Raw genomic sequence first — 123,564 nt, 5'->3', positions numbered from 1 at the left:
TTAACCTGAGGCTTTTAAAGCCCATGTTTGAAATCCCCATGTATTCCAATGGGCTAATCTACGTTTCCTTGAGGCACGTTAATGAGCTTTATCTTAAACATTGCTTTCAACGTTTAAAAAATTAAAACACCTGGTTAAAGCTAGAAAACGCCCCAAAATACGAGTAAACGCTTCCATTGATTTCAATGGAACGTTTTGACGGGTTTCTAAGCACTTAAAACACAACTGCGTTAAAAAAGCAGGAAACTATAAAGAAAAACTTTGAAAGCAAGCTTTAAAATGCAAATAAAAATGCATAAAAATGCATATAAACACAATAGGAACGTTTACATGCACATTTAGACCTTAACATGGAGGAGCCCCTGAAATACCTTTCAGATCTAACATGGAGGGAACTCCTGCTATAATTACTATATATTATCCACAGCTCACATTGCTGGCCTATGTTCAAGGAACCTCTAGCAACCTCTGGAGGAACCCTGATTGAGAAACACTGTTCTGTGGTATACCCATGCCTGCCTAAACCCATAAGAAATTCTTAAACAGTTTCTCATGAACATGAATAAAGGTAATTAGTGGATAGTACAATAGAAGCTTTACTTTTCTTATAAAAAAAAAAAGTGCCTAAGAATGGGCAGGCATTTTTGGTGCAATTGCTTTTACCACTAAATCTGTATTTTTGGAAGTGAAGAATATTTTTGATTAAAATTAGCCCATCTTAAAGCGTACCTTAACTCAGAAATTTCACTTTATATAACAGGGTAGACAACCCTTTTATGTAAAGTAAAAATTCTGTTTGTTTTTGAAGTGCAACACGTTTTTTAATAAAACCCTGGGTGATCAAGAATCAATGGGAGCGTAAAGCCTCCTGGGATACTTATTGTACATCACACATCCCGGAGTACTCCTTCTGCACATGCCTGAGCATCTCAGGCATGCGCAAAAGAAGTCTTTTCATGAAAAAAAAAAAATGAAAATCTCACGCATGCGCAGTGAGATCTGAAAGTTTTTTTCCAATCTATGACATCCGATCTTGTGTCTGGGTCAGGTGACGTAGGAAGAAGAACCCAGAAGAAGAGGCGAAGATGGCGTGCCCGGCTCAGGGACAGATGCCAGGACAATGCGGGACTTGATGGAAGAGACCTCCGGACTGATCAACTATGCTGCGGGATTGAAGGTAAGTGGATTTTTTTTGTTTTTGGTGTTTTTCAGTTTACTTCCTAATTAAGGCAGTGTGAAAATGTCACATTATAGTAATGGTCAGCGGGGAAAATGGTCTCTTTGCATTGGTACTTGGTGACAACAGACAACGCACATTAGAGTTGTGATCAGTAGAAGAAGAGCTTCATTACACTGGTGATCAGTAGAAAGCCAAATTAAAGAATTAGTCAGTGGGATAAGAACCTCCTGACATTGATGCTCATAGGAAAGGATTCTTCTGTTGAATGGTGGTCAATGGAAGAAGGGCCAAGTTACAGACCACAAAAAGAAATAATTGGTATTGATTGTGACTTGCCTGAGGGAAAAACAGAGAGGTTCATGCACTGATGACTCTGCCAGAATTAAGACAATGTAGACACCATCAGGCAAAAGGAAAATGACCATTGCAACCTCTAGAAATTCAAGGAACAGTAGATGAAGTTTAGTAATTTATTGCCTGATCAGGACTGTGTCATCATAAAGATACCTCTACAGTTGTAGAGATAACCAAGGACAAAATACAATGCTCCTATGAAGTACTGTGCATCCAGGTCACAGACTATTCAAAAACAGCAGAATGCATCAGATGTATGAAAGCCATAAGGTGGTAACTTCAGAAATCTAAAATGATGAAAGACTGCAACACATGACATATTAAAGATATACATGATAGGGATTTAGGTGAGAAAAAAAAAACTTGCCACTAACACAAAAACAAAATTAGTAGAAGAGATTTACAGTATAATTAAAAACATGTTACTATATTTTTACTAATAGATAATATTACAAAAGAACAGCACACCTCTTTTTTAACCTGGGTCATTCTTAACTCAGAACACTTTATCTACTTCTTACTCTTTTGGAATATGCTACCAGTTTATTCAATAATCTAATAAAATAAAAGTCCTAAAAGGGGTAAAGCATTGCAGCTCTTTAGATAGGTGTGTTGTCCTATTTGTGGGGAACAAAATATTAGCATATGATTTAGCATAGGAGTTGTAAAAGCTGTAAAAGTCACTGTCAATGTCAAAGCACAAACAAAAAAAAAGGAATTTCAGACTAAAGGAATTTTCACTAAATGCTGGGTCTTGGTCATTAACACAGCGTCATGTATGAAGCATCTGGCCTGGGATTTCAATACATATGGCTGCTGCAAGAACAGACACACAAAAATAATATACGAAACGTGTTGGTTGGCAAGGTAAACCATAACAGTGAGCCCTTTACCTAATGTAGGTATTGGGTTGTAAACCCTTGGTCATCAAGGGTAGTATCTGTACCCACTGTTAATGACAGAGATAGGAACTTACAATTTAAATGAAAACAACCGATTTACCTATTGGAATTGGATGTGGTTTTCAAAATCAGCCCAAATCCTAACAGCAACAGGGCACAGAATAAAAAAATACCCTGCCAATCCCCTAATCCCAACCTGCATGATTTAGGAATTTGCTCTTTGGAGAAGTTACACAAGGCTGATTACAAAGTTTATTGTTACAGAATACCCAATCGGGGAGTGGTAAGGATAAGAGAAAACAAAAAATCCCACTTGTAAGATACTGTAAAGTCTTTTATTGTTTTAATGATAATCATAGGTCTAAAATAACAAGGTATTTCCTGCTTGAGAAATGTTGGCCGAGACATGCAAATCTCTTCTTTATGGCATCAAATGTTCTAAAGATACAGTCATTGATTATGGCATAACTGAAACAAGTCCTGACATTTTAGGGACTTTTTCTATTACCCTCCCTGCTCAATCCAAGAGAGAGACCATGGAGACTATTGATATGTTTACAGCATAGATCTTCAGAATAGGACATATAAGCTAGTGGAGGCCCAGGATGAAAAGGTAAACATGTTCTCCCTTTTGCTCATAACAATTAGTCATTTCCATTGGTAACTGTGCTATTAACCTATAAAGCCACATACACAGGCTAGAAGGTTGTAGCCTGAAATGAACAATCATTGGGCCTGATTTATTAACACTCTCCAAGGCTGGAGAGGTAATACATTTATCAGTGAAGCTGGGTGATACAGCAAACCTGTAATGGATCTAATTCTGCATTCAAAACATTTGCTAGCAAATAAAAAATTACTTTAAATAAATCTAATCCAGGTTTGCTGGATCACCCAGCTTTACTGATGAAATGTATTCTCTCCAGCCTTAGAGAGCTTTAGTAAATCAGGCTCATAGTCTCATTAATTTATCCTGACATATCAATGGACAGCCAATCAGAAACAACCGCTGTAGAGAACAGCAGCTTTCTGCTCATTCATCCTCCCCCCTCCCATCTCCATTGAACAGACCAGTGCTGTGAGTACAGAGCTTGTTCATTTATTTGTCCCTGCAAATATGTGCAAAAGTTTGTTTCTAGCAACAGTAAACTGACACCTGTAAGGGGCTTTAGGTAAAGAAAGTTTAGGGAAGCATGGTGGCTATCATTGCCATGCTTACTATCTAAAAATGCAGGTTGTCATGCTCAACTAACAGTTTTAATACCTTCAAATACCAAGAAAAAAACATTCAAATCCTTTGATGCTCTGACTTTACTTTTGGGACAGGTTCTTGCAAGCTATTGCAATTTTCACATAGAGGTCAGAAATTATTGTTTCCTTTAAACTCCCTAAATGTAGTGCTAAAATATCACCACTAGATGTCACCAGATTTCGGTTACATAAAAGCTGGTCTTTAAACTTCAGTAACTAAACATTATTCATTCATGTACACATGAATACATGAGTAATATATTTACGTTTTAATGAAGTAGTGTTTTTATAAATATGTTTATATTTAACTTATATTTTTATATGATCATTTATTATAGTTTTATATTTTCATCTTTATTTGTGGTAATAACGTTAATGAGACACATGATGTAGTCCAGGGGTGTCAAACTCAAATACACTGAGGGCTGAAATTAAAAACTCGGACCAAGTCAGGGGCCAAACTTGAAATTTATATAAAAAGTAGGAAGTAACTCCTTCGAATTAAATATAAAACATTTTTATATGGAAACAAATAGGTATTGCTTAACATGCAATCTGGAAGAAGAAAATACTTGGCAATGCAATGTAAGCACTAATTGTCCCCTAGCTACAGTTCTTGAATAGATTTGAATAAAGATGGCAGGAATGTTAATAATCAATTGACACCAAATAATTAAGTGAATGTTACACATGTATAAATTATGTGCTCATATCTGATATCTTCAAAGATTTTGTTAGAAAACAAAAAGTAAGATATTTACAAAAGAAACAGAGAAGAGTGACATCTTCTTTTGATGGTTTCACACATTTCACACAGATGATTACCTTGTACTATATTTTTTGTTCCCTGCAGATCTGAGTAATTTTATTTCTCCTGCTGTGAGCTAGGAATAGCGACCGGTCCCAGAAGAGAAACACAAGACATTACTCGCATCTATGGAACAGCCCAATGCGGAGCCGCATAAGCAGACAGCTGTTCCATAGATGCGAGACACGAGTGATGCTGGGACTGCAGTTCCCGGCATTACTTGTGTCTATAGAACTCTGTGGAGGCGAGTGATGCCGTGAGTTTTGGTAGCAGCATCACTCGCTGCAGTAGGCATTGGTGGGCAGGCCAGATGCCATTCATTTTCCCAAATCCTCGGGATACTAGCTTGACTTAGACCAGGGTCACCCAGGCCCAGAATTATCTAGGGGAGCCTTGCTCTATGGAATGGCTCTTCGGCTGTCTTAGAATGCTGCTAAATCTACCTGGCAAGTGAAATGACAGTAAGTGACAGGAAGCAAAAACTCAATGGTCCGGCTATGAAGGAACAATTTAGAGACAAGTAAGGAATCACTTAGAGATCCTTTTGCTCGAACATTGTTGGTATCATATATGTCAATATGATTTTGCCCAGAGTCATATTTTAAGGTTGTCTTTAAACATTCCATTATTATTTCTAGACATAGGAGTGCTTTGTCCTACTATAGAGCTCGTTCCTCAAGCAGCAACAACTGATGATTTTTCTATTTTTATATGTACAGGCTCCAAGGCAATAACCCTCATATGTCCACTAGCATGGCACTACTAAGAGCAAACATGAACAGTTCAGACTTTTTCAGACTACACTGCCTGCATGGATATTTCAAGTCATGGAATCAAAAGGCATAAAAGTCAGTTTCAGGATCATAGCACACAATAATAAAAACACATAAAAATGTAAGCCTTAATATTTTTTGTTCAACAATATTTTAGGTAAACATTGCTTGGTTTATGTCTTTAGCGGCCATTGTGGAAGCTGTATGTTATTAGAAACTGCAAAAAGCCTGTTGTTCTCAATTAAACAAACCCCATCTAGTAGACTTGCAGTAAGGTTCAAAAAAAGATCCTGTATACAAAAGTGGCAACTGTATGAACATACTTACAGAACATATACAGAAACAAGTTTTAAAAAACCTACAGACCAGATTATACATAGCTAAAGTGAAGTCACAATTCCCAACCTGCATACTTGTTCCAAGTCAATGAACCAGAAAGTAACACCAGGTCACCAAGAACACTGCACAAGTACAAATATTAGACAGTATATTAGAGTATAAATGCCTGAAATTTTATTTTTTAAAGTGAACTTTCCACTAAAATGTAGGGTCAGTTTCAGTGGCTTGGCCCCTCCACAAATCACAAACTGTAGGTTGGTGAAAAAAGAACCAGGAAAAGGAAAAGTTAGGAATATACATATCTTACCCCTGACTTTTGCATTGATGTGCGTGATGTCTCAGATGTTCCATGTTGAGTCCTTTGGAACGAAGAGCAAGTAAAATACAAGAACACGTACAAGAAGACACTCAAGTCCATTAGAAGAGCGCCTTCTTGTGAGATTTTACCTGCCTAGAATTGTATTGGATTCCACCTGGAAGGGTGGTAATATTGTGCTCAGCTAGACACTGTTAGAAGAATACAGGGGGATGTCCCCATTTTTTTCTCCTACCTATAGAAGGTGATTTAGGGGAAGGGAGGGGGTAGACTTTTCAATAGAAAAAACATTACTCCTTAACAGCATGAACTAGAGGGCCTTGGGTTCCATGTGCCCCAAGTTCCAAAGGTTGCAGCTGTATGCTTCCTATGACCACCAGGAAAACCATTGTTGGTAATGGCCTTCTAAAAGGAATGGAGTAAGTTTGTGCAACATTTTAAGCAGTCATTCATTCTCTTTCTAAATGTATGCAAACCTTTTTAAGACCTGTACACATAGGTACCAATCTGTGTCCTCTTCTACGAAATAACAGCGATCTTCCCTATGTGATACATGTTGGATCCCTAACAAATGTGGAGTATGCCAGATAATTACCCAATATGATTAAAAATGTTCATCTTAGTTGACAGTTGTCTAGCATCTGCATAGAGCTTTAGTAGTGCTGCACAATAGCTTTACCCTACACCCAACTGTGGCCAAAATTTTTTGTTGTACGTAAAAAATTGGAGATTCTAGATGGTACTTTCTAGGGTCTCGTGTCTCCTATATTCCCTTCATTCTAAGGCTACAACGTAAGTGATATTCTTCGAGTACACAGAATGGTGCTTGCATACTGGCAGTTCAAACTTCAAATACAGCATCTTTCCAAAAAGTTTACCACGCAAAGGTCAAAAACAAAAAATAAACCCCTGGCCCTTCTGGTATCTTCTGATATATATACAATAATAAAAATCCAGAGAGCAAACAATGGCAGGCAATTTTTTAAATTATAAATTGTAGTCACATCTTGAAGTACTTTTAGTTAGCAAAAAGTTACCAATTATAAAGTAAGCTTCTAAAGTAGTTGAAGGTTAGACAATGAAAACACAGCGTTGTATTGATGTGATATCAATTACACTGCATCACAAAAAAATAAATATTGTCAACTACTTGATCTAATCCATGTGTGCTATACTAAATCAAGTTTGCTGAATCCAAATCTGGAGTCTGACTCTGCCTAGGACGCCAGGATCTTAAGGCAATTCCATGACATTACAAAAGCGTAGTTTTATTTTACAACAACATTTACAATTACAAATAATTCACCTGAGTCCTAGTTCAACACACATGTACACTTCAGAAATGTTTGAGGCACTTGCCTTTGGGTTTGTGGCTCTCCTCTGTCTCCCGTTGCAGAAACCAGCAGTAGTCGCCCATCATGTTGGGGTTGCACCGGCCTTGATATCTTGTTTCCATAACAAAAATATCCTGGTGGAACCTCTCTCCTTGTTTATCACTCACATCACCCCAATCTTGTGGGAAGAAGTCCAGATGGGAATGTAAGAAATTCATTTTAGGTGACATTCGGCAGCCAAGTTGATGGTATGCTGTTAGCTGTATGCTGTCTCTGAATGTGGCATCACACAGCAAATTGCGGATTTGAGGACCAACAAAAATGCCTGCTTTCAGTTTAGCATCTGGTATACCTTTTCCAAACTTGTCCTTCCGATACTGAAAACCCCTTCCGATACTGAAAAATGCCATCACGATCTACAAAGCGGCAAAAGGTAAACTTTCTGTGGATCAATGAGTGATTTATGCTTCACGCTGTACTGGCCAATAGTGTGTTCAGGTCTGGATGACCATTTTGTAATGGTTGCTGTCATCACGACTGTTCCACAGACACAGAAAGCAAATATATTTTGTATATCCCAATTGCAGGCCAAGAAGGAGTGCCACCACCAGGTCATTACAAACGTTCCACTTGTGTTCTGAATAGTTAATCAATTTCAAAATGATCTTCAAGGATTCGTATGTCTCTTTCATTCCCTCAGCATGAGCAAGCGGAACAGAAGGTTTTTTCGCAATACAGCTTTCAAACTTGCTTTGCTCGAGTCTATGAACAATCTCCACTTGTCTGGTATATATTCGCAACCTAACTCCATCATCAGACCACTCACGTCGGTACAGAATCAAATGTCATTTTCCAGCTTGTAATAACTAGCAAACTTTGTATGACAATCACAAAAGTGTGAAGTTGTTGTTCCTTTTTGTAGCAAATTCCACTCCTTTAATCTGGAGGCTAATAGTTCAGACTTCTCTTTTGACAAAGACAGGTCCCTTACTAGATCATCTAAATCGGATTGGCTTTCATCTATAATGTAAATTGGGGTTCATAACATTCATTAACATCGACATCATCCTCCTGTTCCTCATCCGACATGTCACTGTCAGTAACAACAGATGTAGGAAGGACTGGCACCGGATTCTATGCACCATGTGGCACTGGTTTCAGAGCAGATTCACAATCAGGATAGACGATTTTTGACTTAGTCCCCTTCGAAAACCCAGCAATTTTACTTAAACCCAGCAATATACAGAAGTAGCAGTCCGAGTGATGGTCTTTTGGCTCATGCCAGACCATAGGCACAGCAAAAGGCATTTTATTCCTTTTTACATTCAGCCATTGTGTTCGGCCAACGTAACACACCTGACAGCAGAGATGAGGTGCCCAGCTTTTATCCTGATCCCCAATTTCACATCCAAAGTAATACTTGCAAGCAAATCTCACCCTCTTGGTTGGGTTCTTGAGTTGATCACACGGGGTATATTTGCGACAAATGTAGCAAAAATTGTCGGGTTTATTAATACAGCTGCACCTACCCATCTTTAGCTCTAAACAGACTCACTATGGCCTAGCTGTACTATCCAATAAGATGGTTTTGTACTAGAGACAAGCCCTTGGTCTATCTCGCCTTATTTACCTATTTCTGACGTCAGCTCACTGACTTGCCCAGACATGCCCACCTGCTGCTGGAACATGCATGCCACCAGGGAGCGTGATTCAGCTGAGGAGGCGCAGGCATAGTGGTAGCTGCAACTGTTATAATGTTCCCATGTAAAAATACATTACCCAATTACCGACCATTTGAACAGCTTTAGCACGCATATAACTTAAAATCTGTATGTGATAGGCAAAGTCTGAATTCAGATTTGGAATCAGCACGCTCGATATCATGTAAATCACATGTGTTATTCCCAGTAGCAATATCATTGTTGTGCAGTGGTATTGTTATATTGTTATAGAAGTGCTGCGATCTAGGCAGATCACAAGTATGGCATTCATTGGGAGTGCTGGGGACAGTGTAGGTGGAAAGAAAAGCAAGAGAGGGTAACAGAGTTTACTGAAGGATGACCAGGGTGAATTCCAGAACTTGAGGGTGAAACAAGAAGTGAAATGATACGTTCAGCGTGTTTTGACCACATAAACTATGCAAGTGAGTGTGGGAATATTCTAATTTACAGTACGTTCACATTGGAAGGGATAGTGTTCCTAAAATATCACATTACTAGCAACAAGACCATGTTGGCTATGACTCAGACAAGGTTCCTCAGTAAAACCCTTTACAGACGTCAGATAGACATCAGATTTCTGCCGCTGGAAATAATCTTTGGTGATCATTTCCAGTGACAGGAGAATAAATAGGTGTTATACATACTGCACTGTTCTGTTCTATGGGGAGGAGGAGGATGAGTAGGCAGCACCATGCTGTGTCCTAGGAAAACACAGAGGCCATTCCCACACGGTAACTTTTCCCCCCAATGATGCTGGGATAGCTGTACACACATGCAACATTTTTACCTGAGATCATCACAACCATTCATCTTGAGAGACAATCATCTAGCTTGTGTATCTAGCATAAAAGAGAGCTGCTAGCACAGTCTAAAGGATTACCAATATATTGTTGCTAAATTGCAATAGAGGAAGCATTTGGAGCATGCCTCAAGTATTTTGTTTATTGTAGTTTTTTTTCTGTGCATCAAAGATAAAGTATAGTTGGGAAAATAAAATTTAAAAGCCTCAGTGACTTTTTGAGTTGATTGCAAAGTCTCTGAAAATAGAATTGTCACTAAAACTATTATTTAGGGGGATGATAAACATGTTTTAAATAAAATATGTAAAAATGCAACCACTGCTGGCTTTTAAATGCAATTCTTGACTATACATTAACTTTTATTTATGAAAAAATAATACTTTTTACCTGTGGAATGTTCCCATAGGTCCTCTGACCCAATACACCAGCAATTTTGGTGATGATACCACATCCAAGGACTTTAAAATTACCCAAAACATTGCCAGGGGTTTCAAAACTGTTTTCTTGAATATAGTTTAATGCTGCCATGTTCACAGGCTTTGCAAATACCTTTTAAAGATGATAGTGTAAATGTATGAAATCCGTAAAAACTACCCTCATTTTTGCAAACCAGTTACACAAAAAGCACCTGATAATTCCCAATAATGAGCCCAAGAGAAAGGTTTAAAGATTTCCCTACTCTTCTGCCGTACTAGATTTGTACTGGGTATGTACCAAACATTGTAAAGAGCACTTTGTAATGCAGCACACAGCTTATTAACCCACACTGTGAAACTCATTTTTTGTTGGGTTAGATGTTACACTTTTTTTATTAATTTTTAGGTGGTGAAACCAGAAATGACCCGTTTTTTGCTATCACTTCCAGTTTTTACGATACAGGGTACCCTCCATTTTTTTCAAAAAACACAAATTTTATATGCAATGAAAAAATAATAAAATATTAACTTAAATGTACTATTTACTTAAGTTTCTTTTATTCATACAAAGGATTTATTGTTACTCCATTACTTTTTTGTTACAGTAAAACATTTAAAATATTCGGGTAAGCAGTTAAGGTAAAAATTTATGCTTATAGCTTTTCCTGGAATGTTCAGTGTTAGGACAATCCCAGTCAGCCATCATATGAACATCCCATCTATCTTCCATGATCTTCAAATCTTGGTGGAATCGTTCACCTTGCTCATCACTGACTGCACCAAGGTTTTCCGGGAAGTTAGAAAGATGGCTATGCAGAAAATGCACCTTGATGCTCATATTGGAACCAAGCATTTTGTAGCTCTCCAAGAGTTTCTGGACAATTTCTGTGAAATTATTTGCTTGTGTGTTTCCAAGAAAGTCCTTGACAATGGCTTTGTAAGATAACCAAGTATTATTTTTGACTTCTGACATTGTCCTGATGAAATGTTCATCATTAATGAGCTGCCGAATCTGTGGACCATCAAACACACCGGCCTTTTATTTTTTCAAATGACAGGCTAGGAAATGCCAATAAGGTACTTGAAATAGTCTCCTTCAGTTGGCAAAGCTTTAACGAACTGCTTCATCAGACCCAGTTTCATGTGCAGGAAGGCAGGAATATAATATTCGATTAACAAATGGCTCATGTAGAATGTTTGGATCACTGGGTTTTAGGGCAGATCTTGGAGGCCAATTCCTTTCCACCCAATGCCTTTCATGAGCTCTGCTGTCCCACATACACAGATAACAGGGATAATTGGTGTATCTGCGATGCTGACCAAGAAGGGAGCATATCATTTTAAGGTCAACACAGATCAGCCAATTTTGTTGGTGATATTGCAACAACTCAATGACTCTCTATATGTCTGCATATTCTTCACAAAAAGAAACTGAATGGCCAATTGGGACTGACACAAATATATTGCCATTGTGAAGGAGGACACACTTTAAGCTCCGCTTTGAGCTATCGATGAATAGTTGCTATTTAGTTGAGTTATAGATTGGAATTTCCAATTCCTCCATTAAACCAGGTATGTTATGGCAATACACAAAGCCACTGTCAGTTCTAAAGTACTGCAGAAATGCAATTTCTCTGGTTTGAAAGTATGATACCTTTGTTCCCTTTTCAAGTAAGTTTTTCTCACGCAGTCTTGATGCTAGGAGTTCTGAGGCCTTCTTCGATAGTCCAACATCACGTGTCAAATCACTCAATTCATGCTGATCAAATCCCTTATAAACAGAGTCCTCTTCAATTTCAAACTCTTCATAATTGTTGTCACCTAGTTCATCACCATAATCATGTTCTTCAAACGAGAGGGTAGTGTAACGAAAACCGGCACTGGGATTTCATCTGAATGAGCCACTGGGCGCATAGCTGATGGTAGACTAGGATATTCAATGTACACTTATTATTCTTGTTATATGCTGAAGAAACAGTAAATCACACCACACACCAGCAGCAAGTCAGCCCAGCTTAATGCTACAACAGGCACTGGTGACAGAGCAGAGAGGCTATAAAGTCCCAGCAGCCAATGGCAGTCAGGAGCTGATCAGCCTCTACAATCTCCTTCAGCTGTGCACAGCCTAACAATGGATGCTAGGGATGCCATAAAATACATCAGGCTGCACGACTAAAGGGAAGCATGGGCTGCTGCAATCTTAGTTTTCTTGGCTGCTGCAAATGACATCACTGGACAGAATATATGTATATTATGTATTATATAATTCATTATTTTTATTACACAGTATTTTTATAGTGCCATCATATTATGCAGTGCTGTACATAGTCCATAGTCATGTATACTGTGATGGCGCACAGCACGGAGTAGCCGGACAGATGAGCACCTCCAAGTCCATTTGCTAATATGTTGTTTCTAAGGACCCAGTCTTCTAAATTATTACCTTGATCATGTTTCCCCACATGTACAATAATAGTGAGAGTATTATTTATTAAAGACTGTTGACATTTAGGAGTTTTTTTTATTTTTGCCTGTTAGCTGGTGTGATTTAGTGAGCTTTATAGAAACTTTCACACCTGAAAAGCAGAACTAGTCTGACATATACAATTTTTTTCTGTTCCTTTTCAGTTTACAGTTATTGTGGAAGGTGATCTACAGATATTCCTGGAATCTTGTTACCACCTTCGGTTACCTTGTTTAGTTATTCATACAAAGTGGTTAAAAATGTATAGAGATTCTAAAAATGAAAGTTAAAATGTAAACATTGCTTTATATTTTTTTCAATATATTTCTATATTTAAACCCAAATGATGATGAAGGCTTTGAAGATAAGAATGGAAAGAGTTTGTGGTTTGCCTACATACATCGGTCAATTGGTAAAAGTCTAGTACTCTGTTCTTGAGAAAGAAATGATGTGGGGTTGTGACAGGGTGTCCCATTACCTAGCTAGGAAGGTCCTGGGGTGTATATAGCACCTAGGCTAAGGCCTTTAGTCTCTCAAAGGCTCAAGGGAATTGTGTGTGTCTCTCAGACAGTTGGCTTTTATGAAAAGCTGTTTTATAGGGTCCTGGAGCTGGCCAACGAAGAGCTGGGAGGGTTCCTTGGTCACCCAGTCCATTTCTGGGTCCTAACCCTTACTCTATTTAGAGTTGCAGCAGCATACTGCAGGGAGCTCAGTGACTTCCAACTCTTGAGGGGAAAAGACCTCAAGAGGAAAGGTGGCAAGTACACAATCAGACTTGTGTTTATGAAAAGCTTTTATATTATATTGCTAGCCAGAGAGGGATCTGCCAAAGAGGTAGTCAGTTGCCCAGTTTTTTGTTGTTGTTCTCTATGTGTTTACTGGCATCCCTGTGCTTAAATAAAGTACCCACGCAGGAGCATGAACTTTGATTGATGATCATGTGCTTCAATCTCCCACAGCAAGCTCACAGGCTTCAAATAGAGCTTTAATGTAGCCAAGTTTTTAAGTTTTATGCAAACTAAGAAACTCTAAGAAGAGTTAAACACCGCTCCGATGAGAAGGAATTGTCCACTGTAGTTTCTTCAGAAACAGATACCTCAAGAAGCCCAAGTATCCAATAATCCCTGCTGTGCTCAGTGGTTCCTCCCGCTGCCTTTGGGGCTTGGAACCAAGGGAGCCCTTAGAGACTCAAAAAACAGTAATAATTCCTCCTCAGACCTTTGCCTAATTTTCAGATAATTATTTATTTTTCATAAGCAGCCTATAGCAGCATGGCTATTTTGCAGGCTGTGTATTGATATTCTTCCTGGTCATCTATAGTTCCAATTGGAGCACCGGAAGAGGAAAGAGTGGGCAAGGAAGCATGTAGATTCCAATGTGGAGGATTAGCATAGTGGGCTCCTGGCACTACAGTCTGATATTCTGAGTACAGTAGTCCACAGTAATGATTATTCATTCCTTTCTGTCTTCCTTGTGCCTACTTGAGCTCACATAGAGTGGCACAATCAGTACCCACCATTGCATTTTGCTTCCTTACAGGCAAGAGGCCTAGGTACACCGTTGCTTAAATACTGGGCAACCCCCACCCAGTGACACCAATGAATTATCTCTCTAATGGAGAAGGGGGGGGGGGGGGTTTGCTTTACAAGAAAAAGGTGTTTCCAATAAATGGATCTCCCCTGGTTCCTATTATTGACCCCTATATAACTATTGTGAAATGTAGTGATATACGAGTAGCCAGGGTATGGCTCACCATCCTCAGTATTTACTCTTTGATTTACAGGTACATTTGTCATTTAACGTTTACATTTTGTAACAGAGCCACTTTAAGGGGGAAAAAGAAAAGGATTGATTTTGAGGGTTATGTTAAGGATTAGGTTTAAGTGATAGGTGTGGAATTATACAATGTTAACATATCGAAAAACTAGACTATCATGGGAGAACCTGGGTGATAAAGCAAACCTGGGATGGATTTTTTTAAATCATTTGCTATTGGTTGGCAATTGTTTTCAATCTTAGATCAAAGCCATTCCAAGTTTGCTGGATCACCCAGGTTCTCCTATGAAAGTCTATCTTCTTCTCCAGTCTTGCAGAGCTTTAATAAATCAGGTCCATTAAAATCTAATGTAAATGTATTGGAAACTAGGGCATTCCTGTTCAATGTTAGATCAAGCTATTGTTCTAACTTTTAAATTGTACTACAGTCAGAAAACCACTTGCCTAAATAGTTCCCTTCATAATGATGAGCATAGAGTATTTTTTTTTACAAAACAAAAGCTTTTTAGTGAAGCTAGCTCAAAACAAGTTGTAGTTGGCATCAGTTAATTTGAAATAGAAGTATACACACCTTATTGACAATAAAATGATTGCTATCTACATCCCCTAATCCACAGATTACATGAATAGGGAGGAGTATAGGTGAAGTGAGGACAGCATGACTATAAATGGATTATGTAAACAACATGCAAGAAAGTTTTTGGAACGGTGCTAGTTGGCATGGGATATAAGTGGACTGTGTTTCAAAATAAAAAGTAAAGGCTTGCACACCTGTGGCTACTGAACAACCAGTTATGTTGTGTTTCACAGTTCAAGAGCAGACCAGAGTACAGATATAAATAGACCAAAATGTTGATGGGACAAACACAGCTCCATAGCTCTCAACTTTTCCTTATCTGAAGGGATTGTACCTCTTAGAATCAACTTCCCCTCTCCTTTCTTCCCCCTTAGTTGTCCTGCTTTTGGATTTAATTGTTGAACTGGAATGAATTAGTTAACTAAAAAAAATGTTACAGTACAGTTAGAAACAAAACACACCACCCAGCTTTAAAGTTTATATTTTTAAGAAACAGTCATGTTGAGTTTACTCAATCAGTTTTCAAGTTTTCATTTTTTTGGGGAAAAATAAATGGGGGCATGGCAGGGGTCTTTCCCCTGCCTATATACCTTTTGCTAAAAATGGCCCTCTTTTCATCTTAGATATTTGGGATATACGCAATTTTCATATATAGAAGACTCCCATGTAGGCTGAAGGAGGATGATATGACAAGCTTTAGCTTGTAGAACCGACGTTGTTAATAATTCATGCCATTCTATTTACTGTCATGGACAGTCCGCAACAGACCTGTAAGCCAACGGTTACATGCAGGTGGAAGAGAAAACTTCAAATTATTGTATTTGCAAGGTGAGGCAGCAAGTTAATCTTTAATGAAATAAGAACGGGTGCTTCCTTAAAGCAGAACTACACCTTTGTTGGTGGGGGTGACCTTTTGGCACACAATTCTTTAAAGTGTCCTGAGGCGGTTACAAGTCCAGGATCCTGTTACCACTGCATCCACTGAAGCTGCCATCTTTGCTCTTGAGTCTTCATGTTATACTTTGGCCATTTGACAGCCACTTCTTCTTGCTTGGAGAGTTATATTATTCCCAGCATTTAGGTCTGATACCTACGCCACCAAAAACTGAGCCAGGTCAACACTGCAAGGTCTATGCTCCACACTGTTCCAATAAAAAGAAACAAAAAGCCACTAGGTACAGGGGGAAATTTTTTTTGTGGCTAAATAGACTATGCATGCCCTCCTGCTGAGTTTTGTTACTTTGTTTAATTTTTGCTTTAAATTTTCTATGCATGTTTGCTGTGCTTTCTTTGCAGAAAGCCCAGCATTTAGGTCTGATACCTTTGCCACCAAGAACTGAGCCAGGTCAACATTGCAAGGTCCATGCTCCAGGCTGTTCCAACAAAAAGAAAAAAAGCCATCAGGTGCAGGGGGAAATGTTTTTTTTTTGTGGCTAAATAGACTATGCATGTCCTCCTGCTGAGTTTTGTATTTTTGTTTTATTTTTGCTTTAAGTTTTCCATGCATGTTTGCTGTGCTTTCTTTGCAGAAAGCCCAGCATTGCATGTTTACTCTTCTCACACTGATCCATTTGGGTAAAGTCAATTAAGTCAGTGTACAGTGAGAAAAGAAAAAAATACAGTCACACAGCACAATATTCTGAACATGATGCTTGTGTTAAAGCTTTGCGAATTGGGACTACAGTACTATTATTATTTAAAATAAAAAATGTTATCATTAACATATTATAATGAATAAAATCCTATTTTTTGAGCATGCAAGAAAAAAAGGAAGAAAAAAAGCTGTATCTCTGGGTTTCTTATGATTTAAGAATTTGGAGAATATGATCTGTATGATTGTCATATTTTAAGCAGAGTTCTAGCCAAAAAACAAGATACAGATAACTAGCCCAACTGAGGATAAAATATCAAAATCAACTTTTGCCGCAATATTTATGTGCCATTTAGGGATCTCCACTGCAGTATTTTTTCCTGCCACTAGTTGTCCTGGATCTCTGATGGTCAGCATATTTTAAACTACTTCCTCTGAGTCCAGGTCACCCTGGTCCAGCCCCAGCTTGTTTTTTGACATTGAATGAAGTAGGGCAATAATGAGCTAGTGAAATTGACTTGATTCAAGGTCAGTGAAGGTGCTTACAAGGTATGCTTGCATTTAACTAACACATTTATTTGTGTATTTATAATTACAGAGCTGCATTCATTTATATAATATATATCTGACTATAGTTAAGCTTTAAAGTAATGTAATCTAATGTGATCTACCCAGTAATGTACCTAGGAAGCTACTGAAAGCTAAGTATGTGCTAAAGACCCAGTACACATGGGCAGATCTGCTGCCAATTTTCTGATATAACGTTGTAATATTGACAAAGTGTCACATGTACAGGAAACAAAGGGTAACTCTCATATGTATACAGGATTAAACAAAAGGGGGAATACATTTGGGGGAGTCAGAAATAGAAAAGGATCTGGGGGTTCTGGTAGATCATAGACTTAATAACAGCATCGAATGCCAAGGTGCAATATCTAAAGCTAGGAAAGTACTTCTTGTATTAAAAAAAGGAATAGACTGCAGACATGGAGACATAATTCTGCCCCTGTACAAAGCATTGGTCAGACCACATCTGGAATATGCAGTCCAGTTTTGGGTACTAGTTCACAAAAAGGACATTGTGGAATTGGAGAGAGTGCAGAGAAGGGCAACTAAACTAATAAAAGGAATAGAGGAGCTCAGCTATGAGGAGAGATTAGCTGAACTAAATCTATTCTCCCTTGAGAAGAGACGTTTAACCCCCCTAGCGGTAATCCGAGTGTGACTCGGGGAGGAAAAAAACATGCAAAAAGTGGTAACCCCGAGTCACACTCGGGTTAACTTTAGAAGCCCCCTTTACCTGTGCCCCCGCTCCAACGGTGATCACGCTGTGATGCCGGGGTGCCTCTCCATCCGGCGTGGCCAGGTGGGAAATTTAAATGCGGCCCAGGTCCCTGCCACCCCGCTGCTCGCATCTGCAGTTAGATGCGATGCACCATGCAATATTAAGGATTTAAAGTAAAGATAACAGAATCTGTTGATCCAGGGAACATCCCATTGCCTCATGGGATCAAGAAGGAATTTTTTTCCACTGTTAAAGCAAATTGTACAGGGTTTTTTTTGCCTTCCTCTGGACCAACTTATATGGTTTTAAGGGATATGTTTATTTCTCTAGTGGTTGAACTCGATGGAGTTATGTCTTTTTTCAAATCCCCTGATGTGCTTCTGACATCACAATTGCATTAACTTTAAAGCAACCCAAACACCTTTATGAAAAAAAAAGGCTGAAAAAAGAAGAATAATGTTTACCTGTCTGCCAGCCGGTGAGTAAATTATTCCATTGCTCTACATGATACTGGCCCTCAGCTGTGTAACACTTCAAGGTGTGTTAGAAAGCCCTGGAGAATGGCGAGGGTTTAGCAAACAAACATGCATTTGTCAGATAGCAGCAGCATCTGTATCTTGCTATTAAAAGGGAGATATAGAGATATTGTTACTGAAAAATTTAGCCAGATTCACCTCCAATACAAGGGATGAATAGGCATTGTAATGAAACATTTGGGACTGTCCCTGAAAATTAGGCTAGGCTGGTTGGGACTCGGGAGGAATGGAGAAACTATGTGAAGCAAGAGATTTGAGTCACTCTCTTTAGCTGCAATAACCTACATATTAGGAAATGACTATTTTTTTGTTATTATTACTGTTGGCTTGCCTCAAGGCTGCCCTATGTCAGTACACTGCAGAGGTGGAGAGGACTTCCTGTTTCTTAAAAAACTCAGTTCACACTGCAATTCCCAACATTTCCTGGGGAAATTTACATATCTAAGAAACATGATTCAATCGTTTTATAATTGTTCACAGGTCATTGCATTGTAGATAGATGTTTTCCTTTTGCACCACGCCTTCACAATGTACACGTCAGTGCTACCGATCTGTGCTTGACGCAAGTTGACGCAACTCTGCTTTCAGATACTGAGACTTGTAGTTCCCTAAGCAAATGCAGAAGCACCATGGAATTTAAGCTGAATGACAGGCAATTACTTAAAAAACCAAATATGCAAGGATGAAAAAAAAAATTAATGCTAAACTCTAGACTCACAGCTAAAATATGCAGATTAAATATAAATATATACATGTTATTGTAAATATAAACATATAAATGTTGTGTTTTGGATTTATATTCATCCATTGAAAAGATTTACAAAACTTTATCCCTACAGTACAGCCCCGTTTGCAAGGGCAGGAGAACAGATTTTTCACTGCTGGTTAAGAAACACTCACTGGAGATTAATGACATCCAATGGCTTCCACCCCCTTACCACACCAGTGATAGGTTCATTTCCACATATTGGTGTCCATCTACCCGAGAATATAAATTATATTTACACTCCAAACCCTGTATATCCTCCATGTCGGATACAGGAATATCAGGGAGTGTACTGAACACTGGTATGGGAACATCAGCACCATGCAGCACAGGTCGTCTTGCTGATTCCAAATCAGAGTACTCCCACTTGTTTTTCTTGTAACAATTGAAACCTTTTACATTCACAGCACAAAATAAACAATCATTATGATTTTTGGGTTCTTGCTATACCATAGGTACAACAAATTTCAAACTTTTCAGTTTTCCATTATACCACTGACGTAGACACTCTACACAAGTTTTGCATACCATATGGGGAGCCCAATACTTACTTGCTCCCCCAGTTTAATACCACAAAATGCAAGATATTCTTGTTTCACAAATTCTATAATGTTTCTCTTGTGTTTTTGCTGAGAATATTCACCACAAATGTAGCAAAATACATAAGGGTCATTTAAACAACTTCTTGAAGAACTTATATTTCTGTAAAAATGTATGAAGAAAAAGAAGGCAAATGAAAGTTTCATGAAAATGATGCTACATTTAATATATAAGATGCAAAACATCGGTGTAAATAAAGATTGATAATATTATGCTGTGGTAACATTTGTTTTTGGTAAAATCATCTATTCCGATTCCTGTATCACAAGAACTAGAACCAATTCAATGAAACTGATGTCATTTCTGAATTCAGACCTGAAATACACTTAATATATTGAAAAATCCTTGCCAAGTGAAAACATTTTATTTTGTTGAGCTCTGTAATCATCCTCCCTCCCATGCAGAGATATAATAATCTCCCCTCTTTCTTATAATGGTTTCTTCTCCCTCCACCATATACTCATGCTCACCACTTCACCATCATCCTGCCTACGCACCTAAAAAAAAGCTCATTTGCTTTCCCCTTTTTCTTCATAGTGATGCTTATCTGCTCTCCTTTATATTGACATATTTATACCAGGTCACCAGAGCCACCTTTGCACATTTATGTAATGCTTCTCAAAGTTTCTTAGATTTAGTGTCATTAATATGTATGCATTTTACTATACATGGTTAGACATTTGGGTAACTCAATAAACATTGCATTACATTCTACATATGGTAAGGTTTATTATAATTGTAATTTGTTAATATACTGCATTTATTTGTATTACATTGTACATGATTACACTCGCTGTGTAATGTGTATCCGTGTTTGTAGGAAAATTTGGGGAAAATAAATGTTTTTACTGATAAAAATCCCCCCCCCCTCCCCCGAGCATAAACAACCTTCCGGCTATGAACTATCTCAGTGTCACATTACATTTGTTGCCAATAATTGTTTCATATGTGCATACAATGCATTCATCTCAGATAATGTTTAAATGATTGATGTAGTATGATGTACAGAGGGGAAGAAGGGGACTTTTACAGTTCCCACCAGCATAACTGCCAGAAAATGAAGTATATTTGTTCATTCCTGTTTATAATAATCATATGTTTACAATATTTCATTATTAAAAGAAAAGCACAGGTATTATATGTTTATTTATCTTTATTTTTTATTCAAAATCTAACAAGATACTTTTTTAAAGAAGCAATTGTGTTAATAAAAGTTACATTTGGAGGAACTAATTTTTTTTTTCAAAATTAAGAACTAATTTTGTAGCTGTTGTTTTCTTTAGCTGTGCATCAAATCATAGAAACCTAAAGTGGAATTCTACGTGAAAAAAAATAAGCAGGTTGTTTTTTGCAGAAGTCACAGGTGATGTCCCTGCCTGTTCACAACATTTCCTAAATGTACAATAGGGTGCATGCACAGGATTTACATTGTCCTGAATCTGGAAGAACAGGTGAAAATGGCGATGCCCACAATGGTGATTAGAGGTGAGTGAAAGGTTCTTTTTAACTGTTTGGGTCTTCTATTGTTTATTTGCCAAAGATGAAGTTGGACTCTAAAGGCAGACTGTAATGCTAGGGTCAGTTTTTAAACATAAAATAATTAAAACTCAAGTATCTACACGTTACCCCATTTTTTTCAGCTTGTGCAGACACAAAATAAAGAAGGGTTCTGATTGCTTTTCAGAAGGGTCTTCTATTGCAATGCACTAAAGAAATTACTGACCCTGCAAGCAGGTACCTTCTTTTACAAGGCTCTATCCAGGAGGTGGAGATTACCCTTCTTACTTACAATGCTCCTAAACCAGGACAGGTACTGCTTCTCGGAGAGGTCCTTGAGCTTTTACAGACTCCCACAAGGGACTGGTTATCCTCTGCGGCGACTCTAACTTGGTTTTGCACCATTTGCTTGGATTGCTCCTCTCCCCCCAACGTGCAGGGTTTTGGGGACTCCAGCATCCAGGGATTTTAGAGACCTATTAAATAGGTTTGTTATGGCTGATGCCTGAAGAGAGCTCCACCCTATACAAAAGAATACACTCATTACTCTGCACCCCATAATTGCATACTCGTATGGATCACATGCTAGTCTCCCATTCGTTTCTACAGGAGGTCTCAGCGGTTTTGATTCTTGCGACCCCATGGTACTCACCTGTAAGGGTCTTATTGTTAAGTCTATTAGATCTTCATGGTCTTTGAATGAGTCACTTTTGTCCCATAGGGAAGATGTGGAGGACCTCAGGGAACAGATCACTATGTTCCTAGAATTTAATGAACAGTCTGTGAATAATATCTCCACTGTGTGGGGTACACATAAAGCAGGATTCCACGGTTATTTAACTTGTGTTGCATCTGTTAGGAAGAAAGAGAGAGAACAGTTGGTCAAGCAATTGTAGGGCCAGTATGAGAAGGCGGCTTCCCTATTTGCTCAGTCACCCATGCAGGATCACAAGCAGGCATTTGATATGTTTGCCCATAAACTGAACCTTCCTTATACTGATCCAGCTGAGAAGCAACTTAGGTGAGCTAGGCAAAATTTTTACACAAAGGCAAACAAACCTGATACTCCCCTGGCCAGAAAGCTTAGGTGTTTGGAACCCCAGAGGAAACCTATATTCCTGAAATGTCGAAACAACGATCCCTCTGGTAACCCTCTTAAGGTGCTTGAGGATTTTGAGGACCATCTTGCCAAACTGTATGAAGCCCCAACGGGATTCTCTGAGAAGCATGCCCGAAAATTTTTTGAGGGCCTCATCCTCCTTTCTCCATCATCGGACTTTGTTGAAATGTTAGACATCCCAGACTGCGCTCTGCTTACTATTTCAAATATGTTGTGGATTGCTTGTACCTTACGTCCCCATGGATTGTCCAAGCCATTGACTATTTCACTTTATGTGAGGGACTTGGTAAAATCGAAAGGTAGGTTAATGTCTCCCCATTTGCCTCTTGCTATTATTTTGGGGAACCCTATGTTTCTCTCAGCTATGGAGTGTCAGTGATGGTGGAAACAACAGAATTTAACTGGGGAAAAGGCCGTGTTATACCCTTCCAGCATTTAGGAAGAATCATGAGACCTCCTTTTTTTTCATAAATGCCAATTAGACACTTTAGTTCCTCACTGCTTCAAGTCAATGGGAGCCTTTAGGGTCTGACGGACTTTGAAAGGGCATGTAGGGATGACCCCCATGCTAAAGGTCTTATATCTTCACTATACTCTACCTTGCTGTCAAGCTTTCATGAAAGGTGACTCTCCTACACTGGTGCTTGGGCCAGGCAGGACCTCTCCAAGGAACAATGGGAAGAGGTCTGGCTGTACTCACCTAGATGCTCTCAGAATACCTTAACAATGGAAACAACTTACAAGGTTCTGTATAGATGGTACCTGCCCCATTAAGGCTATCCCAAATATTCCCCTTGTCCTCCCCCTTGAGCTTCAGGGGATTTGGGGAGGTGGGTTCTATGCGCCATATTTGGTGGGACTGTCCTGTTGCCCAAAGATATTGGGCAGCAGTTTTTTGATACGCCAATGGGGAGTTGGGCTTCTCCCTCCCATAAACGCATACTTTGGCTCTTCTGCAGTTGGGCCTGGGGAATCACCCAAGGTTGGTGTGTGTATTGTTACTGCATATATTAAATGTAGCAAAACTTATTATAGCTAGAGCCTGGAAGTCCCCCATGTTTCACTTTGGAGAAGTCAAGGCACATCTGAAAGATGTTTTTGTGTGTAAGAAGTTGGTGGCTTTGGTCCTGGAACGTTTCAAGAAATTCCAATTGATTTGGTAACCATGGATTGATTATACCTTTCAAGGGCCGTTTGATGACTTTCCATTGCGAATCTGAGATGAAACGTGCCTTTACCCGCCCCCCCCTTTTTTTACGCCTCTTCTGTTGACGGGATGACTTTAGGGCTGTGAGACGGCCCAAGGTTAAAATGCAGTGCTTTTATGGGGGCACTTATATTCCCTGCGGACATAAATTGTATTTAGTTCAAACATTGTTATGATATATTACTGTTTATTCATGATCATTGTAATGTCAGCTGGTCTAATTTCTATTGGTTTATTGTACATGACAACACTGTTTACAAAGTATGTTTTGTACCACACTATTATTGTTCTGTACGGATTGTTTGTAACTATCTTTTCAACAAAATCAATAAATATTTGGTAACAAAAAAAAAAATTGATAAAGCTGATTTTTTATAAAATATTCAGTACCCACAGCAGGCATGCTCCAGGATGGATTGGTGCAATACAGCTATGCTATGAAGATTTTTTTTATATAATGGAAGTAAGTCTTTAACCAGGGTCTAATTTTTTAACTTTTCCTAAAGTTTAGTTAATATAGACTTTTGTACTATACAATAAATTGTTTTTAGTTTAACTATAATCCCACCTAAAATTTAGTGTGAGTCTGCACACTGTAAACAGGGATGAAACATTAATCAATTTCAAACATTAGAAACCATCACAAATATCATGTCTCTAATTCCTCTGTGTCCTCTGTTCTTTCTCTTTTGTTATTATTCATGTCATCCACTGATCTGCTTCTTCCCTGTTTTACAGTAATAAACCCTCAACAGAAAGTCCCTAATTTGTGAATTTTCTCTGTCCATTGGTTGGGTGATTTAAATGAAGGAATCTGATGTAAGCAAAAATGTTTTTAGAGCTTCTAATGAAACAATCGCATACTTCTCCAAATAACCTATTACAAATACACTGAAGCTAATTAAAAAGATCCTAAAAGTATATGATTTTTTTTACCACTGTCACATAAATCTCCTAAACTGGTGACACCATCTTTCATCTTTTTTTAATATAAAAAAACTCTCTTGCCTGCAAAATGTTAAGGTACATGTAAAGCTCTTCCCCAATGCTAATTTGTTCCAATACTTCTGAGTATGCCCCCCCCCCCATTCTACATTTCTGCTGCCAAAAATATCTTATAAACCCATCTACGTTCCATACTCACCAGCTGCCCAGTATGGTGGGACAACAATGGCTACAGCTACTGTAATTAGTATCCATGCCTGGTTAAACTAATTACTTTTACACTAATTACTTTTAAAACTGCAAGAAAAGATGGATTAGATGAAGACGGCGTCATAAGACACAAATTATTATTATTATTATTATTAAACAGGATTTATATAGCGCCAACATATTACGCAGCGCTGTACATTAAATACAAAAAAATATATATTTTTAAACTTGGCAAAGGGTCCATATGTCCATTCATATGAAACATTAACTTCTTAAATACTTTTAGTTCACTGCATAATATTTGGAGGAAGTGTGTTCCTCAGATCATGAAAAACACTCCATAATGTCATCTGGGAGCTTCCCCACTTGAAATTTCCCAACTAAATTCAAACACAATGGCATCCTGGGCTTTGACACTTCTCCAGTTTGTAATCCTAATAGTACACCACCCCCTCTTTCTCAGTTTTTCTTCCTTATTATAACTTCCTAATTTATATAATATCTGGAATACTTGAGAAGTTTATGATACCCTCAATAAACATGTGGGACATTTATAAGGGTCAGATGTGCCTTGATTGCTCTAAACATGTTGATGTTATTATAAACTCCTTTATATATTGACCTCAAAGCTCTTCTGCAGCCTAAGCGGGACAATTTTCATTGCATCATTTTATCTGATTTGCACAAAAAATTTAAAACAAAAAAGACTGTCACTAAACCAAAAATATTCCCATTAGACTATATTTTTGTTTTACCTATTTATGCATGCCATATACAGGTAGTCCCTGAGTTAAGGACATGGAACATACAGATGAATCCTAGATACGAATAGGGCTTCCCTGCTCGTTTGTGTGCAGGACGGAGGCTTTGTGGGGTGCAGATGTGTTTTGTTTTGTTTTTTCAAAACACAACTTGCTCCAGAAGTAATGAATGTATAGGCTTCATAAAGTTTTTTTTTTGCTTTGTAATTAACTCACAGTGAGGATTTTATACAGTAACTGACACCACACTGCCTAATAATATGTTGTGACAAACCTCTGTCCTAATTGCATTCATTAAAATAATGTACCTGTTCCGACTTACATAAAAATTCAACTTAAGAACAAACCTACAGTCCCTAATTTGTATGTAACCCAAGGGCTTGTACATGTAAAAACCTTCCTCGGGTAGATATTCATTAGACCCAAGACGGTTGCTGTTTGTCACCATGTATTGTCAGCTGCCCCATCAGACTCAGAGATCTCACTTAAGTGACACTCTATAGCAGTGTTTTTCAACTAGGGTTCTGTGGAACCCCTAAAGTTTCTTCAGAGATAAATAGAGAGGTTTCTTAAGCAATGAGCAGTTTGAGGCATTCCTCCCACTGACCACCACACAAAAGTATTGTGAGCTGTGGATATTGTATTTATAGAAGTATCTCCCTAACCTGAAATTTCAAGGGGTTCAACCATGTTGAAAAGGTTGAGAAACACTGCTTTATGGTATTTCTCCTTCACTTTTCTCCCAGCAGCTCCATATGTGGCAAGGTGAAAAAAGGTGGAGCATATAGGCCATTGCAGTCAGTAATTAGGCACTACCAAAAAGGAATATGACTCTTTCACAGGTTACATTTTCTAATTCCAATAGGACTTTGGAAGAAAATAAACAAATATTTGTGGAAAGTGTAAAAACACAAACTAATTGTGGATAGAATAATATACATATAAATAATAAATGACATAAATCATTTGGAGGTAATTAATTTCGTGAATTTCTTTTTCTGCCCATATATTTCTCTAATGACTCTAATGGTTTAAAATCACAACTGCCTGTTATTGCAACAACCCATTTCTCCCTAGTCAGTTTATTTGTTGCAAACAATTAGGACACCATTGGATAATTTTGTGTAATATTCTGACTTACTCAGCATAGCAGCAAGTGATATGCAGAACAAAATGACTTCTAGCAACCTTTAGCATCAGATCACTGGCACTAAAGCAGTGTTTAAATAATTCTGCTATTGTCTTCTATATAAAGGTCCTCTATGTAATTAATAATTTTTTTGTTTGGAATTAGACAATTTACTTTGCCCTCCAGCCAACATAACAATGCAGAACTTAGGAACCCTAGAGAGTTAAGTAAAGAATTTGCATGTTTCCAATATTGTCCTCCAAGTCACATACAATGGTCCTTCCCAGCTCTGCACACATTTTCACACTAATTTCTAATAACACCAGACATTTGGTGGTCTTCCCAATGCCATTTTGGTCCATTTGGCTGCTGTATTGACTCTCTTTGGACCATATCAAACCATTAGAATTACATCCCTGTTGAGTAGTGTTGGTGGAATAGCTCACTATTCTATTCGGCAGCTATTCGCTTGAATAGAGCAAAATTATTCGGGTGGTCAAATGTCAAAGTGAAACACCATTAAAGTCAATGGGAGGAAAAATTTGGGTTTTTTTCAGCACTGTGTAGAGCTTCTACAGCCTCCAAACAGATGTAAAAAGATCCATTATAAAAGGATACATAAAAAGATACATTGTAAAAAGATACATAACACTATTACATACCCCTGTACTTCATATGAAGATTAAAGAGCACCTGTCACATCAATATTAGGCTAAAGCTAGGTACACACTTCCAATAATTATTGTTAGAAAATGAACGATTACGACCGATCAACGATTATGCACGTTTATACTTGAACAATCATATTGTGCACACATCTGTACATGCTGTAACAATATGATCGTTCAAATATAATCCACCAACAGTGTCCACACACTAGATACAATCGTTTGAACGATGCAGGGAGGGACATGTAAAGGAGAAAGTGTACCGCAGAAACATGCACGATCACTGAAAATCAGGGAGCAGAGCAATCAGCAGAACTTTACTATGCTGACAGCTCTGCTCCCCTGATTGGCTGAGGAAAGGGAAATCCTGATGATGCCTTTGCTGTCATCAGGCTTTCCCTTTCCTCAGGGAGCAGAGCAATCAGCAAGGGCTTTACTATGCTGACAGCTCTGCTCCCCTGATCGCTCCCGCAGCCCTAGAGAAGCTGTGACATGTGTTCTGTATATGTAATACATATCACAGCTCCTCTAGGGCTGCGTGAGTAATCAGGGGAGCAGAGTTGTCAGCATAGTAAAGCTCCGCTGATTGCTCTGCTCCCTGATTGGCTGAGGAAAGGGAGATCCTGATGATGCTTGAGCTGTCATCAGGGTTTCCTATTTCTCAGCCAATCACAGAGCAGTAGAGGTAATGATACGTATCTTCATTCAACCTCTATTGACCTGGTATTGCTTGCGGTTACAGCTAATTGAAGGCACGTGTTTTCAATTAGCTGTGACCGCAAAGACCCCACGGTCCGGGAATCCCTCCAATGACATTATGATTCATAATGTCATTGTTGGATAACCTGTAAAAAATAAAAAAAGAACAAGTTAAAATAAAAACACATATAAATAAATTCATTTAAGATTAATTTTTATTTTTTTTTTAAACTTTTTTTTCCCGAATTTTTTCTGTCGAATCCCGTGTTTTTCGGGTCGGGTCTATCTGAATTCGAACAGCCATATTCAGGTCGAATATAGGGACAACCCGAATTTGAACATCAACACTACTGTTGACTTCAGTGGTACTTGGTTTGAACATCAAAATATGCTTGGCCAAACAGCTCTAGGACCAGAGACATGTTCAAGAAACACACACTGTAGGTCTTAAGGAGCCCCTTCTATTTCTCTGCTAAATGTTCCAGCAACTTTGACATTGCTAGAACATTTAAAACTTAGGAAGATCTATTTGTTCTTCTGTCTCTAACCTCTTCACATATAATTTCATGTAGCTGTGGGGAAGGAGCAAAAGGGAATACTGTATGACTGACAACTTTCAGTCTGTTGGCTGCTAACATCCAATATATCAATACCTGCCAGCAGTCTCGGGGTCTTTGGATGTCAACATGAATTGGCTTTTCCAGGAAAAAAAAAGCATAAAATACAACCAGTTCCCATATAATCTTAGAAAAATCTGAAATCAATGGTCTGGTGACATAAACAATGCCATTTTCTCTCTATGATATTCCCAATATTACAAAAGCAATTACATTTGATTTTGATAAATCCTTGTCATCAGCTACAAGTATTTGAAGTACCATTCACGATGATTGATCTTAATTGTGATCATTTCTTACCATTTTATCACAAAGAAATTTCACCTATAACCCATAGAATTGTATCAATTTTAATTGAATTTATGCAAGTCATTCACAAATGTTGCCCCACATTGCTCCATTCTTCATGCTGATTTTTATTTCCAGTGAAGTTCTTATTTATTGCATTCCTCTCCTGATTTCAAATTACACAGGAAGTTCTGGGCACTTAATATGGTAAATGTTTAAAGATTTACTATTAGCAAACTACCAATGAAGACATTGCATCATCATCTTCCTATCAGTCATCCTGTTTTGGTCTCTTGTCAGGCAGAATCACATGTAGCTCTGTTTGCTTTGCATATCAAGAAAACTGTAGTGTTTTTCAAATTATTAGATAAATGTTTATATGTAATGAATCTAATGTAATTAAATGTTTATAACACTATTAGGATGCATTAAAGATGAACTTCAGCCTTTATTTACAACAAATAATGGACACTATTATACAATGTTTACATATGACATACATAAATGACTCACATACCATTCAATAAAGTTCATTGATAGCCTGCATTCTTCTGAACATTTTGTATGGCCTTATGACTTTGAAGCTTCCGTGTTGATTACTAGTACCCACAGACTCTCTCCCTATCCTTTACCTGGGTTTACAACCCCAACCCCCAGTAAAGAACAGCCAATGTGGCATACTTGGAAGTGGGGCATGTGAGGTTTGACCAGCCAGCCCTGTGGCACATGTTGCCGCAATAAGAAAGTGAAGGGTAAGGGTTAAGGGTTGGGATAGAACAATGTTTTCAAAGCAGTGGAAGGTCTGTTTTAGAAATAAATATATTCTTTTATGGATAGGTGGTAAATATCTTATATGCATATACACTCACCAGCCACTTTTTAGGTACACTTGTTCAACACAAATATCTAACCAGTCAATCACATGGCAGAAACACAATGCATGTGTAAGGCATGTAGAAATTATCAAGTCAACCTTCTGAAGTTCAAACCAACCATCAGAATGGGAAAGATAAGTGATGAAAAGACTTTGAACATGGCATGGTTGTTGTTGCCAGGTAGGCTGTTTTGTTTTTACTTTCATACACAATTATCTGTAGGGTTTACATGGTGTCCATGAAAGTGAAAATATCCACTAAATGGCTGTTGTCTGGGTGAAAGTGTCTTGTTATTATCAGATGTCAAAAAAAGATACCAGATAACCAATCAGAGACCTGTTTAAGCTGATAGAAATGTAACTGTAACTAAATAACCACATGTTACAACCAAGGTATGTAGAAAGGCATTACATCGAGTCTTAAAACGCATAAGATACACTACAAAGAACTGCACTGGGTACATTCCTGTCAGCTGGCACTTGAGGCTATAGTTCGCACAGACTCATAATTGAACAGTTGCACGTCCTGTTGTGATATTTGGATGGTAGGGTTATAATTTGCATCAACAAAATGAAATCATGGATCATGGATCCATCCTGCCTTGTAGCAACAGCTAGGGCTGGTGGTATAATGGTGTAGACCAGTGGTCCCCAACCTTTTGAAGCTCATGGACCACTAAATGCATGGACTCAGGACTGTGCATGCGCGGGGAGCCGTATGTAACTCAAAGAGGAAGAAAACTGCCCCAGAGTGACGTCATGATGCCACTCTGTCATACGGGGGACATGGTCCACGTCTCTGGCCGGTGCGCTCTCCAGCAGGGTCCTTCCCTTGAACCCGCTGCGGGGTGCACCAGCCAGAGACCCAGCCCACCTGTCAGACGGGTTGGGGACCCCTGGTGTAGAGGATAATTGGACCTCATAGTACCAAATAAGCATGGTTTAAATGTCACATCCTACCTTAGTTTGTCCATGCCTTTATGAGTACAGTGTACCCATCTTCTAATCGCTACTTCCAAAACAAAAGAAGCTAGAAAGGAAGCTCTGTGCAATCTCAAGTGGGTGCATACACTGCTTAGGATGAATATGAGACTTTCATAACTTCACGACTCCACCCAACAATCAGAGAACAGCAGCCATTTGGCATTTTGACACTCTTTAAGAGGACAGCAGTTATGCTTTCTGTGGGCTGGGCTTCTATGATCAGAATGATTAGAATGTGTCTGATCACACTTAGGTGTTTAGTGGTAGAGTGCAAGACATCCCTAAAGGAAAGCAGTGACATATTGGAAGCGTGCTCAAAGTGTACAGCAGCCATCAACTACCACATGGAACTGCAAACTGCTCCACTATAACTACTTTGCTGGTCAGCAGGCTAAACACCACTTTTCAAGTAATCCTGCTCCTCCCCAGTCTCTACAGCCAATATTTCTTTATATTTATGAAATTCATTATAAACATTTCAACATACTTCTTACAAAAGGATATTCCCCATTTTTAAATCATTTTGTGTTATAATAATTTTATGTCATTTTCCTTGTGAGGTTGTTCCAAGCAAATATTGTCAGGGACAGCAAAACTGGCACTAAATCGCCATCGCCATTTGTGACTGAGCATGCAGTCCAGTATAAAAAGAAGTAGTTTTGCATGTTGCATATGACAATCTAGATAGGGATGAGCGAGAATGCCTCTGACATTCTCCGGAAAATTTCCTCGAACTTCTGATGGGTCCACGAAACTTCAGCGAACTGATTTCACGGACCCATTCGAAGATCGGGGAAATCATTACAGGATGATTCCCACAGCTGCATTCATTTAACTTCTAGTGCCATCATTATTCATGATGAGCATAGCCGCGGTACTCCTGAGTTCCTGAGATAGAGAATCTCTATCCGAGAACACATACTACAGGGCTGCAAGAGCAATCAGGGAAGCAGATCTCGACGGCCAAATTTACACAATTTTAAAATCTCTCTCAACCCTAACTGTAAGTCAACTTGATACAAATAGAATGCAAAGAGATAAAAAAAAACTTACAAAATCCTTGTCTAGTTTGGTGAGCTATCATAAAAAAACAGCTAGTGAAGGTCTTTGCCTGGACACTTTGTGTGACAATGCTCAGTCCCAGTCTATCATAATTACCTGCCAGTAAATCATGTTGTCACATAATCACCCAAAGGAAACTTCAGGATTACAAAGAACTGTGCTGATCCGTATTTTACTGTCTACTTGTTCTACTTGTCATTGACATCAACTCACAACTGTAACCCCACCCTATTATAGTGGGGTGCTGGCATATGCAAGACCAGACAGTACATTATGTTTCTAAAAATCTGGTCCTGTGAATTCTGGCATAAATTTGTCAGGAGTGCAAATTTTGAACCCACGTTATGTACTGTAAATGTCATTCAAAGTTAGGAGAAATAAAATGAAAATTTTGTTGTGTAACATGAGCACTGGTTTGTTTTGGACTGGCTCCACAGAACAGTCTAGGTGCAAATTTTTTATGCATAAAAAACCCTTTAGAAAGAAAAAGACTGCGGTATAGCAACTCGACCCCGGAAGCTGATTGGTTAGCACAACACTTATTTTGCAGTCTGTTTCACAGTGTGCAGCATGTGCTAGCTTGATTCAACTTTTATGAACCTTGTCACAACTAACTGCGCAACAAACAAGAATGAACAAACTGGCATCGCTCCTGCATGTGGGCGATACTGACAATGTCCTTTTAGAAGGAAAACATATTTCTCAGAACTTCTTAAGGGTGTAAAACAGAGTGAATGATTATCAGTACTGACTTGCTATGAGGTTAAATTACCTGTATTTAAAGTTTTATTATATATTATAATGATACATAAATGTAAAAAACATTATTTGTAAAAAAAAATAATATGCTGTTAAAAGCTTTTTCTTTCCTCCTTTTCACCAAAAGATTTTTTGACTTTGACCCATCACCACCCAGAACTTTAGTTTGAGGATTTTAATAAGCTGTTGCAGATAACACATCATTCTGGCCTGGCCAACTAAGACAGCCAAAGATTTGGAACGCTGGAGAGAACCAGGAGAGCTGGAAGTAAAGGCCACGAGGGGCAATGCTGACATTTCATTGCTAGAATGAAGCACTTTACAAAGTAAGTTTAGTGCAAATACACTGAAAAACCCTATGGCAAATGCTCCTGGGGCCACAGATTTAAATGGGATTACCCAACTGAAAATATGACCTTCCCTTTTTTTACCCTATTTTTTTTTACAGTGTACATATGTTGCATACTACTGTTATTCTGCATTGAAGTGGCAAAATTATAGATAGAATACCATTTATTGCTGCATTTTATGGCATATTCATATAATGTAAAAATGTGTATGGTTGTGAAATTTGGACAATCTTATAAAGTTGTGTTGAGGGTCAATGTAAATCTGTTTTTCTGTGCGTTTGATTCAAGAGTGTTAATGTGCATTATATTTGTTTATTATATTGTGTTCTAAGATAGCCCAGTAAAAAAGATGTGCTACAAAGGTAACAGTACTGACCACAGATAAAACCTGCACTCCTTTTTCTCAGTTTCTGTTTTATGGAGCTGCACACTGCAGACGTGTTGCTGGTACCACTAAAAATGAATGACACCAGTGTGGGTTGCAGTGCTTTGTGATGAGGGATAGCACAACACACTGACATGAATAGGTCACTAATGTTTTTTTAAAATAACCCTTTTTATGTATAGTTTGTAGTTATTTAACACGCTGAAGATGTGGTGTTTTCTTATTACATAAGCCTCTGTTTCCTGCTGATCTCCTATCTAACTGATAAGTCCCAGGGAACAAAAGTTTCTTTGCAGCATCCAATGATATCTAATGCCTCCAAATCAACTGAAAGATTTATTTCATCTTTGTCAAGACTATAAGATTTGTTATGGAGCTCAGGTAGCCTTTTCCATTTATAGCAAGAAAAAGAGATAAATATTTATTTAAACAAAGAAGTTTGGTAATGCTGACATATACAGTATTGATTCATGTGAAATTAGATCTTCAATGATAGGCTTACATTACGCAACAATTCACACCCTACCAGCGTGTGTTACTTGCACTGGTGTGTTGTGGTGCCATTTCCCCCCCCCCCATAGAATAGGGCAATAAAGCTACAACAAACATGCATTGAATGCACCATTTTGCATACATGATACTGTTACTGCATAGCCAACACATTTTTGTCATATGACAAATGCCAGAATATTTATTTAAATGGGCTGCCCTGATAAAATACATATTATTTTCAAAATAATTTACTGCACCAGGACAAGAGGGCTTGAGCAAGCACAAAAGAAAACCTGTATTAGGAGACTGCTGACGCTGACAGAAAATGCTAGCTGCCTGGCTGTCATGCTAATCCTGAAGCTTTGACTTTGACTTAAAGCTGACTTAAACTAAACTTTTTCACTTTACATAAAAGTGTAGACAACCCTTATAAGTAAAGCAAAAATGTAAATTATTTTTAGTTTTTCAAGTGGAGCACCTTTTTTTTTTTTTAGGTACAGAACCTTCTTCTTTCAGTTTTGATTGCCGCGGAGATCAAGACTAAATTGGAGCGCAGAGCCTCCCAGGATACCTATGTCACACATTCCGGGGGGCTAATGTTGGGCATGCACAGAAGGGGCATTTTTTTCTACTAAGGGAAAGAGATGCCGGTCTCACGCATGCGCAGTGAGATTGGCTTTCCTTTTTTTTCCCTCTTACAGCGGCTATGTCACCAGATCTCGCACCTGCGCAGTGTAAAAACGGGAGACGTGTGGCGGTGCCCAACACTTCCCCAGTGCTGGTATGAAGGGGAATTTTAGGACGACACAAGACCAGATCGTGGGAAGAACCAGCGCCATCGAGGGACCTGCAGGATTAAAGGTAAATGTCATTTTTTATTTTCAATTTAGTTCTGCTTTAAGAATACAAACCAAGCAGTGCTGACTGTCCTTGCTGCAGTCAGTGGCTCAAAGTAATAATACTTATAAACAGAGGCTAGCAATAAAAAAACTGCATAATTTCTCTCTGTACACTTTTTTTAAGCAAATCATAAGCTCTGTAGAAAAATATCACAGTTATAGGGGAAGTCTGGCAGACTGAGTCATCTGCTGGCTTTTACAGACCCCAGCAATGAGAACTCCGCAGCATTATTTCTGGCTCTTTCAGCTTCTGCCAAATAATTAACTGTAGCTGTAGAAGGAACGAAACTTTAAGAGTTAACAAGGCATGCAGCACAGGACAATAAGCAATTATCCAGCATAATAAGGCGAGGTAATTTGAGGTAATGCTGATAGCTTATTTTTATAAGGAGTGGCCAGTCCTGGCTCTCCTGATTTTCATTTTCACTGTGGGAGGGGCCTTTCAGGGAACAGGGTGAGAAAGCACCTGGGTGTGTTATTTCACAGTGGGGAAGTCCCTTATGTCAAAGCTGCTTCCTATTCAGCCTGTCAGTCTGTGCAATTGCTGGGTAGAGCAAGGGGGAGACACCAAGGGAGTGAGAAGCAGAGGAAACGAAGGGGGGTCAGGGCCTATATAGAATTTAAGGCGTCAGGGAAAGAGGGAGATCCTGGCATGAGTCAGTAGAGTCCTGCAAGCCAGAGAATAAAAAGTGAACAAACTTAAGCAGTTTTTGAAAACTTAGGTTAATTGGTTAGCTGCTGGATTTCAATGGTGCAAGTGGTTTGCAGAATGCTGGAAAACAACATACAGGAGATCTTCTAAGAAGAAGCCTACACAGGCGAAAGGTGGATGATGATGACTTCTGGTGGTCTACAGAATATAAAGAATTGGAGTTAGAATGCAAAATATTTAAATGGGACTGATGCTACAGGCAAGAACATGACTAAATCCATTTGCACCAGGTAACCATTAAAAGGGGAGGGAAAAAGATAAGAGAGGGAGGAGAAGCAGAGATTGAGGAGGGGAACGACTGATAGTGGCACATAATTGTCAATGAAATCTGTACAGGTCCACTGCTGGAAATTGTCTCCACATGGATTGAGATCATCCAATGACTGACTGATGGACATTGCACAGTACTACCACCACCACCAAGCAGGAGGAATGGAGGCTGCATCACCTTTGGACCTCAGCATCCGAAAAAGTGTGTTGGATGACATGTCCCGAAACCCCGCTGGATTATGGACAAAGGGAACTGTGCAGGTGGCTAAGACCCTGAAGGAGGTTAAGATGGAGAACATGAAGTCACCAGCAGGGGGACACAGTGAATTGCTGGAAGAAACAGGACTGTACAAAGACCAAGCCTGTTTGCCCCTGAGGAAACGCAGATTCCCCCAGTCACCTAAGGAGGAGAAGCCCCTGGTAAAACGTATTGATGATAGCGAATGGACAAGACAGTACTATAATTCCTATATGGCAATGCCAATAGCACCGCCGTCAGCTTATTACCAAGGTAACTTTCTTGAAATCACTATATATTTATATAAATTGGTGGTTTCTGCAACTTGAATGATGCTTTTGTTTTTTTAGAATCAGTGCATCCATTTTTAATGTAATTCAGTTATAGGTGCAAACTTTGGCCCAATCACCTGCTGGCTTTAAAGCCAAACAGCGACACTGGGAATTTAAATTGATTTTTGGTCCAGTATATAGCAAAAGAGTAAAATATTTGTTTTTGGTGAGCTATCCCTTTAACAAAGCTTTACAGCAAAGTATAATTTTAATTCCCCATTGGAGAGATTTTCCCTGACATCCTGTAAGGCCACCAGAAAAAAAAAATTCCTATCAGGACAGTGACAATAAAAAATGACTATATATATCTGAGTCTGTGACCTGGAACAAGGAAATAGCAAATAAAAACAGAGTTAGGTCAGAGTTCCTGACAACCTGCATAATAATAAAGACGGATTAGGAATGACAGCTTCCTTGTTCCTAGTCCATGTGTCCATTACATTTTGTATTGCTGTGTCCCCATTGCAAAGACTCCTGCTCACTTCCTGTGTGGTCACTTATAAGGAGTGAGTAGGGTACATCCCCAGTGGAGACTAAACACTTTAAAGAGATTGTAATCCTTTCCTGCGGTTTGTTGAGGCAAAAATTCTATTTTGACTGACATTCCAATTATGTTCAAATCTAATTTGAATGATAAAAATAACTTGTATTAGGACATTGATCGTACACTGCAAAACCACATAGCATTTTACTTGCCCTTCAGCGATGTCAGCGCAGCACTCTGACATTATGCAAACTTCTTAGTAGAAGCTTGGAATGCTTACAGCAAAGTGCAATGCTGAGTTTGGAAAGCTGCATTATATCAAATCTTCCTTTAATGCCAAATATATTTGTTATTTGTTATACATCTGGGCTCTGATGATGGCAGACGTAAAAAAAAGAAATTTATTGCTCAGAACATCCAAGGTACAGCTCTGACTTGGCACTACTGTACTGAACCAATAATCTACTGTAACTCCATTTTATTAAAGCTCTTTTATTATAGGTATTCTGTACTACAGCTCTGCTGGTTTCCAACCCATTTAAATACCAAACACTGTTGTCAAATATTACAGTGTAAGCAATATTGATGTAAAATTGACACTACATTTGCAATATTTGCCTGATTGTTACATAAATAACACTCACTCGACACAATAAAATAAAAGGAGGACTATTGTTAGGACAGCCATGCTTGGTGATGGTACTGATGCAACTATAAATGATACTGAGGAGCAGATAGAGGGAATGAGAATGAGGGGAGACAAGACAAAAAGAGGACAAATAAATGGTAAAGTAGAACAATATAATAAAGAAGCAGGGATGGAGGGAGAGAAAATGAACAATTGGAAGAGAAACAGTGGGAAAAGATAGAAAGGAGGAAGGTGGAGGGAGAAGAGAATGAGAGAGGGTAGAAGGAGAGAAAGGTGACGTAGATAAACAAATTGAGTGGAATTGGGAAAAACTTTCTTTTTTTCTGTTATAAGTAAAGAGAAGAAGAATTCAAACACTTGTCAGATTTTTACTGTTATCCACAGAGATTTTCCCCTCATTTACCTCAGATATTGACAGACAGGAAAGAAGGAAAAAAAACAACACAAAAATATCTTTTAGGGGTTCTAGCCCATTTGTCCCCTACTCTGCAAGGGCAGCATGGTGGCTCAGTGGTTAGCACTCTGGCCTTTGCCGTACTAGGTCCAAGATTCAAATCTCGGCCAAGGCACTATCTGCATGGAGTTTGCATGTTCTCCCCGTGTTTGTGTGGGTTTCCTTCCATATTCTCCCTGAAAATTGACCCTAAACTGTATTAAGGACATATGACTATGATAGAGACATTAGATTGTGAGCCCATCTGAGGGACAGTAAGTGACAAGACTATGGTCTTTGTACAGCCGTATGTTGGTGCTAAAAAACACTATGTAATAATATTACTGTATCTACAAAATGATTTATTTTTTCACATTATCAAGTCAACATATTTGAGAGTTTCATAATTTACTGGCAGCCAAATTAGCTGCAGGAGTGATCTACCTATCCCTTAAAGCCATCCTCAGGTCGCATTCGTTGGGCTAATTTCAGACACAAGGGGCCCGATTTATTAAAGCTATCCAAGGCTGGAGAGGATACACTTCATCAGTGAAACTGGTTAATTAAGGAAACCTGGAATGGATCTGATCCAGGATTCAAAACATTTACTAGCATATTGCAAATGACTTTGACAAAATCCATTCCAGGTATGCTGGATCACGCAGCTTCACTGATGAAAGTATATTCTATCCAGCCTTGGAAAGCTTTTTGGAAATCACATGCACAGTGTCAAAATGTACAGCTGACAGCTCCCAGGCGCACTGAACTCACATCAAGAGCAACAAGATTTGAGAGCGTCTGCAGATTTTAAGACCACAAATGCAGCATCCAAGCAACATGTTACTCATGTAAAGTGCATCATGAGCTGCTGAGGTTGCATGCAAATGGTTCCATCTGCTCCTATTCATTTGACTAAAAGAGATTAGGACCGTGGTGGAGCCTGCAGCTGATTTTAGAGCTGCCCCACCAAAATAACTGCTTCCTGAGACATGCACCCGAACCTTCTAAAAGTAGACTGAACATGTGGCATATACAGCCATGTAACCTGTAACTTTTTGTAGGTTGTTTTTTCTTACCGAATCTCATTGGATGGATTTTTCCTTAGTCTTCAACAAAAACAAATACATAACCTAGCCCTTTATTTAATAACAAGAAAAGAATATGGTTTGCATTCTACTTTAAATGATCTGATCCATGTAAACTGCATTACTGCATTATATTATCTAATAAACTCATATGTATGCATACATAGAGGAGCCACTTAGCTGGTACTTGTGGAACTCTTGAGCCTATTACTAAACAAAGGCAATGTGAAAGTATTATCCAAAAAGAAATCATCTTTCAGTGATCTCACCTAAGTCAAGTGATCTGATAAATTGCAATGTTACTGAATACTTTATTGAAGAACCTGATAGGGGTCTGTTTAAGAGAAAAGTATAAATTGGAATGATAAAATGTCAGAATGATAAAATGTACAGAAACTCATTGCAATAAGCTTACTGTAGCATTAAAACAAACAGGTACAGTATAAAATGAGTTATGCATTTTATGGATTTGGGATTTTTAGACACTGATGTTATACCTTTTATTTAAGCAAACACAGCTGGAAAATTTCGCCTTTATTTCAAGCTGAAAAGCAGGAAAATGCAAATAGTTTTAGGCTAGTAATTATTTTCTATATTCACTGTTAATTCTGACAAAGGCTAGTTCACATTTCATTCCATAATGAAATCAGTCAGAGAATGTTTAAAGAAAATAGATTGCTGAATGAAATATTTAGACAGCTATCTCTGATTTATTTTTTGCTAGGCTGCTGTGCTGAGCCGATTGCCCTGATTCATCAACCAGCAGCAATGTTTAGGGCATCTAAATGTACACCTAAAACATGCTAAAAGGGCTTTTCAAATAGTATTGTCATATGGCATTTTAGCATGATATGAGCTCTATTAGGCATAGCTTAAATGCAAATACAGTTTGGATAATCAAGGCCACTGTGTTGAGTGTCACTGTTTAGACTTCTCTTGTTGCAATACTGTATTGGGTAAGGCATGTAACATTTTCAGGATGAGCTATGCTGTGGCTGCCTATAATTTTCATCTCATCATCTCTTAAGGTCTGCATGTAATATATTAGCCTCAGCTCCCTTCTAATCTCATATACCTGCTACTGACTGTGTGTGAGCATGACACATGCAAGAAACATCTCTCTTCTAAGCCTGAGGGGTCGTTCGCACTTGTTTTCATATCTGCTGAAAAATATTTCTATCAAAGCAATATTCTTTACTCGGTATATGACAGTCTTTAAAGCGTACCTAAACTCAGAAATTTCAAAAAATTCTGTTGTTTTTTATTAAGTGCAACACCCTTTTTTCAAAAAGAAAAAGGGTGCAGCACCGTCCCCTAATTGTCCCCTAAATCATGTGTCCAGGGAGGCTCTTGGGTGCTCCTTCTGTGCATGCCCGAGCATCTTGAGCATGCGCAGAACGAGCCTTTTCGTGAAAAAACGCATGCGCAGTGGGATTTGAAAGTTTTTTTTACATTCTACATCATCATTTTTTTTGTTTTAGGCAGTTTTCAGTTTAGTTCCTCTTTAAGGCTTGTTTGGACCTTCCTAATCTTAACTAATATTGTTGCTGTGCAAGATAAAAGACAAATGGAATATGATTGGGAACAGCTACACTTTGCCAGTCATTTGGAAACAATATACATATTTTATGCTTACATCACATCCCAATATTTGCATTACTTTTTTTTATAGCTTTTTCTTAATCTATAGTGTACCTGCTGTATGTGTCTATTAGGAATTTTATTGGAGTTTTTAATTTTTTTTCTGTCCTTAGTCTGATGTTCAGCATCTTTCAACCCACCTAAACCAACTTTGTCCTGGACCTTCCCTAGCCTGAGACTGGAAAGTAAAAGGAGAAGCAGAATAGTGATCTACTATACTGTGTTTCACAGTGATAACTGACTCTGCCCCAGCCACATTTCTTGCTTGCACATAAACTATTTGGTTCTTTGCATTGCCTCCACTAATTACACTACAGCTCTGCTATATAGGGACTGCAAGGGGCTGTCTCTAGGTCAAATCCAGGTACCTAAACTACATGAATTTAAATAAATACACTTATTGAATAATTATTGATACTAGAATTGCATTTTATATCTGTCACTTCAGCTATAAAATTCCATCAAAACCAATTATGGGTTAACACAAAGGTCCCCAACCCCCAGTCCGTGGACCATTAGTGGGCTCTCTGATAGGTCAACTGTGGCTCTGGCCTGTGCACCCAGCAGTGGGACCAGGAGGAGGACCCCGCTTGGTAGGGCGCACCAGCCAGAGCCGCAGACCTCGCAGGCTCAGGGTGGTGGGCAGGTTGTGTCTCTGGTTTAGACCTGTGATGGGAGAGTGGGTGGGTTCTGGGATCATTACGTCATCCTGGGGGGAAGTTTCTTCCCCTTTGAGTGACACACAGCTCCCCGCGCATGCACGGCTCGTAGTCTGTGCATTTAGTGGTCTGTGATGTGCAAAAGGTTGTGGACCACTGGGTTAACACATGTAGGATGAATTACCTAGCATTCCTGTATCTTTGTGTGACTCTTAAGAGCCTAGTCTTCCATCTCTCCCAAAGCTACAGTGGTTTCATATTTCACAGCTATCCAAGAATGTTAGTCTGTTGAGCAAAGCAGGTTTTACATCTGCAGTTTGGGATATAAATTATCTATCTGGATTCTCCCCAGAAAAGCTTTAAGCACTGATGATGTAGGAAGCCCTGATGAAGGTGGAACAATGCTGAAACATGTAGGTTGTAGTTTTAGTTAAGCTTGCTAACTATAGTTCATCTGAAATGTAGAGTGGTAGCAGCATTCTTCTTCATATAACTTCTCTACACAGTGTTATGTGTCTATTACTACAGAATGCATTTTACCAGTATATGATGACAACACTAAAAGGAAGCAGTGGGCTGATAAATTGCACCAACATAAATTTTCCTCATTATTTTGTTTCTTCATATCCAGCCAATTCTGAAACCCCAACTGTAGCCAAAACTGTAATATTGTTTTGGATGCACTAGGATATGGTTGCAACCTACAACAATGCTGTTGGCATATTCCTGTACTAATGACAACTGCTACCCCTATTTGTCCTAGTGCCAGTGAGAGAGGAGGAAGTGAGGAAATATATCCCCATTGTAGTCAAGGGGAGAAATAAAACCCCAAAGAACTTTTACCTTTGCTACATACTATCCAAATCCTAAATGGCTGGATTTAGCCTGTAAATAAATAGAAGATAAAAGAGCTTCTAGAAAGAGTCACAAGACTTTCTGTAGCCCAAGAAAAAAAAAACCCATAGTTTCTCTTAAAGGGTATGGGTTAGTGGAATGTCTAATGAACTGTTGACTGAAGCTCTTCTGTAATACTCCTATGCTGCTAAACTCCCTCCAGACCCAAGGCCACTTATGTCATCATCAGATGTTGGCAAAGAATTTCCAATAATTTTGTAAGTTGTTGATGTCACTTCCTGTTATGGATTGTAATGTCTATTGCTCCAAACTTCTGAGAAGCTCACCAACATGATTTCTATCAAACTAAGATTTTCTGGCAAGCACTCAAACGCAGATTTCTCAACAGGAAAGGGGAATTATAATGGGAATTATGTGCTCAGAAGCCTTTCATGTGCATTGCAAGTTCATTTTTAAAGTGAATTAAAAACAGGTCAAAGCAGAACTTCTTGCAAAAATATTTGCATATTAAATGTATGCCTTATGGCAGATTTTACCATTTTTAATTTTTCCTGGAAACACTTATCAAGTGGCATCATGATAGTTTACTTCCTTTTCCCCTTCCATGGAGCTGAATTGATACCATTGCATTGTTAGGAATTTACAATACTAAAGAATTGAAGAAAATAAATGCTTGCAAATGCCAGAACACACATTTCCAAATGCCTGAATAAAACAAGTGGTTAGTGTCTGTTACTGCTGCCAGGTGCCTGGTGTTTGTACTACACAGAAATTAAGAATAGCATTTGTCAGCATTTTTAACATCCATCATTTTAAATACAGAAGTATTTTTTGCTGCTTCTGTGCTCTATCAAGTGCTTTTAAACCTAGACACAGATCACATGGGTAGCTGTAACAATGCAGGTACTTAATGTGGTTTGTGAACACAGAGAGCCTTTTTAGTAAGACAGACCCTGTCTGGTAGACTTCCAGTGAAAAAGTGGATCAGCAAAACACAAGAAAGTTGAAAAGAGCCCGGAATGTAAATCATTAGCTGATCCAATGTACAGATGTAATTACCAATTTAATGCAAAGACAAAACTTTAGTAGGTAAAGACACATTTTTCTTTTATAGTAAGCTGTTTATTTTATTGTGTTCATTAAACAAGGCATACTGTGTATTTTCTCTTTAAAGAAAATATTATGCTAAAAAAAAGAGATGAAGGGGCCCTCAGGTCTTCATACTGTCTATTTCTAACTTGTAAGAGTGTACTTTGTTTCCTGTCTTAAAATCAGAATGAACAAGAAAAACAAGTCAAGTAGTTATCTGCATCTATAGCAAGGGTATATCTGTCTCACTTTTGTCACAATAACAAGTTTCTCCATTACAGATTTACCTTGTTCACATGGTCTGAAAACATTCACATTACTTTATATGCGATGGCAATAATCAGTAGGACCAATGGAGAGAGTACATTTTTCTAGTAGGAACACTGACAGCAATATAAATTATAATAAATATATATAAATATAAAAACCTTTCAAGTTATATTTGTTAGACTGGGTTTAAATTTGGTATCTAAAACAGGTATTTGCCATTTTGTAGCTATGATGTGCTGGGTTCCTTTGCCATAACCAGGGCATCCAGTGTCAGCACATCCCTAACAATATTGCAGGGTTCCTTTCACAAACTTGATGCTGTCACTGTGCCAAAGAGCAGGTTCAGACTCATGGCAGAAACAAGCACTCTTGAGCGGCTACCCGCAGTGCAGTGAACCAATTTGCAGATTTGATAGTGGGCAGCAATGAGTCCATTACTGCCCCTATTCTCTATATATGTAGCGCTTCCCCTGGGGCAGTGATTTAATGACTTAAGGAAGCGGGAATCACACTGCAACTTCACCTCCAGTCTGAACATAGCCAAACTCTATATTTTTTGGGAAATCCAACTGTGACAAAATGACCTTTAACTTTAGGGGAATATTTGTCACTAACACAGATTTATTATGTCAGTGGATAATGCAGCTAAGGTTAATACATAGACCTATAATCTATTTCCTACTATTATTATAGGTTCCAAGTCACATTTTCACCAGCTAAATAAGTAATAAAAAAAAGCCAAGGGCAAGCCTACATTAAGTCCATCAAAATTAACTTTTATAAGGAGTTGGTGTCAGTTTATACAGATCTAAAAAACGACCATCTGTCATAATGCTACAGTGAATCTGACATCTTGTCTCCTTGAATAATCTTCTTGGCCACACCTCAATCCGGTAATACAGTTAATGCAACTGGTATAGACATGATAGTGGGTGTGTTGCACACATCAGGATCATCCAGTAAAAATAAAAAAAATCAAGATGCCTTACTGCAGACATTGTTACCTTCAACCAGTTCATCAACAGTGGGAGGAGTGATTCATAAAAACTAGGGAAAAGTCTGTGCTTAAAGAATAAAAGCCAGAATATGACAAATAAGTTTTAGTGCATGCAGATAGCTACTTGCCAGGGCCAGTTATGGAATACATAGCAACATGGGCAAAACTTTACGATGGTTCCCCACCCAGTGAACAACTTGTACCTTGCTGGTGGTCCATGCAGTCAATTCCAACAATGCTATAATAAGAACATTGTGTAGACTCCTGCATATAGAGCCTCTCGCTTGTTACTTCTTCCAATGACAGGCTCCATACAATGCTATAATAAGAACATTGTGTAGACTCCTGCATATAGAGCCTCTCGCTTGTTACTTCTTCCAATGACAGGCTCCAGGATAGGACATGAGAGAAAATTCTCCCCAAGTGGACAATAAAAACAGCCAACAGTGGTTTCAACCGTGGCCTATTAAACAAATTTATATAAGGAGGTCTGGTTCAAACTATATGATATATGGAGAATTTCAGTAGATTCACCAGACCTCATGTCTGTGGATCCAACGGATTCCTAACTGTTGATTATTCTTGCATTAAATTGTAATTCTTACCCCTTCCCCATAAAAACTTCTAGCATTGCTTCTCTCCCCTGCACCTGTGGTACCAAAATGAGATTTCAGCTAAGACAAGCATTAAAATTTAAAAAAAATTCAACCATGGATTTTTCCTTTTTGTTATCAGGTTGTGTTGGCTCATTCTGCATGTCTCCTAAGTTTATATTTCAGTATAACTGATTGTTCTCCTAGTTATAAGTAATATAAAATTTGTGACTTTTGCCCTTTTACCACGCAGTGTCCTTTTGGGAGACCAGATTGCATGTTTAGGCATTGTCTTCGTGATGTTTACAGCTGTCCTATGCATAATTAAAGTACGGGAAAAGATGGGGAGCCTAGAAAATTCAGGTAGTTTCCAGAGCTGGCATGATTTTCACAAGCTTCCCATAACACAATGGGGATACACATAGCCTCAGCAAATTTACTACACACCAAGGTTTCTGTTTTTACACTTAACACAGCTTTTTGTGGTTATAAACAGATTATACCACTTTAGATAAACTAGTTGTTTAGTAACTAGTTTTGTTTGTGAATTTTCCTTATATCTGCTTATATCTAAAATGATCAGCCATGTCTTGCCTTGTATAAAAGCTTGTATTGAGTAAAAGTCCCATAAACTGGAGATTAGGGTAGCTGAAATATTACTTTGGTGTCAAACTGACCTTTGGTAATTTATCCTATCTTGGAGTTTGATTTCTGGAAAAAGATACATTAACATTTCATTACAGTTCTCAATAAATCAGATTATAGTTTAAATCTATCAGTATGTGTTTGGTTATAGGAAACAAATTAGAGGAAACCCATAGAAGACATAGTAGGTATTTATATTTAGGTATAGGTATTTGGCCCCCTTAACACTCAAAGGGAAATGTCTGAATCATGATGCCACACAAAACTGGCCATTAAATAATTAAAAATGTAGCTAAAAAAAACACAGCAATGGTGTAAAGACAATGTAGCATCATAGAAAGGGTTCAAATGACCTCAGACCTAAAAATCATGAAGTATATTGTCAATGGTAGTGTATTGTCAATAGGGAATTCATCTGAAAAATGCATGTGCAGATAGTGCCACTATCTTCCAAACAGACAGATTACCATTAGGATATTGAATTTAATGGAAAAGATGATGAGAATGTATTAAGCAATATCTGTATTTGTTTGAGAATTTTGTCTTTTCATCAGTTTTTTAACCTTTAGGAACAATAAAGTTTGGCACTTAATGCCTACATCTGTCAGACTTGGCTGTTACTGTGGATGGCCAGGTCTTCTACTAATCCAACCACCTGCAAACAACAAGATCTCATGCGGCAGAATACAGGCTGTGCTACAAATTTATTCTCCTAGTAGGCCAGCAATTTAAGGTGAACAGATCATTCTCTTGGAAAACAAGTTGATTACTCATTAACCATAACAGTTCACCCATCAAAGTCTTAAAAATGCTAATATGAATTCTAACAAGTACTTACCATGTTCATTGGCTCATAATCGCTGCATTACACATTGATACAATGAATACATACAATAAATATGTTGATGTGCATTAATATGTGTGTTTAATTTAAAGCAGGGAAATACTTTATTATTTCCTTAATGTGCATTGGAGTAAGTTGCAAAAGGTTGCCCTGAGAATAAATGCAGCATCTACCTTTTTTTCATCCAGTGTGAACCAGTAGGGCATTGTAGTAAACTGATCCTAATGGAACATCAGATTTTAGTCGTTGCATTGGGTATGGCTTGGGTCTTCCAGTTCATCCAATATGATGTGATTTTTTTGGCCAATTCAGTACCACACTGGTGCTGCTGCCCACGGTGCAAGTCTATTTTGCAAAACCTAAATCAAAACAAATTTTTATCTAGATGGCAGAGTGCCTCATACTGTCTGTGATATGCCGCCACGTAAACCAAGGTGCTTACCTGATGACAGGAACACCTTTGCATTGTGGCCAAAGAGAATGATGTCTACTTTGCAAACGTGCTGCAGCAAAGGCATCTTATCACATTATGATAAATATTAAAAAATAGTTGGGACTTTCCATTATATCTTAAAAAATAAATGTCGTTAAGGTGGATTTATAGCTGGCAACGTTTCTTCTATCTGAAATAGACAACTGTCCAGTACTATTGGGGAAAACCTGGACCTGCTATCAGACATTCTGTAGGAATTTCAGTCAACATTTCGATACACTGTAGGTACACTGACCCCAATAGAACCAGACTATGAAATCAACTAGCTCGAATTATGTCAGTTGTTCAAAAATACCTTTACACACAAGTTAAGCAGGAGTTCAAACTATATAATCAGCTGTTTTGTGAAGCATTTAGCCTTGCTGGTCATTAACCTTCTAAAATACACAAAGGATACATTTAGGTAGTGAGGTGGCCTTTGTTTATCACTGCACAGAACTACTATAGTTACTTTCATCTCTTTACTCAATTCATGTGAACTCGTATCATAATAATGACTTGTGATTTTATCCTTTATTTATAAAGTGCAATCATATTACTCAGTGCTGCACAATAGATATGGATTGCAGATGACAAGCCTGCATTCTAGGCAAGTACAAGCAATGAGACTGGAGAAGAGGACTCTGCCCAATAAAGCTTACATTCCAAGACGTGGGCACTCTAACTGTGAATTTAGAATTATAGTGTATAGCTATACATAGTGTATAACTATATACCTCTATTTCGTATTATTTTCTGGGCTGATTCTCCCCAGTGAAGACACAGAGAACAATACTCAACATAGGTTTCAATCCTTCCCTTCTATATTTAAAGCTAACTTTTGGCTTCAATATGTACTGAACAAAAGGTTGTTTTTACTGGATTCAGGATGCTTCCTGGTGAATTGTGTATTTTTGAGGGGAATTCTATGTTCACTATAGCAAACGCAGATAATTACAATGAATTTTCCTCTATACTGGTGGTCAAGTATGGTGTCTGCTACAGTGCTGCTACATGTTAGAATGTTTACACCTGGTACCGGAAACAGGAGTTTCTGGCAATAGGATATTGTATGTAGTCAGTACAGAGTATCCCAGAATAGGTTAGATTTAGAGAGTTGGGTTAAGGGATATGGGGAGGGTTAGGAGGGGCTTCAGGCAAGGTGCTGATCTTTGCGCTGGTACCCTAGTTTTATAAACTAACAATACTGAGTGTTTCCGAAGCTAATAGCCAATGTACTAACATATTTCTAATCCTATATTAGATAGGTAAAAGCTTAAGATTCAAAAACAGCTGAGCTCTCCTAGGTCAAAGCCCAACTACATCCAAAATCGAAGGCAAATTCTTAAAGCAGTTATGATGATTAGTGTACAATATACATAATACCTTTGCAACTAAACTTTACAAATTCAAAAAACAATTGTGTATCTGTTCCTGCTTGTAACTATGTACCTACGTACACACCCAGGACCTCCTCTTTTTATTTCCTCTTAACAGATGTAGGTTTTTTATTTATCACCTATTATTTACCAAATATATAATAATAAAGGTTATTATTTATAAGGTTTAATATTTACCACCTAGTATTTACCAGTTTTTTACCACCTATTATTCTCATGTAGACACATGGCTTGCACTGTTATGCAAGGATGTTGGGAATGTGAGTTCAAAGATGAGGGAAAATGCAGTGTACAAGTACATTTTACTCATAAAACAAAAAGTCCATCATGTTGGTTCTATACATCATTTAAACTTCTATATAAATCTAATTGTTTTTAGAATTTGCCTTGAGGTTAGTTGCGCTTTAAAGAGCTGAAGCTTATAATTCTTTGACAAGCTTTGATCTGTGTCAGTGGAAAGAGTTGAATTTTTTTGTTCTGGAGAATCTGTGTGTTTTATTTTTAAAGAATGACTGTACTTTTAAAATGACTATATTATGATGATGGAAAAGTATAAATTCAGGCTGCCAATTCTTGGTATACGCAAAAAATAAAGGGCACCCTCTTTCAATTCTATGCTTTTATGTATCAGGACATAAAACATCTGGCCCTTAGTAGGTGAAAATGCAAGCTCAAGTGAACAACAATACATGGCATATAACATGTTGTCATTAATTTAACAATTACTAAGTCAGAATTCAGAGGTAGTGTGTAAAAAGTTAGGTACCTCTTTACCACTTCCACAAGAATTAGATCGCAGCTGGTTTCTGCTAATTATTAGTGTTGGTCGAAAATCTCACCATTCGATTTGACAGCTATTCGATCGAATAGTAAGATATTGTTCTGGTGATCAAATGCCGAATTCGAACACCATTGAAGTCAATGTTGGGAGAATTCAGGTTATTTTTAGGGACTATCGAGGGCTGCAAGAGCAATCAAATTGCTTTTGCAGCCCTTTACTAGTTGTATGTGTTCTTGGATAGAGTTTCTCTATCTAAGAACACAGGACTCCCTATCCAGGAACACATACTACAGGACTGCAACAGCGATCCTGATTGCTGTTGCTAGTAGTATGTGTTCTTGGATAGAAATTCTTGTCCCCATTCAACCTCCAGTGCCCGGGGATCGCCTGCAGTCACAGCTGTGACCCGCAAAGTTCCCAGGGTCATGTGACTGTGGGAACTGAACTGCAGATGAACTCTGCAGTTCCACTACGATCTTTGGGGCACTACAGGTTAATTAACCTGTAGTCCCCGGGGGATCGCACACTCTTCTCAATGATTGCAGACTCTGCTGCAATCATTGAGAAGATGCCTGGCTGGCAAGTATGTAACACACACAGTAATATGACACATTTGTTACATTTTTCTTGCAGTGGATAAAAGAAAAATGTAACAAATGTATCAGAACATTACTGTGCTGGAAAGTGTGTTAAAGAGTAAAGCTGCGTACACACTTCCAATTTTTGGAAGGGAGTGCACGATGCATGAACGGTGCTGTACATACAGCACCGTTCATGCTCTATGGAGAGGGGAGGGGGAGAGCGACGGAGCGGCACCCTGCTGCGCGCTCTCCCCTTCCCTTTCATTACGATCGGCTGTCGTCCATCGTCCGTGGATCCGGCAGGTTGGTCGTCCGGACGATGGACGACACCGACTGTACACACGGCAGATTTTCACCCGATAATTGGCCGATGCCGATTATCGGGCGATAAAAATCTGACGTGTGTACGTAGCTTAAGAGATATCATGTCATTGTAGGATAACCTGTAAACAATAAAAATTAGTTATGTAAACACATTCTATAAATTAATTTAACATTAAATTTGATTTTTTAAACATTTTTTTGCATTTTTTTCTTAATTTTTACTGTCGAATTTAGTTTTTTTCGGTTCAGGTCTACCCAAATGTGAACAGTCATTTTCATGTCGAATAAAAGGACAACCCGAATTCGAACACCAACACTACTAATTAACCTATTATCAGCAAGTGTGATTACCTCTGAAAATGCAAACGTTTCACTGGTCTGGATCATTCAGGTGTGTGGTAACACAATACCAATGAGGAAACACATCAGCAATGGTCTTAGAGAAGCCATTGTTGCTGGTCACCAATCAGTTGGATGTTATAAGACCATTTCCAAACAATTCCATCATTCTACAGTGAGAAAAAATTATTTACGGGTGGAAAACATTCAGTGCCAGAAGAAGAAAATGAGCCTAACTTTTTTCTTGTCTTCTTACAGAAAGTTCAGCTGCATATGTACCCACCACGTTGTACTCCACTCCTGCCATTATGACCCCACGACCCATGAGACTAGTGCCAGCAGTCCATTTTAATTCAGAATTAGATCTTCATGCTGACATCATCGCAGCTACCCAAGCAGATGAGGATGGGGACACGTAAGTGACAGTTTACATTTTCTATGCTACCAATTTTCAATTACATTCTAGCTCTCATGCCAGGAAAGCAGTTTTTTTTTTTTTTACAGAAGATCTTTACTCTCACTTGAAAGTGAAAGTCAAGAAGTGATGGACAACCTGGGCATTTGATTCTCCATTTCTCCTGCAACACCTCTGTACCTTAGAAAACTTTTAGACAAAGTCAAATTTGCTTTGAAGATTTCATTTCAATTGACTTGAATGAAAAATTGTAGAGCACCACAAACAAAATACATCAATTTTTTTTTACAATGAACTGCAATTCAACACATTTGTGAGAACACATTCTGCTAAGAATGGAGTATTGTCTTTTGTCTTTTTATTTTCTTGTGTTGGAAAACAAAGCTTAATATATGGCAATGTGCCCATTCTAAAGCAATAAAAAAAAGATATATTTAGTTTAAGGACACCAAGCTGAGCTCACCCTTGACTCTGGTGGGTGGGCTATTTTACATATATAGTTACATAGTTACGTAGTAGGTCAGGGTGAAAAAAGACCATCACGTTCAACCACTAGGGAACTTTTTATTTTGTTTTCTTTTTGTGGGAATGATGGGGAACATAAAGTTACATTGAAACATAAAGGATAATCCTAAACAGTAGCAAACCTTACTATCTATAATAAGCTCCTATTAAATTCTTAATTATTAAATTTATTTTCATTATATCAGGGGTTCTCATGACCAAGCAGAGTCCTGACAGCTGACCTCTTGTAACCAGACGATTACCTTCTTACTGGAAGATAACAAACAGTAAAACACATAGAAACCACCTAATCTAGCCGTTCAAAAACCACAAAGTTCCCCTACTCTTCCCCCCACCACCACAAACTTCCTGCAGCATACAATACTTCCCTGCCTTTGTTATTCTAGTGTATTTCACCTGTGTTTGCTAAATTCTTTTCCCAGGCAGAGGGCAGCATACATAAGGCAGTAACTCATAGCAACCAAATATATGATTTTTCAGTACTGTATATTATATATTAATGCTTATTATTTAACCTAGCCATATATACAGCTACATATATACTGAGTGGTCAGGTCAGGAGATCTTTGCTATATCACTTTCACCATGAAAACTGTTTTTTAAAAGTGAAGCAACTTTTTAGAAACTTTTGCTATTAACTTTTGCTATTAATTTATTATATAAACTTAGCTTAATATCAAGGCCTCTAAATCCTATAAACAAATCACAGGTGGAAAAAATAAAAAAGCGTGCCTGTTTTTTTTTTTTGTAAATAAAGTTAAGGATGAAAAATACTTTTCCAAAACAAGCAGATTAAGTATTTACATTTGCATACGATGCATACCTGATGGTACATTTCCTTGGTTTCCTTGACTATATTTTAACTTTAATATACAGAAAATTTGCATGGTTTTCTAAAAACATTTAATTTTTGTCATTTTTCTATAGGCCCCCCCGATACTTCCCTCTTTTTGGGGGATATCTTTTTGGACAATTTTGGGGGCAATATTAAGGAGTCTGTTTATAAAACAATCTGATATTCACCAAACATTCTAAGCTAGGGAATTTTCCAGGTCCAAAGCTGTTTTCAGCAGCAGTTGTTGATTTTCCACTAGAAAATGCTTGGTGAAAGTTGGATTCACTGCCATATATCCTAAGACTCTATTATTAGGTTGGCAGTGGCTTTTTAATCACTTTTTACAACTATACCTTAATGAAAAGTCTTAAAAAAATAAACACTACTTCAAACAACTACAAGGGAAGTGTTCCTACAGGATCCTCTAGCATTACTACGCTTGGGAGCTTTGTAAAAAATTTGAAATATTAAGCTCAATTTTGGTTAAATTTTTTCATGATTTTTTTTTCACTTTCGCCCCTTTTCTAATATTGGGAACTGTCAATGAATAAAACAACATTTTTTTATTTAGCACCTATTCTGGTTTTACGAGGGGGTGCTGAGAAGTTCCTGGCTTTGTCCCCTTCCAGAATAAATAGAAAAATGAGTGTGGGGGCATATGAAAGCCTAATATCTTAGTATGTAACTGTGCAAATATCAGGTCTTTGCAATTTTTTTCAAACGGTTTTTTCTTTTAGTGAGAAGCTGTGATGGCAGAGGCACAAGTTTCACATCGTTGGAGTTACGGGCCGCCATGAAGTTTTTGTTTCTCTAGTAAAAGTCAGCAAAGGACATTGACACTTCTCCCCCAGTGTTTGTGACATCTCAGTGTGAATGTCCTTTGCTGACTTTCCCTGGAGAAACAAAAACTTCATGACGGCCCGTAACTCCAATGACGTGAAACTTGCTTGTGCCTCTGCCATCACAGCTTCTCACTAAAAGAAAAAACAGTTTTAAAAATTGCAAATACCTGATATTTGCACAGATACATACTAAGATTTTAGGCTGTCACAAGTTTGGAATAAATGTCTCTATAAAATAATGTCATATTTTCACCAAGTACCAGCAGATCTATGTGCGCATCTGGCTAATTGAGGAAAGGAATGATTTGTAAAGCTATATCCACTCTCCTGAAATAAGAACAAATTTTATTTGAACTCTATTTTGGGATTTGTGGTGGAATGAGACATGTGAATGCCTCTTGCTTGAATCGACTTTATTGTTCTTTGCACTGAATCAGTAACAGGGCTCTTTGATCCTCCAGTCCCGCCATACCATAACCTGTATGGCTAAGCTTGTTCAAACAAGGGATCCCTTAATTTTTTTACAAAATGGCTGCCATTAACTTTAACCTCCTATTTGTTTTGGCTTTACTTGTTATATTGGTAAACATTTAGTTTGTTGGTCCTATGGTAAAAAAAACAAAAGAAATTAGTAAGTGGGTCGTACAATGCAACAGTCAGGTCAGCAGGTGATGAAGCATCATTGATATATGTTTTTTGGCTTAGTACATGCTTATAATTATTAACATCATAGCTTGAGTGTTTTACATATGAGTCCATATAGGCCTAGGAAGACAATGTTCAGGTGTGTATTCTGCTCTTTTTTCACTTGCCATTACCATGCCACTTACCATTCATGTGAATAATCATTATGAAACATTTAACATAACAGACTTTATAGACTCCACTTCCCTCAATGGCATTGACTCTTTATCATCTAAAAAAACTGCACTTTAAAACATCCTTATTTACTGACTTGCACATTTGTACAGGCCTTACCCCTGTATTGGAGTTTCTTACTTTGAATATTGGACTTCTAACATCATCTAGCCCCCCTAACAGAACTGTCCCTGGCCCATCACTTTAGATTTTAGGTCTTTTATTGATGGAGTAAAAGATGTGAACATTATTACAGCTTTCAGTTTCCAGGTAGGTATGTACAGTGTCTTCCCATGGGCTCCCATTAGACATGATTGCCTGCGGTGCAGAGACTCAGAATGATGTCAGTCATCCTAAATCAGATACAAAACTAGAAAGGTTTTCTTTAGCATATTAATAAGTAGGATAGGAGGAACCAGTGGGAACAAAATTTAAGCAGATTCAATATTAGCTTGGCTGGGTTAGGTGAAATGTTTTGCCGATATATAACGGGGTACATTTAAAAAACTGAATTTCAGGCAGATAAATATTCCCAATCCCTGCAAATAATGTATGTGTTCATAGCTCTAGTGTGATTGATAAATCAGACTTTGCTGTAAAGGGAACCTGAAAAAACTTTTGTCTGGTCCGTCTGGTTTAAGAGGCCACCATCATTCAGTATTGGAAGTGGTACCACATCCTAGAATTCGAGGGAGCTTCATAAGGTTATAGCGATTAATAATTATCCTAAACTAATGTACCATTCAAGCTCCTTGCTAGTAAGCCACCCATTACCTACATACAACATTCATACTCTCATTTCTCTATTGCAACTACTTGTCAGCTTGTGAGCTTTGGGAATTTAAATTATTAGTATGTCTACAGTGCCCTGGCAAGGGATTGCTTTGGGGAAAGTTGGATTGTCCCTCCAAGATTACTATTCCATAAAGTTTACAAGCAGCTAATGTCTAGAATGTTGATGTTTATTGCCATTTATTAAGCCTAAACCCCTGATGCATGATCTATAGCCCATGGACCATATGCAGCCCTTTGGTATTTATTGTAAAGCCGTCAACTCAAACCAGGACTCAGACCAGTATATTTTTTATATTTTTGTTTTATTTTTCACACTTTCACTGTTCTATACTTTAGTATCCATTTCCTTACTTTACGTACTATCCATTTACCTGGACTTTTTCTTGTAATGTTGAGGACATTTCATAGCTTTGCAAGCCTCATCAGTTTTACCAAAAAGGATATATGTGGGAATGTTGACTTGCAAAGGACTATAATGGCAAAGATCTCTAGTAGTTTCCAGTTTGTCCCCAGTCTCTGAATATCTGTAACAGCATGGACTCTGCTCCCAACCAGGGCTGTGAAACATCAGCAATCTTTGACCATCTCTCTGTTGAATCTTGATGTCAGAGTGAATCTTGGTGTCAGAGCTAAACTGGAAGACCCCCATATTCAGTAGGATGGCCATCACTAGTTTAGACAGAACAGGCTCTATAAAAAAAATAATAATTAGGAAACTCACTTCTATAAACTGTACATGGGATCCTATGAACTCTACAAATGGTCATATAAGAAAGAGTACATTTCTGCAAAGCAGTTATATCTAAAAATCTCATGCTGAGGGTCTGTTTTGCAAATTCAATATATTCACCAGAAAAAATGTGTTAGGCTGTAACTGTCTGTTTGTTATCTGTGTTTGTATCTTTATATGACGTCATTCACTTCAGTGTTAAGTTTCACTTTATAGTAAGAGCCTTTTCTGTGAAATCCTTTTAACTTCCTAAAACTGACTCATTACTAAATTTCCTCCCCCCCCCCCCCAGTCCTGCCCCCAGACTGTGAACCACCACCTTATTTGTTCAGATGTCACCTGCTGACAGCAAAAATTTATCGTACAACAAATGCAAAAAATGATCAGAGCAACAGATCCTGGGATGAATAAATGTATTTTTATTAAAGTGTATGGAAACCCTAAATTTAGAGTGTTTGATATCATATCCTATGGTATACAGGTTTCCTAACTACTTAGTACCACCATATTAAACACTCTTACTTACCAGACCTGTTTTTACAGTTTTGTTAGGCTTTTGTTTGACTTTAAATATCTCATTCATTTTTTCCTATACATACACACATACCTACATACCTACACATATAGTAGGTTTTTTAGTATAAATAGGTCTTTCTTCTGTTGCCCTTTAGTAATATTGCAGCTGGATTCATTTGTGTTTTTAGGAGAATTTGAGTTATGAAAACGAAAAAAGTATATTTCTGTAATTGTTAGTCAAAAAATGTATTTATTGCATACCAGGAATAAATGTACAGCATTATACACATTAGCACTATGTACCCAGTCCTACTTTTGACACTATATACATTGCACCTATTTATACACGAGATATGGATAAAATTGGAAATCCTAAAATAAAGATATGGGATGTCTATTCAAAGGTAGAGGTTTCTTGGACAAGCAATCAGCACAAGTTGTTAAAATTATTGGTGGGTCAGGAAAAAGTTTGCCCTTGTTGATCTTCCAATAAAATCATTGATAAATTGCCCAAATACCACCATGCAACTTGCATAGTAGAGTGACAACGCCAATGAATATTGTGAGACACAATAACACAACAGTAAGTGTTATTACTGGCAGCGTCTCTGTGTAGGAAACTTTTTTAACAAATCCACAAAAACAATTTGCTTAAGAAAACTGTACAAAATGAGACAAACACATACTAAAAAAAGAAAAGGTGGCTTTACATACAATTTATTGGTTTGTTTTAAATACTTCCCACTAATTAGTTATTAGTTCTAGTTTGATGGAAAATAGACATTGCTTTCAAGAGAACCTGTCAGAACCATATTTCCATCATCCTGTTCTTCGGATGGATGTTGCATCCAGAAGTCAGGGAAAGTTTTAGACAAAATGGGTCCTGAACAGATATGAAGTAGGGGTCCCTATTCTGTTAATTGGTGACTTGGGCAATTGCCCAGTTTGCTCTACCTTAAAAACAGCATTGCTGGGATTTTGGAAGTGACAAACTTTTGAACCAGGGAGAGACCTTGCTATGGTAAGGTTGAAACAGGTTGCAACTTTTTAACAGATAGAACACTTTGCCTTTCCGTAAAAGACAAACAACTTGCTTTATGTATGTGTGAAGATTCTTTGTTCGATTCAGATCTACTCAGCTGTGATAGGTAGGAATAAATGAACGCAAACAGGAAGAAAAAATTCAATTTCTGCACATGTACAATTTATGGTAAAATCATGAGGCTGAGAAATAAGTTTTTTATTAAGATATAATAAATACATTCACAATTCTATTGGATTTGTGTAATACTTTACAATATTAGCAGAGAGAGGGCAAGAGCAGAATGATGACCTCATCAGTGTGGTGATATTTCTTCATTGTCCTGTTAACAGGCTGAAAATGGTTGTTTTGCCTAACTGCAGAGGAGACAAATGAGGTCATAAGCCTTAATAAATAAATAACATTTTATTATTAAATTAAGTTAATAAATAAAGGTAATGTGTGTTTTAAAATGTTTAAAATCTCATATTTAGGTTTAAAACAGAAGATATTCACAGTATTATTATTATTATTATTATTATTAATAATAAATATTATTAATAAATAGGGGTATATTTTATTTTTAACATGGCTGTTAGCAGCATCCCTACCAAATAGCTACACATACCACTTCCCCCTTTACCTAGGGACCACTCGGAGACAACAGCAGATGTTACTGGAGTTTTGTCGGCCAGATGTTACACGGGCAGTGTTCCAACAAACAAGGCTTACTGGCGAATGACACATTTGTGACTGCCTTGTTGTTGGAGTACAAGAGACCCAGATAAAGCACAAGCATTCACTTTTGGCAGGAAAGATATTGTTTAAAGAAGGATGACAATGTCCAGCTCCTATACTTACTATACTCAGACAGTCGGACAAGGTGGTTATACAGTAACATTTTACAGTATTATTTTAAAAATTACTGCAGTGTTTAATTATAAGCCATTTATGGTATGGCCTGCTAATCCATATTTTAGTTTTTGTATTAAATATACAGATCTGTAAACTAGCCACTAGAGGGAACCCTTTAGAGACTCATTTTCTGTGATCAGCCTGTGATAAGCAAAATCATCCTCCTTGTGATGTCAGCATCCCCAGTAGACTTAGAGCAGTCCCCCAAGTGTAGGGAGGTGAAGGGGGAGTAAAGGAGCTGGACCAACACAGAGAATAATTTAACACTCCCAAAAGAGAAAAATGCAATGACATGCAAGGAGAAAGAGGGATGTGCTAAAGAACAGACTCCCATGGAGTAGTCAAGGCACCAAATTTAAAGGCACATTACAAGTAAAACATTTTTTTTAGGTATTTAGTATTAGGTTACTGACAAGCTCACTTGAAACTTGGCCTCTCTGCATATGTGTGCTTTGCAATTAGCAGTTGCTGGAAAATTGTATTGCTGTGATACAAATCTGAAACAAAATTCTATCTTGTGTGTCCAGCTTATCTTTTTGATTTTTGTTACCAGGCTTTTACATTGCTAATCACTTTGTTTCAATGCTGATAATGTTTTCTATTTTTTTTCTAACTTCTAGAGCGCTGCATATTGCCGTGGTCCACGAGAACATTTCAGCTGTTCAGAGGGTGATTGCCCTTCTAAACCATGGGAGAATAAACCTTGATATACTGAATAACCTCAGGCAGGTAAGTGGCCATCCAATATATATTTTAATCAATTATTAAATTCACATTGTAAGGTGCAGATGCCTACCGATTAATGCATTGTTATGTGCTGAGAATCACATATGTTGTTTGGTGTTTCGCTGTGCATAAGAGGCCAATTGGAAATGAATAGGCACACCACAAAAACTTTTGGGGAATGGGACCTTAGTTCCTGTGTGCACATTTAGTTGTTTAGCCTATGACAGGTGCCCTTCAAATTAGTGATCACATCTGCAGTAACTTTTTAAAGACTTTATACTTTTTGTTTAACCTCTTTTTCCACAACATTAACAATCGTATCAGAAAAAAAATGATTTTACATGTATACTGCATGTCGCTGATTAATCTATGTAACTTACTAACTGCTCTTTGTAAATAGTTTAGTGTTTTTTGCTCTTGCTGGAAGTCATGTGACTCGGGGGATCCCCCTCACTGTTTTCTCTTAACTTCTTCCTAACCTCTCAGGCAGAACTGTGAGAGTCGCTCATACGCAAGCTGTAAGCAAACTGATATAACACAGATGTTCAACATGATATAAACATCACATTATACAGAACTGTGCTATTTTTATTTTTATCTTCCAAATATGCTTATAAAATATATCAGTGTATAATAGTGCGGTTGTTTTTAAAGTAAATCTTTTTTTTCTTCAACAGTGCAAAGCAACAGGTTCTCGTAAACCGAACCTCTAGCCAGGGTATAGACCAGCCATTCTCAACCAAGGTTTTATGGAACCTTAGGGTCCCTCCAGTGCAGCTTTTTTCAACCTTTCTAACATAAATAAGTTTCAGGTTTTTAGAGAACCCTGCTATAATTACTTTATCTACAGCTCACCAGACATTGGTGAGGTGGTCAGTATGAAAAATGTCTTTTACATTGCTGGCTGGAAGAATGTCACCCTTACAGAAAGCCAAAACCTGACCTTAGATCAGGGGTGTCAAACTCAAATACACAGTGGGCCAAAATTAAAAACTTAGACAAAGTCGCGGGCCAAACTTGAAACTGAAATAGCACCACTACTACAATTCCCTGTGTCTATAAAACAGTCCAATACGGGCCACGCATAGGCGGAGAGCCCGCTGGTCTATAGACGCGAGTGATGCTGTTACTACAATTCCGGGCATTACTTGTGTCTAATAACAGTCCAATGTGGGGCCACGCATAGGCAGGTAGACTGCTGGTCTATAGACGTAAGTGATGCCGGGAATTGTAGTAGCGTCGCTATTTTAATGCAGCGGCAATTCATATTTAGGATTCCTTTGGGGGCCAAAAAAAAAGGATGTTGTGGGCCAGATTTGGTCCGTGGGCCAGAGTTTGACACCCCAGCCTTGAAGGTACAAATAGCTCATTGTTCAAGGAACCTCCAGCAACCTCTGGAGGAACTTTAGGGTTGAGGAACCCGGGCTGGAATACACTGCTCCAGAGGCTTACAGGGATTTCTTCAGCCCTTCATCTGATGGTGCCTGCACATCTTTGGGTATAACTCCACTTAGCAGAGCCACAAGCATGACACTAATGATCTTTTAACTGTCTGTAAGGGTGGCATTTTGGACAACTTTATTAAGAGTTCTCTGGGATCTAAAAAATATTTGAAGTTTTCCTCTGGAGTACAGAGTTTGACAAAAGGCTGTTGTAAAACCCCTTTGGCATGTGTTCATTCCAGTTTATAGAAGCAGTTAAGTGGGAGAATAACCTGTTATTCTGCACAGGGATCTTACTGTGGTGACAAAACCACAACACCTGGAAAACAATTGTGAAAATAATAGAACTTTCACTCTCGTTTGTTTCAATGATAATCAAAGGTCTTTGGGGTGATTTTCTATTTTTAAAAAATGGTAAACCACTGGAATATTGTTTTTAGTAACATCCATGTGAACACAAATTCACTTTTTTATGAAAAAAAAAACACTTGTCAGTTTAACCAGTCATGGACCCTATGGTCCCCAAGATGGGGGGATGGCAATGTGTGTCATTTGCCTAGATGCTTTGAGATTAAACGTATCCCTCTAATTTCCAAAAGTTAGGACATATGTTAGAATACCACTAAAGCTATTGCAAATATTAATTTCAGTGACCTTCATTTACTGTACGATGTGGACAGTGAACATTCCTAGACCATGTCAGTGACTTGTGAGGGGTAGAAATGTTAAATTGCAGAATATACATTTCTCTTGTTACAGGTCAATTTTATTTCATTTGTTTTTCTAAGATTTACTTTAGTTTATGCAGGCAACATAAAAAATTTGCATTTATTGGGTGTATGTAAAATAGTAACACAATCCCCTTCTGAGTAAATGTTCTTTAAAACAAAAAAGGGTTAAACCCCTCGTCTCATACACCTCTTCACACTACGAGAACAGGGGAATCCAAGCACATCACAAACAGGCAATCACCCACACATGTAAAATGTTCTCACTAAAAATGCTGAAGATTATTTTCAAGTTTCTTATAGGCTTTCACCTGATCAGTGTCAGATAAAGGGGTCCCTGTACAGAAACTATGGGGTCCTGCAGTTAGCTTTTATTGGTATTTTATAATTCCTCGTAGTGGGCATTGAAGTATACTTCCATGTCATTGGTGGTCAGAAAAAAGGCTCCCAATACATTGGTGGTCAGTAAAGAATACGTTTGTTACATTGTTGTTTGGTCTGCATATGATGTAAACCCAAAAGCCATCAGAATGCAATCTGTAAGGTTCAGGGGGCCATTAAAGACAGCTATTGTTATCTATTGACATGCCTAATTGCCACTTTCCCTGTTATATTTAACACATATTCTGCAAAAAAACAGAATTGAGCTAGGGAGGGGCAATATTAGGGAAGTTAAAAAAATTCCAACGGTAATTGGGAGTTTTTTTAAATAATTTAAATCAAAAAGATGATAACCAAACAGGGTGGAAATGTTACAATTGGTGCAGCGTGCATGAATAAGTATTTTAGCATTTTAGTGTTTTTTCAAAAGCAAGTCAAAATTATAGATAGAGTATTGTAATATAAATTGTAATGTTGTCACCACAAACCATGGTATGCAAGGCAACTTTACATTCAATAATAAGTACTTATAATAGGAAAGGAACAAGACATTTTAATTGCAGCAGGAAAAAATATGGTCTTCTCTGGAAAACAGAGTGGCAGTGCAATGTAAATCTCAGAAGTGGATGGACAGAAAAACACATCCTTTGGCAGTAAATCAATTCCTATGCCTCTACTAGTTAAGTAATTAGTTCTTTACCTGAAGTTTTTATATTTCCTTTATCCCTAGGTAAATATGGTTCATCCATTAAGACAATTAAGGAAAATTAGGAATGACTATATTGACTTTGAAAGTGACTTCTTTATGAGCACTTCACCAAAGTTTGCCAATGCTTTGACACCACAATTTAATGGCATTCCTTTTTCTTTCTTATAGACCCCTCTTCATCTTGCAGTGATCACCAAGCAGCCAGAACTTGTTGGCCTCCTACTAGAACATGGATCCTTGCCCTATATTCAGGACCGTAATGGACAGACTTGTATTCATTTAGCATGTGAATATGAAAGTATTGACTGCCTAGAGGTTCTGTTGAAAGCTGGGGCCAAAGACTTGGAGGCCACCAATTATCAGGGTATGTGTCCTACTCTTTGAATATAATTTTATTGTCTTGTATTGCTGATATAGGTTTGAATAGAGAAATAGTAATTCATTAGGATTAGGTAAGCATTAACATTAGGTAACAGTACATTGCTCAACGTGATACCTGATGCAGTGCCTTGTTAATGAGACCATGGGCCTGATTTATTAAAGCTCTGGAAAGACTGGAGATGATAGGGTATCATAGGTGAACCTGGGTGATCTGGGAATAATTTGTGATAAATTGGCCAAGGTTTTCAGTCCTGGACCACATCTGTTTCATGTTTGCTGGATAACCCAAGTTTCCATGATGGTCTATCTTCTCCATTCTTAGGGAGCTCAAAGTCACCTTGGGTCATAATGGAAGTAATTCTGGAAAGGTCCCGTCAACTTTATACTTTATTTGGCTAATACAACCTCTCAGCCCCTTGCTGACATTGAGATCAGCTGTGTCAGCAACCTGGGAACTCGTTCCATCCCCCAGTCACGTGACAGTGGCAATTTCTCTTTAAAAAGCACCATCTTATCAGTATTTATGGGTATCTTAGTTCCAGCCAAATTATGTCAAATGCTAGATTATATTTTTAATAGATTCATTGTTAAAAGAAAAGCTGAATCACTGGCCTGGCAACAGACCTGGCTGTCTTTGTATTAAAAAACACAGACTTTAGATCTGCTGTAAAACAATAAAAGTATTCTCGTACATAATATTTTTTTGACATTAAGATATATACGGAGCCAGTTATTCCTGCCTATAGCTTTATAATACAGTCAGATAAGTCATGGTAGCTCAGAAAAGCCAATTGCAGGAGAAATACCTAAAAGTGAGACCTTGCCACAGTAAATACTAAAGTATTGTTGCTTACAGTTTCAAAATACAAATATTTTATGAATTTGATAAAAACAATATAAATATATACTCCATGGCCAAAACAGTCATACACTGTAAAAATTCTTTGGACCAGCATAAGTTTTTATTATGGGAGCTTATGCAAGGCCAAAGCATTTATTTCCCTCAAGACTTTATTTTGCCTCAAGGCATTTATTTTTTCATTGTATTAATGATGCGAGAGTCATGTCAATAGCCGTGGCAAGCATGCAGCAAGTGAATCAGAACTTTTGTATGAATAGCTATTCTAGGACCCATCATTTTCGGGAGAGTAGCTATCTCACCATCATATTCCTTTTTTTTTAACATTGTTCTTTTTTATGTTTCCCTTTATCTGTCTTCTTGCCGTGACACTTAAAATTTCTGTTTTGTTTGCTCCTTTAGGTATGACTGCATTGCACATAGCTGTCAGTACGGGACGCAGAGATTTAACGTTTTGCTTGCTGAGGCATGGAGCTAATGTGAACGCAGTGGTACGATGGCATTTGTGGGGTACCAAACCCAACAAGATTTGAATTTGTTTCTAAAACGTATTTAAAAAAATCAAGCTGAGTGAATTTCCATAGTGCCTGCCATGCTATGTAAAATCACAAAGCAGGAGGGTTAGGGTGCATTTTAACCCATGTAGTATAATGTGTTTTATTGTGTAAATGTTTAAACATAGGATCAAGAATGCATCATAGATCCATTACTATCTAAGTATTCACACACGTGAAACAGTTATGTCAAATACAAGCAGAATTATACTTTCCTTTAAAAACTTGCACGTGATATTAATGTAATAAAACATGTAAAGCATGTTAATGTTCAGTGCTGCATAATATGTTGGCACTGTATAGATACTGTTTATTAATACAATTAATAATAATAGTTACAAGCACATCACAGCTATTAAAAATGCATGTAAAAATGGTTACATAAATATGATAACAATGTGTTGAAATATTTTGTAATGTTCATATTTTTAGAAACATGGGTGTGAATGTGCCATAATCTTCTGTCCACCTAATAAAGCATTATGAAAAATTCTTATGTACTATGGTCATATGAGCAGTGCTGCCATTGACCCTTTAGCACTCAAGGCTAAACCTCTCTATGCTGAGGCTCAATGTGTGGGGAAAAGTCACCAGACAGGTTGGAAAACCTTGCCTGATTACTATTTTCACCTTTGTAAGCTTTAGTTGTTGGAGTGTAACATGCCTTTCCTATCATTCTGTTATTTCAGGGCACTAGAAGTTTCCTTTTTATTTTATTCTGCAGCCAGCTTTTGTCCTTAAAGTGGCAACAATTCAAATTAATTTTATTTTTAATCATGGCAAAGGTTACCATAACTCACAATTTTACTGTTTCTTTTTTCTTGGCTCACTAAAACTTCTTGCACAGAGCTTGAGGTCAAAATTGCAGGCAATCAGACTCCTCTTCTGTACTGAATTTGCAAATTTTGACTGTACTCTGTAGTTCTGTGAGTCAAATAAAGCCAGCCAAATTTCTTGGCTAGGGACTATTTAGTATCACCTTGCCCTTTCCTACCCAACTATGTCAACTCGCAACTTGTGGAGAGGAGTACTGATACAGGGTGCTGTGATGTTTTCAGGAAACTATGTACAGCACCCTACTGGTCTCCTCCACCAGCTTTTATCTGCCAAGAATGCATAGGGAAGGAGAGAGATCTAAAATAAGGTATGCAGTAATAAGGGATAATTATACTGTATTTAAACTTGTTAATAGTATGCTAATGGAGGAGGAGGAGGTCCCCAAAAGTAAAATGCATTCAGATTAAACTTCTAGACTAAGATTTAGAAATTGGCCTTAGCTGTAAACGTTTGGCACTTAATAGCTTTCTTCCAGTCTTGATCCCTGTTGGATAGACCCAACATTGACCCTTTTACCAGGGATTGATATGATGCCAATGAAAAATACATTCAAATTTAATCTCTTCCCCGGGACCCAAGAGAGCAGTAATAACTTGACAGGGGTTATGGCCCATTCATGCTTTACTAATTACATTTTTACTGATGTTTGTGTCTCTGAGGAAGTAGTTTCCTCATTTTCTGTCCTAGAAAATAGAGAGATCTCCCCAACAGGGATCAAAACTGGAGCTTCCAACCTTCCCCCATTATCTTCCAAGCTAAAATAAAAATAAAGCCATATTGTTATTTTGTCATTTCTTTATAGGTCTTTAATTAGAATAGTTCTTCATTAATTTGGTGACATGTTCTTACAGGATATAAAAAGTGGACAAAGTCCATTGATCCAAGCGGTGGAAGGCAGCCAAGAGGAGCTGGTGTCCCTACTTATTCAAGTGAGTTCTTACTCATATCAAATACCTTGATTTCTATACAGCGGTTGGATGTCCTCTAAAACTACATTGGGAGTACTTATAACCACACCATAGCAGAAGATTTAGAATTTGGACAGGTGTTATATGTTAGGTGTTCTTTTTGTTCTTATGCAGGACAATAAATTGAAATTCCCTTAATGGGGTCAAAAAAGCAATACAAATATATCTAATGTTATAAACCTCACACTGTTGGACAAAAATGAATTGCTACCAATGTCCCAATTGGGTTGATTACCTCCCACTTCCAGTTCAAGGACACATGTTCTAACTCTAAATATAAAACTTCCTAGTGGGTACAAAACTAGAATAGATATTTTATTCCTTAAAGTTGAACTCTGGGATAAGCAAACATTGCCTAAATACAAAACACTAATTTGTTTTGTGTTTCGTCTTCCTTAAATCAAGTATAAAACTTTGCTTACATGCAGGACCTTTCTGTAATGAAGACCAATCACATCTGTTCTTAGTCCTTTAGCAAGTTGACTGGTCTTGTATCCGCCCCCTTGTTGTTCTTTGCAGCCAGCCTGTTGCTGGTGGGTCTACTGGGTCCCTCCCACATCATTTCTATTATCTACACAGTCATTATCACTGCTTTTTTAACCTGGGTTATTAAAGGCATCTGGTGCACACAAGTGGAATTGCATACTTTGTGAGTGTTGTGGAATTTATTTGGATTAAAGTTTTCATGCCTGCAGTTGACCTTTAGGCAATGCCAGACATTTTACAATAAACTACAATATTTTACTGGATGTAATGATACAACAGGTAGAATAGAAACTGGCTGTAAAAAATACAGCAGGTCAAAGAGCAGATCTGATAACACAAAATGTGTTTTAGTGTGGATTTTTTTTATTATAAATATTGATATGGTTTACTATTCTTACTCTAAAGATAACATTTAGGCATTTATTATTTAAGCTTCCTTTATTGATTAATCAGAGAAGAGCTTTTGTGTACCATGGTTAAGATAAATATTACAAAATGAAGTCATAGGCTTAGTTCATAATGGGACTGTCCCAGTAAACCATCTCATACTTCCTTCACAAACTATATTGAACTGAAGAGTAGGAAATTCAAACTAGAGAAAACACACAGTACACTTGTCTTTATAGGGAGTTGCCACATATTAAGGGAAAGGTAAATTTAGGCTTGCAGTGGGAATACCTTCTCTATCAGTCAATGTGCAAAAAAATACTTGACTTTTTTAGGATAGACCCATAGGATTTGGCATAAGCATAATTAATATATTTAATTTCCCTAAAAGGTTGTAGCAAATAACAGATTTCTGTAATGTTTTTACTTTTTGCAACTTTAGAGAAATGCATTTTAGTCAATAGGAATGGTGAAATTAAGATGGTATTTATGAGTGCAGTGGGCTAAACATTGCTCATCAGGGTTATGGAAGTATTTTTCAATTATCTTATCTTATATATCTGTCCTCTTGTATCCCCTTGTATCTTGTTCTTTCACATGATAATAACGATAATTTAAAGCATCAGTATATAAAAACAAATACATAGGGGAAACTGTTCATAAATACCAAATACACCAAAAAACACAGAACAAAATAACTTCAGGCAGTAAAAAATGTTTTTATTTTTTTATTTTATGCTAATTATGCACACTATACTGCTGTGTAAATCACAGAATATATGGTCTCATTCACATACACTTTAAAAGGTAAAGGGATTCTGTTTTTATTTTCTTACTGGGCATTTTGTGTTTTGGTTGTAGTCAAAGATTATGTAAAGTGTCAGATTCCAAGCAAAGCCACTTTCTTGTACATCATAGCCCTCTCTTCATCTCAGAGTTTTTTAATACTGTCCTTACTGGCCCAGCTCCTCTGTTCCTACCCGCACCTCCCTACACAACTTTTTGATATAGCTGTTGGGGTATGAGCAAAATAGAATACTACAGTGTCGCTTCAATCTTCTGGGTTGGCTGACATCACGTCCAAGGTATTAGTTCCCAGCAGGAGTCTCAGGGCTTTGTATGTCTACACAAAGAAGGTTCTCCTAAAAGTGGGCATTATTTCCAAGATATTTCTAGAATTTTGCAATATTTTTATTTGTTTATTTATGATATTCAATAAAAATACATATAGATATTGTTAGCTGTGCCATTTTGTCCACCTCTGCAAGGGGGGGGGGGGATTTTCTTCTAATTATAAAAAACATTCTTCCCACTGACCACCAATGTATAGAACATTCTTCTACCTGATCAGCAATGTAAAGATTATTTTCCCATTTCTTACCAAAATAAAAAATTGAAATCTTTTCACTGGGCACCCGTGTAAAGTTAGCTTTTTTCCCACGAATCCGCAGTGATTTAACTTAAAGTAAAACTATAGTTCCACAATAAAAAGTTGTGAACAGGCAAACTGTTATTGCAGAAAGAACAGGCGATTTACCTTCTGCAATAAAGCAAGCATGTGCAGCTTAGTTTAGGATACCGGGTTATGGTGGTATATGCCAAGCATGTGCGGGAGTTACATCATTCCAGCCTGACATCTGACACCTGGAAGAAGACCACATGAAGAGGATGGCACGCCCAATAGAACAAGGACAGGTGAATATAAATATAAAAATTAGATCAGGCAGGTACGTTTTTTTTTGCAGACCTGGTTGCAGTTTTTTTTTTTTTGTTGCGTTTAGTTCCTTCTTCAGCATGAGTTGTCTGAGATATAAAAATGATGTGTTATATTAAGGGATTAGATTATAAAGAGCTGACTTTGATTAATTGCAATCACATTTAAACATGTATATTACAGTATAGTTGGCATTTATATTGTTTAAAAACACCTTGTTAAAATTCTAACCTAATTTTTACTTATTTACAGCATGGCGCACAGGTCAATCAGCTCACTTACGCCGGGAATACTGCATTGCACGTGGCGAGTGGACGAGGTCTTACTGAGATCACGCGTTTACTTTTAAAGAGCGGTGCAGATGGCAGCATAAAAAACTGCCACAATGATACAGCCTTGACAGTGGCAAAGGACAGAAAGGTGAGCAGGGAGTACAGCACACAAGCCACACTCGGAAAACATAAATTGCAATACCAAACCTTTATTTTCACTAGTAATATACTTCCTGCCCTAGAATACCAATGCTCACTTATTGAACTGTACTTTTGAAGAATAAGTGTTGTCACCCTTAGGGGGTTAAGGGCTGCATAACACAACATCGGTAAATTTCTGACCAATAGGTATTTGCTGATACCTAGATTTAACAAAAAAAATTGTTTTAAAAAAATAGCAGATGAAATAGAAGCAAGTATAAGTTTATTTTTGTGGTTTCCATATACCTCAATGTAAAACAATCAAAGCCATTAACTTTATTTGCTAAATTAAGGGCAGAGTTAAGCTAATTTCAGATGGGCAGTGGGAACAGACATTCATGGGAAGCTCCAGGCTATGTAACTTGCCAGCCACCCACTGTGCTGGTTCTTGATAAACCAACATCAGGGCCAAACTGAATCATTCAATAACACCCTCACTCGTTCGCTATGAGCATTTGTGGGTGAGACAGTACATGTAGCATCCCAATCACCGGCACATTTCATCTAAACTTAGCCCAAAGAAAAGTATTAGCCATATACAGTATAATAAAAAGTATAAACAAAAACAATTATACTAGTGGTTATGCTAGTAGTTATGTTTTACTTTAAAACTTCATTTATTTCAAACCACTTAAACCAAGATGAAGGTACACTTCAGATTAAAAAAAATCTACACATTACACATAACTTTACTGAGGAAATAAAAACTTTTTTCATGCCATAATGCAGACCAACACTGAGCTTAATGGTTGAAACTTTTTATATAAAAAATGAACATCACTCTGATTCAGTTCCTCGTGAATAACTTTGAATAACTCATCTCATGATGTTACTGTGAAAGACACCCTTGTATTCTAATATAACAAATTAGCCTTTAGCAATGTGCAAAATATTGTAATAGGGAACTAATTATTTCATGTGCTATTCATAAAACAGTGGCAAAAATCCCCTAATTTCTTGCACAATGCTGTTCTGCACAATGTTGGTTCGGTTATTTTAAAGGTTCTTTTGTACACTTATTAAAGTGAACTTTTATTAAAATGGCTTATGCTGGCCATTCCCTTTCTATCTCCACAAATCTCCCGATATATGTAGTGGGAAAAGGATAAAGTTACAGGCATACTTATTTTTCCCCCATGTTCTGCCCGTGATGGGGATGTTGTCACTGCCCTACAGAGTTCTATGGAAAGCAGAGCAGCAAAACTCTCACTAGTAGGTTCTCATGCACTGGAAAAAAGCATGCTTTTCCTAACTTTTTTAGTTTGTTGGAGCACAGGGCACTGACACTTTGCCTGTAATGGTCATGAAAGTGTAATTTTGAGTACAAAGTTTTTGTATACATTATCACAAAAATAGATTTATTTTAGGTTGTTTTAATTAGGTAAACTGCACATAAATATTTCATATTACTATTTCCAGTCAGCAGGCTCTTTGTTGTTAACAGAGCACAGTAGTTCATGCTTTCATTCTTCCCTCCTCTCCTTTTCTTCCTGCCTGCTCCATTTAAATGGAAATATAGAGACTTTCAATTAAAAAGACCCAATTTATAAGCAAACAGCTTCTCAATGCTTTCTATTTCATCATTTAAGAAATAAATATGTTAAATAAATTGGTAAATATAAAACATTTTCTACACAGGGTTATAGTCCGCACACCCGTATATAATCTGTAGCATTATGTTTGAGAATGTAGGTGAACTGTGTGTACAATGGAAGCTGTAGTATGCTAAGAATGCAATGTGGCCATTGAATTAGTGATCCTCTCCCACACAGAGATACACTTCATGAGTAGCAGTCATTCAGAAACACACACATCATAAGGCTGTTACTCCGTTCTCATCATCCCACTCAGCTATGAAATCCCAGTGGTAATACTGGCCAGCTCAAGACCACAAAAACAGGAAAAAAACAGGAAGGTAACAATTTGAATTATGTTTTATTAAATATTAGATTAAAAAACTAGTAGAATAAACCTAATACCCAGCAAAAAGCCAACCTGAAACCCACACTTAGGATTGTATTTATAAATCTGTGAATCTGTCATTTTTCTGAAACATTCACAGGTGGAGAACAAATTACTGCCATTGAAGCCCATGAACTTGGAAGATTCTCCAACAGGAAATGTTTGAGTGAATGTAAGATTCACTGCTTTATAAATAAACCCTTAAAGTATATCTCACTAGAAATAGTGGTAACTATTGTCCATGTATAAGTTGCATGTACCTTTAGCAATCTGGAAAAGTGCTTCAGGCCCCTAAACCTCCAACTCTCTAATCAGCTAGTTGGACACTTTGTCTAACTATAAAAGACTAAGGACTATTTCAGATGTGCGGTCTATACCCATGTGCTCCTGGGTGTGCTGCAAACTGCTGCTACGTGCCCAGGATCAGCAAACTGCACTATAGGTCAGTCAAATGCCCTTGCGGTGGCAGAAAAGTAACTGCATGGTCAGAAGTAACATGTCGTTTCCAAGAACTGCAGCACAAATGTAACCACCAGCAAATACTTTTCAGGTATGGTTGTCAACTACTTCCATTTGGTTGAACAGAATCAGTTGGGAACATGGTGTCCAATAGGAAGACAATGCAGTAGGAAAGAAATAATGCGTAGGAATGGCCACCAGATTTGCAATGAGCTAAAAGTACATTTAGGTACCTGGGGGGTGATTCTTCTTTAATAATGCAATGTTCCTTTCATCATATCCAAGAGGGAAAAAGCAAAGGGATGAAGATCTTTGTCCCATGCCACCCTATGGGCATTGTCACATTGCCATACATGGTTGAGTACAGCTATACAGCTAAAAATAATTATTCCATCATGACAGAAAGCACACAATTAAATATAATTTACACAGTAAACAGATTCTCTGTATAAAATAAAAGTGACTCATTCTGTCACTTCTGGTTCTGAATAATCTCGTGCATCACACCCTGGCTAAAGGGTCTTTGTCGACGTCACGTCATAGTTCAGACAAATATGCGGATTGTGCAATTGTTTTGTGCTGTTTTAAGTTATGTATCAATACTACTCCAGCTTCACTCTTATGTTAAAAGACACGCAATGCTACGTATTTAACTGGAAATCATTTCTATGTTTGCATGTGGTATTACAGAGGGGAATTTAGCTCTTGTAAATCCAAAGTGAAGAAATCTGCAGTTACAATTTCACTTCCACCACCTGTTGGTGAAATGTGCTATTGCAGAAGAACCTTTCAAGACTTTGACACTCTAAACTAAATAACTTACAAACTATTTATTGGTGATTTTGTAAGGTATGAGTTGAAAAAAAATCATATCACTTCCTTGTTGTACCATTTAAAATTGTTTTCCTGTTTTACTACATAATTTATATAGAGTACAAGGAATTAAGGAAAAAGCTAGTTTAAATACCAAAATAACTTGTTGCCAGCGGCATCATGAAAAGGTCATCACGTGAAATGTGCAAGTTGTATTCTTCTGATGGTCATCTTCACTTTCCTATAAACACAAAGGTATGGCAGCAAAGGGAATGAGTGATATAATCTCACAGCAACTGCCACATTAAATGGGTCATTAGATCTTTCCCTGCACACATGTTCTTGTTAACTAAAACTCTGTATGGGTTTATTCCACCAGTATAAAAAGAATGATATTCTCTGATCATGACCTATAGAAACTAGGAAGAAATTTTTTATAACTCATCTGACTAGTGCAAAGTAAAATGTAATTAGTTGCCACAATTGTTATTGAAAATCAGTTGTTGTTAAAATTTGTTATATATCATCTAGAGGTATTAAAAAAATTTGCTTTATCAGATTGCAGATATTCTCCGGGGAAAGTCTTCCTCTCCACAAGCTCAAAATGAGAGGTTCAGAGGAGACATTCGAGAACATACGATGACTCCACCACAACACAAAACTGCAATACCTAGTCCAACTTCCATCAGTCCATCTCCATAAAGAAATATGGATCCGTTCCTCTCCCTACCTCAGGCTTAACGCTGTGACCTGCATAAAGGAAGCATAACCATGCAAATAAGATGGAAACTGTCTATTAGGAATCATGATGTGAGGCCATCTAGGAATGACTCTACTGGCCAGGAGAACTTTGGAATTGAAGCACTGGATGACATAAGGGTTTGCGATAAGCATCAAGTTTTAGGGCTAAAAAACAAACTGAGAACTCTGATACAAGGCTTGAAACAGGCCACTTCTATAACCCAAAATAATTTACATTTAACTCAATGTTCTCAAAAAGTTGCCCTGCCAACATTTACCAGAAGCCAACACTTTACCACCATGGCACTTTCTCTTTTTGTTTTAGGCTGTTCATGGAGATGAGAGATTTTTTTTTACAAATTGCTGAATTATGGTTGGATTGTTGAATGTATTTTTTTACACTCCAAGTGTAGTCTGTACGCTGTATGTCACTAAATGGTTGGTGTGTGCATTCCATTGAAATAGGACAATTTACAAAATCCAACACTTTCATTTTCATTACAAAAAAAGTTAATACAATAGAGAAATATAGAAACCACATGTCAGCTTTTTTGTCAATTGTGCCCCATTCAAGAGATTTCATTTCCCTTCCTGTTCTCTATACAACAGGAAGTGAAAGAAAAATGTTTACAGTAAGATAAATATTCTATCCTCTATCTAAACAGTTTTACACTGTACAAGCATCCTCTTTGTAAGCTATATCTCCATTAATGTTCAAAAATGTGGATTTTCCCCTACTTTTAGATTTTTATCAATGGTCACCAAATGATCGGGCTATTTTCTTCTAATGTGGCAATTTGCAGCAAAGAGTGGCAAACAAGATTATTTTTTAAATGTTGTTTTTCATTGTTCCCTAAGATGTTGACCACACACACACCCCTGTGATGGATAGGTATTATAGTGCAAATAAAAAAATTAGATTTTTTTCATGGTAATTGTAAAGGTGGTGGTCCGCCTGAATGTCTTTCACATTAATTGCCACATGTTCTGGTTAGCACACAGTTCATGCCTCCATCGTTTTGGTTGTCTGTGCTACATCATGGTTATTTTCTTTCACGTTTAGATATTCCCTCTTGAACAGGTTTCACCAGGACAGGCTGCCACATTCAAAAACGGTTCCTGTGCCAACTAAAACACATTGGATTTCGTCACTTTTGTACTGGAGGTAATGATTAACATTCTATAATTTACATATACGTAAGTTAAACTCCAGGAATATATAAAGACCGGAAGAGAATAAGCAGAATTTGTGACATCATTGTATTGCTATTTCCAAAAGCTCCCGACTAGGCGGTGACACCAATGCATTCTTTAACACTAACAGAAAGTAGTGTTATGCCTTTGGCTGTGTCGTTTGGTAAAAATGTATACACAAAATTCATAAAAGTTATGGACATCATTTTAAACCTTGGCATCCAAGAACAGCAAAGATCGATATACCAGTTTCTTTAAAACCTCACATTCCAGACTTAATGATTTGCTTTTTCCTGTAATGATAGGCCTGTGGCAAATGCCCTAACTGAACATTTATTAAATATCTCTAGTGATGGTCATTTGTACTATTAGGAAGAGTCACAACCCAAGGTGTGGTAACTTTATACAGAGGGCATTGTAGTGCAGAGTGACATTATTCAGCAAGAACTGGAGTTCAAAGAACAAGTTTCCTGTTGACTTCCTGGTCATAGTTGTGATCAGTAATTTACTTTTTCTTCATCACTGCAATGTTGAAAACCAGCAAACCGAATCCTTTGGTTGAAAAGCCTCGACGATTACAGCATTATACTATTTAAGGACAAAGCTCTACAGTAATATTATTATTTGGGGAATGAACAACACAGAGGACTTGGTATGAACTTCTGCTATACAATGAAATGATGTTCTGCTTTATATCTACTGTAAATCAGAAGAGTTTCTATGGCATAGGAAAGACAATTAATGTATCCCTGTTATGTCCATGAAATGTATTTTATTGCAAAGTAGATGGTGGAAGGTGATACGGGTTGTGATACAGACTTTGCATTGCTGTAACTTATTTAATTTTTGTACTAAAAATATTTTTTTTATTATTATTTTGGTTTTATGTGTCAGAAAGAGATCATACAGTGTTTACTTACATTAAAGCTGAACTCCAGCCTTGCCTTTCATTTTGCACACTTGTAGATAGTCCTTCCTTGTTCTGAAAGTGATTTGTCCGATTTCTCTGCATACTACCACTTTCACACAGCAAAAATTCAAAGCTGCAGCAGATAACGCAGAGCCCGCGTCATTTTCTGTCTGATGCACTACAAGGATCATCCATCCCCATCTGTGCTGACCTGCCCGTTTACTATCTGCTATTTGCCTTTTGTCCCATCATTCATTTAGTTAAGTAATCCATGTGTTGATACAACTAACTTGATTTAATAATGCTCCAAGGCTGGAGAGGATACACTTTTATCAGAGAAGATAGGTGATCCAGCAAACCTGGAATGGAGTTCTCCAAAGTGATTTGCTATTTGCTAGCAAATGTTTTGAATCATGGACCAGATCCATTCCAGGTTTGCTGGATCACCCAACTTCACTAATAAAAGTGTATCCTCTGCAGCCTTGGAGAGCTTTAATATCAGGGCCAGGGTTTGAGAAGCAATGATGTGAGCTGAAAAATACATTTCTGTTTCATTTTGAATTTGTTAAATAACAAACAGTTCAGTAAGTCGTTGAAGTTTGGGACTTACTGTGCTATATGTCAATGGCAGAAAAAAAAACTGATAATAAAGATTAGGTTAGTAGGAGCTCAACATGGATGGGGGGGGGGGGGGGGGGAGTTAACAAGCTTGCCCAGAGATCAGTGTTAAAACAGGGCAGAAGACTGTGCTGATTCTTGGGGGAAGAGTTGTGAGAACTTTAGAAACATCTGTCCCTAACCTGCACTCTCACACCCTCTGTCTCTGACTGGCCACAGAAACTAGCAGGGACTTTAGACTCCTCTTCCTGAATAAAATCACATTGGCTAAAAAGAAACAATACACAATACAGAGTCAATTAAATTTAAAAAAATGACACAACACAGAAAGAGAAAAGGTTTATAGGTACTTTACGGTGTTACTGAAGTCCAGCTTTAACAAAGCTTTGTGTGTGCGGATCTGGACCCTAAGTCTAGTCCAACCTTCTCCCCTGTGGCATCTTGTGGCTTCATCATTTCAAGAACAAAAGAGCTACAAATCATCCACAAATTACTTAGATTTTAAATGACAGCTACTTTGTTGTAGACTAATCATCCCAGCAGATTCAGGCCAAGAGCTGACTGATCAAAGAGTTTTCAAAGAACCCTCAAGTTAAAATTGAGATCTAAATGGTCTTTATAACACTGAAATAATTGTGCATGCAACAATCAAACAAGCCATGAAAGTCATGGGTGGTAAGTTATGAAAAATACCCACAAGAACTTATTTCTGCTAAAGGGACAATGCCACCTTATGGGGTCAAAAGGCTAATTACTTTTTCCAGTATGCTCTTTAAATCTTTTGATACTTTTAGATGCATAAATTATTTAAAAGGCAATGTAAGGAACTTACCTGGCCGGCAAGCTTGCAGTATCCTCCGGGATCGAGAGCGGCCTGGGAGAGAGCGCTGCAGCAGGCAGCATGGCTGAGGCCGTCGCTGCCCTGCTCGTAGTGCGTCTCTCTACTCCACATTTTCCCATATTCTTGGATAATGAACCTACGCCTACACACCAAAACTTTGCTTGATGTGCTGTGTAGGACAAAGCAGTAAAAGATGTGAAAGAAGACATGAATAGAGCAATTGAATAAAAGTTTAAAGTCAAAATTGTAAGATTAAGCTGAACTGAGCAGAATGAGAATTGTTTTGAAAGGTTGTAAATTTCCTTGTTACATCCCTTGAATCAGAACTCCTGCTATACTTCTGGGCTGCTAGTGCTGTAGCTGTTCTGCACCAGACATAGTGCTGGGTGCATGAAACTGTGCTTTGTGTTTGGAGAAAATGTTGAAATACAAGAAAGTGCTTCTGTGTAAGAGGAAGAGGGAACAAATGCAAAGAAGGTAAGAAATTCCTGCAGTGTAACTTTAAAGCTGATCTTTTTTAAAATTTTAAATAGGGTCATTAAGAGAAAAAAATGTTTTTTATATTCATTTCTGATTCTTTTGGGAAGATTTTTCCTCACTTCCTCTTCCTTGTCTGTGCAAGTGAAAGGGGAAACAGTTGTTACCAGGACAGGAAGGCACAAACAGCAATAAAAGCGTTGTATGATGTTCTAACCCTTCCCTACGCTGCTAAAATTGCACTTTTGTTTTGTCTATATCTTTTTTTTTCTGTCTTGACAAGAAGAGAGGAGAAATGTCGCCAACAAGTCACAAAATTAAAAACCTTACTACCTCTCAACCATTCTGCTCCATCCAAAATGTTTTTGCTGTTGTTGGGCTTTAAAGGAAAATAAAATGGTTGGGGGTGTATAAATGCCCAACACTTACTGTGTGTAATTTCAACTTGAAGCTTTTTTACCAGATAAAGTATATTAAACCATATCTTTGGGATCATGACAAGTCATTTTCTACATCTAGGTACCAGCCTCATCTAACTAATTGCTGGTAAGGTAAAGAGTACTGGCAGGGGCCAGTTCTGGACATTTGCCTAAACTGTCCCTGGTCAAGATACTTGGATAGGTGAATTTAGCTTAGTTTATCTTCATTCACAAAGTACACAAAATATACACGATCAAGAAGGATCCTCTGCGGTAGGTTTGAGGGAATGGGAGGCAGGAAAATTTAAATTTTGTTTGGAGGCGAGCTTTATGTGAGCCACTTTACTTTACTTTTCGTGTTGAAGATAGGTCAGAAGCCCAAACAGTAATATGCACTAATAACACATACAATGAAGCAGGACTGAACTGTAACTGGAATTTTCTGCCTAAATGCACTCTTGCTGCTGCACATCATTCTTCTGGATTGGTGTTGACAACAGTGGACCATGCCTGTGTAATGAGTATCATTTTGGCTACTTTTAGTTTTTATTAAATGTGCATATACCATAGGCTGGATAATCACGTACCATATATTGTATCCTTAGAGGTCTCTAGCAACAAGATACCAGCATCTAACTTCCATATTCCATTGGCTGCAGTCTTTATACCTTTTTTGAATCTTTTAAAATTGATTTTTACTTTGTTGGAATGGCAGCAGAACAAGTGAAAGACTATGATGATGGTTGCAAAGTTAGGATTTTTACCAATACCTGAAACTCTACTCCTTATGTTGAAGGTCCCCGAGGTGATGGAGGGGATCTGAAGATATCGGCCTTATTAAGTGACATCACTTTTAGTAGTCCGAACCTTCTGGTACCCTGAGCGCCCATAGTAGGCAAGCCTTGCCCACTCCTAGCAGGCAGTGTCACCAGTGCAGGCCATCCGTCCCAGGGAGGCACCAACCTTCTGAGCAGCTGCCTAATGGGCTGGATTACAAATAAGGTTGGTGAGCCTTTATAGAATAGTGCATATTTATTTAATGGTTTTATGAACATGTGGAAGCTCATTTGGGTTTCTATTATAGGTTTGAATTGAATATATTAACTTCCCTCAAAAATATACACATTTTCAGATTAACATTGAGGGGGCAACTTAACTTGACTTTTTAAACCCTTCTCTTCTACTTTTTAATGCCTTTCGATCTTCTTATGGCTTGTGGTCATGGGGAAGATGATTGATGGGTAAATCACCCTGTATGTCTATGTCACTTATCCAAAAAGACTGCAGGGTTCAACCCTTGATGTGTCACCAGCACCCAGTCTGGCCTCTCCCCCATAAATCAAATGACCCAGTGCATGCACAGAGCAAGATATAGCTCCATGTTATTTAATTATATAAAATATAATATATATATCACCACCCAATTTCTAACAATGTACTGGTTGCCAAGCCAGAAATAATCTATAGGATACATGAGAAGAGAGAAGAGAGAGGCTTTTATGGCAAAATAAGGTACATTTTACTTGTATAAAGTAAAGGTCTGCTGTAAATACACAGAATACACAGCATTGTAACCCATCCAGGGTTTTGCATGGGCCAACTGATTTCTAGTTACAGTTTTTGCCAGGCAGTCTTATCAGTTGATGTCCAAGTTTCTTTTGCTGACAATATTTTCCGATGATGCAATGGTTTTCCAGCTAACACAGTCATCATTACTTTGAAGCAGCATTTTTTTCTAACAGTACACGCATTTCAATTCTTAGGAACAATGGTGAAATATTTTCTGTACATATCTGCCTTCTTGTGGTAATCATTGAGACAACATGCACTGCATATGATCCTTACAAGATGACAGGGAGTAGAATTTTGCTATTATTTGCTCGTGCTACAAATGATCCCCATAAAGCTAGCTGTATTTTTTTGTTATGTTCCCAAGGACTACATATATAAGGTTCAGTTCTCTTTTATCAGCAATGCACGTATCTTTAAAGAATGTCTATTCCAAAGAAAAAAGAATAGATTTTAGCCCACTGTTCCTTAATAAAAAACAGAGAACAGGTATTTTTGGCCAGTGATGTCAAATATAGTATTAAAAAACAATTGGTGATAACAATATATACACTTACATTTGGAAATATACACAAAATAATTTGTATTCAGCAGTGCCTTGTCACATTACATGTGATGGGAGGTAAAGGCCTAGATGTCTAGACAGATAATTCTCAGACTGACTTGTTTACCAATATATATGCTTTACTTCCTACCCTTGTATGCTATGGGGAGAGTTAAAGTACGTGTATTTTCGGTTTCTAATCCAACGCATTTCGCCCTTTGGGCATCTTCAGGGGTATTAACGCAACCATAAAGCAAAACTAATAAAAAGGTGATGTAAGACATATATGGTTAGATATGTCTATAAATATATAGCATTTAATCCTAACATTCAATTTATTGCATGATTGGACAAATGTTGGTTTAAACTTAGTTATACCCTGTTTCCCCGATTATAAGGCACTGTCCTATATTTTTTGAAATGCCAAAATATGCCCTAGGTCTTATTTTCAGGGGGATGTCTTATTTTTCCATGAAGAAGACTACAGTACACATTTATTGTTGAAAATCACTCATGTGCCATTGATTGTCCCCTTGTGCCATTCATACCGTATTCCCCTTCTGATCACTCATGTGCCATTCATATTCCCCTTCTGATCACTCATGTTCCATTGATTGTCCCCTTCTGATCACTCATGTGCCATTCATATTCCCCTTCTGATCACTCGTGTGCCGTTCATTTTCCCCTTCTGATCACTCTGTGCCATTGATTGTCCCCCTCTGATCACTCTATGCCATTGATTGTCCCCTTCTGTTCACTGACTTACCTTTTTTTCTACTGTACGGCCGGGTAACTACGTTAGGGCAGGGATCAGCAGCTTGCTTCCTGGTGCAGAATCGCGGGGGCACGTGTGCCGGCTTGTTACTTTCAGTTTCGCTCTGCACTGCAGCCAGCACCGAGGGGACACACACAGGATCGGGTATCGGAGGATGTCTTATTCACGGGTGGGTGCCTTATTTTAAATATTTTAGCAAAAATCGGGGGTGGCTTATTTGATGGGGATGCCTTATAATCGGGGAAACACGGTACTCTATAGTGTTTAATAATATTAATAAAATAATAATATAGTAAGTGATAAAAAAAATTGAGTAAACAGAATTGGATGATTCCCGCAGATAATTGTTATTCTGTTAAATAAGGTAAAAAAATGATTAACAAATAAAATTGTACATAATATAGGGGTGTTTTTAGGGGGTCTACAAAACAAAAAAAATGATATCGAGTACAATAGTAAAGAGTCTATATGAAACTGAAAATACATGTACTTCAACTCTCCCCATACCATACATAAGTAGGAAGTAAAACAAATATATTGGGTAAACAAGTTAGTCAGAGAATTATTATTATTATTATTATTATTATTAACCTCCCGACCGTTAAGCCCGACCTACGTACGGACTAAAAAAAGTTGCTGTTTTGGTTAACCCCGAGATTTTCCGTAAATTAAAATCCCCACTTACCTGGTCCCGCTGTGCTCATCCAGCGTCGTGTTCGTGTTCCAGCGTCGTCCTCCGACGATCGTCGTCCGTCGATCTCCCTCTCCAGCGTCGGGTGCCTTCTCCTATACCAGCGGGACCGGTAAGAAGCCGGCCGGCATCTTGTGTTCCACCGGCCGGCATCTTGTGTTCCGCTGATCGTCCCGCGTCCTTCTCCTTCCAGCGCCGGGTGATCTCTGAAACAAGAAGCCGGCCGGCGGAGGAAAATAAAAAGCGGCCGGCTTCTTGTGCGTGCGTGCGCGATGACGTCGGCGCGTGTGCGGGAAATTCAAATTGAAACTCATTCATTCATTTTGTATTGGATTGGATACACTTCGATGTATGCAATCCAATACAAAATAATAGAAAATATATTTATGTGGTTTTGTCTATAGGTATGTGACGTTGGACACTAGGGAGGTGTTATTATCGCATTTTCAGTATTTTTCATTTATTTATGTATTCTTGTTTAAGCTGAATTTTGTGTTTTTCCTTTAATTTTAATAAAAGTAATTTTTTTTTTTTTTACATGATTGTATGTTTCAAACATTTTTTATATTCATTATATCTACTAGACCCCTATTCGGACATATTTCTGTAAGTTACAGGTCTACAATTTAAAAAAAAAATTTCATGAAAACCTGTAACGCTTTTGGTACAGAAATCTAGACATCTGAGCTTACAATCTATGAGGTGGGGGAAGTCTCATACAATAGGAGGGGAGATGTAGTGATGGGAAGTAGTGAGGGTTTTAAGAGACTGAAGAAGACGGGTAGGCAAGTCTGAAAAAGTGTGACGAGGAAGATCATTCCAGAGAGTTGGGGCAGCTCTAGAAATGTATTGGAGCCGTGCGTGTGATGAGGTTATGAGTGAGAAAGTCAGTAGTAGGTCATTGGAGGAGCGAAGATCTGTCTTTAACTCCCATCACATGTAATGGGACAAGGCATTGCTGAATATAATTAATTTTGTGTAAATTTCCAAATGTAAGTGTATATATTGCCATTACCATTTGTTTTTGAAAAATATATTTGACATCACTGGCAAAAAAAAAATGTTCTCTGTTCTTTTCTAAATGCATAAGTGAGGGGTCAGGCCACCCAATTACTGTAACAGGCAAGGATATGTACTTTTTAATCTTGTGTTTCTCTCTATAGATATACTGGTCCTTAATTATGTGTCTGCATTGTTGTCCTTTTTTTAATTTTCAGGTTGTTTTTACTTGATGATCCTGCCAGTAACACCAATATTGTCTGTAAGTGGGATTATTTATTCACAGTACTGCATATGTAGGGAAAGCAGTTTTGAAACCCTAGGATTGGACTACAGAAACCTCTCCCTCATATCCAGACTTGAAATATAAAATATTTGTGACCAGGCAGGTCCTTTATTGAAGAAGGGCCAGGTGGAAACCTCTAATGCAAAAAAAAAAAAAAAATTACCTGCCTGATCATAATCTTTTCATCAAACTCAATAAACTCACTTGTCCCCACTTCATTGTGGGCCCCACCATTTCACCTGGTTCTCTTTGGAATCTTTACTCAGGCTGGAATGACATAACTTCTTCCCTGGTCGTTGAACTTGATGGGCTTATCCTTTTTTTAACCTGACTTACTATGCAACTGAAACTAAAAATGGCTATAATTACACGAATTAGGCTATCATGGGTGATCCAGTAAACCTTGAATTCATTTGGTCCAGGAATGAAAACATTTGCCATATAAAAGCAAATGATTTTAAGAAATCCATTCCAGTTTTGTTGCATCACTCTGGTACTCCTTTATTAGTCTATCTTTTTCAGTCTTGGAGAGCTTTAGTAAATTGGGTGCGATATGTAGGCATGGTTCACCAAAAACACCAGGATGCTAGCCAAAAGCAATGATGTGCACTGTAGACAATGCTTGTTGGAGATCAGCAGTGAGATGCAAAAAAAGTAAATGATGGAAAAATACCAAAGCATAACTCCTAGTGCTTTAATGAACTAAATTTCACCATTGATATTTAGGGATTAACTCTAATTTGATCTTTGACTTTAATATAACTCTGAATCGAAACATACCGAACATAAATCACCTACACTTTCCTTCTAAGCAGATACTGCTGAAACAATACAATGATGATATATTTCCCACAATTACTCATCAGGGAAATCCCTTTTCTGCATTTTTATTCTACATCTTGATCACACCATCTCCTTTTTGAACTATACATGGGTGAGTCAGATTTTTATTAAACAACATTCATTGATTGCAGAGTCCATCAAACGTCACTGAAAACCACACAGGATAAACTGAGACATTTGTTGAGAAAAAGAATGCCAACCATATACAATGTAAGATCATAGCAGACTTTCTTGGAGATCCCTGCTTGCTTCTGTTCTTTAGGCTACATAAACACGTCCAATAGTTCTGCTCATTCGATAATCAGCTCAGGGCCGATATCAGACGAGAATCTGGCATGTGTACAGCGCCTGTTGTCCATCGTCTGAATGACCGTCCTGGCGGATCCTTGGACAATGGACGACGAATGATCGTAATTGAAGCGACGGGGGGGGCAGCAGTGTGCTGCTCTGTCTTTACCCTCCTCCCCCCTCCATAGGGCAGTGATGTATGTACAGCAAGGGCTCGTTCATGCATTGTGCAGTGCTTAGTCGTTGGAAAGGATTGTGAAAGATCTTTTCTAAGGACAATTGCACATGTGTACCCTGCCTTAGTTTTTGGATTGGTGCTATTCATTGCACTTTTCCTTCCTAAGACAAATCATAATGGATCACTTGCTCCCCTCAGTTATTTAGACCTTCAAGAGTCTAACCAGTATTAGGAACTCCATTGTAGAAAGCTGGGGAATTTCTAAAGATGCCACAATCTTTCCAACAAATTACCAATATTTTTACCAGAAGATTTGTGCTGACTTTTGGTAGGAGCTTTAAGTCCACTAATTAAGTGGAATGATGTTTGCAGAAATTGAGACTGTAACCTGAATACAGTTGTCATGATGAAAATAAAATATTTTTGTCAGTAATTCCTGGAGACTGAAAATAAATGATCTTTTTATTTAGGCACCCTACCATAGTCATGGCTGATGGGATGAAAGCATTGTAAATACATCACGGCCTAGTGATGCCCCCTAGATGGGCAAATCCATGATGCCCAGCACTCATGACATGTCCATTTTCTAGCCACAGCTTCCTTCTTTACATTTCAAGGGAGAATTATAAAAAAAAATTGAATGGAGTTTGGCCTAAGATTTTGTCTGAATCTGAGATATACATCTGTATGTTGATGGCAGAGGGGGAAATAGGGAACGTAATCTCAATCTGTTTGGGAATTAATTTGGCTGCTATTGTTGTCAGTTTTCTGAAAACATTATTTGCAATCAGGCAAGGAATATTCATTCAGTGCAGAAGAGGTCTGTTAAAAGGACCTCCGGAGAAGTTTTTTTTTCAGACAACATTCAACCCTACAAAACTTGTGGAATTGTTTTTGAATTCTACACCTAACATCTAGTTAAATTACAATTATGTCTGGCACTTTCCTCAACAATCAAGAATTTTAAGACTTGCCAAATGTTTTCTGAACACCATCTACTGCAGGGGTGTAGTCATAAAAAAAAAAAAAGAGGGGGCACGATACATGCCCGCTCCACTACACCCCTGCCTGTGTTACTCAAAGGGGAAGAAACTTCCCCCAGGGTGATGTCATGATACCAGAACCTGCCCACTCTCCCATCACTGGTCTGAGCCTGCAATGAGAGAGTGAGCAGGTTGTGTTCAGAGGGACAACCCGCCCATCTCCTAGAGCCCGCTATTCATTACATCCCTAGCGTGGGCCCATTAGCTATCAAGCTATGTAAACATGAGAATTTTCTCCAGTAAAGTAGATATTCCGGTACAAAGGAACAAAGAAAGCATTTGGCTAGCCTGAGAACTAATAATAAAATATTGATTTGCCATGTTTTATATATACCTAACTGAAAAAAAAATTTATTTTAACTACATAATTCTGTACTGACCTTCACAAATGAAGAAAGAATGAAAACATGTTCATAAGGACCATACATCCTTTTTATTAAATTTTCCAGACTCACTGATTTTCTAGACCCTATCATTGATTTTAGATAGGTACGAATAACGGTCTGTCTTTGAAAAGTGGGACCACTTAGATCATGGAAAAGCAAAAGCTTCAGCCAGGGATCAAGCTTTGCTTTTCGCCACCCAAACTTAAAATTAAATTTTATTATTTTTATTATTATTATTATTATTATTATTATTAATAAAAATAATTACCAGTATTTATATAGTGCCAACATATTACGCAGTACTGTACATTAAAAAAGAGTTACAAGTGACAGTCAGATACAAACAATAGAGGTGGGGGCAGTAGCACACAATAGGAATGGTGCATGAGTAGTGAGGGTTACGAAACAAAATGAAGACGGGTAGGCAAGCATGAAAAAATGGGTTTTGAGTGCTCTTTTAAATATGCAGAAAGTAGGAGCAAGCCGTATAGGACGAGGAAGAAATTCAGGGCAGCCCCAGAAAAAGTCTTAAAGTTGTGCATGTGATGAGGTTATGAGTGAAGAGGTCATTAGTAGGTTATTAGAGGAGTGAAGAGAACTGGTAAGGGAGTATTTTTCTATCAGGTCAGAAATGTAGGTGGGACAATAACTGTGGAGGGATTTGAAGGCAAAGCACAGGAGCTTAAATTTGATTATTCAATCAAATTCACTAAGGTGAAATGGAAGCCAATGAAGAAAACTAAAAAGAGATGCAGCAGAAGAGGAGTGGTGGGAAGGATGGATGAGTCTGGCTGCAGCATTCATAATAGATTGTAAAGGAGAGAGTCGGGTTAGTGGAATACTAGAGAGGAGGAGGTTACAGTAGTCCAGATGAGAGATGATAAGATTGTGTACAAGGAGTTTGGTGGTCTCTGGGGATAGGTAGGGGCAGATTTTGGAGATGTTGCACAGGTGAAAGTGACAGGACCTGGAAATGTTCTAAATATGGGGGGTAAAGGGAAGGGGAAGGACGAATAACAGTGTTATTAACAGTTAGAAATATGTCAGGGAGAGATTTGGAATTTAGGGGGGGATGATGATAAGTTTTGTTTTATCCAGGTTGAGTTTCATAAACCTGTCAGCTATCCATGATGAGATGGCTAACAGACACCATAGTAAATAAATAATTCCTCACCGCTAGTCTGTGCTATCAGCCCAAAGAAGCACATAACAATGGAAATGTCTAGAGCCTTGTAAAAGTGAAAGTCAATTTCAATCCTTGCTGCCAGACTTTCCACTGTAACCTTTATTCCTGCTGCCAATGTCCTGTTATGAGCTTTATCTGCCAACGTGAACTTTACAGTTAATTATTAATTTGCTTTTTCTGAAGTTTACCTCCTGATTCATTGGCAGTGGAATGGAACACAATGCAAATTAGAGATAAAGTCGCTCAAATTGAGCAACTGCAACAAGGTAGAAGGGGATAACTAGGCAAGGCTGGCACACCCAGGCAGTACATGCGTCATTTCGGTTGAAGATTTTCCAATATAAAAAATGGCACACAGGTATTGATATTAGGATGAAGTATATCTAAGCCCTAGAACAAATATGTGACATATTGCAGCTTACCAGCCATCAGATGTGATGACTGCTTTGGACAACACTCCAGCATTGTCACCATAGGGCAGAACATTTTTTAAGATGACAGAACACCTCCATTCTGTTACCTGAATACCATTGAAATGTGTTCTGTAGTATACAGGAAGAGCTGAGAATAATGCTAACAAATAGCAATTAAAGAAAACAGCACAGGAAGTTTAGCTCATTAGACTCAAGTAGGAAAAACAGGTAAGTTTTGCACTTATTGAACAGATACACTGTAGCTTTAACAGACTATAAGGAAGCAAAATTAAGAAGTTTATTGTTACTATTTACTGTGGTATTGTTACTGTTTCTGTTTAATTCGCTGAACATAAATGTAATGTGTGATATGTACAGCATAATGAATATGAAATATTCTCATGTCCTGTCCTCATGAGCCCCCAAAGCTCCAAAATAAAAAGCCACAAGAGATATTTAGAACACAAGATCTGACCAGGTGAGCCCATGAGTTAACAAAACATGAGCATGCCCCCATAATGGGAAATATGCATTTACCTGACCTTCCAGTAAATTTACAACAACATGAATAAATTCCTGACAAGTCACAATATATTTTACTTTTTTTTATTTATTTAAGCTCAATGTTGGTTTATTACAAAATATACAAAGCTCCATCTAATGATTTTGGCTATCTTGAGATGATGCCATGTCCATGTTAAGAGAGGGGCCCCGGAGAAGCATCAATGGTTGTTATGAAGTTAATCCCACAATCCAACATTGCATGCTTAATCAATATTTGTGCCCTGATTAATGTAGTGCCATCCTGGGACTCGGATCTGACAAAAGACCAGGTACCCACTAAGCCTAGAATAATGAGGAAGATAACATGGCCAAACCACAGATCAATTGAAGTTTGAGTGAATGAATTGTATCCCAGGAACACCTGGACACAGATAAGTGTTAAGAGGTGGCAGGAAGTCTCTTCTACAGATTGTACATTTTTTGCCACCACTGGAAGTTTACAGCAGAGCCATAATCCTAGTTAAAGAAGTAGATACTGATCTTTGACAGAATAGTGATACTTCTGAATAGTAAAGCACATGAATGCATTGTCAGGAGGAAAATATAAGCTCTGTGAAAGACAAAAAACAGATGTACATGTATGCACATAACATGTAAAAAAATATGTGTTAAGCATGGTCCACTGTAAGTACCTTAAAGACCTGTAATGTCAAAGGAAGTATTGCCAGTTGTCTCTAAATAGTTGATTTTCCCCCCAGGGTTGACTTTGCATGCCATTGTTTGGAAAACGGACATTTTTATAGAGGCTGCACTTCTATGATTGGTGATCTGATGACCAATGGAGAAAAAATCAACCAGCAGAAGTAGAGAAAGCGGTGTCAAGATAAGGTCCTTTAGCTCCCAAGACAAAAAAAGTTAATGGGCCTGATTTTTTAATTTTCTCCAAGGCTGGAGAAGATACATTTTCATCAGTAAAGATGGGTGATCCAGCAAATCTGGAATGGATTTGGTCCAGAATTGAAAACATTTGCTAACAAATACCAGCTTCACTAATGAAAGTATATCCTCTCCAGTCTTGGAGAGCTTTAATAAATCAAGGTCAATGTGTGGACTTCCTCAGCAGTATATGACTCAGGTCTTGCGTTTTATTGAAGCACCCAAGTCATCCATCTTTTTTGCCTTCCTCTTGGCTCAGCCCTAAGAAAAATCACAGAAGCAGAACTGTGAGCAGCATAGTAGTTACATCACCAAAAGGAAGTACACTGCTATTCAGGAGAAATTCAAGGCAAAAAGATACTGCAGGGTACTGCAACTTTTTTGGGGTCTAGGTCAACTTTAAAGAATTAGTCTAATTAAAAATGAATACTGGGTTAGAATTTGGCTTGTTGAGTCACCCAGTTAATTTTAGAAATCCTGAGACGACTGTTATCAGCAAATGGCACAATTATGGCCATTGCCGTGTAGCACAGGGACCGAGCATTGTTACATAGTTACATAGTAGGTTAGGTTGACAAAAGACAAAGACAAAGTCCATCAAGTTCAACCACTAGGGAAATAAACATATCCTAGATATAAAACTCTATACGACATAGTTGATCCAGAGGAAGGCAAAAAAACCCTGGTACAATTTGCTTCAACAGGGGAAAAAAAATTCTAAAGCAATCTATAGTAGTTGCTGAAACTACTTCATGAAGGAGCCGATTCCACATTTTCACAGACCTTACAGTGAAGCATCCCTTCCTTTTCCAGAGCTTAAACTTCTTTTTCTGCAATGCATTGGCTTTGAAATAACTGAGCTCAGCTCTTTGAGAACACGTGGATGTAATCCATCAGATCTTGGTGTTTGTCAACCTTAATTTCGCCCAGCTGTTTCTCAATCATATCAATTCTGAGCCATTGTGACTCATTTAAGGCAGTAACAATGCTATTATAAATTTGGACTTCAGCTCTGCCATTTTCCTTTGTGTACACAGAGCTAAAAAAAGTGTTTAGTAAATCCGCCTTGTCTTTATCCCCAGTTACCAACATAGCGACATCCTTTAAGGGGCCTACATGCTCAGATCTGAACTATATATATTTGAAAAATTTTCGGGGGTTTGCCTTACTTTCCTTTGCAATCTGTCTTTCATTTTGAAGTTTTCTTAAACGTATTACCCATTGGAATATATTTTTCTGTTTGCTTTTGTAAAACAGACTTCAAACATTCCCATTTTTGTTCTGTGTTCTTTGAGGACAATATTTTCTTCCAGTCCATGTCACAGAGAGCCGCCCTTAATAATGGAAAATTTGCTCTCTTAAAATTAAATGTTTTTATCTTTCCTGTTTTTGCTTCCTGTTTACAGCCTACATTAAATGAAATCTTATTATGGTCACTACCCAGATTCTCTTTTATTTGCACATTTGTTATAAGCTCTGCATTGTTGGAAAGAACTAGGTCCAGCAGAGTATCATTTCTAGTTGAGGCTTCTATAAACTGTACCATAAAATTATCTTGTAATAAATTCACAAATTTACTCCCTTTTGCTGTTCCTGTTGTGCCATTACTCCAGACATTATCAGGGCAGTTGAAATCTCCAATGATTAAAACACTTCCACTTTTTGCTGCTTTTTCTATGTGTGCTAGTAGTTGATTTTCTATTTCATCCTTAGCACTGGGGGGCCTATAGCAGACTCCAATAATTATTTGTGTGTTATTCAACCCCACATTTAACTCCACCCGTAATGCCTCAACTTCATCGCTTGTTCCCTCTGCAAATCCTTCTTTCACATTCACTTTTAGATCACTTCTCACATACAGACAGACATCACCACCCTTTCGTTTGACTCTGTCTTTATGAAAGAGAGTATACCCAGGAATATTGACAGCCCAGTCATACGAAGAACAAAGCCAGGATTCAGCAATGCCAACTAAGTCATAATTCTCATCACTCATTAAGTCTTACAACTCACCTATCTTGTTTGCTAGACTTCTAGCATTGGTGAACAGGCTCTTTAAACCATTGCTGCTTTTACCATCATTGTTTGCCAAATCCTTTTGTTTTTCAGGACAACTAGTACTGCACATTCCAATGTTTGTTTGTAACATGGGAAGCTCCTTACAATTATCCATAACCCCAACTATCCCCAATCCACCCTCCACTAGTGTCTAACCCCTGACTAAAGGTGCGTACACACTTCCAATTTATATCGTTCCAATCGAACGACGAACGATCGATTGGGCAAAAAATCGTTCGTAAAAAAGTAACCAACGACGCCGACGAACGAGGAAACTCGTTGGAAACGAACGACCGGACCGGCGGATCGGATTGGACGACGATCGTTGAACATCGTTCGTGTGTACGGTCGTTCGTTGATCGTCCATGTTCAGAGCATGCGTGATGAACGAACGTCCGTTCACTTTCCTGTCGTGCACATAGTTCCTCTATCGCTTAAACGATCGTATCTATTGTGTGTACAATATCTACGAACGATCGTGTCGTTACCTCTATGTGCAGGATCGGTGCTATACGATCGTTCGTATATATCGTGCAGGAACGTTCGTCGTTCGTTTTCCGACGATAATAATTGGAAGTGTGTACGTAGCTTAACCTTTCTGCCACCTTATTTAACTGTCCCACCACAGCAGACCCCCTTTCATTTAGGTGCAAACCATCTCTGGCATACAGGTTGTACCCCAATGAAAAGTCAGCCCAGTGCTCTATGAACCTAAACCCAAGCAGTGATTTAGGCATGTGGCAATAGAATTTGGGAAATAAACTGTATACAATATATGTTAGGTATAAGCATGTTAAATTTAATATATCCTTTTGCAGAAATCCTAGTGCTTCCCCTGACAATGTATTTGTCTGGTTGCCTGTTTTGGGATAACAGCTTCCACAGAATAGGTCTTCTTATACTCAGAAACAAAATGCTTTTAATATTATTTTTATTTAAAACAAAGCAAAAAAAAAAAACCAGAACTAAACACATGAACATATAATCCTGCCTCCTTTTTTCACATAGTTTTTTTTTACTTTGTTCAGTAAATGGACACACAGTAAGACAATACAAAACCTTAAGCCCAGCAATTGCAGAAGTAAAGTTGCCAAAAAAGTTTGTTAAAAAATATGAATATTACCATCTGCAACTTTAGATAAGCTGTGTAGTGTGGAGGTCATATGACTAGATGGATCTCATTTCTTGATCACACGGTCTGATAATGATTAGACATAACGAAACAAAAAAATGAAAGTAAATTCATTTTCAATGTTAGCAGTAATGTTTCCCCATGTACTAGTGTTTTCTCTTACATTTGCTTACAGCTTACTTTTACCTTACCTTTTAGCTTACTACATTGATATACTTGAGCTTTGAACAGTGATATTCAGAAATCTAGATTTTTGTTGGCTTATAACAAGTAGATAGGAGAGAAAATACATATGCTGTATGTGGTGTATGGGAATAGTATAATTTTCATAAACACCATGCCATCATCTGGTATCAAATAATTTGGGCATATCTATAGCCCAGATATTCGCTCCACCTTCCCCTGTTGCAAAAGACCATCCCTCTTTACCCCTCCCCTCTTTTTCCCATATACAGACACCAATTTTGGGGTAAATGGTTTTGCAACCATTTATTATCCAACATAATTTTATTCACTATGTTCCATTGGTCTCTAGGCCCTACTACATCTCTAAATCAGTGATTTTCAACCACTGTGCCACTGCACACTAGTGTGCAGTGAGAGATCGTCAGGTGTGTCGTGGGAAATTATCCAATTCAGGGGTAGATCACCATGGCTAGGCGTGTCGATCGCGGAGCTCTGGCTCAGTTCTGGCTCCGTACACTCATGTCAATAAGGGTTGCCATAGTTCCTCGCTTGTGGTAGCACAGGACCCGTAGTGTGACAAAGGAATACAGAGGCTGCTCTCTCTCTCTGCTTTCTCTCTCGTTGGGTGAAACAAATTGAACCTTAGCTAGAACTTCTTTTTATGTAAATTGAAGGCATATACTGTATCCAGTATCTTAATTTCTAGTGGTTGTTAAAATTCTAGGGGATTCAGGGGATGTAAATACATACTCTTTTTTGTAGAATGGCTGCTACAAGTCACTTGACAAATATTTGACAAAGGCTTTAAAGCTGCCTCATTTTTTTTCTAGCATTTTTATTTAGATCCATATTTTGGGTATACCATGTTACTGGGTACTGAAAAAAACATGCACCATTCCAGAATATAACTATAAATGGAATGGAGATTTACATTCCATTACCAGAAAAAAAAGAAAAGTGCAAAAATACACCTACTAAAATATAACACAGTTTACACAAAAATGTGTTCCACTCTTATTTTAAAGCTTAGCAGCTTTTTAGCAAGTCCTGTGTTTTACAGTTGTAAAATTCAACAATACCAGTAACATTGAAAATTCTTTAACCCCCTGAGCGCTAACCCCGAGTGTGACTCAGGGGAAAAAAAAAATGCTGAAAGCGGTAAGCTAAACCAATGCAAAACAATGATAAATCAAGCCTTATCTGATCCGCCAGTGTCCTCTATTGTCCTTCGTGTCTTCTCGCTTCCTCCAGCCAGCGTCCTCTGCATCCAATGAGTCACCAGGAAGCTCCCAGTGACGTTGGTGCGTGCGGACGTTCCTTTAGGGGCGTGGCGGGAATTTTAAATCTATTTGTTTTGCATTCAATACAAAATAACTGTATTGAATGCAATACAGTGGATGTAAAAAATATAAAATCAGTACATTGTCTTTCATGAACATTTATTTTTCAGTATAATATTTATTTTATTTTTTTTAATTCTAAAACATTTTTGAAAAAAGGTAAATTTTTTTTTTTTTTTTATTTCATTTACTAGCTGATTACCTGGTGTTGCCTGGGTACTAAAATGTTTTTTACAGGTTTTAAAAGTAAAGTAGTAAAAGTAATATACAATTCAATAAAATACAATGATGCTGTTTTAAATGTTTTAAAAAGAACATTGTGCTCATGAAACATTCTTTGTAACTTTAAGACAATCTGAAATTTTGTTCCTGAGATGTAGGTGCACCTCTGGTAAGTTTCTATTAGTTAATTTGCAATAAAATATAGTTGTAGAAATTTTGGTGGTTGATCTGGCAGCGGAAGTAACAATCCCTCTTTATGGTAAATTTGCCCTTGCACCGTGAATGTGGATGGAAATCCAGGCAGTTGAACAACTGATGTGGCGCTGAATGATGTCATGTGGAAACATAAGTTGTATTTTTTGATGTTATTAAGAAAATGCTTTGACTCTGAGGTATTTGCTGATGTGTAGTTCCTAAGTTCTTCTCGTGGTGTTTCCAGTTGGCAGAGTTAGACTTTCTCTTTTTTGCAGCAAATACCAGGAGTCTCAGATTTAAACTTCTTGGCTTAACAATAACTACAAACCATTTCTATTTTTCAGATAGTAACATTTGCATGCTGCGAGTAGTCTTTATGTGGATCATTGTGAAATCCATCCAATGCTAAGCTAAAATGTTGTGCACTCCGTAATTGTTTGGCTCTTTCTCTCATTTTTTACTGTCTCTGAAGTTCTAGATGTAGTAGCTCTATCTCTGTTATCCTGTAGTCGGACCTCTAGCTGTTGTACTGTCTCTTAAGCTCTAGATGTAGTAGCTCTATCTCTCTTATCCTGTATTCCTGCCTCATGCTTTTGTACTGTCTCTGAAGCTCTAGATGTAGTTGTTCTTTCTCTCAATTCCTGTACTTGGTGTCACGCTGTTGTACTGTCTCTAAAGCTCTAGATGTAGTAGCTTTTTCTCTCATTTCCTGTAGTTGGGTGTCACTCTGTTGTACTGTCCCTGAAGCTCCAGATGTAGTAGCTCTATCTCTGTTATCCTGTAGTCCGGTCTCACACTGTTGTACTGTCCTCGAAGCTCTAGGGGTAGTAGCTCTTTCTCTCATTTCCTGTAGTCGGGTATCATGCTGTTGTACCGTCCCTGAAGCTCCAGATGTAGTAGACTTGCGCTCTCCTGCAGCGTGGCAAGTCTTCTATTCCTGTCCTTGGGTCCTTGGTTCTTGTCTATGGTGTTGTTTCATTTTTTTTTTGCCTTTCATTGCACTCGGTCAGTTACCTTACGTTTTCTCAAAGGCATTATTACAGGCCAGAAATTTGTAAAAGAGTCCAAAAAAAAGTATGTAAGCAAAAGGCACACTGTCACTGAGCAATACATACACATACACACATACATACATACATGCAAATATAGCTCTGACATTTAGCACAGCGCTGCACAAACATATGTCTCCCAAGTTTGGTTGAAATGTGTCAATGCGTTTCCGAGTGATGGTGGAACATAGCACGTTTGGTTGAAATGTCTCCATGCAATTCCTGGTGATGACATACACACATACATACATACATCCAAATTTAGCTCTGACATATAGCACAGTGCTGTATAACGATGACTGGTGCACTCAGATGAGTCTCAGTCGTATGTATAGCAAGTTTGGTTGAAAAGTCTCCATGCGTTTTTTGAGTGATGGTGGAACATACATACATACAACCATACAATTTTATATATATATAGATTATTTTGACATGATTTTGTGTTTCAAACGTTTTTATACTCATACTATTATATTATACTGTAAAATAAATTTTCATGAAAAACACTGCTTTTAGACTCCGGACAGAAATGAACCGCCCAGGAGGTTAATATAAAAATTAAAAAGAAACGATAACACAACAAAACATGCAAACCACATATGCATGAATTATCCTCCATATAATTCATGAGGATAATTCATGCATATGTGGTTTGCATGTTTTGTTGTGTTATCGTTTGTTTTTAATTTTTATATTAAAGAATTTTCAATGTTACTGGTATTGTTGAATTTTACAACTGTTAGTTACTTAGCAACATAATTATATGTGTGTATATACATTTATACTGCATTTAAAGTCCCTCACATTTTCCTTTTCTAATATTTGTTAATTTCAGGATCTGGCAGGTGTAATTAAATGTGGGAGTCTCCAGGTTCGTTTCCTTAAAGCTCTGTGTTACACTTATGCACAGCTAGTGGAGTGATTGGGCTAGTAACACATAAAACTATTTGAGCCAGGATTTTGCACATGTTCGTTTGTTTTTAATACTTAAAGTGAAATTTAATCTGCAAAAGGATCATTTTTACCTCCTGGGCAGTAACCCCGAGTATGACTCGGGGTAGAAAAAAGATGCTAAAAGGGGTAACCCCGAGTCACACTCGGGGTAGATAAACCTATAGGAAATAATAGTAAATCGCTACTTACCTTATCCGCCGGTGTCCCGCGTCGTCCTTCTCTGCGAAGTCTGTCTTCCTTCTTCCTCCATCCCGCTTCCTTTGAACTCGATGAGTCACCTGGGGAGTTCCTGGTGACGTCAGTGCGTGACACAAAAATTTAAAAAATTGTGACCAGGAAGGACCATTTTGCAATAAAATAGTTTTACCTGCCTGATCATCTGTCCTCGCTCAGAACTCTTGACTGGAGTTGGGTAGTTGGACACGTTAAATTGCCAGACCAGCATATGGGATTTTATTTAATCCGGGCAGCCGCAGAAGAAGCTGGGTTGTATCAGGCATTTTGGCATCCTAGTCTGAACGTTTTTTTTGACAGGTGAAGACAGTGATCAGGCAGGTAAGTATGTTTTATTACCAAAGGGACATTGATTGTCTCTTTCTAATATAACAGCCTGACTGATCCCTTACTTTCAAAGCAGAACTTTAATTTTGCTTTAACGTCTTTTTGCTCCACCTCCTCCCGGTGTTTGATTTTTGCATACAGGGAGGATTTGAGACGCTGGGGTTATATAGGAGAAATAGTGCTTACTAAATCAAGACTATGTTAACATTTTCTTACCTGCACTCACAAATATTTCTGTATATCCATTTTTGTTAAAGAATTTGCAGATGTTTCCCTGATTTCAATCAGATTTACATTTTTATCATTTTGCCCATAAGACTATCTGCCTTGATGAAGCAACAAGGGTAGGTATGGCAATGCAAACCAGATAAAAATTTGGGAATCTGCTAACATTTCCACCTTTTGGCACCTCTCCGCCCATGGTGGCCAAAAACCCATGTTTTCCCTTTTTTTTTTTTAGTGAGAACCTTTGTGTCTTACTTCTAAGCATTTAAGCCTGTGCTTAAAATGAGGTGTCATTGACCGACTGGCTGGAGATCTCAAATCGAAATCTAAGGAGTCCCCTGGCATTTACTGCACCGACTTAGCTTGGCTTCCAGGTTGCAGCCGCCAGTACTGGTATCATGTCAGACTGGCATATTTTATTGAGTTTTTAAGAAAATTGAAACTCCAAAAAACACTGCCGGGTGTTTAGAACTTTAGCCTATTCAAGCAGCTCATGTGCTGTTCTGCCTTATTTTAGTCGTGTTTGATATACTTTACTGACATATAAATTGCAGACAACACATTTTCCTTGGCACTTCACTTGAATCTCATAGCGTAGCAAAACACCTGCTTTGTTTGTGTTTCCAAATTTTAGTTTGATATATCTGGTCACATACAGTCCTGCTGTGGGTTTTTTTTTTTTTTTTTTTTTACCAAATCAAAAGCTCTGATATTTTTGAAACCTTAGGTTTATAAGAATACAGCTGGGTGTGGGTGTGCAGTGTCTTGGATGCCCAAAGAAAAGTAGTTGAGCCGCTAACAATTGATAAGCTAGCTTTTATTCAGGTTGTGCAGCTGTGTAAACACAGGCAGGGCACATAACCCAATGTACCCCAGCACAGCAAATCACGGAACACAGTCATAGTGTGTTAAAGTAGATGGAAACGCAACAAGTAAATTCCAGTAAAAGTCCTATAAAATATGATATTAATATATGGAAAGCCTATCTTTATTTTAATCACTAGATTTTATGGAAATACCTGCTGGTAATATTGGTCCTTGTTATGGGGTCATAAGACTCCCTCCTGGCCTCCTTCAATCTCATGACTTTAGATGACTCCCACATGATCTCACGCTGATCCTTACATGATATCCCAGTAAAAACTAAACAATTCTGTGTGTATTGTCCAGGCATATTCCACTGTTGTCACCATTTACTCAAAAATGAAACTGTGAGGAAAAGCAATAATTAGGAAATGTGCCCTATAATAACAAAACCTGTTATCACTATAAGGCATGTGGACAAGTAGGGGCTCAACAGAGGGTGCAAGATTTCAGCAGCAATTCAATTTAACAATGGGTGAAAAAACATAACCTATCTACCGTAAATTATTTTAGGATACAAAGCATTTTGCTAACAACATGACATAAGTGTTATTTATTTATTTTTGTATAAAGGTTCAGCTTTAAGTTTGATGTTTGCAAATGTTGCAGTGAATTCAATATGGCATTTATCTTATTATTCATTTCAGACCATTTGAAGGGATAATCCAAGTTATATTCAAGCAAAATGGACAAGCACTACCATAAAGAACAAGTATCAATGCTAAACAAATAAGGAACAAATAAATCAGCATCTCTTCCTAATAGCTTATATACATATATCTTTTTAGAAAAAGATCTGGGTTTTCTATTCTTTGAAACATTGTGTCTCAGCTGACCTGGGGCTATTGTTCTGTACTGTATTATTGATGTCCCCTATTTTTATTAGAGAAACCTGAAGTTTTAGGCTGAAAGCTTTTGAATCCTGGTTAGAAAATTTGAACCCTTTCCGTAATATTCCTACTTCTACTTCTGAAACAGTTCTGGGTGAGTTGGATTCCTGTCCCCTGGCTGCCACTGCGATTTCTCCCATAAGCCACTAAGTCACCGCCATGTTTTGTAGTAACATAGGAGCTTCCAGAAGGAAACACGGCACACAGCGGGAGATGCTGGTTTAACAAAACCTGGAAGTGTCCAATGCTTAAGACATTGTACTTTCCATCTGCCCAAGGAGTAAGTATTCACAATTTTATTGCGGTGAACTTTCTCCATTGGGAACAAATATTTCATTAACGCATTGTATGTTATTTTATCCTCCGTCTGGTCAGTATGCGGTTTCAGCTCAGTTCAGAGTTTAGATTCTTCCTGTATTTATCATGCCTGACACAGTATCAGAGTACTTATGAAACGCCAAAAGACATCAGCATACCTGTATTTCAGGTAAAGCTCACGTGTGGTGGGTGTGTCTCTCTATCACAAACAGGAAGAGATAACACTGTCAGTCTCTACTGCTACTGTCAGCTAACAGGGGGACTCATACTGTCCCACATTACACCCTTTTAACTTCATCTCAGACTATTTGCTTTCTGTTTATTCACTCGTTACAATCTCTGCATCTACCCTGAGAACTTGTCTGACCACAGTTCATTTTCTGATTTCAGTTTCCTTGAATTCATTCTTATTTCCTTGTTTGCTGCTATAGACTCACCAACCTTAACACACTGCGATCAACTCTCTTTTAAGTTGCTGTCTTCTGATTTTATACCCATGCATGGGATTCATGGTGGGCGCAGTGCCCACCTGGACAAGAAAACCGTGGAGAAGGTCATACAGCAGTTGGATAGTTTGACACGGTATAATGGATCGCCTCTATTGCAAAGGGGTCACCCTTACCTTCCAGATATCACTCGGGACACCAAGGAGCACCTGTGCCAGATATTAAGCAAGAACTCTGACCTTGGACAAAATCAGTACCTGCAGGTGACAGTTTACAGTCTACTCTACAAGACTGAACAGTGCATACAGGTGCTGAGCAGACAGGATGCTGTGGCCAGGTAAGTGCAATATACCTGTATTATGTCTCCTTCACGGTATGCAACAGGACATCTACATGTCGTCATAGGATATCTTTAGCTAAGCATACACAATATAATCTGACTTTACAATCTTTGTACAAACTTCTTTAGAATAACCAACATTTTGTAATAGAAGGACCTTTATAATTACAGTACATCTAATCGTTGTTTATCAATCATTTATGTAGACCCTTGCCCTTCATGTTGTTAGTAGAAAAAAAATGTAATTAATGCTTAACTCTGGGCATGCAGATACATTGTGAATTTTTTAGCACCAGTCCACTCCCCTAATACACATTAAAAACTGTTAGCTGCTGCCAGGTGCCTTTCTTCAATACTGTGCAGTTGAACCCTGTAATTGTTGTACCAACCAGAGAGGCCAGATGACCGCTGAAGAGAAGAACTTGTGGGACAGTGGGGTAAAATAAAAACTGCACAACATAACCCCCCCCCCCCCACGCTCCCCAGAACAAAAAGCAGATTTTAAAGTGCATTGGGCAGAGAGTAAAGAATGGTATCATTCACCATTCACATTCTGTCAAGTGAAATCAACAAGTATTTAGAGGAAATCTCTCTTAGACAGTTGCCAACCCAACAAAAGGTTTCCTCTATATTCCTGATAATGCTCAATTTTCCCTAGTAGGGCAAAAACAACATTGGAACATTGGAACAACATTGAGAGCTCATTTTGGATGAAAACTTTTAGATATAGGGGGTAAAAAAGATACATTTATGTTCTGAATTCTGTGCCAGGATCCTTAGTGCCAACGCTGCACTATTGCACCCTGTATGTAAATTCGGTTGTGGAATCAGTTTCCACATAACCCAATGCTTCCTACAATTACTGGCATACAAACTAAAGCATTGGAAACTTGTAATTACAGTTTACCTTTGGGTAGAACACAAGTAAAGTACACATATATGGACTGTCTTTTCTGCTGAAGGATTTCTATGTACAGACACTTTTGTGGCTTATACACTTCTGCCAGACATTACAGGCAAGGGTGAAACCACATTCTCTGTTAGATGTAAGGAATACAGCAGTGTCATCCTCTTGCCTGCAGTGTGATGATCAGATAATAAAGGAATGTCAATACTTTGAAAACTCATCTAGTCTGTTCACATTGCTCTTTCTTTAGACTAGTTTAGTTCCATCAGGTGCATGTGCAGGGCAGGATTATCTCCAAGTAATGTTCTACTGATCATTGTCCTAACCCAGGGGTGTCAAACTCTGGCCGGGGGACCAAATATGGCCCCCAATGTACTTTTTTTGGCCCCCAAAGGAATCTAAAATATGAGCTGAAGCTGGCCCGCCGCTGCATTGAAATAGCACCGCTACTACAATTCCCGGCACCACTCGCATCTTTAGACCAGCCGGCTCTCTGTCTATGCGTGGCCCAGCATTGGACTGTTTTATAGACGCAAGTAATGCCAGGAATTTTAGTAGCGGCGCTATTTCAATGAAGAGGGAGATTCAGCGGTGGGCCACTCATAAGATTTAGCTCCGCATTGACCACATTTCCAGCACTCCCCCTCAGCTGTACTTTTTCTTGCTACTCCAAGGCATGGACTTGAATGGTTGGATTTTCATAGAACAATATTGGTATTATTATTGTTAGCCTGTGAAAAAAGGTTACCATTGAAATTTAACTCTAAATAGAAAAAGAGGCATAAGATTTTTTCTTAAAAAAAATTTAAAATAAAAATGTTATGCCTCTTTCTCTATTAAAAGATTGTTCCAGATTGAATGTGAAACAAAAACTCTTTGTTTCCATATGAAAAGAGTTTAAATCTAATGTGTAGGAAAAATTTTCTCAATTTTGTCAATAAATTTCAAGGTTGGCCCGCGACTTTGTCTATGTTCTTAATTTTGACACCCCCTGAAATTTGAGTTTGACACCCCTGTCTTAACCTATCAAGAAATTGCTGAGCATGTGCAGTGCAGCATACTGGCATCCTTGCAGTTATCTGACATACCCCTGCTTAGTAAGAATAATAGAAATAGCCAGTGGTGACAAGTAATATTTTATATGTCACAAGCAATACAGCTTAGATGTCTAATTTGGTAAAAGAACAAGGAAATAAGGAAAATGAAATATTTTGCAGGAAAAACGCTTTAGAGGGCAATCACAATTGAACAGGAACTCACTGAACAGCTGCTTGTTAGAGCTAGTCTATACAGCCACCATCCCTCTCATTACCCCGCTCCATTCTGATCTATTGGGGTAAATCACAGGCCCCAGAGCTGGTCAGATGGTCAGCAAAGATAAGGCAGAGGAAATCAATCAGGTCTTTTAGGATCTTAGCAGGTTTCCTGATTGTGAGATATCCCATCATTTGTTTTTTTTTATTTTGTTGATGTTGGAAGGCTGCTTTAGGTATGATTCTCCGAAGTCAGGATGTGGCTGGACACATGGCTGAAACCCTTGTGTTTTAATGCAAAGCAACAAGGACACACAGACATACAGCTTATAGCCTCATTGGCATTGGGCCATTAATCACAATATGATATATGCCAATGGTTGTTGCACCAGTGTCTGTATATACAGCATGCTAACAGTTTCTGTGTTAGATTCATTCTATAACCCTACTCTTACAATTTAGTAATTAAATGGGGATCCTATATTCTGGACTTATACCTATTAAAAATCAATACTGAAAGGTATATTTATAAAGTAATAAATCCGAAAATCTCCAAGCATTCACTGCAGGTGTGTTTTCTCCCTTCTTAACACATTCCAGCGTCTGCTTTTGAGGCTACTCCTTGGCTCCAAAAAGGTTACCAGGTAGTAAAGCTACGTTCTGGGAAAAATTGAATGCAGCTCCCCCTGGTACTGCATAGGGTAAATTTTCATTTTTGCCTAGGGTACCCTTTACTCTAACGGCGCACGGCGCTCTTTTTCCTTTTATGCCCCCAGTTATGGCAGTTGTGGAATATTAATTGCTTTAACACCTTGGACCAACCGAAATGAAACAAATTACGGGAGAAATGTTTTTACAAATCGAAAAAAAATAAATATAACCACCACTAATAACTTTGTTCCACTTGAGTTTCAAAGAATTTATGCAGCCGGTGATCATGAAAGGATAAAGAGAACAGCTTCTTCATCAAAGTTTAATTGATTAGTCCAAGTTTCAAATATATTAGAAGTTTTATATTAGAAGTTCTGTATTCACTAAAAACATCTAATTTATTAAATGTCAATAATGTATGTCTAGCATTAAGGAAAAGGTTTCATGGGACTAGGAGCATCACCTATATGAACTTCAAGGGTTTTAGCAAACAATATTGATTTATTCAGCTTGTTCTGTTCTGGAGTATCGGTGCAAACATTTTATTGAAACTGATTTCTGTGTGGGATTGTGTGCCATCATGACCATATTTTCTGTCAATGCCTGCAGTCTATACAAAGAAACGGGCCCCATAGCATCTGTTTGGGTATACATACACCTCTGTTGCTACAACAATCTATTCATTTATTTGTTCAATCATTCATCATTTTCATATTTCAGGCGAACACTGACTAAGCTTTCACTGATCTTCAGTCACATCCTTTGTGAGCTTCGTGCCTTGTTCCCAGGTGGACGGTATCAAGGGAATATATATCGTGTTACAAAACTTGAAGCATCCAACTTCTGGTCACTAGCATTTGGGTCTAGGTAATTATGTTAGAATGTTGTTTAATGACTGCCATAGTCTAATATTTTCTTTATTCTTTGGAATGGTTTTACACTTCAATGCTTATGGAAATGGACATTGCACTAACAACATTTCTTTGTGTGCTGGCATTTGCATAGTGGTTTTAAAGGATACCCCTCAGCTGACTTTAAAGTTAAAGTAGCACTCAAAGAGTATGTAAGCTTCCATTATTAAACTCTAATGCTAAAATGCTAATTGTCTGGATGTAAAGCTGATACACGTCTGAAACAAGAATACAGATAACTGTGTATAGCTCTAATTTCTAGAACCAAGACAGCAATGGCAAATTACACAATCTGTCAGTGAAAGCTACACTTTATTTGGATCATGTAGTACCATGCAAGACAAGACATGTGCATTCTTCTCAATAATAGACACAGTGGGACAGATAAGATGGAGCAACAAATCCTACATAAGATAATACATTTTCATTTATCGATGCAATTTGTCCACATTGGTAAAATCAGGGAAATGTGCTAGATGTTATTAACCCTTAAGGATGTCAGTCTGGTGGAGGGATGTATATGTCCATTGAATGGAGATGCCTGTCACCCAACCTGGTGATGTTGTCAAAGCAAGTAAAGGAGGTGATAACTTTTAGTTTAGTTAGTCATTTAGAAGCTTAGCTTTTATTAGAATAAGTGTCAATTTATGAGAGATCCCATTCTTTTCATCTCTACACTTCCCTTTTGTTGCAGACTTGTAAATTGATAGCGGAGGCGCCTATATATGTGGTGCAACAAGTTTGATCTGTCTCTTATCAGCATGTCTTATTTTGTATTCTAAAGGTGTCTGGTGAAATGGGAAGAGTTTCGGAATGGACTTCATCCTGTGCATAACATAGAGGCTGGACCTCTGGAATCTGCACTGCGCAGTACAATGGATTTAACTTGCAATGATCACATTTCAGTGTTTGAGTTTGACATCTTCACACGTCTTTTCCAGGTGACCAATATATTTATAGTACAAACCATGTGATTTATATAACTGATTATATATAATTTTTATTCTCGTATATCTCCTCTATAAAAATATAGTTTTACTTTCATTTATATCAATATAAACAGCATGTTCTAACATCAGAGGTCTTACATACAGCTGAAATAAATTTATGCTACCATTATAATCAGCCATCATTTTCCACTGTTCTAGTGCCTGGAAGTTGGTGATGCCTTTGAGGTGGACATAATTTATCATACCAAAAGCGTTTCATTTACCTGCAAAGTTAACTCGATAGGCTTATACAAGATCTAGTGTCAATCATTATTTGTTTCTGTTCGGCCATCACTGTTTGCCCTTTTCAATCCAGTATCGTTTGGTCTGTATCTGTAGCTTTTCCTCTGGTCTGTGCCCATCAATGGTAATCTGCTCATATTTAATTTATACATATGCTGTAGAACAGAACAGTTCCCATTTAAGACAAAAAGGAAACATAGATTTCAGGGGTACCGATTTTTTTAAGGTTGGCAGGAGTCAACAGACATATGCCAAAACATTATAATTATTTTTATTATGCATTTTCAAAAATCATTGAAGAAGGTATATTACGTCAACAAAATAAGTAGCCAATTAATATCAGCCATATATTGTTAATATTTTTTAACCATGATGTCCTAGGAAATGGCAACTAAATTTGATTGCAAGATTTGTACTGTTTCCTAAGAATGTCTTTTATCTTCAATCCAACAGCCCTGGGACACCCTGTTGCAGAACTGGATGCTGCTTGCTGTCACCCACCCTGGATACATGGCTTTTCTTACCTATGATGAAGTTAAAGAGCTTTTACAGGGCCACATACACAAGCCTGGCAGGTAAGGCACCCTCTGCTTTTTACTGGAAGCATTCTTATTATTAAAAGGTTTGGAGTAAATTATATTGCTTGTAGGCCATATAGTACAACAAGCCATAACAGGTCAGCAAAGGTGCTGCTTTATTGTTTATTTGGGGCAGTCTGTACTGTTACTGATGCTGAGAGATTTGCTTTTTTAAACAAATTTTAATATGAAGCTATTTATGTTTTTTTGGAAAGGCAAATTGAACCTTTCTGTGCATACGAATAACATACAACGTTCAGTAAACCAACCACAATTATGTAGTAGGTGGAAGGGTTTGGTATCACGTACAAAGATTTTTTGGTAGTTGAATGACAACTTAGAAGCCTGCTTAGGTATAATAGGCATTATAGCCCACATTTTAAAAACACACCTTAGTTGCTTGCCTTTTCCTTAAAAAACTTAACGATGAGGCAAAGATTATTGATTAACCTAGTAAGGTATCTCTGAAAATAGCTATTTGTAAAATATTACTTATATAGGTGCCACAATCTAGGTTTAATCACCTGTAACCTGCACAGCATGGCTTGGAGAGAATAAGGAGGATATTCACTGTGAGCCAATAGGGTGAGATTGCAGGACTGTCAGACTTTCACTTTTAGCTTGGTAAGAGGAGTAGAAAGCAGAATAAGTGCAATACCAATCACAGGAGCTGATAATATGGAAAAACTTTATAGTGATGTCTGACTTCCTGCTTTTTTGGAGTGCAGGTTCGGGTGTTATGTCAGTTTTGGAGGTAACATCCTCCTTGTTTAGACCTTTTGCGTTACAAAGGACAATGTTATTTGTAACATGTACCAAAAAACGAATTGTGGTTTCAATAAAAGGAAATTGCTGGGTGCTGCAACTGTATTTTTTTGGTATGTACTTTATGTCCAAGATTTGTTGTCTATTGGCTCCATTTATAAAACAGGTCTATGTCTTTCAATGGCAGCACTGGATTCCCACCATGGAATGTTTGAGGGAATGTCAGGGTCCCTGCTTTATAAATATGGAGTTGTGGACAACTTCACATTCTACCTACATCAGCTTGTTGAACAGAATCCAAAACCATGGCCACTAGTATAGAGTTGACCCAACCATCCTTTGCAACTTTACCAGCATCCACTATTCTGGCAAAGCTTTCCTCGAGAATATAGAATGTGTCTGTGGGAATTTGTGCTCAATTAGCCAACAGAACCTTTGTGGGGTCAGGTAATGACGTTGGATGAGACGGTCTGATTCAGATGTAGTAGTAGTGTAGTATAGAAGCACTTTCAAGTTCTTCTGGCTTTAAAATACACAAATACATGAACCCTTTGCTCTTTATTATTTTTAGATAAGCCATAATGAGTTATAGAGGCAATAAACCCACTCACATTATGCAGTAAATATTCCTAATTTTGTATTTGTAATTTACTTATCAAAATTTTAAATTATGTAAAATGTAGTAAAATATGGAAATGCCCTTTAAACATTCAGCAATAAAACTGCAAAGGTTTGTTTACAATTTATGTAGTGAATTCGCTTTCCCCATCATGTGACCCACATGTTAAGTCACTTTCAAACATATGAGACAGGAATTTTTCTTCATATCAGTATTTTTCTTTATTAGTATTTCCTTGACATGCCCAATATGAGCAATAAAACTCTCTCCAGGATGGAAATTCCCACTGTTCATGGACTTTAAACATGATTTATGATACATCTTTTTTTATTCCATGTCCCAAATTAATCTAAGTATATTTCTGGAAGTGACAATAATTACAAAAACACATTGATTACAGCTAATAGTAACAGTAAGATACAAATGTGGCTGGGCAATATTGCTTGTAAACATGATTTCAGGAATTAGTGATTAGTGTGAAATCATCAAACATCATGTGTACCGTGTGTATTCAGTGCAAAGCCTTTTTTCTCCTTTACCATCAATAAAGCCTCTTTCAGACTAGCTGTGAACCATAGCAGTTTGCTGCTCCCTGTACTGTGCTCCCATATGCTCCCTTTTAGCTAATGGGAGCAGTTGAAAACCATTCTGTGCATGCATTTTCACACTTTTGGGTTGCAGCAGAGTTCCTGGAAGCAACAAACACAAGGGCAACACATGAAAAGGTGGTGACCCGCGGTGCAATTTGCTGCTTTTGCTGCTATGTGCTCTGGAGTAGCTAACAATATCATTTTAGAGTACAATATGAAAGTGTCCTAAATAGAAAAGTGGAGACATCAGCAAATCCCAAACCAAATATCCTGAAAATAGATTTCACGCTGCAAATATACTGCTTTGAGGAAGTAGGAACGGGAGTTCATAAGTGCCCTTATATACCAGGAAGTGCACAGCCATTTGATGAAGAATTCAATATGTACTAGTTACTTAAATACCCTTCCTAGAAATTCTTTTCCTGGTCATGTAAGGCTGTTTGCATAATTTTATATGCCTAAGCAATTCATTATGTGATCTCTTTTGAGGGGAATTTTAGTTCTTATTGGCTAATCCTTTTTTCCTTTTTTTTAAAGTCTACTTTCTATAGAACCCTATATTGTAGCACAGTACATAATACTGACATACAGTTCAGGTGGAATAAAATGTCCTTCTGATAACAATATAATACTTTGCCTCTGATTTCTTGCAGTTATATCTTCCGGTTAAGCTGCACACATCTTGGACAATGGGCAATTGGTTATGTGACCTCTAGCGGCAGCATCCTGCAGACCATTCCTCATAACAAATCATTATACGAAGCTCTTAATGAAGGAGAGAAAGAGGGCCTGTGAGTATGAGATGCAGTCAGGGATTATGGATATATGTGGGGGACAGCATTAGTTTACTCAAAGAAAAAAGTGGAAACACTGCTTATAGCCTGTGAGGGTAGAGGCTGATCAGAGGCAATACAATTCAGCTGATTAGAGGCTGTAGAGATTAAATTTGGTCAAAGAATGTAAAGTGTTCAGAGGCTACAGGAATAAGGGCTGTTCATAGGCTGTGGGAGTGATAAATGCTTAGGATCTATGGGAAAAGTTTAATCAGTGACTTGGAGGATGAAGACTAGTCAGCAGGCAGGTCTAAGGCTACGTACACACGTGCAATAGTTCTCATCCGATATTCGGCTCAGGGCTGATATCAGACGAGAATCTTGCTTGTGTACAGCGATCGCCGTCCCTCGTTTCAACGACCATCCTGGCAGATCCACGGATGATGGACGACGAACGATCTTAATGGAAGTGAAAGGGGAGAGTGCACAGTGGGGTGCCGCTCTGTCATTCTCCCCCTCCCCTCTCCATAGAGCAGAAGGGTGCTGTATGTACAACACTCGTTCATGCATCGTGCAGTCATTAATCATTTGAAAGGATCGTGAAAGATTCTTTCCAACAACAATTTTTGCACGTGTGTTTATAAACCTAGGCTGTGAAAGCTAATCAGGGGTTGTGAGGGTGATGACTGCTCAGAAGTTGATCAAAACTTTGTGAGAAAGGGATGATAAGGAGGTGGTGAAGGTTGGTGCCTGACTTGAAGGCAAGAGTGAATCAGACATCTGCAAGGGTGATAGCTGGTCAGGAGGGAGGCAGTGAGGGTGATAGATGGTCTGTGAGTTCTGAGAGTATAGGGATAGACATGGAGCTGGGGGTTTGATGGTTGGTCAGGGAACTAAAAGTGAGAAGATTGTACATAACAAGTTGTGAAAAACAGGACCATGTTTTCATTAAAAGAGTGGATGAGTCATTCAAATGGTATTAAATGGACAAGTGTCATTTCTGCTGGCTAACTTGAGTTAAAATCTCAGTTTTATTTTTAAAATCATCTAGGAAGTAACAAGCTTCTACTTTCCACTGTCCATATTTACATTCAACTGTGGTTATTCATCTAAAGGAATTTGAGTGGTTGCTATATACAACACAAACATCTTTTTATATATGATACTTAAATAATGTTCCTTGACTATACATAACTATGCATTTTGTGCTTGTCTTGTGCTATGTCGAGCAGATATCTCTATCCCAATGGTTTGAGCAGTATGCATAATTTATCATCTGTCTCCAAATTAAATCCAAACACAGTGATTCAAGTGACTCAGGTAGGTCAAGTGAAAATATTTTTCTAGTATATGATGTAAGCATAACATTTGAAGTTGTTGAGCCAGTAAAGCTAAAACACAACTTGCTAAAAGAATGTAATTTTAATTAGTAGAAGCTATGCATAATAATGTTCAGGTAATTATCAGAATAATTTGATCCTTTTGCAGAAAAGAATTTTAGAAGTTTACCACACTATTATTTAATGTATGATAAGATATTTGCCAAGGGTGCTGCAAGTGCAGAGATATGTCAGGGGTGCAACTGGTAATATTACAACACTGAGACTGGCCATGTGCCTGTAGTAGGCACCCCACCTATTTAGCAATTAGTTGGAGCATTATAAAGACTTATCAAAAAATCTCCAAAGGAAGGAAAGAATATTCATTACTATTCACATTTGCTATTTCAGTACGTAGTTAAGCTGGAATTTTGTTTCCCAAAAAAGACAGTTTTGTAGACACTGTAAGTTATACCCTAGCGAAACTTCTGTACATACCTACCAACTGCTTCAGAAGAAGGTTGTGGCATTACCATCTTTGCATTATATTTCTGCCTTATATTATTTAAATATACTTCTTTTGGTTTCTTCTCTATTGTATTTCTTTTTTTAAACTTTATTCTCCAACTGAAACTCTGTACAAAGCTGTAACAAGGAGAGCTGTATAGAGAAGGTGGGGTAAAAATCACTACTCCATGGCATGTAACTGTCTGCCTTATGCTTCAACTATATAAATGTGTTTTCAATATTAAATATTTACTTGCCTAAATAATAAAACAATAAAAAATACACTGCACATTCCCTTTAACCTCATGTGTAATAATTTGTCTTCTGTAATTCACAAGCTTTCTGTGCTGTCTATACAGGAACAATGGGAATTGTATTCAGACATGGATTCCACCTTTGAAATGTGCAAAATCTGTACGGACAATGAAAAAAATGTGCGGATAGAGCCTTGTGGCCACTTACTGTGTGACAAGTGTCTAACATCCTGGCAGGTAATACAGTCTCAGTCTGCGGAGTGAGCTGAAAGATAACAATTCAAGGAAACACATACCTTTGGGTTGATGAACTAAAGAGGCAACTCAGGCACCACTTAATAAAATGTGGATTTAAGTAAAGATGGTCTCGTGGTATATTGTGACTGTGCGAGTACAAAGGACTGACTCAGTGTATATCCAGTGAATACATTTTATGTAGTTGACCTTGGTACCCTGGAGTCTGACCCTGTGGCCATCTTAAGACTGCTATCTCATCCCTATGATTTGTATTTAGATAACAATTAGCACAAAAATATGTTTTAAGCCTCTTTATTTTTCCAAAAGCTGTAATCTATTTGAATGTGAGTTTTTTCCTTCAGCTATATTTACATTCCTATAGATGTGCATGGAGAAGTTGTTCTGCAGTGAACAAAGCCAGTTCACGCTAACTCTAACCAACACGCAGATATTTAGTGTGATGTTCAACCTAGTACTAAGCAGAATTCACCTTTCTCCTTGGTCATACAAACCTAATATTAGATAGGTTGCCTGTTCTTTACCTGCTCAGATTACTAGGTGAAAGGGGACGCTCATACTAGAGCAGAGTACAAAGGGAAGAGATAGGGGACGTAAGGGCTCTTCACTATGCTCCTCTGAAACTTTTTTTCTAGTAGGGTTTTTTCATTCTCTATTTATAATTTTTTCCCCTCTAGAAAAACGAGAACACGTGCCCCTTCTGCAGACATCAAATCACAGGCAAAGAAAAAATTCACATTGCATCACCATTAAAGCAAGAAGAGGTAGGTGTGGGACTGGATATAGACAGAACTATTTTCATAGTTTGTAAATGGAATCTGGTATAATGGCAACATAAAATAAGGAAAAGCCCGTTTCTGCATTTGTTCTAGTACAAAATACAACCTTACACAAGCTAGAAGAGGCTCTTTTGACTAATCTCTCGCCTAAAATTCAAAGTAAATACATATTTTTTTTTCATGGGCCTTTTTTTTTCATATTGTCCATCCATTCCCATTGAACGAGTTCGGCTGGTTTTAAACCAGTGTCGGTCTGCTTTTAGAAAATTGCACATGAAAAACCTGTTTGGAAGTATTTGTACTGTAGACTATATGCTTTACCTTGATTGTCTCATTGCCTTTCAGCAAACAGAGACCTCAAGCCCACAGACCCTACCGGAGTCCCCACCCCATGAAGTGAGTAGTGATCACTGTGACTCGCGTCCGTTGTTCGGCTGTCTTTCTTTGTCTTGTCTCTGCAGTGCTGTGTCCTGTTGTCTGACCTCATAGAAGACTCTCCTTACTTATATGTGCACTGGTGACGCCATGTATGGCATTATAATGTGACATTGTCTTGTACCAGGAGTGTGCTGCCTCTGCTGCCTTGGCCAGCACATCTGAATCCTTCATTGACGAAGAAGAAGTGGACTGGATTAGAAATCGACCCCTTCCTCCACCTCCTAGGCCACCTGCCCTTCCACGTTTCCACCCTTCTACTTATATTTCTCCAACTCCATCAGCACCCCCTTTGCCCCCCTATCCCCCTCTACTTCAAACTACTTTATCCCAAAGAATGAAGCTACATGCCCAGGATATTATCAATGGAGGCCATAATTAACCCAACCATGAATGGTCTGAGTCTACAGAATGTGCTTTATATCAGAATAATTTGGTGACAACCAGGAGTGTTCCTTTTGAATTTCAAAACCCCAGAGAGACATTTCCAATATGAAACTAAAGTATGAGGCTTTAATTGTGAATTATTAATCCTTCACATGTTAATCCTGGGTTTAGAGAGGTTTTTAATTCAGCTAACTATAAGAAGGGATTATAATAGAAACTACAGGGCCCACACTGGTAAATAATTTATTAAGACAAATATAAAAACACACTTTTACTTTACTTGTGTATCAAATCATTAGTTTCATTATCAAGAGGCCTCCTAAATATTTACTCCATGCAATGGTTCCTCCTTTCCTGCAGAGCCAGTGGGTTTGAAAAGTAATTCAGGCTGTTTGATTACCAAGGTAAATTATGACCCTAAAAAAAAAACCAGAATGTTCCCATGTGCATGATCTGATGTCATCAGTGCTTCATCTCATTTACTTAGTTCAGTTAACAATCCCTTGCAAGGGGATAATTTACTTTGCTATGTGAACAGTCTGTATTCCTTTAATAAATCAATTCCAGCATATTAACTTAATGACGATAGTACAGATATTCAAAAGTTTAAACGACCAGCCCAAACACATGATCAACATAACTCCATGATTATGTGATTAGTTGTGTATTTAGACATAGAATAAGGATGGAGTAATGTATGGCATTGGTGTTATTTTTTACAAAACAAGCCAATTTAGATTTTTGGATAGAAGTGATAATAGTAGTGGTATATAGAGTGTGCAGGCGATGAATCAGTGGTATACAGTCTGCAGAGGGTAGAGAAGTTGTACATAGTCTGCAGGGGGCAAAGAAGTGGCACAGCATCTGTTGAACATGAAGCACAGAGTCGGCAGGGGGTAGAGCAGTGGCATAAAGTCTGCAGGGGGTAGAGCATTGCTACATTATCTGCAAAAGATGGAGCAGTGGCAGAGAATTTGCAGAGAGTAGGGCTGTGGCATAGTCTACAGAACGTTGAGCAGTGGTATAATGTATGTGGGGCAGTGGCTAATGTCTATGGGGATACAAACGTAAAAAGTATTATTATGATCCTTATGCTGTACAGTTTTATGGCACAGCAAGGGTATGTGAATTACCTTAAAAATATTTTGACAGATACAGGTTTCAATATATGTATTATGGCTACAGGTTTAGTTGTTTATTTTAAACCAGACACAAATTTAGACATTTAACTGTGAACATATGATGAAAAACATATACAAACATACATTTCTCAAAAATCCTAAAATCAAAAGCCTTAAAGAAATACATTTTGAGTCTGGGTGATCCAGCAAACCTGGAATATATTTCCTAAAAGTTATTTGCTGTTTGTTTGTTAGCAAATGTTTTCAACCCTGGACCAGATCTATTCCAGGTTTGCTGGATCACTCAGGTTTGATGATGAAAGTGTATCCTCTCCAGTCTTGGAGCGCTTTAATAAATCAGGCCCTTTGTTTTTAAAACTGTTGTAAACCCCCTTAAACTAATAGAACAGCTTGAAGCACCGTTTCCTGCTGCAAGTGCTAGGATATTACCTATGATCAATCGGGCCTAGCATGCTCAGATGGTTTTAGAGTGAGAGCATTTCGTATGGGTTTTCAAAATGGATCGCTCAACTAATGTCAAGGGCATCTGTTGATTGGCTGAGAGAACATGGTTCTAATTGTTTTTTGTACAGCTAATCGGATAATAAATATTGTTATGTCTAATCATTACTGTGTTCTGGGTTGTGTTTTTAAAAAAATAAATAAATAAAAGTGCTGTGACTCAAAACCATTAGCTAGCCAGAAACGTGATCATTTCTCCATTCATGACAAATCTGGTCAGGAATGGCAGTAATTATGTTCAAGAAACAGTATTCCATGGAGTCATCATAGGCTGTAATCAAGAATAAATCTACCCATGGTGTCATCTGGGACTATGATTATACTATTCTTAAAATAGACCACACCCAAATGCCACCTATTAATAAACCCAATCCCTCATTATTAGGAACAAGCTATTGATTTTGTTTATGTTGTTAGTTTTCTCAAAGTATTTTTATATATTTTTCCTAATGGTATTAACCTTATGGTGCCGCTGTCATTTGTTTCTGGTTGCTTTATATTACAGGTATAAATGTGATGGCACCCGCTACCAGAAATGGATACTTGGATAGACTTTAGACCACTATATTTTTATTGTTATAAGTCATTATGTGCTACTTTTTATCACTTTTGCCTTGCAAGTGTACCAGATACATTATCTGCATGCAGCATTATGACACCCCCACTTTTTTACTCATTTAAAATACTGTTTCCAAATTGGTTTCTGGCAAGATGAGCATTAGCGTGTATGTGCTTTGTGTATAAAAGAACCATTACCAGGGTAACTCGGACTTTCTGCCCCAAAATACCTAAAGCCCAACCATAAACCAATTTGTCCCCCCCACCACTTCCCCCCAACCAATCCCACACATCCAAAGAATACATGAAAATTGGACTTAAATTGGCTGGCAAGCAGCTGTTTATTAAACAATAAATAAATAGATAACCCTTCAACATAAATAACAATAACTAAATAACAATAAATAACCCCAATTTTAACCCCTTATATGAAAACATAAATTAACCTAACATTATTTACATATGTCAAGAAGCTCGAATCATCTCAAACTGCTTTGCTAAACATGACAATGAGTTTACGCTACTCAGATGGTATCCACAGCCCCCAGATTTCATTCCAATAGAAAACTTTTGGGATGTGATGGAATAGGAGACTTGCATTATGGGTCTGCAGCTGACAAATCTGCAACAACTGTGTAAAGCTATCATGTCGATATGGAAAAGCAGCACCTATTAAATGGCCGGTGAGTGTATGTTTTCTATAAAACACTACAAAGTGTTGATCTTATAAATAGATAATTACTATACAATTAATAAAAAAGATAAGTAATAAAAAATAAATTTTGTGAAAGCAAACTATTACACACACCAAAGGTTTCCAAAACAGGATATGACAAAGCTGTGAAGGAGCCAAATCTGATGCAGGATTTTTAACATTTGCAAACTGCAGTACATGTACCACCAGAGGGAGCTAAAGTAAAATAAATATCTAAATAGCCACAGTATATATATATTTTTTTTTTTTTTGTTTAACCCCCTAACCGCTAAGCCTGTAATTTCTCACACTAAATATTTTTGCTCTTTTGGTTAACCCCGTATTTTTTCGCCTACACTAAAATCCCCACTTACCTGGTCCCGCTGTGCTAATCCAGCGTCGGTTCCGTGTTCCAGCATCGGGTCCATGTTCCAGCGTCGTCCTCCAGCGTCGGGTGTCTTTCTTTTCTAAGCCAGCCGGCTTCCTCTCCCTCCTCTCCCTGTCCCTATCCCTGTGCCTGTCACTGTCACGCGTCGATCGCTGGACAAAAAAAAAAAAATACTCACCTTCTCCCTCCGCTCCTCCGGACACGTCTTGTGTCTTCTGTGTTCAGCCGGCGAGTGCAGAGACGATCACCGGGGTTTCCCGGTGACGTCGCTGCGTGCGTCGGCGCGGGAGGGAGGCGGGGCGGCAAATTCTTTTATATTCATGATATCTACTAGAACCCTATTCGGACATATTTCTGTAAGTTACAGGTCTACAATTTAAAAAAAAAAATTTCATGAAAACCTGTGACGCTTTTGGAACAGAAATCTAGAAATCAGTGTAACGCTCAGGTGGTTAATTAATATATTAAGAATATTTATTTCAAGTTATTTATATAGCTTTTATTAAATGGTTGCCATCTAAAATTATTTTCAATTGGAAGAACTAAAGGATTGAAAAGGACTAAAGAGAAATTGATATGGTGTAATACAAATTTAAATAAGGAAAGACAGTAGGTTTTTTGTTGGCAAGTATATTGTAACAAAATAAGGTACAAAAATAGTAATGAAATCAACAATAATAAAACAGAATATTGTCACCGGGAAAAAAAAATTAATTGCACTGCTTGACCTGGTCCCAATCCCCTTTTGAGGTTTTTAGGACCAAATTCCTAAACGGAGATATTCATAATAATACATTTATAAGGATTAGCCCCAAAAAAGAAAGCTTAGAGTTCTATTACTGAGGAGAATTTTCAGTCTCGGAAGTTTAGACTAGTTTCACCTTTTTGGCTTCCCCAGGGGATGACACACATGAACAGCCTCTTAAAGTTGTTGGGTTCATAGTAATAGGGGACAAAGACAAGAAGTTTTGGAAAGTATAATCGTGAAGTGAACAAATTTCTTGAGTGAAAGAAGAACGTTAGAAGTATATGCAGCGGGAGGCCGATAGAAGCCTTGTATGCAGGACTGTGTGTCAATGCCTGTGTACTTGCATGCATTTTTGCAGATGTTCATTTGAATGGCAAAGCACAAAAACATCTAGGAAAACTGACATGCAACATTTTTTTCTGGCACATCACAGAAGGGCAATACAGTTGAATTGCCTTGCTATAAAAATAAATGGCACCACAGCAACACACATAACTTCATATTATTTAAACATCTTGTCCTGCAGAAATGAATGAGTTTAGATAAAACTGATTTAAAACTTGCATTATTTGCAGATATCATGGGATAGCTAAACTAGATAACATGTATTTTATTTGATGCTTTGGTAATACTTTACGTATTTCCTATATATATATATACGGTATATATATATAGGTATATATAGTGGTTATCTGAGCATGTTATTTTCTGATACAGCTCATTTTGTACAGCCATTATGTAGAAGCTCTGTCTGCTGAGGCAGGATTTGTGGCTGTGATCAACGATCAATAAAACCTTGGCTGAAAATGTTAAGGTAAGTTTGTACCTAAAAAAGAAACATTGACTAATAGGAATGCACTAAATATGTTCCCATCAGTCCCAAAGGAGTAGTACAGTATATTGTCCTTACCACAATCATACTACGCAAACCTCAGGGCCAATGACATTTCCAGGATGTTTTTTGATTATGGAAGCAAAGCCATGTGAAACCCCTAGGCCACCTAACTTGTGCTCTAGGGGAGAAAACTGGAGGGCTACCATGGCAATAGTGGGGGGTCATTGGTAGGAACTATGATGGTTGCGGGCAGCCCTGTGATGAGCGCTTTTATGAGTTATAATTATTACAGCTGTGATAGAACTAAAAATGCCATGCTTGCCAGGAATATGATACCTTAGGCAAAGGCCTAGGTGGCCTTGTTACAAATCTGGCCTTGGGTAGTAGTCTTTTTGGAAACCAGTTTCTGAATTCTGATTTTATACAACTATTTTTCAACAGCTAATCCTATATACTAAACTAAGGATGTAATTATGCACGGACTCAACCTGCGCACGCACACCACAACCGCCACCCAAAGCGTGCACGCCACCGCTGCTGAAACACTTGTCATTGTGACATGTACACATGCCAAAACAAAACAGGTGACAGTTTCAGTCAATGTGCTCTACTCCACTCCACAGTGCCATTGTCCTTACAAATATATGTATTTCATAAATGAAAACTTTCCCAGGATACTCCAACCTCCATGATTGGTGGGGGTTTATTAGTCATATATAATACAGCGTTTGAACATGGAGTTCTCATCTGTGGCACAAAATGGACAAAGTAGTCTGGATTTAACCTTGTGAAGTTAGAAATGATTTGGTCATATTTTAGTTCCCCAAAAAAGTGGGTTGAAACTGGATTACCTTATCTTGTTGTATCTACCGGTGATTTTTACCAGGACTCCCAACTGTCCTTTTTTTGCAGGGACCGTACCAGTTTCAGGGAGTGGTCACACTGACCTGACACACTGGGCCTGAATTATTAAAGCTCTCCAAGGCTGGACAGTATACACTTTCATCAGTGAAGGTGGGTGATCCAGCAAACCTCGAATGGATCTGGTGCAGGATCCAAAACATCTGCGAGCAAATAGCAAATTACTTTGTTAAAAAATCTATTCCAGGTTTGCTGGATCACACAGCTTCACTGATGAAAGTGAGGCCTTGGAGAGTTATAATAAATCAGGCCCAATGTGTAAAAGCCCCAGAAGCATAGATAATGTTAACTCCGACATCTGCCACTAGATGGCGCCAATACCACATAGAGCAGACCTTTCTTAAAGGGTCTGGGGGAACCTGTGCTGTTTTTTTCCTCCTTAAAAAAGGCATTTTTTAATTTAAAAGGCATTTGGTGCATGTTTAATTTTATGGATGTGTGCAATAAAAGTAAAGGAATATAATAAATTAGTCTACTAGAGAATCTTTCTTTAGGATCTCATTCCAAAAAAGAAAATTTTGTTGACCAATATTGAATTGCGAGTTACAAATTATCAGATGGCCTTGGTTTGGCAAATTTATTGTGATTGAATCACTAATAGAATTTAATTGCTGGTTTACATTAAAGGTGCAGAGTTTTTTTTTTATTATTATATACTGTTAGTGTTATTGTAGTACCTTAAATAGACCCCAACTGTGTTTCCACTTTAATCAATGGTGTCTATCATGCTTTAGCCACATCCTGTGCATTACCTGCCCATTTACCACATTCACAGTTTAATGTCGCTTTTTGGCTTTTTCAAATACTGTCACTAAATAAATACTAGATGCTTGCTGTGTCCATAGTATAATAGACAGTATTAAAGTGAAACTAAATGAAAAATAAATACGCTTCTGCAATAGAACATGCTTCTCCGCCTGTTTGTAGTTTTTTGTGAAATGTACATGGGCAGCTCAGTGTACAATGCCAGGTTTTAGGTCATTCCAGGTCTGGCCAAAAAAGATGACCAAAGTTTCTGAACCCAGAAGGTTGGAGGGTGAAGATGTTGAAGCTTGCAATGGAGCAAGGACAGGTGAGTTTATTGAACAATTTCAATTGGCAGGTGAATTTATTTTATTACCTAGGGGACATTGTCTGTCTATTCTGCAATAAAGCCTTCTGCTCGCTAATTTCATATTTTAATTTTAGTTCCCGCTTTAGAGTGGATTTATGGTAACAAAATGGTTAATTTAAGCGAGAAAGGTATATGTATCCAGGTCTAGATAAAACTTGACTACAAGTGCATGTTTAGTTTAATGGATGTTTACATTAGATAGGCGTCATCCCAGAGGAATGGATGGAGTGGTACGTTTCCTGTTACAGTATATTGATTAAATACTGCACTGCTTAAATAAGCTGCACAGAAGGACAAACTAGCTTGCGAAAGTCTTGTAATATTGATGTTACTGCACCACTAACTTAATAAACCTTTTTGTTTATATCTTTATCTTTGTACAGACTTTTACTTACATTTGCTTAGTTTTAGTTTGAAAGGAAGAACACATCGAATCATGATTTCCTTTGGTATTTAATATAGGGTGCTGGGAGCAAATCAGTGAGCAAACTGCTGAATCTTATAGCAACAGATCACTGGGCACAATTAATTTATTGTTTTGGGCACAGACCTACACAACTGTAGTGTATCTAAACCCATTTTTTTCTGTATTCTTGGCATCATCCTTTAATCCATAGTTTTCCTAGAATGGAGATCCTACCAGTAAAAGCACCTATTTTATAGTTTGACAACACAATGCTACTGCCCTGCAATTAGCAATGGGGTTGTCAGGCTGCCATGCACAGCCATTAAGTTGGCTTTTGGGCTGCCTATCAGGTCTTTGAGATTGGCGGAATAGATAGGGTAAGGTAAAAGAAGGACATTATGATGGTATCATTTTACATTAGGTTACATTATAGATCCTGTTGGTAAATATTATTAGAAACATGGAAAAGTGGCAACAGGAAAATTCCAAGTGATCCATAAAGTTTACCCCTCATTCAAGTCTTGCCAGCTTGATGAAGACTTTGCATTAAGAGGTGAGGGGACAAAAGCAACTTGTTCATTATAATCTTTCCTGATTTTTTTCCAGCAACAGAAATATATTCTGCATACACAGCCCTATTTGCAACCAGGCAATCTCCCCTCTGCTATAAAATATACTTACCGGTCTTTTTATTACCAGGACTGAATGAACTCCTACTTGAATACACAAGAGTCTCATCATTCCAGCCTGGCTAATTGAGGTACTAAAACAGGGGTCGGCAAAGTTTCATGGCCACTAGGCCATTTATGGGGTGGGCGGGAGCTCACTAGGCCAGACCCACCCTAATAGCTCCGCCTGCCACCTGGGAATGCCCCCTGAAGTGAAATCCCTATGCCCTATGAAATTCCGTATGCATTGCGGAAGAGAGGGATTTACCTTCAGGGAGCTTCCCCAACTTACTGCGGTGGCGGAAGTATCAACGCTGTCCGTGGTAAATGGGAAAATAACTGCAAGGGGGCAGCACCGGAGATCCCGTGGCTCTGGCTGCGGTGGTTCCTAACAGCCCCCAGCCAATATACCGGCAACCGGTTGTCGGCCGGCATTAGGCTGGCACAGCCAGGGGGCGTTAGGCTGGAATGAAGTACCGGCTAGGCCGTATCTGGCCTAAAGGCTGGAGTTTGCCGACCCCTGTACTAAAAGATCAGGAATTCCAGAATAGAAGTAGATGATGGCAGCGCCCACAATGGAACAGAGTGAAAGTTTATAAAATCATAATTCAGTAGATATGTTTATTATATTGCAGAAGGGATAATGCCTGCTCTTTTTCTTATAAAAAGGTCTGTCTGTTTGCATTTTTTTTTTCACTATAGTTTCAGTATATAAAGTGATCATGATAACTGGAAAACTTAGCATTACTTAGTGGGCAGTTTCTGTAAAAATGCTGTTGACATTAAAACCATTTACCAGGAATCAGTTTAATCAATGTCTCATCCCTACATACTACTAGGTATAGGACCATAAAATCAGGTACTAACATAATAGGAGAGTATATCAAAGAAAAAGTTTATTTCATTTTTAAGCACACATGTTGGACAGTACAAGAAGCTGTAATAGCATACTTTAAGGTTCTGCTTTACAGTTGGGTAATTCTATTTTAAATTCTCCTTTGTCTATTTCTTTCCTCCTACAGAATTAATGGTCCATTTGAAACATAAGCAAAATGTTGCTTTCTGTAAACAGAAATTTCTAAATGATGAATCTGCATGTGAGAACAAGTCTTGATGTGCCTTAACCTTGTTCAGCTCTTCACGGAGAGCTGCTAAGACTAAGAACTATACTTTACACACATATATCACATTAAACAAACTGTGCAGTCACTTTGGCATTTGACATCTTGCCAATACCACACTTTGTGAGTGTTCCTCTTTCCCCTGATATACTTGTTAGTTGTTTTCCTAGTATGTCTTTTTCTTAGCAACCCATTGGGGCTTCAAAAAGAATAAAATCTTTTCACTCCATATAAATAAAAGGCGAGGAGTGTAAATCAAGGTGAAGCTTAATGAAGTTAGTTTTACTGGGAAAAAAAATTTGGAATTCATGGGGATGTTAATTGAATTGAACATTTACAATGGGAACTTTTAAAAAGGAGACCCAACAGAGATTGTGCCCACTGACAGGCAATGTAACATCAAGTGCTTTAGTAGATACAATGTAAAAAATAACCCTTCCGTGGTCCAAGGTCATTGAAGCCTAAATGCACAGAGCAAATTTACGAATACCAATATGTGTTGGGTAATTTGACTATATTATAAACTTGACATAACCTTTATTGTGCCTAAAAATCTGTAAGTGATTTTCTAGAAATGTTTTTACTTGGAAAGTCCACAGAAATACCGCCATATGATCGATTTCTATAAATTCATACCCATACATTTTTCACTTTAATGTGTTTTTTACTGAAATCAATAGAAAAGCATCATTAGCTTGTATTTTGTGCACATTTGCACTTTATATTGAATGTCAGCACACACCATAATGCATATCAAAGCACAGTGGTGTGTGTCATTATGCATCAACATCAATAATAAAGAACAACAATCAAAGTTAAACAATCACTGAATGAGAGATCTTCTGCATTGGAATAATTGCGCAGGAAATTCTAAGTAATACATTGAGCACATGTGGTCATGTCCCAATTTAATGATATTATGGCAGCACATGGGATCTGTCATTTAAGGGACAAATTTGAGGGAAACCCCACAACTTTGTGTACAGCTTTAAGGATTCCCTAGTATACCGTTTAAAAGATTTCCAATGATGGCCCCTAAGCAACATAAAAAGTCTTAACCTACAGAACTGTATTTTTTGGAAATGTAATTTGGTGATCTCTCCTTCTGAATCCAAGCCTAAAGTGTAGTTATGCGTAAAAGAAAAATTACATATATGATGATGTTGGTCTGTAGAGTTATCAAAACACCCCCTACCGAATTTCTGTTGCTAGAAATGATCTTTTGTACTCCTTTCAAGAGCCCCTAGACGAAACGAGCCCTGTCCACACATCACTGTTCACACATCACTGTTCAATTCTATGGATCAAGAAATGCGGAGGACAGGTGGGAGACACCCTGTTGTGATAGCATTTGCCCACGGTTTGTTTTTTAATAATCTGCCCGTCCAATTGCTAAATGACCTTGGAGTACCCCTGTGAACACACTAGATTTTCGAGCAAGACATTCACAGTTCTTTATCTTAGTTGAGCATCATCTAGCATATGTGTACATAGCTTTGGGAAGAGAATATAATAAATTAAGTAAAATGCTTCTAATTTGTTAAATCAACATTTTTTGATAAACAAAAACCAATATAACCCCCCCCCCCCCCCCCCCTTTACCTCCCAGTGTTATTTGATTTGACCCAACTGTCCCTTTGATTACAGGGTTGGGCTGCACAAAAAACGTGGATAAAATAAAAATATTATAGGAAAAAAAGGAATTAATTTACTAAATACTATCGTTAAAGATTTTAACCCCATATAGGTATTAGATTACAATATTTTGGACCTCTTTAGGTTTTCATGTGGTAGATTCAAATCTTTAGGGTACGTTCAAAAATGAAATAGTTGTTTTGAGTGGACTGACCCTTAAAATTCTTGACTCGCCCCTGTAGTTGTTCATCTTGGGAAAGTAATATAAAAATCAGCTATGAAGTCTTTCCAACACCTTGGCTCTGAAGATTCCAAAGCTGAAAGCAAGCAAACAGAATAGGACAGTCTGGCTGATTCTTGTGTCCATAAGGTCATAACTCAGCTCAATTAGTAACACATTCCACACTGCTCATTCACAAACACTTTCTAAACCAGTATTGACAAATTCTTTTCTCTTTTAAGGCTCTAAGATTTTCACACACTGACACCATTTGATATGACCATACTTTAACAAATGCACACTGAGTCTTGAAAGAAAGCTTTAGACTGCCGCTTTAAAATACTAATAAACTGCCTGCAATGCTGATTCTGTCTTCAGTCCTTTCTGAGTCAGTAAGTTGAGTCAGAACTCTGGATCAATATACTCCAGATTAGAAACTCCAGTCATTTCATTTGGTTTGCCTATTTACAGAGACCTCGTTCTTGCCATTAACTATCTTTGTCTTTTTGCCTTCACTGTCTCATTCTTCCTCTTTTTGCCTTCTTTATTGTTCAGTAGAAGATTGAAAAGCTTCCAATTGCTTTTGCATTCCCACAAAATTCTGATTTGATCATCTGATCTAATTTGACTATTGTCCTCTGCTTGCCCTAAATGACCATTATTTGCACTGGTGTCCTTTGCGGGCATTATGTAAGCCTACAACGGGATCATGAAAGTGATAAGTGCAAAAGCAAGAACCTGGGACGGATTTCTTCAAAGTCAATTGCTATTTGCTAGCAAATGTTTTGAATCCGGGACCCGATCCATTCCAGGTTTGCTGGATCACCCAGCTTCACTGATAAAAGTGCATCCTCTCAAACCTTGGAGAACTTTATTAAATCAGGGCCATTGACTCAGCAGAACAGGGATGGTTTCATTAAAAAATAAAAAATCGTCTGGGTCCCTGGAGAAAGTCAGGTCATAGGCAATTGCTATGTTTGCCCCCATCTAAAACTGGCCCTGCAGGTAAATTGATCAGAATGCAATCCTCTGGTTGCATTATAACATAAAAAGTAAGATTACTTCAAATGTAAGGATTTTTTAGATTAGCAAATGTGGTTGTTACAGAAGGGTGAGAGGAAAATACAGTTGCAATCCTGAGAACAATAGTAGAGTACAGCTTTAAGTATTAAAGGCCATTAGGATGCAAGTGGTATGGCTGCATCAGAGGCCACCGTGTATAACATGAACCAGGCCCCTCTTCCCTTACTGCAGGCCTCCCTCGCCTTTATAGGTCCCTTTTTGTTGTGCTCAGCTTATAGCCTGCAATGAAGTGAGACTTACTATTATGCAAATAATGACTAGCAGTGATGAACTGAAATACTATCAGCAGAGCTAAGCTCAGCTTTTGGGGTCCTTTGTTATTTCTCCGTAGTCCATACTTTTATTGATGATTTAAAACTTGGGTGAATTGGGTAAGCCAACTGGAGAAGCCAGCATTAATGAATTATGCAATGACATTAGTTATTGTTAGTAAATAACACTTTTATTGTGCTATATAGAATGTTCCTGATAATAAAAGACATCTGAGTCCTAAGTGCTCTAATAACCAGTGCATTGTTACTAAGACTGTTAAAGAACGTGCAAGTTTGTAACCTGAAGGCAATTGTAAAACATATAATATTGTAGACAAACCTACAGCAGCTGTCATGGCAGTGATGTATCACTATTGTAGAACTGTCACTGTACTTGACTTCAGATCTGTGCACAGACATGTCAGAGTTCTGCAACTTATAGATGAATACATGATATTTCCAGTATTTACTAAGCTCAGACATAAAAACAAAAAACTTTGGGCAACTGCGGATGAGCAAATATATGGAGTCTTTAGGATTAGGGAGATCCAAATAAAAATACTTTACTAGGCTGCAATATCTGAACCAGAATGAACTGTTTATCAGGAGCAGAAAGTTGTAATTTCCCAGGTGGCTGTAAAGTTGCAGGTTGAAGAAGTCTGGTATAATAGTTGCTGACCCATC

The 123,564-nt window shown here is 37.9% G+C and overlaps 2 protein-coding genes across 3 annotated transcripts; both read left to right on the top strand.

Annotated features, from left to right (window-relative positions):
* Positions 1-35,248: 35,248 nt before the first annotated feature.
* Positions 35,249-74,649, top strand: BCL3 (BCL3 transcription coactivator). Of its 2 annotated transcripts, XM_072425802.1 has the most exons (9): positions 35,249-35,677; positions 35,784-36,228; positions 50,687-50,843; positions 58,501-58,609; positions 62,035-62,230; positions 63,509-63,597; positions 65,349-65,426; positions 68,305-68,472; positions 72,318-74,649. In XM_072425802.1, the coding sequence occupies exons 2-9, from the start codon at positions 35,838-35,840 to the stop codon at positions 72,459-72,461; spliced, it is 1,332 nt and encodes a 443-aa protein (XP_072281903.1). In that variant the 5' UTR covers positions 35,249-35,677; positions 35,784-35,837; the 3' UTR covers positions 72,462-74,649. The 2 variants fall into 2 exon arrangements, with proteins under 2 accessions (XP_072281903.1, XP_072281902.1); XM_072425801.1 differs by having other exon boundaries at positions 35,249-36,228.
* Positions 74,650-97,813: 23,164 nt separating this feature from the next.
* Positions 97,814-112,343, top strand: CBLC (Cbl proto-oncogene C). Its single transcript, XM_072425844.1, has 10 exons — positions 97,814-98,377; positions 101,912-102,058; positions 102,887-103,043; positions 103,788-103,909; positions 106,540-106,677; positions 107,892-107,979; positions 108,845-108,976; positions 109,672-109,758; positions 110,119-110,169; positions 110,336-112,343. The coding sequence occupies exons 1-10, from the start codon at positions 98,091-98,093 to the stop codon at positions 110,588-110,590; spliced, it is 1,464 nt and encodes a 487-aa protein (XP_072281945.1). The 5' UTR covers positions 97,814-98,090; the 3' UTR covers positions 110,591-112,343.
* Positions 112,344-123,564: the final 11,221 nt, after the last annotated feature.

Source organism: Pyxicephalus adspersus, chromosome 11 (assembly GCF_032062135.1).
Source record: "Pyxicephalus adspersus chromosome 11, UCB_Pads_2.0, whole genome shotgun sequence".
NCBI classification, from domain to species: Eukaryota; Metazoa; Chordata; class Amphibia; order Anura; family Pyxicephalidae; genus Pyxicephalus; species Pyxicephalus adspersus.
Note: the sequence above shows the minus strand (reverse complement) of the source record. Positions and strands in the feature narration are given on the sequence as shown.

Bases quoted from the DNA above. Each gene is read 5' to 3' on its own strand.
- CBLC (XM_072425844.1), top strand. From the start codon at position 98,091: ATGCATGGGATTCATGGTGGGCGCAGTGCCCACCTGGACAAGAAAACC. The intron at 102,059-102,886 runs GTAATTATGTTA...TGTATTCTAAAG, and splicing joins TCACTAGCATTTGGGTCTAG to GTGTCTGGTGAAATGGGAAG. The intron at 106,678-107,891 runs GTGAGTATGAGA...TATGTCGAGCAG, and splicing joins GAAGGAGAGAAAGAGGGCCT to ATATCTCTATCCCAATGGTT.
- BCL3 (XM_072425802.1), top strand. From the start codon at position 35,838: ATGGACATTGCACAGTACTACCACCACCACCAAGCAGGAGGAATGGAG. The intron at 50,844-58,500 runs GTAAGTGACAGT...TCTAACTTCTAG, and splicing joins GCAGATGAGGATGGGGACAC to AGCGCTGCATATTGCCGTGG. The intron at 65,427-68,304 runs GTGAGTTCTTAC...ACTTATTTACAG, and splicing joins TGGTGTCCCTACTTATTCAA to CATGGCGCACAGGTCAATCA.